Genomic DNA, 132,030 nt, shown 5'->3' on the forward strand with positions numbered 1-132,030 from the left:
TCTGCCCAAAGCCTAGAAAGGACTGGACTCCTGAGATGACACCATAGGAATGACTAAAGATGTGGAGCAGGGCTTTCGTCGTCTACCATCTGAACGGAACATGGACCCCAGGCACTCTGCAGAGAACCTCAGGCGCTACATGATCTCACAAATTGGGCTCTTTCTGACAAGCGTCAAGTCTTTCATTTCTTCCAAGAAATATTCTCTTTTTTCTCCAGAGAACTTGTTCAGAAAAGAGATACTCAAGTGATAGGTGCCTCACAAATATCTAGATAGAGGGGAAAATGGCATGAAGAATAAATTAGACAAAACAATGTAGATTGCCATGGAAACAATCTTTAGAACACACTGGGGAGAAAGAATCATTGTTAATACAGTTCATATTTTGCAGAGATATCCAATCATCAGATTCAATTCTGGACCCTTCAATCATTCTGTTTTCAAAATTCTGGGGTTGTCACACCCAGAGGGCACATGCTCGTTTTCAGGGAGCCCTTTTCTTCCCCATCTAATAATCTTTAATGAAGGTAATGCTTTAATTATGGCAACTTATTGTTTCCCTGTTGGTTAATTTAAAACAAGTGAAAGGTTAAGTTACTACTAACGCAGTGAGTTTACTAAGCTATTCCAGAAGTATTTTTTTTTCTAACAGCAGAGGCTTATAAGAATATGGGGAAATGTGCACAAGGAGAATGGAAGGTTTATCGTTTGCATTGCATGGAAAGAAAGAGAAGCCATCCTTAACTACTCAAAAGCAGTTTTTCTCAGATTTTTCTGCCCCAACATATGTACAAAAGTTTATAGGTATGGATGACTCTTGGTCAGTAATAATGATTTAATATGGATGTTTAAACAAAACTTCTGGGGATTGCTAATGAACACTTTGTTTTAGGTGCTACTAAAAACAAAAGGTCAGAAGAAGGGCAGTGGCTTTTGCAAGTGAGGCCTAAGAGACATACGGTCACTACGGCCCAGGTGCTGGCATGGAAACGCAGAGCCTGTTGTGGTTATCTGCCCACTAGTTTCACGGGTTCCATCCCTGACCGCTCCCCAGGCTCCCAGCCTTCCCGGGGAAAGGTTGGTTGTGTTTTCATCGGAAGGCAAAGCCATTGTCTTATCTTGTGATCCCAGAACCAGCTGGATCACAAGTCATACTCCACACACCCTGAGGACTTCTAGAGAATATGGTTTGTGTTCTTTTCTCCCCTTTCCCTGTCCTTCGACTTCCCAATACATGATATGTGCAGGCTCAGGGAGAAAGAGTTAGTTCGCTTGCCTGAAATAGATGCCAAGCCTTGGTAAAATTATAAGATTTCTTTCTTACCTTCTTCTATTTATTTTTATGTATATTTGTTGAGTGTGTGCAATGTACAGCAGGTCCTCAAATAATATTATTTCATTCAATGTCATTTCATTGTAAGTGATGAGAAAAGAAAGGGATACCTGGCTGGGCCACTGTGTGTGTGGAGTTTGAATGTTCTCCCCATGTCTGTGTGGATTTTGTCCATGGACTCTGGTTCCCTGCCACATCCCAATGTTGTGCACATGAAGTGAGCTGATGTGTCTATCCCAGTCTGAGTGAGTGTGAGTGGGTATGAGTGGCCCTGCGACGGAAGCACATCCTGTCCAGGGTGGGTGCCCACTCTGTGCCCTGAGCTGCCAGGAGAGGCTCTGGCCACCTGAAACCATAAACTGGAATAAGTGGGTTGGAAAACAGTTCTTTTCCTTGTTTTTATAAATGTATGTATAGCTTACACTTGGTTCAATGTTTTATATTAGAAAATGTTTTGGGTCTTTATTTATAAGTTTAGTGATGTTTTTGTGACCAAAAATAAACCATAGGAACTTGATTATTGTTAGTATCAATTGGACCATGGTAAAATTGGTTTTCTTATATATCATTTTGCTTTAAGTAAGTTCCCAAGAACCTATCCATGTTAAGTGAGGACTTACTGTATCTGGCGAAGGGGAATGGAATAGTGGAGATTGGATTAGCTCAAACAAGATTCATTCCTGGAGCAAGGGCATTGCTGAACTAAAGCTGGGCTTTGTTAGAAAGAAAGAGGGGGTTGGGGTTCTTGCTGTTGGCTAGGTAATCAGGAGTGGCTGCCCAGGGAGCCTTGTCATCAACTTGTCTGTTAGCAATTGAGAATTTACTACATTCAATGCACTGTATACTTCTGATTCTCACATGGCTTGTGCACTTAGTAGCCATCCAATAGGAATTTGTTGATTTTTTTTTTCAAATTGATGGTGAAAGGTTGAGAGAAGTGTGTAGAATTCAGTTTTTCTGAGATCTCATGGTTCAAAAACTTAATTTTTGCCCTCACTGTTAAAGGAAATGAAAGATCACCACATCTGTGTCATGGCCACTTAAATCATGGAAATGTAAATGAATCTCAAATATATCTTCTTAGCTGTAAGTCATCTCCTGGGTAACTTGTAAATTATTTGACTCTGTATGTATGGCCCATCTATATGACTCTTATACATGTAAAATGAATTTAGACAGGCAATGTATGTTACTTAGCTAACCGGTCTCCTTTCTACATGCCTTACTCCCATTTTTTATTTAATAGGCAAATTGCTCTCCCACTGAATCTTAATTCACAATGTTATGACTTCAGAAACACAGTTTTATATTTAGAAAGAATTTCAATCTTCTTACTGTCAAACATACTCTGCTCTAACATGGACACTTAACACGGTCTGGATGTCAATTTAATTTTGACACAGCCCCCATAGATGGAATTTTCAATTTTTTATTCTTAATTAATATGGATGGGTAAGAGGATGTTTGAGGTTTTTCCCTCTCTGTTTTCATGGAAACATATACTTTACCATAAGATTGGATGACAGTAATATGTTTGTAAAGCACTCTAAGCTTTTGTGAGCGAAAAGTGTCTCTACTGCTCAAAAGCTACTATTAACTGCCTCCAAATGCCCACCCCCCTGGGGTTGTTGTTATCTCTGAATGCTATGATGCTCTTGACAGTCTGTAAGGCACACGAATCTTTGTTCCCACCAAAATATGTTTTCTTCCACTTTCTTTTGGTGTAACAACACTTGACTTGTAGATGTAGCAAGTTATGGCAACAAATCCATTGTTCTTTGCCCTTTAGGTCATGTAAGTGCCTGATGATTACTAGGATGTGAGTTTTTAGATTTTTGTTTAGGAGTAGGAATGGACTGAACTATTCTCAAGACTCTCTCCTTGAGTCAGCTAGCTATGGCTTCATAACTAATGATTTCAAAATGAAGTGGCTTAAAACAATAGACATGTATTATCTCACACAGTTTCTGGGTGGACTGGGAGAGGCTTAGCTGACTGGTTGTGGCTGAGAGCCTCTCATGAGGGTATACCAAAGTGTTGGCTTGGGGCTGCAGGTCTCTGAAGGCTGGGCTGGGGTTTCCAAGGTGGTTCAGCCACACAGCAATTGTCTGGAGGCCTACGTTTCTTCCCATGTGGGTCTCTGCCTGAATGTACCTAAGACAGCAGCTGGCTTCCTCTCAAGTGAGTGGTCAAAGAGAGAGACCGAGGAAGAAGCTGCAATGCCTCTTACAACCAAGCCTCAGAAGTCATATACTGCTGCTTTTGCCATATTCTCTTTATTGGAAATGAATCACTAGTCTAGCCTATACTCAGAGAGAAGAAAATTAAGCTCCACCTCTTGAAGGGAAGTATATCAAAGAATTTGTGGACATACTTTAAACCACTACTTTTGATTTCTTCCATTTGTCACAGGGTGTTTGCAAAAACAAACCAAAGTCAGAGGTTCACGGTCAGCAAATTGACAGATGAGTACTGCTCCCTCAATCTTGGGGTAAGTCATACAGAATTTCAGCCTTCCAACCTAACCAAAGAGGTGTTCTACTCAAATTCTAAAAGGATGGAGTGGAGGCTGGGCCTAAGAGAGGCAGATTTATTTCAGCTTTTCACATAATACTGTTTTCTATGTCCTCTGCGAACGTGCAGTGGCCAGGAGGTAGCTCTTCCCAGGGTATGTGCAGAGTGGGACAGCAATGAGGATGGGTGCTGAACAGGGATAGATGTGTTTGTGTTTGGTTGTAGTTGCCTGAATAGGTCAGAATCAGGCAGCAGATGGTAAGACCTGAGTAAGGAGTTAGTTGGTTCTGTTCCACTGCTGATTGGCAAAGATCAGCCACAGATGGTGAGAGTGAGACTATGAGTAGAATCGACTCTTGGGATCAAGCAAGTGCCAATGCCTCCTGCTGAAATTATCTGCAGCACCACTGAGAGATCTGCAGAATCCATGGGAGGAATTCTAGGCTTGGATCTCAGAAACAGAAACCATGGTGGTTCTGGCTTTTATTGCAGGATGTGAGGAAAGGAGCACTTGGTACCAGATGGAGAGGTTGCAAGAACAGAGCGTGACTGTCAGACCACAGAGTGAAGCATTGTGCCATAAAGACAGATGGTGAGAGGGGTTGCCCCCGTCTGTGGTGGCTTACTGCCTTTTTAGTACTTATCCTGCCTGTGTACCCTTCACGTAGGGCCTCTTCAAGAGCTTCTACTTCCAAAACATTTTAATTTAGAAGACAAACGTAAGTGTTCCAAGCTTTAGTCCAGGCTGAACACTTTATAGCTTTTCTTTTTTCCCACATTTAGATACATCTGGGATTCTGATACACTAATAAGGAATCATAGAATGGTACAATTTATGAACTCAGGCAAAAGAAGATGCCATACAAAGGCAAAGTAGAGTGAAAAATAAGTTTTCTTTCCAGTGCATTCCTGCCATTAAGATACCAGTGCAAGAGCAGAGAAGGGGGGAAGCATAGAAAACAGAGAGATTTATACTTCAAGATACAGATCAATTCTACAAGTCATTACCCTACCAAAGAAATTCAGTGGTTCTCCTAGTACTACCTATAGACGCAGGTGGGAGAGGCCTGCCTTTAAGGGGCTCTGCCCTGGCCCCTCTCCAGCTGCACTCCTACCTACTGAACAGGAGACCATCAAATGGAAAATAATGTGCCTGTCCAGAGCTGACCTGACCCCTTTAGACCTTACTCCAGGTACCCAGAAGTCAGAATATTTTTGCCCAAATGGCCCTGAGCCTGCATCCAGGGCCCATATGGGCTTCTCCCTTCGATCCTGAAATATTACTCCTGGACCTGTGGAACAGCCAAGAAATGACAGCTTTATAGAGGGAAACATGGGAACAAAGTTTGGACATGTGGGTTGGAGTGCCCAGGGAATGTGGAGTGCCTTGCAGTGTGGGCTGAACTAGCTGTGGGAAGCAAAGGGGGTAAGACTGCTCTTTGTGGGGACCAGCTCTCCCTGTTCCAGCAGGGAACACTGAGAAGTCCCCTAATTCTAAGTGCAAACCTGGTCTTCCAATTTTTAAATTTCATATATTGTTGGCTTGTTTTACAGCTTTTACATATTTAGACATTCGACATGTGGGCCTCCACATGCAGCATTTTTGTGGGTTCTGCAAACATTATGGTTGGTTCTGATTCCTCATCTAATACAGAAGCAAGTTGAATCAGCTGGCTTGGTTTTTAAAGGCCTTTTATTATTGGCTCCTCTCTAATACTTCCTTCCACTGCTCTTCTGCAGGAATCTCCCATCTACCCAACTGGTCTACCCATCACCAGGCTCTGCTCATATCATTTTCTATGTGCTCAGGTTCACACTATTTTTCTCTGAAAGGCCTCCGTTTCTGTCCTGCATTTGGATAGACTGAGCTACTGTTTTAAGACCCATCCTCATAGTCGTGTCTCCTCCCTCTGGACTTTTGTAAGAGCTTTTGTTTGAGCCACTTATTGGCACTCAAAGTGTACAACTGTGTGAAGTCATTTTTCTTATTATGCACAATGTGTGGCTATAAGATAAGGAGACATCAATATGCAACAGTTTTCAAACCAGGAGAGTTTTTTAAAAAGTCAGAAGAATAGCTAGAGAATCAGTAGAATATGGTTAGTCAGGTACCAAAGGAGGTGTAGGTCAACACTGTCTAAGGGCTGCAGCGAGGTCATTGGGAAAGATGTCCCCAAACAGGCCATTTGTCCATTAGGAAAGAGGTCTTTTGTGATTTTTGAGAGAACAGCAGATTGTGTGGGCAAAGGCAACATTATAGTGGGGAAAAATAGAGATGAGAAAGTAGAGATAGCAAATATACTTTGTTTCTCAAACAGTATAATTCTGAAAAGAAAGGAAAGGAGCTAGAGTAGCTTGAGAGTAGTTTTGTTCTGTTGAAAAGATGGAGGAGATTGAGTGTGTTTGTGGAAGAAAAGTGCTAGATTAGAGGGGGATACTGATGAGAAAAGAAAAGATAGTTGATTAAACAAAATCTGGGAATGGCTGAGATCCAGTGCACAAATGCTAGGGTTAACCTTGATGAGAAGAAGGCACTTCTTGCTGCTGTAGTTAAGGCAATGAGGAGGGGACAGTGAAAGAAGGCTACAGGACAGGCATAACAATGAAGAGAATGGATTTAAGGGCATGACTCTCCGTGTAGAGGACAGACTAGGAGAGCCAGAATTTTGGGGGGTGGATCAGATTTCATGTATTTAAATATCACGTTCTTCATTCATTCCTTTCACATTTACTCAGTGTCCTGTGTGTGCCAGACACTGGGGTCTACAGAGACACGACTTTTCATGTAATTTGCTGTATTGGTGACTCAAGTAAGATTTACTTTTTACTTTTCTAGAAGGCTTTAAGTAGAAATAAATGCACGAATCAGAAGAGAGTACTTTGTCAGACCAGATGTCCTGAACTGGGGTTTAGAAAACACGGACATCTGAACAACGGCACCATGTTTGAGATGGAGAAGGATGAGAGGCCGAGATGGGGGAAAGGTAGTTCAGACAGGGTAACCAAGCAAGGTGCGCCTTCCACTAGGAAGATGCGGACCTTGTCCCCACTTCAGGCAGAGCTGTAACCAAGGGTAACAGAGCCTCTGCCTACACAGGTGTGAAGACCAGCTTCTTCCCTAAACCAGGTGTATCAGCAAAGGCTGTGCAGGTCCAAATACAAGCCAAACTCGCCATCCAAGTTACTTTCCCCCTGAACATCCACCGCCTGTAACTACTTAAGATCGGTATTACCCTTGCCCCTACTTTATTGATGAGGGGGCGGAGAAGGGAAGGAAGCGGTGGGCGGGGCGAATCGCCTTTCCTATTTTACAATTGGTCCTAATAGGGCTTGAGTCACGCCTCCTACGCCGCCGTGGACAGGCTCTGGGCACTGTCACTCGAGCCGCCGCTACCGCCCCTCGTCGTGGCCCCGCCCCTCGCCGTGGCAGGGATCTCGCGGGAAGAGCTGCGGGCACGGCTGTGGCTGGGGTTCTTGCTGGCGCTGGGAGCGGGAGGGCTCTCCTCACACAAGCGCTTCCTCGCGGAAAGGTGGGAGCTGCGGCAGCCGCAGGCCTGGGCCACCGCTTCTCTGTCACCTCCTTTTCCTCAGGGCTTCCTCGTCCGCTTGCCCTCCGACGCTGCCCAGGTAAGACAGCCCGGAGCGCGTCTCTGCCGAGGAGCGGGTACGAGGAGCAGCCGGGGCAGCGGGCTCCCGACGGGGGCGGCTCCGGGGGCGGCTCCCGGGGCAGCGTGGCGCTGCCTGGTGGGCGCGAGGCTTTGGCTGGGTTAGGCAGTGCGGAGGGTGAGGAGGCGGTGAAGTGGGATGGGGTGCAGGCACCCAAGGGCGGTGTAGCGGGTGCCAGGGCTCGTCGGGGTGAGGGGGCGGTTCGTTGGGGGTCTTGGGGCTCTTCTGGCTTGGGGTAGAGGTGGGTGGTGGCAGAGAGGGTGCCGGGTCTTTGGGATCGAGGGAGATTTATCAGGGTCCTGAGGTTCCTTGAGGTGTTGTAGTGGGGTTCCGGGACAAGGGCTTCCTTTATCGAGGTTTTAGGCTCTTTGGGGGCATAAGATTCAGTTTAGCAAGGTGCTGGGTTTCCGAAGGGGCAGATCACTGGGGTCTGGAGGGGTCCTTAGAGCGGGAGCGGGTGTCTGTTTCCCATTCCGGGAAGGTAGAAGCAGTTTATTAGGGTTCCGGGGAAAGGGGTCTGTGTATGTGAGTCTCCGGGCTAGAGTACGATGTCTTTCTTCTGCGTCCTGCAGGGACCGGGCCGCCTTGGTGTGCTGCGGGGGGCGAAGGGTGTACCTCAGAGATCAACGTCTTTACCGGAGTTTTTGCTTTGCCCAGAGGGGGGCAGTACCTTGGCATGGTCTCGAGTCTTTTCGGGGGGCAACAGGGCGAGTTAGGCGGGTCCCCGGGTGATCTTGAATGGAGGGTGCGGCTCATCAGGCGCTGGGGTGGCTCTCAGCGAGAGGGGGGCTTTAAGTCGCATCCTGAGTCGGCCCAGAGGACAGTCTGTGACATCCTGGAACAGGTCTTTCTTTCCAGATGAGAATGTACTCAATGCTTAGTTGAAGGGTTGATCGGTTTTGTTGCTTAGTTGGAGAAATAGTGGGTTTGTTTTGCAGTTTTCTTTTCTCTGTCCCAGGATCCCTGTGGGGCGTGCTGGTCTCGCTGCTCAGGGAACAAGAGCGGCTGCACTCTAGGTGGGGGTGTAGACTGTAGGTTCTTTAGGAGGTGAGTGCCCTTAGGTTGGGTGTGGAAACCGCTAAGGATGGGGAGAACGAAGAACGTGTACTTTAGGTGGTTTGGGTTTCCTTTCCTTAGGTGGTCTGCTTTGCTGATACTGCATTATTAGATCTGTACTCAAGTCGTGCCTGAATATTAGGCAGAGGCAGGTGTGCTGGGAGGTGTATTCTGGATTCTCTCCTTTGAAAAGCATTTGTGGAGAGGCATAACATCAAGTTTAGCCTCCAAGTAACATACTGGAATTTGAAGTCCCTAAGCTAGAATTCTGCCACAGCACGGTTGAGACTTGTCAGTGTGACTAACAGAGCTCTTGTAGGGAACCTCGCTTACCAGCTTGATTGTAAAGGTACAGCTAGTGGTAAAACTTACGTGGAGTTTTTGGTAACTAGTCCAGATTAAGGAGGAATTAAAATAAAATGATCTGTATATATGTGTGTAAGATTTAATAAAAATCTATAGGTTAGAAAGTTTTTGCATTTGCCTGGCTTTTTATGATAGAGGCCTGTAAATGAAGTCTAATGTGGCAGGCAGTGGGTCCTGTACAAATAGTAATTCTGTAATTTTAGGTAAATAGACAGATTTGAGTATTTCAAAGCAAAGAATTTTGCTTGCCTTAGGCTTTTTCTTTTGGTCTTAGGTCCAGAAATGCCAAGGATAATGTACTTAATCCTTGAATCTTGCAATCATTTTTTAAAAAAAAGTGGAATCCTACACAGTAATATTTAACTTTTTGCAGAAATTAGATTTTTTTGTTATACTTCAAACCAAAATACCCGATTGACTTTTATAACTATCAAAATTGACCAGCTGAGCAGATATTTGTATGGTACTACGGCCAAAAAAAAAAATTAAGTAGACTTTCCCCCCTCAATTTTGAAAGACAAATGAGATATTAAGCAGATTTCAATAACTTTTTTAATTTCCAAGTAAACATACTTATCAGTCAACAAGTATTTGATTATCTCCTAGGTGTCAAGCACTGGAGGTACAACGATTCCGGCCCTCGGTAACCTACGTGGAGAGAGGGAAAGACAACATATACATACACACATAAAATAATCGAGATGCCAATAAGGAAGGAATAAACAGTGTGCTTGGGGTTTAGCTCACACCCCTGAATGATAATGTAATTGATGCCTATTGTGGTAACTAGAAACCAAGCAAGATAATGGTCTTCCTTCTGAATTATTAAAGAAATATTAAATTATGAGAAGTAGAGTTTGGGTGTTAAATATGTATTGTCTCCGAGGATTAGCACCTTTTGTTATGTAAGCATAAAAAGTCTGTATGGACACACATCAAATTTATCAGTGTTGGGTTTTTTTTCAAGAGAAAATTTCAAAGACACAAGACAGCTATTAATTTTATGTTTTTATATTATTTAAATCTATTCCAATGAGCAGACATTACTTAAGTGTAAATTGGAGAAGTCAAAAGTTTAAAACATTTTGGTCACTGTGCAAATTTGTGAAAAGTACAGTATTTATCAGGCTCTGTGTCAGTGTTGCCACTTCTACTTGTGTGTACTAGTGGAGGAAGCACACGTATTTCAGGATCCCAGAGTATAGGGGTGGGGTGGGGAGCAGGACAAAATAAGAAAAAGACTGGGACCTAAGTAAAAAGTTAAAACATGTTCAAGATATTGGAAATTTATATAAAGATAAATTAATCTTAGACCTTTCTTCTTTCAAATTTAATTGTGTCCTAAGTTTGACAAAGGAAGTTTTCAGATTCCCTACAGAAGAATAGGGTGTGGTTTTATAGCAAAGAGGGAAGTGTTATCGTAGCACAGAGGTCAGGGAGAGTTCTTTTTGTGGAACATATGCAGATCTAATATGTTTTTCTTGTAAGGCATGTGAAACATAAAAATAGTTTTATTGTTCATTATTAAACTACTGAAATTACAATACCAGAGTGTTTTTTGGATTATCATTCAGCATTCTAGAATTATAAATATGCTACACTAAGGTAGTTTCTAGAAAGGAAATCATAAGACATAAATTCCATTCTTCACTGTGCAACTAGCCATATGACCATAGGTAATTCCTTAGTCTCTCAGGGCCTCAGTTTCTGCATATATAAAATTAAAGCAAAAGAAGTCTCTGTAATTAATCAATATAAATTCCAACTCCAAGGATTCTATTGCACTGGTTTTTATGTTCCAGATCTGCAGTATTATATATACAAAAAGAGACACATGCCGTAAGAGTAGCTAGTTCTCAGGATACAACTAGTTCCTTGTAATTTTTACATATCATACCTGATTTTAGAAGCCTCTTCACTTTTAAGATATATAGGAAATTCCTAATTCCAGAATATACATTCATAAGGGTAAGTGCCTTTTGATAATTTAGCTTTATCTGTTAAAGCATTGTTGTTTTTATTTCTGATTCCTGGTTCTGTAGAATATCTATATGATAATCTAATGTCCTTATATAAGCCTGATTGTAGAATGAGGTCTCTAGTGGATGACCCCCTTTAATCCATCCTTTATACTACTGCCAAGTTGATTTTTCTAAAATGCAAATCTGCTCAGTGTCTCTTTCTTAAAACCTATATTTCTTCGTTACCTATGGTATTTAGTTCAAACTATTTATCATTACAAGGCCCTTCATCATCTGACTCATCCCTTGCCATCTTCCCCCAGGCCCTCATCCCCTCATAAACCTTGAGCTCTAACTGTACTAATAAAATCAGTTCACTGAAAGAGCCATACTGTTTCCTGATTTGGAGTCTTTTCATGTACCCTCCCTGCTGCTTAGAATGCTTTTCCTTCTCCTGCCTTGCTGACAAGGGCTACTGATTTTATCAGATACAACTTAAGCACTATCAGCTTTTTAAGTCTTCTGTGTCCTCTGGTCTTCCCTCTTCCCACTCCACTAGGTTATTCACTCTCTATGTCTTGTTCACTCATTCTCTTATGTTTCTTAGTCTGCTGTAATTGTTTGTCTCCTCCTGGACTGAAACGCAGTTTTGTATTTGTCTTATAGGTTTATATTTGTCTTATTACTTTTTATTTTTTTAAAGATTTTATTTATTTACTTCAGAGAGGGGAAGGGAGGGAGAAAGAGAGGGAGAAAAACATCAGTGTGTGGTTGCCACTCTCGAGTCCACAACTGGGCACCTGGCCTGCAACCCAGGCATCTGCCCTGACTGGGAATCAAACCAGTGACCCTTTGGTTCGCAGGCTGGTGCTCAATCCACTGAGCCACACCAGCCAGGGCTGTCTTATTGCTTTTTATATCTGTTTCTTATTTTACAGTATTAGCACTCATTACATGTTTTGAACTCACAATGTCAAGACTAATGTCTTCATAATATCGGAGATGAGTTAAGTCCAAATCTCAATCTTGTCCTATTTTTCTAAAATTTTGGTCTTTCTGAATTACCTTATTCTCTTGTCTCAGTGACCTCGAACTGATAGTGAATCTGTAGTTCTTATCCTCATTTAAGATGTGAGACTGCCCAGCACTGTAGAAGTTAAGAGTACTTTGTTTAACTTGCAGAAAAGTCTTGCAGAATTTTGAGACAACCACTGATCTCTATATCTAAAATTGCAAAGAGAATTATGAACTAGTTTGGGTATTTCAGATCTTGGATATCTGATATTTGATAGATATTTTGCCTTGGCTGGTTTCTCTCTGGGAAATTATTATTGCCTGTGTGTGTTGGGTTTTATATTCACTTAATAATTGCTCTGCGTACATTGCCTTTAATTTTTAAAACAAGTCCTGTAGATTAAGTAAGTTACCTCGGGTCACCATCTACTAAGAAGCAGGCTTTGCCTAAATCCAGGTCTGTCTTACGTCAGTCAGATTCTATGATTTTTCAAATTACTACACTGCTTCCTGAATATGACTGCTTATTTAGAGTATTTAAAATTATTAATAGATACTTTACTCATTTTGTAAATTAGAGAAGTAGGTTGTAAGGTTTATTCATTCAAATTTTTCATAAAAAACTAAAGTAGAGAATCTGAAGACCTTAGAGGCTATTTAATCCATCTCCCTCATTTAGCACATAAGGGAACTTACATAGGCAATAGAAGTTGAATGACTGGCTCAAAATCACAGAGCCAGTTGGCTAAGAGTTGTTAGTTGTGAACATTAGTATTATAAAACCATTATTTGAAAGGAATACCAGATGCCGGATTTCCACTGCTCCTCCCCACCCACCTGCCCCCTGCAGGAAAAAAAGCTTAGAGTAGCCTTTAGAAAAGTGATGTTGAGGATTTCAGTCTTAAGAACATGGCTCAGAGATAATCCTGACTTTGGATCATGACACATGGAGACACCCCAGTACCTTTACTCATGTATTAGGTTGGCCAAAAAGTCCATTACATTTTTTTCCATATGATAGCTCTAGTAGTATTTATTGTCTCTAACTTCATTCAAAAGAATTTTGTTAGATTGTTTTGTGACAGTTGTCATATCAGCATGCATTAAAAAAAATGTATCAGCCCTGGCTAGTGTGGCTAAGTGGATTGAGTGCTGGCCTGCCAATCAAAATGTTGCCTCAATTCCCAATCAGGGCTCATGTCTGAGAAGGTACCCAGTAGGGCACATGCAAGAGGCAACCATACATTGATGTTTCTCTCCCTTTCTTTCTCCTTCCCTTCCCCTCTCTCTAAAAATAAATAAATAAAAATTTTTAAAAAATTTATCAAAATTAGTGAATTTTTTGCAGCCATTTTAATATTGAAGATAGATGGAACCTAATCAACAAAATAAACAAGCAAGCAAAATATAACCAGAAACATTGAAATAAAGAACAAATGGACAGTAACCAGAGGGGAGAGGGATAATGGGGGAAAACGGGGAAGGTCCATCAAGGAACATGTATAAAGGACACAAGGACAAAGCCAAAGGGACAGGTTTGAGGGTGGGAGGTAGGGATGAGTGGGGCTGGGGGCTGTGGTGGGGTGAAAATGGAGACAACTGTACTTGAACAACAATTTTAAAAAAGAAAATACGTAAGAGTTTTGGTGTATTATGCTTTATTTCAAGAAAGGTAAAAATGCAACTGAAACCGAAAAACATTTATAGAGTTTATGGAGAAGGTGCTGTGACCGATTGAATGTGTCAAAAGTGGTTAGTGAAGTTTCTTGGTGCTATTGACATTTTGGCCAAGTAATTCTTTGCTGTGGGGCTGTCTTTATGCAGTGGAAGATATTTAGCAGCACCCCTGGCCTCTACCCACTAGAAGCCAATAGAAGGAGATAGCTGGCCTACTCAGAATATCCAGATCAATAACATATTGGTGAAAATGAAAAATGTGTCTTTTACAGAAAAAACATAACGGACTTTTTGGCCAACCCAATAGTTCCTTAGTCTTGGTTTCATTCCCTCCTCTTTTTTATTTTTAAAATTCTATTCAAAGTTTACTAATCTTATGCCTGATGTTATTACTAGCGTTGGCCTTTACTGGTAACCATTTAAGTGCCAACCATGAGCCAAATACTTAGGGATACAAAAAAGCATAAAATCTAGTCACTGCTCTGAAGAGGCTTGGTTTATTTGGGAGTAGGAGGCAGTATAGAAAAGGGTTGGCAGAAGTAGGTTTACAGTTGTGAGTATGCAAAACACCATTCATTCTGGTATTAATAATTAATTATTGTATTATTATGAACAACTGTAAGCCTACTTTTGCCCACTTGTGTATTTAATTACAAGATAGTATATAAAGATGCCGTGAATAATACAGCTCTAGAAGCAGAGAAGGTTAAATAAGTATAGGGTGGCTAGTGGTTATAGAAGTTTCTGCGTATAAGAGGTTTATCTTAAGTTAGTCTTTTTTTTTAAGATTTTATGTATTTATTTTTAGAGAGAGGAGAAGAGAAGGAGAGGAACATCAATGTGTGAAAGATACATTGATCGGTTGCTTCTCCCAGGCTCCCAGTTGGGGACCTGGCCTGCAACCCAGGCATGTGCCCTGACTGGGGATCGAACCCATGACCTTTCATTTCACAGGCAGGCACTCATTCCACTGAGCCACACCAGCCAGGGCTTAAGTTAGTCTTTAAATGAAGAGTTGAAGTGGTGTGAAAGAAGGAAGACTGGGGAAAATTCAAACCTCTTTTTTTAACCTTACCCATGCTCGCTCCTCTTCAGTCACAGTGACTGCCTTGTTTTTTCAGTAGTCCTAGAACATACTCTTCCAGATATCCATATGTCCCCCTCCCTACTTCCTTTAGGTCTTTTTTGTTTTTGTTTTTGTTTTTTAATCCTCACCCAAGGATATGTTTTATTGATTTTAGAGAGAGGGGAAGGGAGAGAAACATTGATGTGAGAGAGAAATATTGATGGATTGCCTCCTGTACAAATCCTGACTAAGGATCAAACCCTCAACCTAAGTATTTGCCCTGATCAAGAATTGAACCTGCAACTTTTTTTATGTACAGGTTAATACTTCAACCAGCCAAGCCACCTGGCCAGGGCTTCCTTCAGGTCTTCATTAAAATATCACCCCTTCTGTGAGGCCTTTAGTTGCTGCCTTATTTAAAATTATAATATCCCTTCCACACATATTCTTCGTATTCCTCTTCCCTGCTTTGTTTCTTTTTGTGTGTGTGCCTTTTTGCTGTCCCACATACTCTATATTTTAATTGTCTTTTTATCCCTATTATGATGTAAGATCCATGAGAACAGGGGGTTTTTACACATTTTATTCAACACTATATACCCAGCACTCAGAACAGTATGTGTTACAAAGCAGGTGCTCAGATTTTTGTTGAATGAATTAGACAATTGAAATTTAAAACAGAAATGTAAACATCATTTGACCTAACTACCTACTTTCCTTCCATTCCTTCCTTCCTCTCTTCCTACCCTTCCCTCCCTTTTGGCTGGCGTAGAGGAGGAGGAGGAGGAACTTTTTCTTCCATGTTTTTCTTAAAAATTTTATAGGACTTTAAAATAAAGTTATATGCAGAAGTCATGAAAAACTCCATGAACTTCTACATATGTAAACATGTAATCACCAACCAGTTCAAGATACAGAATACATGTAGGGCCTTAGAAGCCTTTCTCATGCTCTCTTCTACTTCCCAAAGGTAACCACTATTCAGATTTCCATCACAATAGGTTAGTTTTGCTTATTCCTGAACTTCATATAAATGGAATCAAATCATTCTTTACTATCTGGTTTCCTTTGTTCAACCTTATGTCTGTGAGATTCATGTTTTTAGAGTTAGCAGTAGTTTATTCTTTTTTATTGGGTAGTATTCCACTTTATGAGTAAATATTTATCTATTCTACTGTTGATAAACATTTAGGCCATTTCCAGTTTTTAACGCTTAGAAACAAAATTGCTGTGAACAATTTTATACTTGTTATTTCAGTGAGCATAGGTTCATTTATTGGCTAAATAACTAGGAATTAACCTAATCTCTCTCTCTCTTCAGATAGATACACATAATTCTTAATCCCACATTGTTCTTAGTACATCCTAGATGGTCATTAAATGGTTGAAGATAAATGATTAATTAATCATGTACTGTGAGATTATCTCAAATTAAAAATATTGGAGAACAGTCCTTACACATTTTTCTTCCCTCTTGCTTATCCTTTAAAAAAAAAACATATTCTTTATTATTTGCTCTCCTTCCTCCAGAAGATGGGAGAGATATGTGTGTAAAAGAGAAACATCAAATTAATTTCAAAATGTGGATTTCAGAGCTTATTGGCTATTTCCTATGTTTTTCCATAATAAAAGTTATTTTTTTGCAACTGTTTGGTTTTACCATAATTATATTTTCCTACTATTCTATAGTTTGAAATCAATAGGTAGAAGAACTGAATCTGTTTTTTATTTCATGTGTTAATAACATATTTGGGGATATGTCAAGCAAAGACTTTCTTTGATGGCCTTAAGTCATTTTAGAAGTGGCTAAGTTGGTGAAGAATGCAAATGAGAGCCCCTACAATAATAGAAAAATCCTGAGAAATATTTTTCTCTTACGAGAAAGTTTTCAGTTCCCTTTTGAAGTGATTTCTGAGCCAAGTCTTTTTAAGAAAAAAATTTTTAATTGTATTTTTTCATTATCATTTAACCCTCTTACATCCCTCTCCCCCTAAGATATGTCTTGAAAGATGAATAGGAGACAAGGTGGATGGGATACCTGGTAGGGAATGGGGTGAGTAAAAGCACACTATAGTCAGGGAATTGCATTTGCAGAGAGAGAGCAAGGCACATTTGGGGATCTGCAGGCAATTCAGGAGGATTAAAGCAATGGATTTCAAGCTACCATGTGCATATGAATCTCCTGGTAGGAGATTCATGAATTTTGACTTCTAACATGTTAACAGATGATGGAGATGTTGCTGGTTGAAGGATCACACTTTGCAAACCACTGGGCTAGAACATAGAAAGCAAGCGAGAATGAAGGAGTAGGAAGTGAAAGAAAGCAAGGCATGAAGGCTCTTATAACCAGTGTAAAGACTGCATTAAAGCAGTGGTAACTCACTGGAGGATGCTAAGCATAATGGTGACTGAGATTTGTGATTTCCTAGTTAGGCAACTAGTGGTAGAAATAATCTTTAGGGGTAAACTCTATTTACACTTCAAACTATACAGATAGTAAGTATTGTTTCTCCCACTAGCAGAGTCAGTCCATTTAAAGGAAAAGTTTGGTTTTATTTATTAATTTAGATGTTATCTGTTAGTTTAATCAGTTCCTTCTTCCAGGGGTATTATTTATCCTAATAAATATTATAATTTAACTGGTAATTACATTATTAATCCTGTTTGGGGTTTAATTTTTTGTCCTTAATCATATGATAGTCTAAAGTTTTCTTTTTTATTGTATCGATCTAAAAATAAGCTAGCTGGGAGTGCTTATTGTGTGGTAGGACTCATCTTAATTATACATAGTACCTAGATTAGTTCATCATTGGCTTCCAGAAATGTTATTAATCAGAAGGATTAAACTTATTTTATTTTAGCTGTTTAAATACCACATCAGTTTTGCAATAGTATAAACTTAAAAGTCTGTGTGTGGTCTGTACATATATAATATATATAATTACCCCTGATTTTATAATTTCTAGGAACTTATTTTAAAAATTTGGAGAAATACCAAGGACAAAAATCTAATGCCTCAACCCAAATTTAAGCATTGCTAATATTATGGTATATGTGAGTATTCTTCCTCCTCCCATGAATGTATTTATTTACTTGTATAATGATTATCCTTCCAGCAAGCAGTAAATTACAAAGATTTTTCTACTTTGTTAAAATTGTTTCAAAACCTGCCCTGGCCGGTGTGGCTCAGTTTGTTGGAGCATTGCCCTGTAATTGAAAGAGTGAGGTTCAATTCCCTGTCAGGGCAATGCTGAGGTTGCAGGTTTGGTCCTCAGTCCAGGTGCATCTGGGAGGCAGTGAATTGATGCTTCTCTCTCGCATTGATGTTTCTCTCCTTTCCTCTCTTCCTTACTGTCTCTAAAAAGCAATAAAATGTTCTTCAGTGAGGATGAAAAGAATGCTTCAAAACCTAATTTCTTTTTTTTTAAAGTTATATTTTATTGATTATGCTGTTACAGTTGTCCTAACTTTTCCCCTTAGCCACCCTCTATCCAGTACCCCCTATTCCCTCAGGCAGTCCCCCCACCATTATTCATGTCCATGGGTCGTGTGTAAGTTACTTGGCTACTCTATTTTCTATACTACACTTTACATCCCCAAGGTTATGTTTTAACTACCTATTTGTACTTCTTACTCCCCTCACCTCTAAACCCATTCTCATCCTCCCCACTCCCATCTGTCAACCATCTGGTTACTAACTCCTTTTCTCTTGCTGCTTTCAAGAGTTTCCTTTTTTTTTTTTAAATATATTTTATTGATTATGCTATTACAGTTGTCCCATTTCCCCCCTTCTCTCCCCTCCACCCTGTACCCCCCTCCCACCCACATTTCCCCCTTTAGTTCATGTCCATGTGTCATACTTATGAGTTCTTTAGTTTCTACATTTCCCGTACTATTCTTGCCCTCCCCCTATCTATTTTCAACCTACATTCTATGCTACTTATTCTCTATACCTTTTCCCCCTCTCTCCTCCTCCCACCCCCCTGCTGCTAACCCTCCATGTACTCTCCATTTCTGTGGTTCTGTTCCTGTTCTAATTGTTTACTTAGTTTCTTTTGGTTTTGCTTTAGGTGTGGTTGTTAATATTTGTGAGTTTGCTGTCCTTTTACTATACATGTCTTTTCTTTATCTTCTTTTCTTACATAAGTCCCTTTAGCATTTCATAAAATAAGGGCTTGGTGATGATGAACTCCTTTAACTTGACCTTATCTGAGAAGCACTTTATCTGCCCTTCCATTCTAAATGAGAGCTTTGCTGGATAGAGCAATCTGGGATGTAGGTCCTTGTCTTTCATGACTTGGAATATTTCTTTCCAGCCCCTTCTTGCCTGTAAGGTCTCTTTGGTGAAATCAGCTGACAGTCTGATGGGAACTCCTTTGTAGGTTACTGTCCCCTTACCTCTTGCTGCTTCTAGGATTCTCTCCTTCGTTTTTACCTTGGCTAATGTAATTATGATGTGCCTTGGTGTGTTTCTTCTTGGGTCCAACTTCTTTGGGGCTCTCTGAGCTTCTTGGATTTCTTGGAAGACTGTTCCCTTTGCCAGATTGGGGAAGTTCCCCTTTATTATTTGTTCAAATACGTGCTCAATCTGTTGCTTTTCCCCTTCCGATTCTGGTACTCCTATAATTCGGATATTGGAACGTTTAAAGGTGTCTTGGAAGCTCTTAATCTTTTCCTCAATTTTTTGAATTCTTATTTCATCATGCTTTCCTGTTTGATTGATTCTATCTGTTTGATTGATTCTATCTTCCTTCTGGTCCACTGTATTGTTTTGAGACTCATATTCCTTCCTTTCACTATTGGCTCTCCTCCGCGTGTCTTCCTGCATCTGTTTTATGGTAATCTGCATTCTTTCATCTAAATTTCGTCCAAAATCCACCAGTTCCGTGAGCTTTCTGATCACCAGTGTTTTGAACTGCGCATCTGATAGATTGGCTAATTCTTGGTCGCTCAAAAGGATGAGTCCTGGGGGACTGATCTGCTCTGTTGAAAACATATTTTTTTTTTCCCTCTGTCTCTCCTTTTTTTTTTTCGGTCTGGTTGCTCTTGTTATGGTGGGGGGCAGAGCCTTAGGTGCTCACCGGGGCTGGGCACCCCAGTCGCTAGATTGTGACGTTATATGTGGGGGCGGGGCGGGAGCAGGAGCGGGGCGGGAGAAAACAATGGCAGTAGTTCCGTTCCCCTGGACTCAGACCCTTGTCTGGGCTTCTGGGCCACGAGTTGGTCCACAATCGCTACCCCTCTGGGTCTGCCAGCCGCAGCTTGCGTACTCAGGGACCACCGCTGCCTTCTTGCGCCCCTGGATGGCTTTTGCGCTGATTTCGTGCCAAACCTTCCCCCGACCTCCGCACGCCGCCGACCCGAGCCAGCCCCGCGCCCACCCGGCTCGTCTTCTCCTACCAGTCCGGATGAACGCGTCTACTTCAGCTTCTTGGCTACCCGACTTCCATTCAGATAAATCCTCTGCCGGATCTGAGTGTTATTCTGATAATAAATTATTGTTGTAAATTATTGGTTTTCTAATCTTGGTTGTACGAGGAGGTACGGTGTGTCCACCTATTCCTCCATCTTGCCGGACCAAAACCTAATTTCTATATCATAACCAGGTAGCTCAGTTGGTTAGAGCATCTCCACACCTCCATCCCCCCCACCCCCTTATGCCAAGGTTGCAGGTTCCATCCCGGGTCAGGGCACATACAAGAATCAACCAAAGAATGCATAAATAACAGTGAAATAACAAATCAATGTCTCCCTCTGTCTCTCTCTCCCCTCTCTTCTTTCTCTCTCTAAAATTAATAAATTAAAAAAATTAACCCTAATTTTAATATCAGCATATTTTCTATTGAGTGGATGTATGATTCAGTCATTTCAATTATTGAGCGTTTAATTCTTCTGATGATAATATTGATTAAAATCTTTGTACATAAATGTTTCTACATATTTGAGTATTTTCTTAGGACATAAATGTTTCTACATATTTGAGTATTTTCTTAGGACAGGAATACATATTTGAGTATTTTCTTAGGACAGGAATATTTTCTTAGTTCAATGAAAAGGTAAGAACTTAAAAAAATTATAGATATTGACACATTGCTTTCTAGAAAGGTTATGTCAATTTATATGCCAGTATTCAATGTTAGTTTTTTTTCCACCCCTCGATATTAATTTTAAAAACCTTTTCTAATTTGATAAGCAAAAATGATCTTACTATAATTTGTATTTCTTTGATTATAAGTAAAGTTGAACATTGTAAATTGTTTTTGAAATAATTAATTATAAAATATTTTTATTTTATTTTTTAATATATAATCTTTTATATTTTTTCCATTACCATTTAGTACCTTTATATTCCTTTTCTCCCAGCAATCACCACACTGTTGTCCATGTCCATGAGCCTTTTCTCCTATAAAATATTTTTAAAAGGTAATGCCTCCTTTTTTCTCATCTGTTATTTTTAAGGTGAAATATTTCAACTAGAATTAATGTTTTATTGTTGTAGTTCTTCCTTTTAATAGAAAAATTAATTTTTTGAATAGTTACTATAAAAAACCAAACAGTTGTCCCAGAGGCAATCACTGTTGGCAGTTCCTTTCATATACTTCCAGAGGTATTATAGGTTGTGTGTGTGTGGGAGGGAATATTAGAGGAATTATGGAGAACATTCATTAAAATACTGTGTCTAGTTCAGATGTGGTATTGTGTACTAAATTGTGTAATAAAAATTAGAAAGGGTCTAAAAATGATTAGTATTTGGCTACTGGCCCAGAAGGAAGAAAGGCAGGGTCTGGCAGTATTTGGCAGTAATTTTCTATAAGACAAGTGGCCTTAGCTCTTTTTATTATTGGATCAATTCTTTGACAATAGCGCTTCTGTTTATAGTACTGATTCTATAGTACTGATCCAGAATGGAAAGCCAAGTTTTAGACAGTTGGTACCTGAAAGAAACTCTTTAAAGTATAAAAGCTGTTTGGAGGTATTTAAGAGAACGTTTAGTGGAAAGATACTTTATTCTTAGGTATTTTAGGATTTCTGTGCTCAGTGGTTACAGCTTTAGCAAAATTTTCATGACTTCACTGGTTAACAGTACTAGTTTGAGCTTGAATTAATTGCAAATAAAATTCATTTTCTTAAATTCTTATTTTTTAATTAAATTTATTGGGGCAACATTGGTTAATATGATCATATAGGTTTCAAGTGTACATTTCTTTTTTTAAAGATTTTTATTTATTTTTAGAGAGAGGAAGAAGGAGAGGAAGAGAAACATTGATGTGGGAGGAGAAACATCAGTTGGTTGCCTCTTGAATGGCCTGGAACCCTGGCACGTGCCGTGACTGGGAATCAAAGCAGAGAACCTTGGGTTTGCAGGGCAGCACTCAGTCCAATGAGCCATACAAGCCAGGGCTCAAGTGTACGTTTCTATGATACATGATTTGTATATCGAATTGTATGCTGACCACCCAAAATCAAATCATCTTCTGTCATGATATATTTGGCCTCTCTACCCTTTACTCCCCCTCACTCCTTTTCCTCTGATACCATCATAGTGTTGTCTGCGTCTATGAGTTTCAGTTTTTTACCACACATATGAATGAAATCATATGGTTCTTAGCTTTTTCTGACTGATTTCTCTTAGCATAATATTCTCAGGGCCCATTCATGTTGCAAGTGGCAGTACTAAATTCTTATTTACCTAATTCAAAAACCAATCAGCCATGATATAAACACGTTTTAAAAATAAATTTTATAAAGATTTCATGCTAATAGTTACAGTAGTAATTTGTCTCATACGTCTGAGGTCTTTGAGCTTGACTTGAATGCTACTGCTAAATAAATAGTCAGAGGTTTTAGTTGGATTCTGCAGAATTTTAATGTTTTAAGGAAAACATATTTGCTTGAGATAGATTTTTAAAGGCCCTTATTTCCAAAAATAAAATTTTGGGATGACTACTGTTCACTGAATACTAGATCTCTATGTGGCCCAGGATGAATAGGGGTTTTATAAGAGCTCCTATTTGCTGGAATTTGTCTCTCCTATTCCAGATTAATTATAGGGCTATACAGGCTGCTAGAGAATTTTCACCTAATAATAGTTGGTAATATATGAGGAGTTTTAAGAAAGAATTTATCAGAGGTGGTAGAAGATAACCTTGATTTTAAAAAATGTTTAATTTTGAAATGGTTATATATTCATAGAATTGCAAAGATAGTACAGAGAATTCCTATGTACTATTCAGCCAGCTTTCCCTAATGTTAACATCTTTTTATTTATTTATTTATTTATTTATTTATTTATTTTGAGAGAGGGGGGACGGGAGGGAGAAAGGGAGAGAACTGAAACATGGATCTGTTGCCCTCTGCACATGCCCTGACTGGGTACTGAACCCACAACCCAGGCATGTGCTCTGACTGAGAATCACACCAGCGACCTTTCGCTTTGCAGGACAACGGCTGACTAACTGAACCACACCTGCCTGGGCCCCGAATATTAACATCTTATATAATCACAGCACATTGATCAAAACTAAGAAATTTGTCTCAATTTTTAACGAATTCAACAAACCTTGTTTTTGAATATCTACTGTGTGTAAAAGAGTGTTTTAGCTTCTTAAGTATGTACAATATTGGAAAGGAAGTAAAAGTTGCAGTTAATTATAATAAACTGGTAACCTTGGTATCATTCTTGAACAGATTCTCAGATTATTAAACACATGTACTGTTGGTATTTAAACGATAAGACAGTGATCACTAGAAGCCAGCATGGGTTCACAGAGAACAGATCATGCCATACTAGCCTCACTTCTTTTTGTACGGGGCAAGTAAACTGGTAGGTATCCCAGGAGATACTCTAACTATAGCCTATCTAAAATTATAGCTACATTTATTGCAGTTTTAAATTTTGTGCTGTACACTGTAAACATAGATGACTTTGTTTAGTCCTGTTTCATAAATAAGGAGAGGGACCCCCAAGGTTATGCAGTTATATGTGTGACAGCCTTTTCAGATACCTTTGTGGATGAGAGAAATGTAGTCGGAATAATTACATAGGTAGGCAGATTTGTAATTGTTAATGGGCTGATGATAAAAATAAACTACAGTTTATTCCTAGTGGTGTGCCTCAAGATGCTGTCTTCCCCCATGTCCTATTTAAAATGTTTATTTTTTATTTTTATTTTTTTGTTCTGTTACAGTTGTCCCAATTTTCCCCTGTTGCTTCCCCTCCCCCCTCCCCCAGTCAGTCCCTACTCTGTTGTCCCTGTCCGTGGGTCACTTATACAGTTTCCTTGATTAGACCCTTCCACTTCTCTCCTCCCGTAACCCGCTCCCCCCTCCCCTCTGTCATTCTCTTCCTTGTTCCATGCCTTTAGTTCTATTTTATTTGTGTGTTTGTTTTGTCCATTAGGTTCCTCTTATAGGTGAGATCATATGCTCTTTGTTTTTCACCGCCTGGCTTATTTCACTTAGCATAATGCTCTCCAGTACCATATTTTTTTACTTTTAAAATTGTGAGGGGGAGTGCTAATAGTATGTTTGTTATGTGACAGAATCAGGATCCTCCCTGTCCTCCCTCATCTCCTTATTTTTAATAATTAGAACAAAAGACTATACCTAAGAAATTATTCTATTAATTTTATATTTCATGTGTATATATTAGATAGGAACAAAGTTCTGCACAAATATAGAGTTGGGGACTTGGAGACCTAACCAGTAGATTTTTTTTTTTAAAGCTGGGGTGTGTCTGGGTATGTCTTCTTATTTGTCTGAAGTTGGTGAGTCAGTGGTTTATTATAACTGCCCCAAAGGCTAACACCCACTAGAAATAACATTATTTTGGAGCATATTGTCCAAACATAGTTGATTATCCTTTTGTACTCTGCCTGCATTTAGCTTAGTGTTCTCAGTTCCATATGTCACATTTTAAGGAGGGCATTGATAAACAATGTATTCAGAGGAGAGTACTCAGTATGAAGCAGTGTCTTGAAACAGGTGCTTGCAAAATAATTGAAACATTTAAGATTTCCAGCCTGGAAAAAAGGACACTTCCATGGGGAATTCTCTTAAAACTGAGTAATTGAATGATCTTTCCAATTCTTTCTGTTTCAAATCTGTGATTCTGTGAAACACAAGAAGGGATGGCATGTGGAAGAGGAATTAAACTTATCTTTTGCACCCCCAGAGAATAGAACTAGGAACAATTAATGAAAGAGGAAGGGGGGAAATATTGGTACATATCAATGTTTTTAACAACTGAAATGGAAATAGACATTCTGTCATTGAGACATTAAAGTATGTATTGAATAGAGTTTAATCAAGATATTCTCATAAAAAAAAGATATTCTCTATGGACTTTCCCAGCTCCAACCTTTTTTTAAAAAAAAACAATCATTCATTGATTATAATTCTCCATAGCAAAACTTTGTTAGGTACATTGCTTGTTCTTAACACCTAATGGTTTCATAATAGCAAGTGTTAGTAATAAAATATTATTATGCAAATTTAAACTACAACAAAGCATTTAATTCATTAATAATGTTTAACTATCACCACTATCTAGTTCCAGAATATTTCATCACCCTGAGAAGAAGCCTGTATCCATTAAACAATAATTCCCCATTCCTCTTTTCTCCACCGCTCCCCCTCCCACAACAATCTTTTGGTCTCTGTGAATTTGCCAGTTCTGGATATTTCATATAATGGAATCAAGCAATATGTGCCCTTTAGTGTCTTGCTTTTTCACTTAGCATATTGTTTTCAAGGTTCATTCAAGTTGTAGCATGTAGCACTACTTCATTCCTTCTTATGGTTGAGTAATACTTCCTCGTGTAGATATAACACATTTTGTTTATCCATTCATTCATTGATGAACATTTGGGTTGTTTCCACTTTTTGGCAATAGTAAGTGTTGCTACTGTGGATATTTGTGTAAATTTCTTTTTTTAAACACCTGTTTGATATATCTACCAGGAACAACATTGTTGTGTAATATGGAAATTATATGATTAACTTATTCAGAAATTGCTATACAGGGGTGGGCAAAAGTAGGTTTATAGTGAATGCATGAAACAGTTTTCTATTTTATTATTTATTATTTATTTGTATTACAACAGTAAACCTACTTTCCCCACCCCTCTACTGTTTTCCATAGCAGCTATAACATTTGACATTCCCACCATCAATGTGTGCTGGTTCCACTTTCTCTTCATCCTTGATGTTAATTTCTTTTTTAAGTATAGCCATCCTAGTGCATATGAAGTGGCATTTCATTGTGGTTTTGATTTGAACCTCACTAATGACTGGTGATACAGAGCATCTTTTCATGTATTGTACTTATTGTCCATTTGTATATCTTCTTTGGAGATAGCAATTCAAGTCATTTGCCCAATTTTTAATAGTCTTGTCTCTCTGTTAAGTTTTAAGAGTTATTTATATATTCTGATTATTAGATCCTTGTCAGATGTGATTTGCAAATATTTTCTCCCATTCTGTAGGTTTTCTTTTTGCTTTCTTGATAGCATCTTTTGATGCACAAAATTTAACTGTGGTAAAGTCCAGTTGATGCATTTTTTTCTTTTGTGGCCCATGCTTTTGGTATGATATATAAGAAGCCATTCCCAATCCAAGGTCATGCAAATTTAACCCTTTGTGTTGTTATTCTTGGATTTTTATGGTTTAAGATGCTATATTTAGGCCTTTGCTACATTTCGAGTTAACTTTTCTATATGGTGTAAGATAGAGGTCCAAGTTCTTTTTCATATGGAAAAAGAACAGCAACATTTGTTGAAAAGACAGTTCCTTTCCTATTGATGGTCTTGGCACCCTTGTCACAAATCAGTTCATCATAGATGAATGGGTTTATTAATGGACTCTCAATTTTCTTCCATTGTTCTGTATGTCTGTCTTTATGCCAGTATTGCATGCCTACTGTAGCTTTTAGTACATTTCAAAATAAAGAGAGGGAAAAAAGAGAAGTGTGTCTTCCAGTTTTTTTTAAGATTATTTTTTAGCTGTTTGGAATCCCTTTTAATTCCATGTAAATTTTAGGATCAGTCTTCCATTTCTGCAAAAATAGCTGTTGAGATTTTGATAGGGATTACATTGAGTCAGTAGATTGCTTTAGGGGATATTGCCATCTTAACAATTTTAAGCCTTCCCACTCATGAACATGAGATGTCTTTCCAGTTATTTAGATTTTCTTGAATGTCTTTCAACAATCTTTTGTCACTTTCAGTGTACAAGTCTTGCAGCACAGAATAATGACGCCTCTCCTCTCTCATGAACTCCATCTCCCTCCAAGTCTGAAGGAATATCCAATCCAGAGAAAAATGTTAATTATAAAAATTAAGAATAGATTTGTTTCATTTCTTTTTAAAAGTTGTTTTATAATTTGTTTCATTTTATATTACTATATTTAAATTACCCACTGAAAGAATAACAGTGTTCTGAAAAATCTTTTTAAAAATCTAAGAGCTCATTTTGGTTCTTAGGCAACTTTTCTTGCCCATCAGCTACATGTATTACTTCCATGTCTGTTTCAGTTAGGCCCCTTCCATCTATAAGTACCAGAAAGCCCCATTCAAACAGCCTTCCTTACATAATCAGGAAATGTATTAACTTAACATAACTGGAAGTCAGGGGCACTGTAGGCTTCAGGATTTGGTCAGTACTTTAATTAAGACAGCAAGGATTCTTTGCATCGTTCCACTCCATAATTCTGGCTTTATATCAAGGAGGGGTTTCCTTATAGTTGTATGATGGTTCCCAGGAAGTAACTATATGTTCTGCAAGGAAGAAAAAGCCTGGCTTCCTCTTAGCAGAAAGGACAAACTTAACCAGAAGCTACCAGAACACCTTTTCATAGGTCATTGGCATGATTCGTTGTTTGTGAATCCGTTTCTGGCAGTGATAAGGCTCACCCTTATTAATTCTCTAAGGTTCTGCCACTTGGGGCTGTGGAATGGTTATTGAAGCAGGCAGTCACAATGTCTGCTTTGGTTGTGTCCTGTGGCCCTGAGGTTTTTTCCTCCATTTTTTTTGGTGGTGGGAATGAGATAAAATACACTTAGTCATGTTTTATTCATTTAATTACCCATGTTCAGAGCTTTCTGTCATATAAAGCAATATAGCAATCATTAAGCATTCCTTTCTTTAAAAAGAATGTTGAAGTAGTGAAAAGATTGGAATAGTTGGCAAATTTGAATCTGTATCTCCTTGTAACCAATAATTTTTAACTGCTTTTACATCCAGATAATTGACTTAGCTACCATTTACATAGAGACTAGTGATTTGTATCTCCTTTCTGTCTTCAAGTTGCCTGAAGCATTGTGATAAAGTAGAAAGTGAGGTGGGTTATGATTAAGGTTCTAATTAATTCTAGCTTCACTGTCTTCCAGTTATATGTTGCTCATGGGCAAATCACTTCTTCTCTCAGATCTTCAACTATCTTTTCTATAGGCTGAGATAATACTGCCTATCTTCTCACCATATTGTGTTTATGAGAGTTAAATAAAGTGATGTGAAAGAAATATGAAAAGTATAGAGTAATACACAATTTTAAATTGCCTTAATATTACACTAATTAAAGAGTAGGCAGTTAAAAGGACGAAACCTAAAAAACACGAGGCATTCTGTTCCTAAAAGATAAATAATAGATCTTAGATTCTGTGTGTTCAAAATATATCAGCAGAAAATAAAGATGTGTCCAGATTTTTTGAAATTGAGTGCTTAATAAATAAAAGAAAGATGTTTTACAAAATCTCTTTGAAGGCTTGATTCTAGTTAGTGTAACCTAGTGGCTACTTTTCAAGTATTCCCCAGAATTTTTTTGACTTCCAGTTTTTGCCCTGATTTTTTTGGTTAAAGGTGTTTTGAAGCTAACAAGTGTGGAGTAAATGTAAAGTGTAATGCTTTATGTGGCTTGCAGGGCATGATGGATACATTTAGTTATTTCAGTTATTCACTGTTCTCACATATACTCTGTTATTCCTTTCTTGGAGTGTTATTTTTTAAAAGAACCCTGAGATTTCACATAGAAATGTGGGTGGAATTTGGTTGTTATTACCAAATGAGATACCACATTTCATTGCTGAGAGCTCAAGAGCAAAACTTTGTATTTGGCGTTGAACGAAATTAAGTTGACACTAAGAAATTTGACTTTTAAAATACTATTTAATATATTCATCATGTCTTCAGTTAATGTAGGTGTTGAGTCTGAATATGTTAATAAACTGTAAAGTGTTAAGTATAGTTGCTGTCTGTACCAATGGTAATTGGTGAAACAAAGCATATATGCTTCTTGAATTAATTATCATTTACCTTTTGGTTTTGAGCTAATTGTTGTTATCTATCATGTTGGATTTGGGGCATTACCCTTTTCTAAATGAGAAGATCCATCTTACAGAATGTCTTTTTCTGTTATATTGGAGACTTATTGACATTGAAGGGAAGGGAGAACTAACATGTTAAGTCTGCTATTATGTACAAGCATACCAAGTACCTAGCATTTATGTCACTTTATTTTCCTCCAATCTGATGGGAGAGTATTAGTATCCCCATTTTACAAAAGAAACATTTAAATTTAGAGATTTAGTAAACTCAAAACCACTCTAATGGAGGAATCCCACTCTCCCTTTCTCGCTCCTACTTTCATTGCATTTTTCATACTCGCTTTCATTTAATTACTACAACTCCTCTTTGAGGAAGATGTTTCTTTTTCAAATGAAGAAAAGAATTTATAGGAGTGTACAGTTTAAGAATAAGAAAATAAGAACATGCATACCACATTAAGGAACAGAATCTTATATAAAAGTTTTTTTTAACATTGATTCATTTTCAAATCTTAAACCAACTTTGCTTTTCTTGTAAAAGCACCACTCGGTCATAATACTTTATATTTTTTATTCATTGGTGGACTTGATTTATGGAAATGTTAAGAATTTTTGGCCTTATACAATGAGTTGAAAAGTGTTCCCTCCTCTTCAGTTTTCTGTATTTTTTTTAGAATTGGTATTATTTATTCCTAAATTTTTGAAAAATTCATCAGTGAAGTAAGTGGGCCTACAGGGGTTTTTTATGGAAAGATTTTTAACAATGCAGTCCTACCTCAGAAACTTGTCAGGCTTAGAACTTGTCAAACCCTGTCCTCATTGCATTTTGATGTGAAAAATGTGTTTCAGCATTCAGCACTTGCTTGGCACTCGTCACACTTGCTAGAACTTGTAGGAACCACAATGGCCCCTCAAAAGAAAATGCTCATCGTTTGGTACTCACCGGTTTTGGCACTTGTCAAGAATTGCAGAAACAATTAAGGACAAGTACTGAGGTACCACTGTAATTCCATTATCTTTAATAGGTAGAGAATTGTTCTGGTTATCTGTTTCTTCTTAAGTGAGCTTTGGTAGTTTGTCTTTCAAGTAACTTGTCTGTTTTGTCTGAGTTAAATTTATTGATGTAAACATAACATTTCTTTATTCTTTTTTTTAAATTTTATTAATTGTGCTATTATGCTTGTCCCAATTTTCCCCCTTTTTTGTCTCCCTCCCTCTAGATTCTAAATGATAGCTTTGCTGGGTAGAGCAGTCTTGGCTGTAGGTCCCTGTTTTTCATGACTTGGAATATTTCCTGCCAATCTCTTCTAGCCAGTCCCTTCAGCTGGCAGTCTTATGGGAACTTCCCTGTACGTAACTAACTGCTTTTCTCTTGCTGCTTTTAAGATTCTCTGTTTATCTTTAACCTTCAGCATTTTAATTATGATGTATCTTGGAGTGGCCCCTTCGCAAGCATCTTGTTTGGGACTCTCTGTGCTTCCTGGACTTGCATGTCTATTTCCCTCACCTAATTAGGGAAGTTTTCTTTTATTATTTTTTCAAATAGATTTCAAATTTCTTGCTTTTTCTCTCTCCTGGCACTCTCATCATGTGAAAAGAGAGGCTGCTTACACTATCCTTGTGTTTTTGGATTTTTTTTTCTTCTTGTTGTTCTGGTTGGTTGTTTTTTTGCATCTTTATTTTCCACATCATTGATTTTTTTCCCCTGTAAATTGTCCTTTATTTTAATCAGTATATCCTAGACTTGGCCCTAAAAATGAATGGCCCTCAGCACCAAGGCCAGATTCTGTTCATTCCAAGTGTGCCATCGCCCACTGGGCTGGGCTGGCAGCCATATTTGTAGTTTGAGAGTCCCAGTAACTCTGATATGGCTTTAGAAATGAATTTAAATTTCATTTCCATTTGAAATTTCATTTCCAAAGAATTCATTCTTACTATTTTCAGTCCGGATTTTCAGGGTTATTCAGATAAGGATCTAGTATGAGGTCTAGCAGTAATTAATATGTGTTACCTGAAGTAGCCTCTGTTAAGTATCTTCTGTTGGCTGCAGTGGTATTAGGTATCTGTTTAATAGTTCAAAGGTTCTAAAACATTGCTCTTGTGTACAGAGAATAACCATTAATCTCATTTCACTATTGCTTTGGATATTAAGGTTTTTTTAGTTGATTTTTACTGACTTCTTTGATTTTTTTTGTCATTTTCTATAAGAATATTAGCACATCTGTAACATCTGCAAAACACTTTCATATGCAACACCCCAATCCTGAAGGCAGACATCTTTACAGTCAAGTCTTTGTAGACTCATGCAGTAATACCTTTACTTTAATCACTGGGTGAGGTAATGTGTCATGATAAAAAACATGACTTGAAAAGAACTGTTGTAGTACAGGTTGAACCACTTACAGCTTATTGATCTTCAGTAAGTTAGTTAATCTCTTTGTGACTCAGTTTTTTCCATCTGTGAATTGTGTGTAAGTATGTTGGATGTAGGGGAGGATGTGATTATATTTGCCTGCTTATTCAAGTACATGTATGTCAATATGAAGATCATAATAAAGATGTAATAGCACCGTGGAAAATGTGTGAAATACTACATTTGTAAAATACTATATTTTGTGAGCTCAGTCAAGTCCTATTTTTATCTTTGAGAAACTGTTTAAATATTGCCTAAGTAATTACTTTCTTTCATCACTGATAGTTTTAAAAATAAAAAAAAAATGAAGTATATGTAGGTTGGAAAATGGATGGGAAACACATGATATTATCTATAAGGTTATAAATTACCTATAAAAATATATAAAATCTCCTTAAGGTATTTTGGACTTTTTTTATGCTAGTAAAATTTTGATTAAAATTTTTACTCATCCTCTTTTCTACTCCTAGACTTTGAAAATTCTTAACAGTTATATTTTATGAAATGTTGCACGTGGATTTTCTACTTTGGATTATCTTCAAAAAATTATTTTTTAAAATCAAATAAAAAAATAATGTTGCCTACGATGATTCTGGACTATTTTTCCTCTCTTAATTAGTATGCAGCAAGGGGAATGCAAACTAACTTAGTATAATTCCAATATGAGTATAATTAAGAAGTTAAATTTGTCAGAACATAAATCACAATGATTAAAATATGAATGTAAACTTTGGTACCTTTGAAATTTTTTAGAGTACTGGGTCAATGAGAGAATCCTCTTGGTTGGTTTAGTCTTTTATTAAACAAATATTAAATGGTGCTTACTATTATATTTACATGTCCCTCACCCATTACTAAATAGTTGATACCTATTCATTATTCAACTCTTGGTTCCTTCACTCTGGTGTTTTTATTCACTTCTATATGCCTATATTAGTTATCTTTTGCTGCATAGTAAATTATCTCAAAATTTAGTACTCAGAACAACATTTGTTATCTCACAGTAGATCAAGACTGCAGGAAGAGCTTAGGTTGGTCTCTTACAAGGCTATAGTCAATGAATTGAATGGGCATGCAGCCCATTCATCTAAAAGCTTGCTGTGGAAGGATCCACTTCTCTAGCTCACTCACATGGTTGTTAATAGGATTCGTTTCCTTTTGGGATTGGCCAGGACTTTGTTTCTTGCTACATGGTCCTTTTCATAGAGCATCATCTTCAGAATAAGCAATTGAAATCAGAGCAAGCAAGCAAAAGGGCAAGAAAAATTGCCAGCAAAAGGAAATCACAGTCTTTTATAACCTAATTAGAAAAGTGACATCCCATCACTTTTGCCATATTCTCTCCTTTAGAAGAAAGTCACTAGGCCCAGCCCACCCTCAGAGGAACAGGACATACCACAAGCATGTGAACACAAGAAGGCAGAGATCATTGGTGGTGCATCTTAGAAGCCTACTTCCTAAACCCCAAACCTTGGTACGATAAAATGCTTAACTTGTTGAGTGAATTATCTTTTCCCCAATGCACCCTCCTAGCTGGTAGCATTTCTTTGTAAGAAGGCTGGCCAAGGATACAATTTTAGTTTGAGACTGTCAGACAATAACTTGCTACTTAGGTGTTCTTTCTACCTATGTTTCTGGTGTCATTAATGATTTGCTTTAATGAAATGAGTTAATATTGGTAAAAAGCCAAAGTCATTTTGTGTCTTTAGGACCTAAATGAAACCAGGAATGCTAGTTAAGAAAATCAGAATACATGTAGTATATAATTTAATGGGGATTCAAGAAATAGTCTAATAGCAAGCTATATTTTGAGATAATTCAAGCATCCTTGTCATTCCTAGATAATTTCATTTTATGACCTGGGGAGACATAATGATATATCAAAATCTGTGCAGTTGAAGTGTAGCTAAATTTCTACTGTAAGATAATCTTTCCTTACAAAATAAGCCTTAAACAGACCATAATAAGTATTAGATTATGTATTTTAATTTTTTGCATAGTTTAAATATTGAGGCCATTTAATGTTTAGAAGAGAACTAAGGAATCTCATCCTAGACTGGTAACATGTTAGATAATAGTAATGACTTGTCTAAGCTTATCTTTTTACAGAGAAAGAAGTGACTACCCTGGGACATACCCACACTTGCTGGTGGTAGTAGAGCCAATGGCAGATCCCAGACCTCCTGATTCTATTCAGCGCACTGAACCATGCCACATTGCTAATAATAAACTATATTGGAGCCACCGAGGGATCTTTAAAAATATTGATGCCTGTCTCATACCCAGACATTCTGATTTAATTGGTATGGGGTGGAACTTGAGCAATGGGATTTTTAAAAGCTCCAAGTTTGGGAACCTGTTCCATAAAAGTATTCATATGCCTAAGGACTTGAAACTAAGGTAAAATCAATAGTACAGACTTCCATCCATTCTGATTCCTTAATCATATATTTGGCTAGGTTTTTTTTCTGGGCAACAAGAAAAATCTTTATGTTGAGAAATAGGCAAGAGTTCTGCTGAACAAAGTCTTTCTTAATAAAGCTACCCTTCCACTCATAACTATGTACTTTGTAAATGAGATAGTCTGCAACAAGGTTCTTCTTACTCATGAAATAGGAGAACAGCTCTTTGACACTGCTCAGGAAAGGAGAAAGTCTTCTGCCATCTGTGTTGTGGCATGTTCTGCTGTTGTTTGAACTAGATAAAATTATAATTATGCTTAAACAGATTGTTTATGAAGTTGTTTTTAATATTTTAGAGCAAGTGCAGAGAGGCAAAGAAATGGTTCCAAATTTCAAAACAAAAGGCCTTTCATTTGAAAGTAAATCAGGATTTGACACACTGGATTGTTTAATAACACATTTGAGTGTATGCCCTTGGTACTGTATGTTACAAAGAATGTGAAATTTGAAGTTTGATTGTAACTATTCTACAGAGCTGTCGTGTACTCTTTGGCACAATGCTGACCAAACATTGTAACTAGAAAATACTAATTCTTTTCATTTCAAGATATCCATTCTTTTAAACCAGATCTTTCCTTCATAATGACAGCTGGGAGAAGTGTGAAGTAGAAGAGTTAATAAGAATAGGAGATTGTGATCAGAATGAAGTATTTAAAAATTTTAGACCTTTTATTGAAGTAGTGACAGGATGATGAGAAGAAGCAATATATTGGGGTTGCTATAACAGAGGTTAAAGGGAATGCATTAGTTTTCCATTTCTGCCATAGCACATCAGTACAGACTTAGTGGTTTAAGCAAGAAAAATGTATCTTATATTTTGTAGGTCATTAGGACAGAATGGGGGTCTCACAAGGCTAAAATCGAAATTTCAGCATGGTGGTGTCTTTTCTGGAGGCTATAGGGCAGAGTTCTTTTCCTTGCAGTTGGAGGGCTTAAATCCCAATTGCCTGGCAAGCTGTTAGATAAGGGCTCTTCCCGGTTCCTAAAGCCCACACTCATTCCTTCATTTGCAGCCTTCCTTCCTCCATTTTAAAAGCCAGCAACAACAGGTCAGGTCTCTTTAAGACTTCCAGTATCTCCTTCTTCTGTCTCATCTCTCTGACCCATCTTCTCATTTTCTCTTTCACCTTAAAGGACTCATGTGATTAAATTGGGGCCACTTGGATCATCCAGGATAATCTCCCCATCTCAGTGTCCTTGACCTTAATTATAACTGAAAGTCCCTTTTGCCATGTCAGGAAAACTAGGCTAGGGGTTAAGGGAAAAGGGCAGGGATGTCTTCTGAGGCCATTATTCTGCCCGTCTAAGGCGGTAGGTTCCTGGAGTCCAGGAAGACAGGTGTCAGTATTGACATAACTGTTGAAAGTCTTCATTTATCCAAAAAATAATTTTTTATTACTTTGTGCTAGGTATTACAATAGGCACTGAGATTATTGTAGTGAACAAGACATGCCCCCTCCCCTGATATATATAGCAGTATGCTTGTAAAAAACAAGCAAAACAGATACAGCAGTGCTCTATAAAGGATTCTTTGTATATTTTAAGTTTATGTAAGTTCTTTGAAAGCAGATACTAATGCAGTGTTTTCTGTGTTGGCCCTTCACCCCACCACTGCAAGTGTTTTACCTACTAGACTAGATGCTCAACAGATACTGTTAACAAAGGTTTACTTTGTTTTTCCTTTGTGTTGTTGGGAACTTGACTTTGCTTTCTTTTTTGCTATGTTCTACTCCAAAAGCAATGAGGAATTTTGAGTTCAGTAATCCAATCTCAGGTGACAGCTTAAGATTCTGCTGCAGAATTTTTCAAAAGGCCTTAAGAATCATCATGTATGCCCTGGCAGGGTAGTTCAGTTGGTTGGAGTGTCATTCCGTACACCAAAAATGTCATGGGTTTGATCCCCAGTCAGGATGTGTGTGGGAGGCAACTGAGCAATGTTCTTTCACATCGATGTTTCTCTCCCTCCCTCTCTCTCCAAAAAGTCAATTTAAAAAAATCCTTCAGTGAGTATTTTTAAAAAATGAAAGAATTTTTATGTACTCCATTTTATTTTTCTTAGTAAAAACTCAAGTGCTAAAGGCAGCTTTAAAAATGCTGTCATCATATAAATAGATAAATTTTCACCTTTTCCCCCTGTATTCAATAACCCGAAAGTATTTACCAATTAAAAAATGATCAACAGTTGCTTTAAATAAGTGTTCATCAATAGATAGTAAAGAATTGCCAACCCAGAAGCATATTAAAACAAACTTCTCAATATGGCTTTTCTGTGAATGGATAGATTTAAAGTAATGAAACAGATTTATATTTGTTATTTACATCTCTTAGAGCTTCTGCCTTCCTCATGTACAATTCCCTATTGCGCTCCCACTGTGCTGAGTGTCAGTCTACTGTTGATGGGAAAACCAGAGGATTATTATCAAGTGTTCAAAGACTTCTAGAGACACTTATTCTTAATTTTTTCAGAGATGGTCAAGGTTACAATTATGTACTATGTAGTTTCCCAAAGCTGTAATGTGGAATTTTAGTAATTGATGGATTGGGGTAAGCATAGGTATAGGTCATTTATAGATAATCTACCCTGGTGTTAATTTCAAACTTGACCATCACTGAGGATTTTTTTTTCTTTTTTTATTTATTTATTTTTTTTAACTTGGGACTACTAACGAGTGGCTAAATATACTTGTAACAGAAGTTTGGGCTGCAGAGTGTAAATGTCACATGGGCTCTTAGGTCACCTTAATACATATGAATTCTGCACCCAAAATTCCTTCATGATTCTTTGGCAATTTAATATTATTTATGTATAATTTCTTATCAATATGACTTTTTATGTCTCCAAACAAATAGCCAAACTATGTTTATACAAAATTTAATTTCTGAAAAAATAACTTGGAATAGTGGATAGAAAATTCATTTGATTTGCTTATGAAGAGATAGCTGTTATCGTATTAAGTTTGGATGATACTAACTTGAGTGAAGGGAATATAATAACTCCTTTCATTTTATAAAGGTAGATTAATGTATTGTAATCTATAAAACATTACTAGATAAAGTTGATCTCTGTGAAAAATTTTTTTTGGCTCACTTCACCATCTGTTAGAATAAGCACATTTGTAGAGGCCCAAAGCACTTAAGTTTTTTTTTTTAAGATATATTGATTGTGCTATTAAACTTGTCTTGATTTTCTCCCCTTTGCCCCCTCTTCACCCAGCACTCTCTATTCCCTCAGGTAAGTCCCCTGACTATTGTTCATGCACATAAGTTCTTTGGCTACTCCATTTCCTATACTGTACTTGAGATCCCCATAGCCATTTTGTAACTACCTATTTGTACTTCTTAATTCCCTCACCTCTTGACCTATTCCCCCATACCCCACATTCCCATCTGGCAACCATCAAAATACTCACTGTATCCATAATTCTGTCTCTATTCTTGTTTGCTTAGTTTGTTTTTTAGATTCAGTTGTTGATAGATTTGTATTTTTTGCCATTTTATTGTTCATAGTTTTGATCTTCTCTTTCTTAAATGAGTCCCTATAACATTTCATATAGTAATGGTGTAGTGATGATGAACTCGTTCATTTTTTTCTTATCTGAAAAGCTCTTTATCTGCCCTTCCATTCAGAATGGTGGCTTTGCTGGGTGGAATAATCTTGGTTGTAGGTCCTTGCTTTTCATGGCTTTGAATAATCCTTGCTAATTCCTTTTAGCCTGCTGAGTTTCTTTTGAGAAATCAGCTGACAGTCTCCTTTTAAGATTCTGTCTTTATATTTAGCCTTTGGCATTTTCATTGTGATGTGTCCTGGTCTGGGCCTCTTTGGGTTCATCTTGTTTGGGACTCTCTGCACATCTGGACTTGTATGTCTGTTTCCTTCACCAAGTCAGGGAAATTTTTCTGTCATTTTTTCAAATAGGCTTCCAATTTCTTGCTCTTTCTCTTCTCCTTCTGGAATCCCTTGATGCAGATGTCGGTACACTTGAAGTTGTCCCAGAGGCTGCTTACACTGTCCTCACTTTTTTTTGGATGCTTTTTCTTTGTGCTGTTCTGTTTGGGTGTTTTTTGCTTCCCTGTATTCCAAATTGCTAATTCATTTCTCAGCTTCATCCACTCTACTGTTGCTTCCCTGTAAATAGTTGTTAATTTGAATTAGTGCACGGGTGTCAAACTCATTTTCACCAGAGGCCACATCAGCCTCATGGTTGCCTTTAAAGGGCTGAATGTAATTTCAACTCATTAACAGTTAAAGAGTAGTTACATTTATACAGTCCCAAAGTTCTTTCAGCCCTTTGAAGGCAACCGTGAGGATGATGTGGCCCCCAGTGGAAATGAGTTTGACACCCCTGAATTAGTGTATCCTTTGTTTATGACGGGATCTTTTTCATGCTCCTGAGGTTCTCACTAACCTCTTTGAGCATCCTTATAACCAGTGTTTTGAGCTCGGCATCTAGTACATTGCTTATCTCCATTTTGTTTAGTTCTTTTTCTGGAGTTTTGTGTTCTGTTCTTTTATTTGGGCCATGTTTGTTTCCTCATATTGGCAGCCTCCCTGTGCTTATTTGTATGTATTAGAGCTGCTACGTCTCCCAAGCTTGGTAGAGTGGCCTGATACATTAGGTGTCCTGTAGGGTCCAGTGGTACAGCTTCCCCTATTACTGAAGCTGGGTGCCCATTGTGTTTACACACTCCTCTCATAGTTGAGCTTTGATTGATGTTGGCACATCCAAGGTCAGCTACCACTTGTGTTCTGTCTGTGGTCACACAGAAAAAGCAACAAAGCAATCTGCAAATGGCTAGTGCTTGTGCTGGGCTTAGAGGTGCCCTGGCAAGGTCAAGCTGTGAACCAAGGTTGGCTGCTGCTAGCACCCTGCTTAAGGCCACTTAGTGAGGGGTATGGGCTTGCTAAAGCCAGATGCTGCTTTTTTGAGAGAACTTAGGGAAAGCTGAAGATTGGTCAAGACAAGCCATTGGTATGGAAAAGCCACTGGAAACAGCTTGGGTGGGCCTGAAAGTTGGGTGGGGCAGGGCTTCTGGTAATCAGCAATGGGGAGCAAATAGTATGAACCAGGCTGATGGAGTCTCAGATATGGTGCATGCTTCCTGGTTCTGTGGCTCTGTGGGGTGAGGGGGTGGCTCAGAAAAGGAACAATGGCCTCTGCCAGCACTCCTGTCTGGGAGAAGGCTGCCCCTCAGCTCTTGCCCTGATGCTGAATAATTCACTTCTTCCTGGTATATCTATGATGCCTTTCGGTCTGCTGCCCCTGGGCTGGAGCTCAGAGGAAGTGAGTCCAAGTAAGTCTGCATGGACCCTTTAAGAGGAACTACCAAGGACTCCAGAAGTTATGGAGACTTATCTTCCTGGCACTGGAAGCCTGGGCTGGTGGGCCTGGTGTGTGGCTGGGGCCCTTCAGACCTGAGGTATCCCTCCTGGTTTTTATCTGCTATACATGGGTGCAGGACCAACCTGTTCAGCATCTCTGCCCCTTCTATACCAGTCTCAATGTGGTTTTGTAGTTTTAGGACTTCCATTCAGCTCAATTTCTGATGGTTCTGAATGCTGGTTATTCTGTAGTTTAGTTGTAATTTTGATGTGGTTGTGCAAGGAGGCCAGTTGTATTTACCTACATCACCATCTTGATCAGGAAAGGGAACTACATATTTTTAAATGCTTGTACCTCTGCCATAATAGCATCTTCTTTAAATGGAATCCAGCATAAAAGGGATTGAAATATATATGGTCATGATGCAAATGCTTTGGAGATAGTGACATTAGTCTGTACTGATGCTGATCCTGGCCTGCAGGATCTGTGTTGTGGTTGTTATGAACAAATACACACAGATAACAGAAGTCCTGTGGAGAAAAAGGGATGGTATGGCCACTCTCTGAGAGAAAGAGAGAGAGTGAGAGGGCCCTGGCCCCTGCCTGGACAGGCTTTTACTGCTTCTCTGGGTACATTACATGGAGAATGGTCCTCATTTACTATGCACAGGTTCACTGCAGGGGATTACCTTTTACAGATAACAAAGGAAAGAATGTTGCTAATTACTTCAAAGAGGAGGATGTTGCAGACCAAGGGGAAAAGTGGTTGAACCAGTTACACTCCATACTTGGGAGGTTTAGCACAGACTTTAGGAAGTTCCAGTAACCACTTGCTGCCTCAATTCAGGGTGAGGGAGCTTTAGCAAAAGCAAGTCTCACAGCAGTCTAGGTGCAATGCAGGCCTGACTCCCCCTAGGAAAACCTCTCCATGGGCATGGTCCTGTGTGCTGACTCACTTTCCATTGGTTTTCCATGTGGAAGCTGAGCTACATTTCCACGCCACGAGAAACGGTTCCCTACACTGTAGCACATGGAAAATAATGTAGTTTGCACAGAAATTCTTCAAGGAAGTGCTGGCAAAAGCTGTTGTTCCTTTTGTGAGCCCTCCCCCAACAGATCCACATTTGGGCTTCCAAGGCTTATGGTGTTTATTCTGGTGTTAATTTTCTCTGAAAGGTTATTTTCTTGGAACAAAGTGATTGATTCCCTTTGTCCCATGTTGGCAGGGCCTCTCATGTTTCAAAGTGAACTATTCCACCAATCTGGTCAATAAATGTATTCATACATCCTTCTGTTATCATTATGCTATCTATTCTGCCTTAGCTGCAGGAATCTCTAATAGAGCTCCAAGTTCTTCAAAGTTAATGTTATTATATAATTTGCTTGCAGACAACAAATTGTGTTCACTAACAGCTCTGTCCAAGATGCTAGAATCATCAGCTGTAGTTCCTTTTTGGTGAGGCATGAGCATGGCAGCAAATTCTTGAAGTTCATTTCCTCTGACGATTGTTCAGGAACATTTTCTCTAGGATCCCATAAACAGCAAGTTGCATCTTTCATTTTTAAGAAGAGTAACTAGCATTTGACAACGCTTTTGTCTTGCTGGTGCTAAGATGGTACAGTGCAAATATGTTTTTAAGGCCTCTGTCTTTCACTTTTGTGCACTGTTGTGTTGTAAGAGAGCTCATTGTACATTTGTGCAGCTTCAGTGAATTTTCTTCAATAATCTAAAACGCATGCATGGCATACCTTATAATATCTCTGTAAGTATTCGTTGGTTGAGTCATTCTGAAGCAATGATGCTCAATTTATGTAAGCGTCTGCCTGGACTGGATCAACATCATCTAGATATAGCCTAGCAGTCTTCAGCTATGTCTCCAGTTTATAATCCACATTGTATTTTTTTTTTTTACTGTTTCCAAAGAAATTCCTATCAACACGTGGTCTACCTTTCTACAGCCTTCTTTCTCATATGTCGTTGCAAGATGCTGTGTTATGGAAGCAACCTGCTCCTCAAATGAAATGACTCTAGGCTGGATCTTTTCCAAGGTGAAAATAAAAAAGATTTCTTTGGCTGTGCCATCAGGCAAGTTAGGGAGATATGTGCAGGAACCAGTCAGCAAGTGTTGAGAGATCATGAAGCTGACATTTTCATTTACCACTGCTTCCACAGAAGCTTTCAAAGCTTCTAGTTGTCCTGCCCCAGATAACTGAATGGTATTTTCCAGGATCTGACTATATTTGCCCACCGGATCTTTATGAGAGCTGTTCTAATTCATGAGCTGGGCCAAGTCTTGTCACATGGCCGCCGCCATCTTTCTTCCAGCTCAGCCAAGCTCTGTGAATTTTTTGCTGTCTCAGTGTCTAGGAAAGTGTAGCATCCTGTTGGATTTTGTTCATATGTAAAAATTCTTATTAAGTGGAAACTTTTGAAGACAGCTGGAAGTATATCAGTGAATGGCACAATGATAAAAATGACTGAGGTTCTCAATTCTTTTGAAAAGAGAGGGAAAACTCCTTTTGTGGTTATGGACCTTAAAATAAAGGAGTAACTTAAATACATGCAGTGCCACAGAGAGACAGATGAGATTTACTGTCTTACTGAAAGCTTTTGAGAGGTGCATTGCATCTTTAGAAGTCAGATTTGAATTATTAAAGCAGGCTTTGTTTAGTAAATTGAACATCTGAGAAAATTACATGGAGGAATGAGCACATTTTAATGGGTGTTGAAACTAAAATGGTCTTAGTGAACTCTTAGAGCAACTACATCAATTGCTTCAGTTAGAAAGAATACTGTTCCAGATGTAAATCATATATTTTTCCAAATGTGTTTCTGGGCAGAATAATCTTAACTTCTTGAAGCAAGCCATTTCATTTCTAATCAAATGTAACATTAGGAAAACAAAAGGCCTTAAGGCAAAAACTATTTCTTACACAAGTTTTTTTTGTTTTTCATTTGAAATTAGTGCAATTATAGATTGACCTTATTTTAAAAATCTGATTCTTTTAAATAAAGTGTAGCGATGTGAAATTGTTGCTAAACTTTATAGCACAGCTGAGAACAATTGTATCCTTAAAACAAGTAATCACTGAGTTTCACTTAAGTACAAGTATTTGGCTGAATATGCTTTTAAAAAATAACTCCTAAAATAAATTTAGGAATGGAATGGATTAAATAATATAATAAAGGTGTTTAGGAATGGTAGCACCTTTGTACTTATGCTTTTTATATTTAAATTAATTCCGCCCTGGCGAGTGTAGCTCAGTGGATTGAGTGCCAGCCTGCGAACCTAAAGGTCACTGGTTCGATTCCTAGTCCGGGTATGTGCCAGAGTTGCAGGCCAGGTCCCCCACTGGGGGCATGCAAGAGGCAATCTTCTCTTGCACATCAATGTTCTCTCCCTCTCTTTCTCCCTCCCTTCCCCTCTCTAAAAAATTTAAATAAAATCTTTTTAAATTTTTTAAAAATTTACATTAATTCCTATAGTATATGGATTTGAATGTTTTATGTCACGTGTACGTATAGTCTATACATTATCTGATTTACATACAATATATATGTCACCCGTTTTACATTTTTGTTTCACCTTGCCCTACTTATTCAAAGAAAACAATTTGTTTTCGGTGTATTCACCCCGATAATAAAGGTGGAAATAAATTATTGTTTTTACTTTTTTATTTTTAGAATGCTCTCCATGCATTTGAAGTAGAATTAAACACAAACATTTTTTCCCTCCAGGGAATGTACTCACTATAAATCAGTATTCTTCAACATTAATGGAAGTTCTTTTATGATGATGCCATTAAGTGGATGTCAGGATTTACTCTTCAGTTAGGTGGGGTTGTGATTGCTAGCAGATTAGATTCCTTTGCAGGTGATGTGCTAGCTAGGGGAACTCACATTTAGGTATTGATCTCCCAGTGACTCCACATGTCAGGCCTGAGCTATGCTTTTTGTCACTGCTCTGTCTTAAAAGTAGCCAAAATAAACAAGAGAGTTTTTATAGACTCTAAAATCCAAACTAAATATCCTGGAAAAACCTTGCTGATTTAAAGGTTATTTGTTTGTTTTAGTTTATAAATTTATTTTTTTAATGAACATGCAGTAAAATTGACTCTTTCTGTGCACAGTTGATGAATTTTAACATGTCTGTAGATTCATGTAGCCATCATCCCAGTCAGTATCCAGACAGTTTGATTAATTCATGAAACTCTTTCATGCTATCACTTCTCTTTGTGGTTGTACCTTTCCCACCTGTCAGTAATTCATGACAACCCCTCTGTCATGTTAGTTTTGTCTTTTCAAAAATGATCACTTAATGGAATTAATACAGTATGAAGCCATTTGAAACTGTTATGCATGCATTTATTTACTTAGCATTATACCTTAGGTTACTTTTAATTACATAGTAGTATTCAATTGTGTGGATGTACTAAGTTTTTTTATGCATTTTTTGAAGGATTGTGAGTTGTTTCAAGTTTTTAGCTAAGTTGAATAGAGAAGTAAATATTTGTATACAGGTTTATGTGGATACGATCATTTCCCTTGGGTAAATAAATACATAGTGTTGGGATTGCTGAATCAGATGGTAAGTGTATAAGTTAACTTTATAAGATATTGCTAAACTTTTCTGTTTTCTAGTGTCCATACCACTCTGTATTTCCATCAGCAATGCATGATAGTTGTAGTTGTTCTGCCTACCTATCAGCACTTGGTATGGTCAGTCTTTGTAATTTTAGCCATTCTAATAGATCTACAATGATATCTGATAATGGTTTTAATTTGCATGTTCCTAATAGCTAATGATGTTGAATGTCTTGTCATGTGCTTTTTGTCATACATATATCTTCTTTGGTGAACAGTGTGTTCGAGTCTTGTGTCAATTTTTTAAAATAATAGAAACTTTTACTTGGGAATAATTACAGATTTATAGAAAAGTTGCAAAGATAATACAGAACTTCCCATAATGATAGCATCTTACAATACCAAGTACTTTTGTCCAAAACAAGAAACCACCATTGGTACCTTAACCAAACTCCAAATTTTAAACTTGGATTTTGCTGGATTTTCCACTGGCTTTGTTTTTCTGTTCCAGGATCCAATACAGGACTCTACATTGCATTTGTTATGTCTCCTTAGTCTCCTGTGGTTTATGGTGGTTTCTCAGTCTTTCCTTATTTTTTTTTGTAACATTGATAGTTTTGAGTACTGTCAGTTGTTTTGTAGAACACCCCTCAATTTATGTTTGATGTTTTTATGATTAGAAGGTGGTTAAGCATTTTAGGGAAGATTTTCAGCACATCATATTGGGGAGTAAATGATAACATTGCTCAGTCAAGGTTGTGTTTGCTAGGTTCCTCCACTGTAACGTTTATTATTTTGTCTCTTTGTATTCCGTTCTTTGGAAGTGAGTCACTAATTCCAGCCTACGCTCTAGGTGGCAAGGCAATTGCTTCATTTTATGGATGTGCTTCATTTTATGAATGTACTAGATATTAAGTGGTATATATGTTAAGTTTATACCAATGTCTGTGACTCCAACCCAGTACCATAGGTTCATTCTAGCCTTCTCCCCCTGGCTTACTATAATTTCTCTGACAGTGAGGAACCTGGCTTCAGTCATTCATTTACTTACTTGTTCCACCCCAGTATACATGTAAAGCAAGTTCAGAATTATTAAGTAGTACCACCATGAGAAATAAATTTACCAACTAGAGTATAGTGTTTATGTACAGGTCCTTTAATATTTAGGCTTAAAGTTTCCATTCAAGACACTGTTTTCCAGATTTACTAAGGTCAACTCATTTTCCAAACTCTCCTCAGTGGGGATGTGCTATTCATTTATAATATAGTCAGATTCATTTGTCACAGACTGTCTTCTCTCTTGAAATTCCCCCAGCCTTTTAGTTGATTATTAAAAATTTACATACACTAAAGTTCAGTCTTTGTGATGTATAATTTTATATGGGTTTTGACAAATGCACAGGGTCATTGTACACTACTCTTGAACCATACAGATAATTTCATCACTTTAAAAAATTCTCCTGTTAAAAGGATCTGGACCCAGTTGCAATGTGTGTATGACAGAGGGTCCCCACACCAACAAGTAATTCTCAGACATCAGCTGGGTGTCCTACAATTCAACTCAGTTCTGATACTATCTATCCAGTGATAACATCAGATTCCTTAGATTAAGGGCCCAGTCCCATAAGACTGCTCTCCTCTGCTGCACCTCCCCACTTCAGATGCCAATCCAAAGACCTCATTGTCACCTGTGCTTCTGACCCACCAACTGTAGAGTGGAGATTTCCTCCTTGGGTTTGATTAATTTGCTGCAGCAGCTCATAGAACTCAAAGCAACACATTACTTACAAGATTACTGGTTTACAAAAGGGAATGTAACTCAGAAACAGCCAGATGGAAGAGATGTGTAGGACAAGGTATAAAGAAAGGGTGTGGAGCCTTCGTGCCCTCTCCAAGCCCACTATTCTCCCCAAATTTTCACGTGTTCACCAACCTGGAAGCTCTTTGAAACACTCCTATTTGGCTTTTATGGAGGCTTCATTGTGCGAGCATGATTGATGAAATCATTGGCTGTTGCCATTGGTGATTGATTCAACCTCCAGCCTCTCCTTCCTCCCTGGATGTTGGGGGTACTGAAAGTTCTAGCCTTCTAATCACATAGTTGATTCTCCTGGCAACCGGCCCCTATTCTTAGGTGCTTTCCAAAAGTCACCTTATTAACGTAAACACAATGTGGTGGAAAAGGGCTTTTTTGAATGATAAGACACCCATTTTACCTTCATGGTTTTCAATTATTTGATGTTGAGGACAAGAGACCAAATATTATAATAAAGGATTCTTTTATTGCACTTACCACTAGAGAAATTCTAAGGGTTTGGGGAGCTGTGGATGAAGACCAAATACATATGAAAAATCTATTTTGATAACCCGAATGACCAAATATACATATTTCTTATAAATCACAGTATTGCAGCTGTGCATCTGCTTTGTAGTCAGCCATTTCCCCATCCTCCAATCCCCAATAATCTCTTTTCTTTTCCTGTGGTTTTGCCTTTTCCAGTGTGTTACAGTGAATGCAGTAATACAGTATGCAGCTTTTTGGATCTGACTTCTTTCAAGATCTAGCAAAATTCATTTAAAATTTATCCATGTAATTGCATGAATCAAATAGTTTATTTCTTTTTATTCCTGTAGAGTACTCTATTGTATGAGTATACCAAAATTGATTTTTCCATTCACCTTATTGAAATAACCTTCTAGGCCCAAGATGGAGCCACTCCTGCCCCAGGTGCCATGTCAGCAAAGCAGAATTTACTGTGTGCCTGTAAATACTCCACTTGACCAGAAATGCAGTTATCTAGTCTGCCAATCCCCAAATGCCAAGCCAACTCTGGGCCTTCTCACCCTGAACTGTGTGGCCCTAGCTAATTAGATATTTTCTGTTTTTTCTGTTCCTTGTTTTTTATTCTTTATCTTAAAAAAAAATTCCTGCCTCCTGCCCTATTTTGCAGTTTTCTGAATGGAAACTGCCCATTTCAAGAAGTGTTAAGTTTGCATCCAGTTGTTTTCTTTAGTCATTTTAACAACCTGTTGAAGGACATCTTGGTTCCTTCCAGGTTATGGTGATTATGAGTAAAGCTTCAGTCAAACAATCGTGTGCAGATTTTTGTATGACTGTGAGTTTTCAGTTCACTTGAGTAAATATATAGCAGTTTTTTAGTCTTTCTAATTGGTGTGCTTCTGCTCACATGTAAATTGTTGAGTTTTGAGAGTTCTTTGTATAGAGGGAGATCCAGAAAACCCAGAATTTATTTATAAAAAATTGTGTATTTATTCTTACATGTTTAAACTTCAGTCACCATAAAAGTACTCTCTATTTGATGCAATATACCTATTGAGACATTTTTCCCTTATCTCAAAACAGTTTTTGAACTCATCGATTTCGATTCCTTTAAGTGCTTCTGACATTTTTAGTTTTACCTATCCACATGAGCAAAACATTTCCCTTTGAGGACTTTTTTCATCCAGGGAAACAAAAAAAAACATCGTTCAGGGCAAGATTGGGTGAATAGGGAGTTTGGGGCATTGGGGTCATGCTCTTTATGATAGAAAACTGCCAAACACTCATTGTGGTGTGGGCAGATGTGCTCATAAATAACCCATCATGAAATGAGCAAACACATTTAAAGAATCTAAAAAAAAAATCACTGAAGCCGAATGCAGCCTCTCACAATACCACCAGCTGGTACACTGGTACAGATGGGTTCCTAGAATAGTCATCTAGCGAGGGAAGCCTGTACTACAAGGGGGCTGTCCTTCAGAAGATAAATAATGGTTTCTTGGGTCCCCCCTTTGTATTCTGCCTACAAGTCCTTTGTTGGATATCTAATCTGCAAACATTATCTCCCTGTTTGTAGCTTGACTTTATGTTAGCTTAGCTATCTCCCCAAAGCAGGAATTTTTTAACTTTGATAAAGTCCAATTTATCACTTTTTACTTTTTATTTTGGTGTATTTAAGAACTCTTTGTCCATTCCTAGGTAACAAAGATTTTGTTCCTTTTTTTGGTAAACATTTTATATTTTACATATAGGTTTATGATCCATTTTGAGTTAATTTTTATATAAAGCAGGAGGTTTAGGTCAAAGTTTTTTTTTCTTTTCATATGGATACTCAGTTGTTCCAATACTATTTGTCAAAAGACTATGCTCTTCTCATTTTATTAACTTTACACCTTTTAAAAATCAGTTGACCATGTTGTATGGAACTATTTGTGGACATGTTGTTTTATTCCATTGATCTACATGTCTATCACTTTGCCAATATCACACTGTCTTAATAACTACTATAGCTTAAAGCCTTAAAATTGAATAGGGTGATTCCTCCAACTTTCTTTTAAAAATTTGTTTTTAATAGCTTTGGTTACTTTAGTTCTTTTTCTTTTCATATTAATTTTTGAATTAGCTTCTCTATAACAACAAAAGATCCTAGGATTTTGACTGAAATTGTATTAAGTCTGTAGACCAGTTTGGGAGAAAATTGACATCTTTACTATTTTGAGTTTTGTAGTCTGTGATCATAGTCTGTATTTCTATTTACTCAATTCTTCTTTGACTTACTTCATTAACATTTTGTAGTTTTTAGGATATAGATCCTACATGTATTTTATCAGATTTATACCTAAGTATTTTGTTTTTATAGAGCTATTTTGAATGGCATTATTTAAAAATTTTCAGGTTTCAAATCGTTCATTTTTTAGTATACAGAAATATAATTGATATTGACCTTATTTTTTTTTTACCTTGACAAATTCATGTATTACTTCCAGGAGGGTTTGTTTGTTTGTTTGTTTGTTTTCCTTGGAATTTTTTTGTGTAGATAGTCATCTCACTTGCAAATAGGGACAGTTTTATTTCTTACCAGTCTGCAATTGTGTCTTTTTTATGTCTTTTTAAATTTTGTTTTAGTCCTCACCTGAGGACATGGTCTTTGATTTGAGAGAGGGAGAGAGAGAGAGATCAATGAGAGAAACATCAGTAGATTGCGTCTGGTATGCACTGTGACTGGGATCGAACATGCAAACTTGGTATGTTCCCTGATGGGGGGTCAAACCCACAACCTTTGAGTGTATGGGATGATGCTCCACCCAACTGAGCCACTGAGCAGGACTGCAGTTATTTCTTTTTTAAATGTTTGGTAAATTGGTGAAATCATCTTAGACTGGAGAGTTTCTTTTTTTTTAAGTCTTTTAACTACAAATTCAATTCATTTCATAGTTACAAGACTATAACTTATTATCATTGTGGGTGAACATTGGTAATTTGCAATTTCAGGGAATTGGTCCATATAATCTAAGTTGTCAGATTTATGTGCATAAGATTGTTCACAGCATTTTCTTATTACTCCTTAAATGTTTGTAGGGTCTATGGCAAAATCGTATACATACTGATACTGAGAATTGGTGTTCTTTTCCCTTTTTGTCTTTGTCAGTCTTTCTTGTATTGAACTTTTCAAAGAGCCAATTTGGGTTTTATTCATTTTTTGTATTATATTGCTGGTTTCAAATTTATTGATTTCTCCTGTTTACTACTTTCTTCTACTAGCTTTTTAATTTGGCCATTTTCTAATTTCTTAAAATTAATCCTTATTATTAATTTTAGACTTTTCTTTTTTCTAATATAAGCATTTAATGCTATAATTTATTCTCTAGTTACTGCTTTGGCTGCATGCTATAATTTTGATTTGTTACATATTTTGTTTAGTTAAAAATATTTTCTGTTTCCCTTTGAAACTTCCTTTTTGACCCATGGATTGCTTAAAAGTGTGTTTTTAAATTTCCTACTCTTTGGAGGCTGTTCTGTTATCTATTATTAATATGTAGTCTAATTTTATTATTGATCAGATAATATCCTTTATGTGACTTCTTTTTTTTTTTCAGTTTGTAAAGATTTGTTTTATGATCCAGTGTATTGGTTTTCTACTACCGTGTTCAAATTTTTTAAAACTACTACAAACAATGGCTTAAACAGCACAGATTTATTGTCTTACCTTTCTGGAAGTCAAGTTTGAGACCAGTTTCACTGAGCTAAATTCCAGGGGTCAGAAAGACTGCATTTCTTCCTGGACACTCTGTGGGAGAATTTTTTGTACTTTCTACCTCCTAGAGGTGTTCACTTTCCTTGGGTCATGACCCCTTTCAGCAGTGGCCTCATTATCTATGGCATTATATTTAAAGAATGTTTCTACAATTCTTTTTTTTCCTTTCTTTTAATTGGTGTTTGTAGATCTTTTACATTTATGTAATTATTAATATATTTGGACCTGTGCCTACCATTTTCTTTATTTCTTCTTCTTTTTGTTATTATTGTTGCCCCTATGTTTTATTTCTATGTTTTCTCTCCCTACCTTCTTTCAGATTGAGTTTGTTTTGTTTTTGGTTGTGTATTACATTATAATTTATTGATTGTGTTTTAAACTATGTTTGTGTGGGGGGGGTTTTAGTGGTCACTCTAAGAATTACAATGTACTTAAGTTTTCATAGTCTACTTAGAATTAATTTTTACTACTTCAAGTGGCACATAGAAATGTACCACCATTCTTTTTTACTGAGTTTACTGAGGTGACATTGGTTAATACAGGTTTCACATGTATAATTCTGGAATACATCATCTATTTATTGTATTGTTTGTTTACTACCCCAAGTCAAGTCTCCTTACATCACCATTTATACCTGCTTCTACCTCCCCCACCCCCATTTCCCTCTGGTAATTACCATAAAAAAAAAGAGAGAGAGAGAAATGTACCACCATTAAAGTCACTTTACTCACTCCCTTATGCTGTAGTTGTGTTACATATTATATTGTATTACATACATATTAAAATATATACATTGGAAGCCCCATCAGATAACATTATACTTTTTTACTTTCAATTATCAAACTTATTTTAAAGTACTCAAGAAGATAAGAATAGTCTGTTATATTTACTCAGATACTTACAATTATGCTGCTTTTTCTTCATTCCTGGTGTTTCAAAGTTTCCTTATGACATCCTTTATCATCTTTGGAAGAACTTTCTTTAGCAATTCTTTTAAAGTAGTTCTGCTGTCAACAAATTCTCTTATTTTCCTTCATCTAAGGCTGACTTTCTTTCACCTTCATCTTCCATTTCACAATTTTTTTGTCTTCAGTTTTCTGAAGTCTAATTAGTATGTGTCTGGTCATGGATTCCTTTGTATATATTCTGTTTAGGGGTTTGCTCTGCTTCTAGAATCTATAAGTATGTCTTTCAACAAATTTGGAAAGTATTTTAAGATATTTTTATTACACTGTACTCTTCTCTTTTGCTGGGATTCTAGTGTCACAAATATTGAACCTCAGGCACTCTTCTTTTTTTCATTGTTTTTCTCTCTATTGTTCACATTAGATAATTTCTACTCATTTATATTAAGTTCATTGACTTATTTTGTTATCTCCATTGTACTATTGAGCTCATCTAGTGAGCTTTTAATTTTGGTTATTGATATTTCTCTAATTCTAAGATTCGCATTTGGTTCTTCATATCTTCTGTTTTTATTTTTCTATTTGTTTCAAGAATGTTTGATCTTACCTGATAAAACATTTTTTAAAGGTTTTATTTATTTATTTTTAGAGAGGGAAGGGGGGGGAGAGAGAGAGAGAGAGAGAGAAACATCTCTCTCTCAATGTGCGGAGAGAGAGAGAGAGAGAAAACATCAATGTGCGGTTGCTGGGGGTCATGGCCTGCAACCCAGACAGGTACCCTGACTGGGAATTGAACCTGCAACACTTTGGTTCGCAGCCCACACTCAATCCACTGAGCTACACCAGCCAGGGCCTGATAAAACATTTTAAATAGTTGCTTTAATATTTTTTATATCTTCCTTAGATAATTCCAGTATCTGCATTTTCTTGGTATAGGCATCTTTTCCCATGGAAGTTCAGATTTTCCTGGTTTTTCTTATGTCAAGTAGTTTTGGGTTATATCCTGAGCATTTAGACTCTTATGTCATGAGATTTTGGGTCTTGTTTAAACCCTATTTAGAAAGTTGATGTATTTGTTCAGTAGGCAGTCAGCCCATTTAGGTTCAAACTGCAAGTCCTCAATTTTCAAAGACTTTGCTATGCTATTTGGATTTGGATCTCTCTTGCATGCACACCACCCATTGGCCATTCTGGAACTTGGTAGTGGTGTGTCCCATGGGTTCAAGTCTCAAAGTCTGTGTGTGCTTGTTTGGGTCAGATCCACACACATGCTGCTTGAGGGTAAGCCCAGGAGTTCATAAGCAACTTGGAAGTGTTGCTTTCCCAAGCTCTTCCTTTGGGGTCTCCCAGTAATTTCTGATTCTTCAGGGTTCCTCTTTTCCATTCTCTGACCAGAAAGGTAGGGACTAATTTATGCCTCTCCAATGTGCATTATCTACAACTGTGCCCATATCAAGGGCCAAGTGGCAGGAGGACAGAGGGAGAGGAAAAAAAGCAACAGGGATTCACCACATCCCCTTGGGAGCACAGCCACTCTGATCAGAGAGGAAGGCGTTCCTCTCCATCAGTCTTGGAGACTGGTGGGTCTAGGGTCCTGGTGGCTTCTGTTGCCACAGCTGCCACAGGAGGCTAAGCTTGAGGGAATGGAGAAAAAAGTGTGAAGGATTCCACACTTTCTTGTTAAGAGATCCCTTTCTTTTTCCTACAGCCCTCACTAGATGTCTTCTGAAGCTTTGTGTGTGCTAATGCCTACTTCTGGGTGGGGTCGTATTAAGTTCAGGCTGGAAGAAACCAGTTGGAAACAAAATGCTCTTTCAGTGATAGTTCAAATTCTGGTCTTCTTACCCCGCCTGCTACTAGTGTTCACTTTTCAGAGTTGTCAAGTAGGTGCTCCATATAGTCTGTCTTGTAGCTACACTCACAAAGTGGAGTGTGATTACCCCATTTTATCTGGTACTGAAATCTGACTTAAAAGTTCTTAATTTTGTTTTTCTAGGAATTTGACAAGAAACCGAAGTTTTGATCAAAAAGTATTTTGAGTTTGAAACCAGACATGTATTAGAGTTTAGATTCTTTCATTTGATTAAGGTAAGATTGTTTAATAACATTTAATCATTTTCAAACTTAAATTTTAATGTGTGCTTTATTAACACATTTTAACTTTTCAGTTTACCTGAGATCTTGACCTCAGAAAATTTTTTCATGGCCCCTTTGTGATTTGAATAGCTAATAGTCCAGGTACAACTTCCAGATACGAGGGGAACATGTGATTATATGTTTACTGAAAAGGTTTGTGTATTGATAATCAGATCTGTTTGCCTAGTGCAGGAGTTGGCAAGCTGTGGCCCACAGGCCAGTCACCTGTTTTGGTAAGTAAAGGTTTATTGGAACATAGTTCACTCATTAATTACATGTTGTCTATAGCTGCCTTAGCACTACAGTGGCAGAGTTGATTAGTCACAACAGAGTCTGTATGGCCCACAAGCCTAAAATGTGGCCCTTTAAGAAAATTTTGCTGACCCTTGGCCTGGATGATTAAATCAGGCTGTCCTACTGTGCTGTATAATTATAACATGTGAGGTGATAGCTAACCAATTTTTAGTTGTCAGTAAGCACTGTCAAGTATGAAAACTACTTGAAGATTTCAATATATATATATATATGTGAGTAGATATGCTCCTACCGCAAGCCATACTTCTTGAAGTGGAGGGTCTGTGTTATTTCTTAGGAAGAGATATTAATTTTCTGAAATAATTGATTTCAAAAATAAGACAGTGCTGTGAGCAGCCAAATGCCAACTGCTTGTTTCTGAGTAGGTCTTTTTTTGCTTAGATCTTTAAAAATAAACGTTTATATGGAAAAGGTCAAGCTTTTTTCTGCCCTAAAAAATTTTCACATTGATGTTTTTAATTATATCTTGTCTTTCTTGGTAAATTTAAACAGAAGTAGTAACATTTTGAGAGTAATGATTATGTGTTTTTAGTATCTGTCTTAGTAACAGTGATTTAAATTATATGAAATTTTAAATGAAAACATTCTGATATAAAACTGTTGAGTGATTAAATTTGGAATTATATTTATCTCTGAAGTTTATATTGAATTACTTATACCTGTTTGTGATTCCTAAAATTATGAGTGTTTAAAAAACCTAAGATAGAAGGAGAAATTAAAATTTGACCCTAGAGAGTTCATAAAATGTTTGCTTGGCTTCTCAGGAATCTCAAGAAAACACACATTTTTTTAAATATGACATATAAATTAGAATTTCCAAACAATCTCAAATTAAATACAGTAGCAAATGAAATACATGATAAGAAGAATTTTCTTGTTTTGAATTCGTTTTGGAAACCAGAATTGTTAAAAGACATTTTTTGCTAGTTTTTGGATAATTTTAACAAAATGAAACAAGTTTCTGAAATCTTCATCTCTTAAAAATCAAATGATTTGAAAAATACCCTCTATTATGTCATGCAGAACCTGAGATATATTTGGATTCCTAAAAGACTTCTGTGAGGTATCTTTGCTTGTGTTCTAAAAAGTGAGTTTAAAACTTTTAAAAATTTACTTTTTAAAAGGGAGAAATAGCCCTGGCTGGCGTAGCTCAGTGGATTGAGCACGGGCTGCGAACCAAAGCATCACAGGTTCGATTCCCAGTCAGGGCACATGCCTGGGCTGCAGGCCATGGCCCCCAGCAACCGCACATTGATGTTTCTCTCTCTCTCTCTCTTTCTCCCTCCCTTCCCTCTCTAAAAATAAATAAATAAAATCTTAAAAAATAATAAACACTTGTAATTTTTTTAAAAAAAGGGAAAATATGAATTTATTTGTAAGAATATCTTTGTGTAGTTTTATACCACGATACATTTTATATTTAAATCAGCATAGCTTAGAATTAGAGTTCTTCTACATATGAATTATAAAAGACGGATAAAATTAAGCTGCAGAAGAATTAATATGAATCCTGATAGGTTGAATATGTGAATGATGCCACCTTAGTATTTTGTGTATTGTGGTCTAAATTGGATTGCACTTGTAAAGTACCTGATTCATAGACTGAGACTTATGCATAAGAATTCCCTTTTATTTTATTTTATTTTTTAATACATTTAAAAAATCCTCACCCAAGCATGTGTTTATTGATTTTAGAGAGCGAGAAAGAGAAAGAAAGATCAATGTTAGAGAGAAACATTGATCGGTTGCATGCCATACTTACCCTGACTGGGGATGGAATTCCCAGCCTTTTGGTGTGTGGAACAATGCTCTAACCAACCGAGCCACCTGGGCAGGGCAAGAATTTCCTTTTAAATGGCAGATGATATAAGAAGGTACTGCTAAAGCTTTTTGCCTCTATCATATCTTAAAACATCTTTTTAAAAAACCATTCCTGATTTATATGTCAGTATTGTACTTAAAAGAAGTTTTAAAAACAACTTGCAGAAAAGTTCACAATTTGATATTTTTCTTCCATATAATCCTCTATACAATCTTACTTTTCTAAATCAACATAAAATATTTTATTTTAAAAATCAAATACTGAGTCGTTGCCAGTTTGACAGTGTTATTGAAACTAGATATGTGTGTGTTAGACAGTGACAGGATTTTTTAAATGGAATATGCTGCTTGTCTTTTGAATGGCTGGGTGAGAAAGAGCTTGGGTAGACTTGTTTTGAATTTTTTCTATTCATATCTTTGATGGTTTTCAGACTAAAACAGAATCAGTGTTGTAGTCTATTCAGGCTGTTATAACAAAATAGCATGACTGGATAACTTACAAGCAATGAAACTTATTCCTCACAGTTCTGGATGCTGGGCATTTCAAGATCAAGGTGCCAGTAGACTTGGTGTCTAGTGAGGACCCACTTTCTGGTTCATAGATGATTGTGCTTTTGCTGTGTGCTCCCATGGTGGAAGAAATGAGGGAGTTCTCTGGGGCCCCTTTTATAGGGACACCAAGTCCATTTATGAGGGAGGGCCCTAATCACCTCCCTAAGGCCCTTCCTTTAAATACCATCACATTTGGAGTTAGGATTTCAACGTGAATTTTGGAGGTGACGCATACATTCAGTCTATAGCAGTCAACTTTTTAATTTTGTAGACCTTGATCAATGAATGCTGTTGTATAGTCTTAGGTCAATAAAGAAACTAGTTTGGAAATGAACTTCTAAGGTTTATCCTCATAGGAGATAATGTAAAAACATCTTAACTTTAATTGACCACTATGGGGTTTTCTTTTAAAAAACTTTTAAGTAATATACTCTTTACAGCTTTTCTTTATACACAGTCATTTCATTTCTACCAAAATAATTTTTTTAGAATAAAAACAGTTTTATTCACAGAATTTGCTATCAAGAAAGGTATACACACATTTGAAAGAGTAATAAAGGCTATTTTTTAGAGCTTCCTTTATTTTTTCTTTTTTAAAATTGTTATTCTTTTACAGTTGTCTCAATTTTTCCCCCTTTGCCCTTCTCTGTCTTGCTCCCCCCACACTGCTCCCACAGTTAATCCCCACACCATTGTCCATGTCCATGGGTCATTCATACGTGTTCTTTGACTAGTCCCTTCCCTTTCTTTCCACCACGATCCCCCTCCCCGACCCTCTGGCTGCTGTCAGTCTGTCCCATGTTTCTGTGTCTCTGATTCTGTTTTGCTCGTTTGTTTATTTTGTTCATTGGGTCCCTCTTATAAGTGATATCACATCATATTTGTCTTTCACCACCTGGCTTAAAGCTTACTTAAAAAAAAACATTTTATTTTGGAATAATTTTAGATATACAAATAAGCTCTAAAGATATACAAATAAATTCTGAAGTACAGAGCTTTTGTATATTACTCATTCAGCTTTCCCTAATGTTAACATCTTATATAACCTTAGCACAATGATCAGAACTAAAAAATCAACAATGACCACTAAAGCACAGACATTATTAGGATTTCACCAGTTTTTCCACTAATGTCCTTTTTCCATGATCCCATATCCCATTTATTTGTCATGTTTCCTTCCTCTCCTCCAAAATGACAGTTCCTCAGTTTTTCCTTATATTTCATTACCTTCACGCTTTGGAAGCCTGCAGGTGTTTTGTAAAATGTCATTCAGTTTGGTTTTCTCTGATGTTGTCTCATAGTTAACTTGAACTTACAGATTTTGGGAAAGATTACTAGAGCAGTGATGTGTCCTTCTCAGCTCATGATATCAGGGGTTACATGATGTCAGTGTGACTTAATTACTAGTGATGTTGTTAATCTTGGTCACTTGTTTTTGGTGATGCCTGCCAAATTTCTCCACTGTAAACCTACTTCCTTAATTAATAAATATTTAGGGAAAATACTTAGAGGTTACACAAATGATTTTGTTTCTCCTTAAATTTTTGGCCACTAATTTTAGCATTAACTGGTGGGTGTTGCCTATAGCAATTATTACTCTGATATTCTAATGGTAATTTTCTATTCCATTCCTTCCTTCTACATTTATTAATTATAATTCATCTTTAAGAAAGATTTGTCCCTCCTCACATTTATTTTATCTAATCATGTATTTATATCAGTTTACACTGATGGATATTTACTTCATTCTCTGGATTAGAATTGCAGCTATTGTTATTTATTTTGTCATTCAAATTGTTTGAGCTTTGGCCACAGAGAGCTCTTTGAAGTTTGCTTTTGTGTTCTCTCTTATATGTTGTGTGTATGTGTTTTAAAGTAATTTCTTAACTTTCTGGCTCTGCAAGATGCTCAAGGCTCATCTTGTATTTTCCCTGCCACAGGCCTGGAATTACCCACTTTCCAAGGAGCTCAGGTCCATCTTATTAGAAAATAGTATTTAGAAACCAACTTCTGGGCACTAGTTGTGCTCATTGCTACTGAAATGTTGCTGCTGCTAGGCCTTTCAGCAGTCAGAGCTAGGAGATATATGCTTATATACCAATCCATACATATACAGGATGAGGGCAAAAGTAGCTTTAGTTGTTTGTATGAAAAATAATATAATAATTAATAAATAATAATACAAGAATAAGGTCTGTGTTTTGCATATTCACAACTATTAACCTACTTTTACCCTACCCTGTATATATACACATCTATGTTTATTTCTGTATGTATTATCTACCTGTATATACAGAAACAAGTTAGTTTATACCGATACCTCCAAATCCAATCTAGTACAATAGGGATTATTCTAGCATTTCTCTTTTGCTTGTTTGCAACTACATTTACATATTCACTATCATGTATAAATAGTAGTTTTAGAATTGCTAACCCATACTCCTATGGGAAACAAATTTATCAAACAGAAGACAGTGTTTGTAAATAGTTCTTTTTTATCTTTATTCTCATAGTATCCAGACAAAATGCTCATTTCCAAAGGTAATTAAGTCAGGTCTTCTCTGTCGTATTTCCTTCAGTCTGCTATGTCATTTACTTCTAACACAGTTAGATTCATTTGTCACAGTTCGCATTCCATCTTCAGTTTCCCTGACTCCCTGGTTTGTTTAAATTTGTATTCTGTAAAATTCACTCTTTGTGTTGCACAGTTGTGGGTTTTGAGAAATGCATAGAGTCATGTATTTACCAACAATGGTTCCATCACCCCCTAAGTTCCCTTGTGTTGCCCCTTTGTAGTCAGCCCCTCTTTCTGCCCCAAACCCTAGCAACCACTGATGTATTTTCCATGCCTTTAGTTAGTTTTTTCCAGAATTTCATATAAATGTAATCTCTGGCTTCTTTCACTTGACAAAATTCATTTAATATTCATCCATCTGTTGCATAAATCACTTGTTCTTTTTTTTTTATTGCCGAGTGCCATTCCATTGTATTACCAGCTTGTTTATCCATTTACCTTTTAAGGAACATCTAGATCGTTTGCAGCTTTGGGCAGTTATTAATAAGCTACATATAAACATTTACATAAAGGTGTTTTGTATTTTTTGTGTCTTTCTTTGTCTTTGTTTTTATTTCATTTGAGTAAAATACCTGGGAGTGGGATTATGTACCTTAGTGTAAGTATATATTTAAATTTACTTTTTTCCAAGGGCTGTACAATTTTGCATCCAACCACTGTTGTATGAGAGTTTCTATTGCTCCCCATAGTTTTCAGTACTTGTCAGTTTGTGTTTGTCTTTTAGCTGCTCTGCTATATGTGTAGTGGTATCTTGTGGTTTTAATTTGCATTTTCTCTAAGACTAATGACGTTGCTATACCATTCATATGTTTGAGAAGGGGCAGCTGGTCCCTTTTATTTCTCTTAATTTTCTCCTTTTATGATCAACTAGGTAGGTAGAGGTGTGGTTTTTTTTTCAAATATATTTTTGAGTGAACAAGTTGCCATTATCTCTGAATGTGTGCCTGTATTTTTAATAAAAATACACATTTCTATATATGAGTTTCAGTTTTCTATGCTTAGTGCAATAGAATGAATATATAGTTTTTCATACAGCTGAGTATTTGAATGAGAATTTCATTGTTCAAAACTAGCTTGCTTTGTAAGAATCTATTCATAAACTACATCTTGGGCTGAAAAGACATGTAAGACAAGGTAAAATGTAATAAATTCTGCTAGTGCAAAAGGTTGGCATTGGATTGACAGATCTCACTTTAGAAAAAGGAATTTTAGGGTCTTAGGTAAGATCTTTTCCTCTTTGACCATCAACCAAAAAAGGAAAGCTGATACTTTCTTTTGATGTCTATTTAATGCCTTTGGTATGCTCTTATAACTAATCAGTTAATATTAGATGAAAGAGATTACAAATGAATGTTTTTAAACTTGGGCCTCTTTATGTAAACATTTAAATTGACTGACAGGTTAAAAGCACAACTATTTGCTTTATTGAGCTGAATTAACAAAAATGTGTGGAATTCTACTTTCTAGAACTTCAAAGACTACTGCTTAAAAACCTGTAATTCAATAACTAATTGAATTCTTAGCTTATATTTAACTTTTATCAGAATGGAATAAAGACAAAGTTTTAGTGAGTGATTTTTTACCCTATTTGATCTTTATATTTACTATTTTTGTTTTGTAAAGACTCATATTTAATCTATTAGAATATGTGCAGAGATATCATGTTATTTAAATGGATTTTTCTGTTTTGTTTTTTTTGCTGTATAAAGTCCTTTCAGGAACTTAATATATTACATAAAATATATGCTTAAATTGGAAAACTATATGCCTTGAAGGATAGCATTCCTATTACATTGTTTGGGTAATTATGTTTGATTCCCTTGATACAGATTCTAATTAACTAGGTGAATTAATCCTTTATTTCAGTAGGAGATAGCCAAAACAGTATTTTATATACATACTCAGATTCTAAAAATGTTGGTGTTAGAAGTCATTACAATGGAAAGATGTCTTGTGTACCAGAATGAGCATATCTCTTTTAGCATCCTATTTGATAGTGTGATTATGTCACTGATATTTCTAGTGGCTAAACCCAGGTTTGTTGTAATTATGGTGATGACAGTCTTGTAATTTAAGTCAGCAGAGCTTTTTTTCATTCTTGGTTAATTTTTAATAGTCTTTTCCATGTCTTCATATAATTTTTCTTTTAAAAAATTAGGCTTATATTACACATGATATTTTCTTACCTACATTTTTGAAATGTAGGAAATATACCATTAGGAAATGGAAATATACCATTTTTCCATGTCAATAAGCAGGTATCTACATCACTATTTTTAAAGGTGTCTTAACCAGTTTTACCATAGTTTAACCACTTTCTTATTGTTGGATATATAGGTTGTTTTAAATTTTTTTAAATATATTTTATTGATTATGCTATTATAGTTGTCCCATTTCCCCCCTTCACTCCCCTCCATCCTGTACACCCCCTCCCACCCACTTCCCCCCCTTTAGTTCATGTCCATGTGTCATGCTTATAAGTTCTTCAGCTTCTACATTTCTCATACTATTCTTACCCTCCCCCTGTCTATTTCCTACCTACAATCTACGCTACTTATTCTCTGTACCTTTTCCCCCCTCTCTCCTCCTCCCACCTCCCTGTTGCTAACCCTCCATGTGATCTCCATTTCTGTGGTTCTGTTCCTGTTCTAGTTGTTTGCTTAGTTTCTTTTGGTTTTGCTTTAGGTGTGGTTGTTAATGATTGTGAGTTTGCTGTCCTTTTACTATGCATGTTTTTTCTTTATCTTCTTTTCTTAGATGAGTCCCTTTAGCATTTCATAAAATAAGGGCTTGGTGATGATGAAGTCCTTTAACTTGACCTTATCTGAGAAGCACTTTATCTGCCCTTCCATTCTAAATGAAAGCTTTGCTGGATAGAGTAATCTGGGATATAGGTCCTTGCCTTTCATGACTTGGAATACCTCTTTCCAGCCCCTTCTTGCCTGTAAGGTCACTTTTGAGAAATCAGCTGACAGTCTGATGGGAACTCCTTTGTAGGTGACTGTCCCCTTATCTCTTGCTGCTTCTAGGATTCTCTCCTTCATTTTTACCTTGGCTAATGTAATTATGATGTGCCTTGGTGTGTTTCTTCTTGGGTCCAACATCCTTGGGGTTCTCTGAGCTTCCTGGACTTCCTGGAAGTCTATTTCCTTTGCCAGAATGGGGAAGTTCTCCTTTATTATTTGTTCAAATATGTGTTCAATCTGTTGCTTTTCCTCTTCCCCTTCTGGTACCCCTATAATTCGGATGTTGGAATGTTTCAAGATGTCCTGGAGGTTCCTAAGCTTCTCCTCGTTTTTTTTGAATTCTTATTTCTTCATTCTTTCCTGTTTGGTTGTTTTTTTCTTCCTTCTGGTCCACTCTATTGTTTTGAGTCCCAGTTTCCTTCCCATCGCTATTGGTTCTCTGTGCATTTTCCTTCATGTCTTTTATGGTAACCTGCATTTTTCACCTAATTTGTGACCAAAATCAACCAATTCTGTGAGCTTCCTGGTCACCAGTGCTTTGAACTGTGCATCTGATAGGTTAGCTATATCTTGGTCACTCAAAAGGATGAGTTTTGGGGCACTGATTTGTTCTTCTGTTTGAGCCATTTTATTTATTATTTATTTATTTATTTTTGGTCTGGTCACTCCTGTTACATTGAGGGGTGGAGCCTTAGGTGTTCACCAGGGCTGGGCACCCCAGTCACTAGATTGTGACGTTGTATGTGAGGGCGGGGTCAAGAGGGAACAATGATGGTAGCTCCGTTCTCATGGGACCTCAGTCCCTTTCCTGGGATCCTTGGTTGCACGCTCTGCCCTGCTCCATAATCACCACCTCACTGGGTCTGCCAGCTGCCGCTTGGGTACTCAGGGTCCACCCACTGCGATCTTGTGTGCCCTAGATGCCTTATGCGCCCAATTCTCCCTGTTCTCTGCACCACGACCCGTGCCCAGCTGCTCGTCTCCACCCCTCCTACCGGTCTGGATGGTTACTCCTTGGAGACCATGTGGACCATAAGGTCCATCACCCTATTGCTGTAGCCAAATTCACTGTCATACCAGGAAAGAAGCTTGACATAGTGGTCACTGAGGGCAGTGTCATCCTCAGCATTGAAGGTAAAGGAATAGGTGTCACTGTTAAAGTCAGAGGAGACAACCTGGTCCACGGTATATCTCAAAATGTCCTTAAGGGGGCCATCTGATGTCTGCTTCATTACTCTCTCTTTTTTAAAAAATATTTTTAAAGATCTTTGTTTACTTATTTTTAGAAAGAGAAGGGAGAGAGAAAGAGAGGGAGAGAAACATCAATGTGTGGTTGCCCACTGAGGACATGGCCTGCAACCCAGGCATGTGCCCTGACTGGGAATCGAACCAGTGACCCTTTGGTTCGCAGGCTGGTGCTCAATACACTGAGCCACACCATTCAGGGCATTTACTCTCTTTGTTTTAATCCTCACCAAGGGACATGTCCATTGATTTTTTAGAAAGAGTAAAGAAAACAGAGTAACAGAGTCATTGATTGATACATATCCTGATGAGGGACCAAACCCACTACCTCAGTATGTGCCCTGATTAGGAATCAAACCCACAACCTTTTTGCGTATGGGACAATGCTATGACACACTGAGTCTCCCAACCAGGGCTTCACTACTTCCTTGATGTCATTGTATTTGGCAGCTTTCTCCAGGTGGTCAGATCCACAACCAGCACATTGGGAGTAGGGACATGGAAGGCCATGTCGGTGACCTTCCCATTCAGCTCCTGCCACCTGGAGAAGCTGAATGGGAAGCTTCTTGCCCACAGCCTTGGCAGCACCATTAGAAGCAGGGGTGATTTTCTGGGTAGCCCCTTGGCCATCATTCCACAGCTTCCCAGAGAGGTCATCCACACACAGTCTTCTGGGTGGCAGTGATGGCATGGACTATGGTCATGAGTCCCTCCACCATGCCAGAGTTGTCATGGATGACCTAGGCCAGGGGGTGATGCAGGAGGCATTGCTGGCAGTCTTGGGGGAGTTGTTATACTTGTCATGATTCATACTCATCACAAATATGGGGGCATCCACAGAAGAGGCAGAGATGATGACCCTCTTGGTTCTACCCTTCGGGGGAGACCCAGCTTTCTCCAAGGTGGTGGAGACACCAGTGGATCCACAACATATTCAGCACCAGCAACCCCCGTTTGATGTTGGTGGGATCTTGCTTCTGGAAGATGGAGATGGACTTTCCATTGATGAAAAGCTTCCTGTCCTCAGTCTTGACTGTGCCTTTGAACTTGCCATGAATAGGATCTTACTACAACATGTAGACCATGTAGTTGAGGTCAATGAAGGGGTCATTGATGGTGACAATATTCACTTTGCCAGAGTCAAAAGCAGTCCTGGTGTCCGAATGCCTAATATGGCCAAATCCATTCACTCTGACCTTCACCATCCTGTCTCAGGGTTGAGGCTGGCACTGCACAGGAAGACATGGCTGTGTGTTGAACAGAAGCAGCAGAGAGCCTTTGCATTAACTTTTTAATAGTCTAATTAAACTCTAGAAATGATACGTGGTATAACATTTGCAAAACAAACTCTTGTATAACTGCAAATAATGCTTTAAATTGTTTGTCAATAAACTCATTTTATGGTAGATCAATAGATTCCATTTGCACAGTGATTAGACCCTCTTTATCTTAATGGTATTTTATTCTGTAGTAATGATATACTGCCAAAATTGATGCTTACATGTATACTTGTTGGTTGGAAGAGTTTTTCATAACATTTTTGTTACATTAGTCATTTTATTGTACACTTAATTTATCTATAGGCCAGTTACTAGTTATTTAGTATTTATTTTTAGCATACTAAACCTCAAATTACTAAATATAAAAGTATTTCAAATATGACAAATTTGTATGGGAAATTGTTTCAGTATGTATAAGCAGTCAAACTATAGACTTTTTGTTTAAAAAATGCTAAATGTTAGTTGGCATTTGATAAAGAAAAAGTCCAGAATTCAAAATTTCAAAGCATTACATGAATCTATTTATTTATTTTCTAATTTATTTATTTATTTTGTCTTTGCAGGTTGATCAATAAGGGAAGTAAGTTGAAACAGAAAGTACAGCCTTAGAAATTAGTACAGTTGAGGTCTAATGTTGATGCAGCCAATACTAGCTGTGTGACTTTGGACAAGTCATTAAACTCTGGATTTTATTTTTTTGTCTCTAAATAAAATAATTGGACTGTGGTTTCCAAGTTTATTCCCAGTTCTATGATTCTTATGCCAAAAGTTACATCAGTAGTAAACCTGACGTAAAAGGTGCAGTTCTAGTTTTCTTTTCTGATTCTTAACCAATAAATAGGGATTGTTGTGGGGTTTTTGTTTGTTTTTATTTTTGGAATGGACAGCTCAACACAACTATGCTGGGGAATTTAAGTGCTTATAGTACTATATTTATACCTACACTAATACAGTACCTGTAAAAAAGTATGATTCTTGCCATTAGGAATGAAAGACTATAATATTAGCCAAATATTTTTAAAGCTTTCCCCCCAGGTAGGGAAAGGTTACATTATTTTGTTCTCTCTACGCTTGGCAGAGTCAGCCCTTAGTTCTGGAAATGCCTGCAATACATTAGGCATTTTTGCATCAGCTCTCATGGAATTCCCTGTTATTATAGACAAAATATATGTTCTTTGCTGCAAGATCAGCATTAATTGTATATGGCCTTAATACCAAATACTGTATTTTTTCTTTTTTTATTGTTGTTCAATTACAGTTGTCTCAATTATCCCCCCATTACTCTCCTCTGCCCTACCCACCCCCACTTCCCACATTTAATCCTAGCCCCCCCTCCCCCATTGTCTTTGTCCATGGGTCCTTTATATATGTTCTTTGAGGACCCTTCCCCTTTTTTCCACCAACACCCCATAATCCCCCTCCTTCCTCCCCTCTGGTCACTGTCAGTTTGTTCTTTATTTCAATGTTTCTGGTTCTATTTTGCTGGCTTGTTTATTTTGTTGATTAGGTTCCATTTGTAGGTGAGATCATGTGGTTAAATACCATATCTTGCCATGTATAATGCGCACCCACATTTTTTTGGCCCAAACTTTCAGGGGGGAACAATCATTTGTTTTAATTAATTAATTAACTAATTTATATTTAGATACTTGGGTTTTTTTTGCATTATAAAGGAATTTTAGCATTTATTTTTGAACATATTATGGTATAAGAAATTTTATGTAACAAATAATTACAAAACACAAGAACAGGTACAGGTATTTCAGGCACTACTCATGTATAATAAGCATCCTTATTTTTCACTCAAAAAACTGGGCAAAAACGGTGCTCATTATACTTGGCAAAATACGGTAATTTGTTAATAATGATTATAAGGTTTTGAGAGGCTGTTGTTTTACATCTTATTTTTAATACTACCCTATTTTTGAAGCCCATAGGTTTATGAGGAAACTGAGATGAAAAAAGTTAAATAAATGTCCTAAAGACACAGAGTTAATAAGTGATAGAGCCAGGATTCAAACCCAGAAGGAACAGTTAGAAGCCTACATCCTTAACTACTAATGTATATAGTTTCCCAAAGTTATGTGTGTGAAGTTTCAGATTTTTGTTCGACTGAGGTCCTGAATTCATCACAACTCACCTTCCTAAGTATGTGCATTCACACACACGCCTATTTCAATTCTTTGTTATTAGATATGGCAATTCGATTATCTTGTGATCCTAGCATTTTCTGTTGCTAAACTACGTATCTTTAGGTGAGTTGGAAAGAATTGGGTCTATGACACAAATATCACATTTGTTCCAAATTATTAACAATTTAGAACTATTTAATGAGTAATGAACATGATTTTGGCGAAGTTCCAAACACTGCTGAGTACTCTATTAAGATGAATAGACAATGCAAATGATACAGTTTTGTAAAGATTTCACAAACTTCCTGGTCTATATAAACCCAGCCTGTCACACAAATGTACAAATGCAGAAGGTAGAAAAATCTGAGGCACTATATAGCCACTCAGTCACTTTTTAAATGTAGCATTTTTACTTTGTCCATAGTGTTTATTGCAAAATAGCAGAGGAGTAATGATTGGAATCCTCCGAGTAATGCTAAATGACCAAGCAGAAAAGTTCATACTAAAATGAATTCTGACTTAGTGAAAATCAAAACACAGCTGCATGGAAACATTATAAGGACTTTATGTGAATATATATTTCTAATCTGTAAATTGAGACTTTTAATATAGATTTTATGCTTCAGCCAGAGTAAGGCTGCTAACTAGTATAATCTTGAGTAGATGTCAGTAGAAACATACACACACACAGAATTATCACCTAATTAAATCAATGGTGAATTAAATCAATGGTGATTGTTTAAATGTAATTTGAATTTGAGGCAGCGGACTATGTGTGAGCAAGAAATAAATTTGTTTGCTAAGTCACTAAGAGTGTGGGGAATATTTTTTTTATTGCCCCAAGCCTAGTCTGCCCCTGACTAGACTAATTTGTATGTTTTACAGTAAGGGAACGCAATTAATCATTAGAGATGACTCCTATTTATATAAAAGGATACTTGGAGAGAGAACATCAGTATTAGTGAAGCCCTATAATAACATCAGTCACTAGTCTTGAATATTATCTTCTCATTATACAGATGATACTAGAGTACGTATGTCAGAGAAAGCTTTGAAAGCACAGCATTCAGTAGAATGAACTATTAGATAACTTAGTAAGAGGCATCATCAATTAATTTTTTTTATATAACAGTCAAAAAAGGGGGATAATCTCTTCTGGGCAAAGGCTTTGGTCCAAATGTAAGCCCTACAAGAAGCATTCTTTTACAAAGAATGTAGAACACAGAAAATAAAAGTCAAAGCCAAAGTTAATGAAATAAAAAGCAGATCCTCAACAAAATCAGTACATTTAATAAAAATAATAAACCTCCATGGGAGGACAGATGAAGAAAAAATGGAAAAGGCATAAATTTTTAATTTCAGGAATGAAAAAAGGATATCTTAGATACTACAGACCTTAAAAAAAAGATGAGGATTTTTTAAATTACTTTGTCAATAGATTTGAAAATTTTGACAAATTTGAATGTAAAAATCTGAATAGTTCCATATTTATTAATGGAATGAATCTGTAATTTGGGACTTTTCCATGAAGAAGTTCCCATGCTCAGAGGGCTTCACAAATAAATACTTCCAAGAATTTTCAGAAGAAATAACATCAATATTACTAAAACTCTTTGAGACAATAAAAAGAGAGACACTTGCATAACCTTAACATCAACACTTGGTAAGGACATTAGAAGAGGAAAATTTTAGGTCCATTTCACTTGTGAACATAGATGAACAAATTCTAAAAATTTTAGCAAATCAAATCTAGGCAGAGACAGATATAGGTAGATGCCATGGGCAAGTTGCCCTTACTATAGGAGCACAAGTTTGGATTACCATTCAACGCACAGTCGATGTAACTGACCGAATTAATAGAAAAAGAGAAAGGGTAACATTATCTCAGTAGATTTTATCAACTAGAAGTATTTGATTTTAAAGTTATAGATCATCAGTCACTCTGGCCACACATCAGGTGCTCAATAGGCACATGTGGCCAGTGGCTACCATATACTACAAATCTAGAACATTTCCATCATCACAGAAAGTTCTATTGGACAATACAATAAGGAAGGAAGCATAATGATTAGGAAGAGAGGAATAAAATTGCAATTATTTACAAATGACGATTGTTACAAAAATTTTTTTAAAGTACAAACAATGGAATTAAAAGTACATTTAGCAAGGTTGCCAGATACATAATTGATATACAGATATCAATTTTAGTTTTGTATGCCCACAACAAACAAAAAATGAAATTTAAAAAGTGGTACCAGTCTATCAAAAACATCAAATACCCAAAATTAATCTAACAAAAGACCTCTGTACTAAACTTTTAAAAAAAGATTTTATTTATTTATTTTTAGAGAGAGAGGAAAGGAAGGAGAGAGGATGAAAAACATCAATGTGCAAGAGAAATATCTCGCTCGCCCCCAACCCTGGCATGTGCCCTGACTAAGAATCAAACTGGCAACTGTTCATTTTGCAAAGGTCTGTAGGACACACACTACCCACTGAATCACACCAGTCAGGGCTATACTAAACATTTTAAGACATTATTGAGAGAAATTAAAAAGGCAAATAGAAGAATATGTCAGTTCATGGATTAAAAGACTTAGTGTTATAAAGATGTCATTTCCATACAAATCCAATACAGTCTCAAACAAAATTCAATGCAGTCTCAAACAAAAGATTTGTTTGTTCCTCAAAATTGGCAAGCTGATTCTGAAATTATTATGGAAATGCAAATGGCCAAGAATAGCCAAGATAGTCTTGAAGAATGATAAAACCGGTGGATTTATACTATAAGATACCAAGACTTACTATAAAGCTACAGTAATAAAGAGAGCATGGTTCTGGCACAAGAAAAGACAAACCAGTGAAACAAAACAGGGCCAACAGATGCACATGTACATAGTTACTTGATTTATATCAAAGATAACACTATAGTGCAGAGAGGAAAGGATGTTCTTTTCAATGAATTGTGCTAGGTCAATTAGATATCCATGTGAAAAGAAAAGATAAATCTTGATCTCAACCTAAAACCGTATAAAGACATTAATTATAGATGAATTATAGATATGAAAAGTAAAATAATAAAGCTTCTGGAAGTAAATAGTGTCTTCATTACCCTGAGGTAGGCAAAAATTCTGAAACAGACTATGTAAAACATTAACAATAAAAGAAAAAATGATAAATTGGACCACATTAAAGTTAAGAAATGCTGTTCATTAACAGACACCATTAAGAATGAAAAAGCAAGCCAGAGTGAGGAAAAGATATTTGCATTTGCATTACATATACCTGACAAAGAACTCAGCCAGAATATATAAAAAATTCCTACTCAGCAATAAGGAAGACAGACAACCCAAGAGAAAAATGAGCAATACATTTAAATGGTCATTTCCCAAAAGATATTTAAAAAGCAAACATAGCCCTGGCTGGTGTGGCTCAGTGGATTGAGTGCCGGCCTGTGAACCAAAGGGTCACTGGTTCAATTCCCAGTCAGGGCACATGCCTGGGTTGTGGGCCAGGTCCCCAGGAGGGGGCATGTGAGAGGCAACCACACATTGATGTTTCTCTCCCTCTTTTTCTCCCTCCTCCTCTCTCTAAAAATCAATTCATAAAATCTTTTGGTGTTTTAGTCATCTGCAAAGTATAGAGTAAACCCATGATGAGATACCACATGATGTTAAAATTCTAGTTTTTGGTGTATGGAGGTGGGCAATAGGAGGTTTACAGTTGTTTATATGGAAAAAGACATGCAGGTTATGATTATTACAAATAGCTTTACTAACTCAAAAGAATGTCATAATGGCACAGGAAATCTACTTTTGCCCACCCCATATATCCATCAGAAATGCAAACATCTGTTTACTAAAACGCATGTATGAATGTTCACAGAGCAATATTCATCTATCCCCAAACTGAAAACAATCCAAAATGTTCCACAATAGCAAATTGGGTAACTAAATAGTTATGTATTTATATATACAATGCAGTCCCATGCAGCAATGCGAATAAATGAATTGTTGCAGTACACAACCACACAGATGAATCTCAGGAGCATACTGTTCATGGAAAAAGCCAGTCACAAAAAAGTACCCATTGTATGATTCCAGTTATATGAAGTTTAAAAACAGGCAAAACCAATTTATTGTGTTAAAGTCAGGAGAGTTGGTCCTGTGTGGGAAGGGTTTTGACAGAGAAATAGCATGAATTGCTCTTGTGTGGCTGATTAAGGAAGTTCTGTTCTACTGATAGTTTGCTATAAGCATTTAATAAAATTGGGGGGCAGGGAGTCAGGTGGTATATTTTCTCAAAAGTTTCTATTAGATAAAACTTATTGTGAAATGGTGTGATTTTTCTCTCTTTTTCTGTTATTTTGAATTACGAATGTAAAACCAACTCTGTGTTCTTCGTAGTGTTGATCTGGGCACTGGTTACTCAGGTGTATTCACTTTGTGAAAATTAGTACATGTGCTGCCGAAGTGAGCACTACTTTGTGAAAATTAATCATGTGTACACTATGTATATTATACTGTGATAAAAATGTTTATTTAAATTTCTTAATTTAAAAGAATTAAAAGGATAGTTGGAGGGTTAGCTAAAAATTTACATGTTCAGTTTATAGAACAAGAAGATATAAAGGCAATTTTACATTTCCACAGAAGAGTATCTTCAGTCACGCTTGACTTAGAATGAGCTCAATAGAAGAATAAGATTTTATGAGATAGTTTAATAATTAACCCTTGCTCCTATGAAGTCAGCTACAAATACAGTAAGGCTTTTTAAGTTGGGGCAAAACAATGGCATCATAATTAAATGGAACTTATTAATGGTAAGAATTGACTCTCAACTTTACTTGTTTTCCTAATTGTGGATTTTCAGACTTTGATAAAAGTCAGTCTAGGATAATGATCTCTGAGAGAAGAGAAACAAATGAGGTGAGCCCACAGTGTTTCCAAGCCCTAGTGCAAGGAGAGAGAACATAAATATAGTCCAGCAGTCTCACAGGATTTAGTCTGGGGTTCACAGATGAGAAAGAAGCTAAAACTTGAGGGCACAAGTTGGGGAAGGACAGAGCTGCACAAAAGGAGAGCTCCAGAGACCTGCAGAGGGCCCCCTCAAGTCCTTGCCTCAGGATCAGTCTCTGCATACACACGAAGTAACTACTCTACACTAGGAAAAGAACCACTGGAAGGAGTAGGAAGACAAGTCTTTAAAGCAGCGATCCCCCACCTTTTTGGCACCGGGGATGTTTCATGGAAGACAATTTTTCCACAGACCATGGGTGGGGAGGATGGCTGTATAGCCTGCCACTAGATGCAGCTTAATTGTCACTTACCACTCACTGGTGGGGTTTTGCTATAAGTCTGTAAGCAATTGATTTATTATAGTCTTTATGCAGTCAAATCTCTCTGCTAATGACAATCTGTACTTGCAACTGCACCCCCAGCACTAGCATCGTCACCTCAGCTCCACCTCAGATCATCAGGCATTAGATGCTCATGAGGAGCATGCAACCTAGATCCCTCGAGTGCACAGTTCATAGTAGGGTGCACACTCCTATGAGAATCTAATGCTGCTGCTGTGAGAGATGAGGAGTGGCTATAAATACAGATGAAGCTTTGTTAGTTCGCCCATTCACCCTTTACTGTCCAGCCCAGTCTGTGGGGTGGGGGAGGGTGGGGTTGGAGACCCCTGTCATAGAGATCACAGAGAATAAGGTGACCTCACCAACCAAAATGGAAAGACCTTCTAGTGGACAGGCATTGGATAAAGTCTTACGTAGGATATTGATGAAAAGCAGTGATTTTCAATCTTTTTCATTGCATGGCACACATTACTGATTACTAAAATTCTGTGGCACACCAAAAAAATATATATTTTTGTCAGTCTGACCCCAAAAATAGCCACAATATTGATTTACAAAAAAATAATAGTAATTACCTACCCATTTTGCTCCAAAGTGACTTTTTAAATGTTTATTTTTATTTATTTTAGAGAGTGAGAAAAAACATTGATTTGCTGTTCCACTTATTTATGCATTCATTAATTGATTCTTATATGTGCCACGACCAAGGATCATACCTGCAACCTTGGTGTATCAGGATGATGGTCTAACTAACTGAGCTACCCAGCCAGAGTCCAAAGTGACTTTTTAAACAATCTGGTCCCTATACTTGCAAATAACTATTTCTGGTACCAAGATTTAACCAATTAGATGCAACCTTATTATGCAGGATGACCAATAAGATGCAGCTCTGTTATATGACCTATATATTTATGGTTCAAGACAGGGCATTCACACTGGACAGCTATTTGTTGTGTTGGCTGTTGTCATTTTTTTATTTGACAGTCGAAGGGAAAAGAGGTCAGTACACCTGACTAAATAGTCAGATATGGCATGTTTTAATAGTTCTTGCAGCATACCAGTTGAAAATCGCTGCCCTAGACTAAAAGCTACTCTGGTCCCACCTAACAAAGTTTATAAGTAAGCCTTGAAATGATCAAACTGTTGCCAGGTAACCTAACTACACCCAGAACAAAACTCAGAAACACTTAAAGGGGTACAAAAAAATTCATACCATATGATCCAGCAGTCACACGTAGGTATTTGTTCAAAATAATTATGGTCAGATCTTGAGGAGATACTTGCAGTTCTCTGTCCATTGAAGCATTATTCACAATAGGTGTGGAAGCAATGTAAGTGAATAAAGAAAATGTGATATATACATATAATGAAAAAGAAGGACTTCTGTCATGCAACAACATGGATGAAGTTTGAGGACCTTATACTAAGTAAAATAAGTTAGTCACAAAAGGAACCAATACTGCATGATTCCACTTATGAGGTATCTCAAGTAGTCAAAATTATGGAAGCAGAAAGCACAGTGGTTGCTAGGTGCTAGGAGGGAGGAATGAGTTGTTGTTTCATGGGTATAAAGTTTCAACTATAAAAGATGAAATAGTTCTAGAGATCTGTATAACATTGTGCTTACAGTTAATAGCAATGTGCTATATACTTAAAATTTTGCAAAAGATAAATAAATTATACAAATTTATTTGTCCACTCACATTTTTTATAAATGGCATTTTGTGCTTTTTAAAAAATACACAATATTAAAAAATTAAAAATTAAAGATGGAGGCATAGGTAGACACACTGCACCTCCTCCTACCAAAAGAAGGACAACAACAAATTTAAAACAGAAACAACCAAAACTGCCAGAAAATCGAACTGTATGGAAGTCTGACAACCTAGTAGTTAAAAAAGAAACATTCATCCAGGCTGGTGGGAGGGGCAGAGACCCAGGCAGCAATGAAGGTTGCATTATGTGAAATAAAGAAAAATCTACAGGGAACCAACAGTGACAGGAAGGAAACCAGGACTCATACCAATGGTTTGGAGCAGAAGGAAGAAAGAAACATTCCACCAGAACAAAATTAAGAAACAAGAATTCAAAAAATGAGGAGAGGCTTAGGAACCTCCAGGACATCTTTAAACATTCCAACATCCAAATCATAGGGGTGCCGGAAGAAGAAGAGGAAGAGCAAGAAATTGGACACTTATTTGAACAAATAATTAAGGAGAACTTCCCCAATCTGGCAAAGGAAATAGACTTTCAGAAAGTCCAGGAAGCTTACAGAGTCCCAAAAAAGTTGGACCCAAGGAGGAACACACCAAGATACATCATAGTTACATTTTGCAAGATTAAAAATAAGGAGAGAATCTTAAAAGCAGCAATAGAAAAGGAGAGAGTTACCTACAAAGGAGTTCCCATAAGACTATCAGCTGATTTCTCAAAAGAAACCTTGCAGACAAGAAGGGGCTGGAAAGAAGTATTCCAAGTCGTGAAAGGCAAGGACCTACATCTAAAATTACTCTATCCAGCAAAACTATAATTTAGAATGGAAGGACAGATAAAGTGCTTCCCAGATAAGGTCAAGTTAAAGGAGTTCATCATCACCAAGCCCTTATGATATGAAATGTTAAAGGGATTTATCTAAGAAAAAGAAGATCAAAACTATGACCAGTAAAATGACAACAAATTCACAGCTATTAACAGCCAAGCAAACAACTAGAACAGGAACAAAACCACAGAAATGGAGATCACATGTAGGGTTATCAGCAAGGGAGTGGGAGAGGAAGAGAGGGGGAAAAGATGCAGAGAATAAGTACCATAAATGGTAAGTAGAAAGTAGACAGGAGGAGGTTAAGAATAGTACAGGAAATGTAGAAACCGAAGAACTTGACAATGACGGCCCATGGACATAAACTAAAAAGGAAAAGGGGGATGTCGATGGGAGGGGGTGTGCAGGGCGGAGGAGAATAAAGTGGGGGAAATGGGACAACTGTAAGCACTTAATCAATAAAATATATTTTAAAAAATTAAAATTAAAAAATTTGCAATATATTTGTATAGTGAAACTTAAGCACAAAAGATAAATGCATATCCATAACAAATCTGAAAAAAGTATCCAGTACCCAACAATGAAAAATTCTTAAATGTTTTGCATCCTAAAACTCACCAACATGCAAGGAAGCAGGAAAATATGACCCATCATCAGCCAATAGAGAGAAAGACATGATACATATGATTGAATTAGCAGACGAGCATTAAGGTAGCAATTGCAAATATACTGCATGTGTTCAGGAGGGTAGAGGAATACATAACATGCCAAGGAGCGAAATGGAAGTTATTTTTTTTAAAAAAAGACCCAATTAGAACTTTTAGCAATGAAAAATATGATATCCCAAATGGAAAATTCAGCAAATAAGATGAATAGATTAGATATTAAAGGAGAAAAAGATTAGTTAAAGCCTGAAGACAGCAATTAGCAACTATCTAAAAAGAAGCACCAAGAGAAAAAGTGCTTGGAAAAAATACATCAGGGAGTCATGAGACACTATTATGCAGTTTACACAAGATAAACAAGTTTCAGAAGAAGACAAGAATACAGAAAAAATATTTTAAGAAATAGTAGACAAAGATTTACCAAGTTTGATGAAAACTATAAACCCTCAGATTACAGAATTTCACAAATCTCCAAGTAGAGAAACAGGGCAAAATCATCAAATTGTAGAAACCAAATGACAAAAATCTTGAAAATTGTCTTAAAAGCAGCCAGAGGAAAAAAGTACCACCTTAAATAACAGATGAACAGATATATAAAAATTCATGCAGGCTTCTTGTCAGAAACTATGCATGTCAGAAGACAATAAAGTAACATTCTTAAAATACTGGAAGAAGAAGAAAAAAAAAACAGCCTAGAACTCTGTCCTGGACAAGAAGAAAGATCTTTCCAAAATGAAGGCAAAATAAAAACATTTTGGATAAAAATGCTCATAGAATTTGTCAACAACAAGCCTGCACTACAAGAAATGTTAAAAGTAGTTCTTCAGGCAGAAAGAAAGTGGTACTAGATAGAAATTTGCATCTACAAAAAGAAACGAAGAACACTGGAAACAGTAAATATATGGGTAGATATAAATGCCATTTTCCCTTCATTTAAGGTTTTTTCCTCAAGAATTGCTTAGAACAAGAATAAAAATATACGTGTCTATAACATAAGTGAAGTAAAATAAATAAAAAGGTATAACTAATGTCAGTGGTGGAGATAAAATGGAATCATAAAAAATACTAATGGTAAGGAGAAAGAAAAACAAAACAAAGAAAAGATGGTATAAATAGACAAATAGAGATTTAAATCCAACCACGTCAATAATCACATTAAATTGTAAATGTTCTAAATACCCTAGTTAAAAGAGATTGTCTGATTAGATGTTTTTTTTAAGATTTTTTTAATTTTTATTTTTAGAAAGGGAAGGGAGGGAGAAAGAGAGACGCATCAATGTGCGGTTGCGGGGGGTCATGGCCCGCAACCCAGGCATGTACCCTGACTGGGAATTGAACCTGCGACACTTTGGTTCACAGCCCACGCTCAGTCCACTGAGCTACGCCAGCCAGGTTTTGATTAGATGTTTTTTAAAAAGAAAGATTCAATTATATACTGTGTATGAAAGAACACACTTTGAATATAAATATACAGGTTAAAAGTAAATAGACGAGAAATTATATACAGTGTAGACACTACTCAAAAGAAAGCTGGAGTTCCTATATTAATATCAGAAATGTGGATGTCAGAGAGAGAAATACGAGATATTCCATAATGGGTGGGCATCTAATAACAGAGCTTTAAAAATAGATGAAGGAAAACTAGTAGAACTGAAAGGAGAAATAGATAAATACACAATTATAGTTGGAAACTATATTTTAGTTTTAATGTTTTTCCTCTAATTAGTATTTGCTATCTCATTAGCCAAAAGATTATGCCTGCCAAATCTGATTATAGAAGTAGTATTGAAGGTAAAGATTCTATATAAGTATTACAAGAAGGTCAGTTAAAATAGTAAATATTGGGGCTTACTAATTGCTAGGTGTATTAATTTCTATTGCTGTTGTAACAAATTACCACAAAGTTAGTGGCTTAAAACACACAAATTCACTATCTTACAGTTCTGAAAGTCAGAAGTCCAAAATGGGTTTCACTGGCTGCATCTCCTTACAGGGAAGATGTAACTCAGTGCTTAGGAGAGCAAAGTGGAATTTGAAGTGGGAATTATATTCATGGGAATTTATTCAAATGTATTCCAGGAATAATTAGACCATTACATGAAAGAAAAACAAAGCTGCATTACCCTAGTTATTTTGAGAGGGGGTAAATAATCCATTTATACATGGTTTCTCCCCCTAAGGAATTTATTTTCTGATATAAATGCAACAGCAAGGGAGTATAAGAGATTCATCCTTGGAGAGTTGCAAGGTTTAGATTAGTCTAAAATCCTCAAACTAATTGCAAGTGTTTCTGTTTGAGTGGAAGATGTGCTGTATGGGGAGAGCAGCAACTGGAAGAAATGAGGCAAAGAATATACAAATGAGAAATAATTTTCTAGTTGTAAAGAAATAACTTATTTGACATTATTAAAGATGATACAATATCTGTATTTGGGCATTTTAGGGTAATTTCTCATTTTTCTGGAAAAGTTGTAGGGAGGTATACTGGCTTAGAATTTGATGAGTCATCTTAAGGTATTCCTTCCAGAAAAATATGTTCAGGTTGGGCATATTTAACTTTAGGGTGCTCTGTAACCTCCAAGAGTTGCAGGTCTAAAGTATATGAAAAAGATGTGGAATGTTCCATATGACCCCCAAAAGTCTTGAAACCACCAACTTCCCTATGACCTGCTTGTTTTTAGCCTATAAATAAACAACTCTTGTTTCTGCATTCAGGCTATGTGAACTTACACCAAGGAACTGCTAGAAGAATTTAATTTCAGTCAAGAAATAAACACCAGTAACACACTTGAATGCCCTCCTTCCCTACCTCAAGCAGTAGTAAGGGAGTAGAAAACAATTGTGCCATGCCTTCAAATGCAATGTATAATATTAAACTTCTTTTTAAATTCATTCTACTTCCTAGAGATGCAGTTTTGGTACTAAGAAAGAAAGATGATCTCTATCCTTCTTACAAGTTTGCATCATAGAGCATAAGGGAAGCTCAGTTAGTAACCTAGATTCCTGTTGCATTGTTCGGAGCTCCTAGCTGCTTTGTAGTTGGCTTAATAGGGAAGGGAGGATTTGTGTATCATCTTAATTTTTTATTCCTTAATCAATATTTTCCACAGTTCAAAGCCTAAAGCTTATAAGATGTGAGATAATACTTTTAAATTCTATTTTGAAGGAGCAATTTTTAAAACACATGAAGCAGTGGTGAGGCTTGTTGCATAAAGAAAATATATATCTATATGTGGATATAAATATATGGAACATACATGATACATACATACAGTTATGGAGAAAAGGATTTCAATTTGGGGAGAAAAACAGAAGATATAATTTTCTCTTTGCCAAATATTTATAATTCAAATCTCACCTTTGTAAATAATACCAATGCCAAGATCTGAGACTGTTTATGTGTCAGTGAAAACTTATTTTCAACCCTTAGAACATATACAGAAATATATTTCTGTGTACATTAAGAAATACTATTTTAGATAAATTTCATCTCTATTTCAGTCACCTTATTAATTTAGGTAAATGGAATTTGTGTTGTAATTTACATTTGTCTCCAATTTAAAAACCAGCAGAAAGTATCTGTACCCTCTCTGCTCAGCATGCAGTGAGATCTTAAGTAGGAGTTAAATGAAAGTTCCTACAGTGCTGAAGTTAGTTCAGTTTGGTAACCTTCCTATTTGCTTAGGAAATTGTACATCTGGGAATCTTAGCCTAAATCTTACTTAATTTACATTTATTCATGGTAAAATTTATGTTCCATACCAATATATCATTCTGTGGAAAGGCAGATTGTATGTGTTTCTCGGTTGCTGTTCTTATCGACTTTTATGACACAATAAAAATTACCGAAGCTTAGAGAAAGGTGTTCTTTTCAGGGGTGGAGAGATGTACTTCTCTCTTTTTTCAGATTGCCTGTTTGGAAAATGTTAATATACCATATGGGGGGAGACTCCAAAAAACCCAGAATTTATTTATAAAAATGTGTGTGTTTATTCTTACATATTTAAACTTCACTCACCTTCAAAGACGCAATAATGTTTTTTCCACTGCTTAAAACAGTTCTTGAACTCATTGATTTTGATGCCTTTTAGTGCTTCTGCTGTTTTTTGTTTCACCTCTTCCATATGGGCAAAATGTTTCCCTTTGAAGACATTTTTTTAATCCAGGGAAACAACAATGAAAAAGTTGCTTGGGGTGAGATCAAGTGAATAGAGAGGGTGGGGCACAGGGGTCGAGCTATTTTGGTTGAAAACTGCTGAACACTCATGCCATTTAGTTAGGTATGTTTGTAAATCACCTAGCATGAGATGGGCAAATGCAAAGCTGAACACAGCCTCTCACAACAACACCAGCTGGTGCACTGATACAGATGGGTTCCTAGAACACTCACCTAGTTGGGGAAGCCTGTACTACAAGGGACAGGTCCTTTAGAAGATAATTCCAGTTTTTTGGAGGGGCCCACACCCCTCATATAATAGATAAGTAGCAAATAATACAGGAGTGGAGCACAAAAGTAGGTTTACAGTTGTTTGTATGGAAAATAATACAATAATGAATAATAATGCAAGGATAAACTCTGTGTTTCCTACTTGCAACTCTGCACCTACTCACAACTGTGAACCTACTTTTGCCCACCCCTGTATGTTGATTAAATTAACTGATATAGATGATTACTCCTTTATTGACTTAAAAAAAGAGAGACATCACTTCATCTGTAGACATTTTCTTTTGTTTCCCTGCTATGTGGTGGGAACCAAATTAAATGTTCATTTAATTTCACAACTGCTTTATGAAGTAGAAGGTCTTTTCTCAGCTTTACAGATGAGAAATCAAGATTTGGAAAGGTTACCTGACTTTTCCAAGATTGTCTAGCTTACCAGTATTCCAATTTAGGTCTCTTAGACTCAAGAGCTCAGGTTTTTTTCCAAAATATAGTATCTCCTTTTATTTGACCAGTGTTATTAGTTTCTTCTGTATTTTCATAGCCTTTATTACTCAAAATAAAACCAATAGAAAAACATGTATTCTTGACTAATTTTACAAGCTGTTTTAAAAGTCAAGTTTATTGAGGTATAATTTACATATGATAAAGTGCACTTCTTTTAAAGTATACAGTTAGATGAGTTTTAACCGACATACACAGTCATGTAGCCTGCACCACAGCAATCAAAATCTGGAACATTTTCATTACTCTCCCCACCCGATGTTCCTCATGCCCCTTTATAGTCAGTCCTTTCCTGCCACCACTGATCTAACTTTTATCCCTATAGTTTCGCTTTTTCTAGAATGTCTCATAAATGGAATCATGTGTTAAGTAACTTTTTATGTCTGAATTCTCAGCAAAATTCTTTTAGGATTCATTCATGTTGCTGCAGATGTCTGGTATCAGTTTATTGCTGAGTTGTATTTCATTGTATGAATGAACCACAGTTTATTTATCTAGTCACCAGTTGATGGACACTTTTTTCCCTCCAGTTTGGGATTATTTTGAATAAACTATAAACATTAATGTTTATAACCTATTGAGTTTTAGAATTTCTGGGTTAGTATGGCATTCTCTTGATTGACTAGATCACAGATCCCTTAGTCTTAGATAATCTAAAACAAGACTCCTTGCTAAGGGCTCTGAGCTCTGTTAGAAATTGGGGATGAAAAACATGTTGACTGTTTTCAAAATTTAGAGGTACTGCATTAATATCCACTGAGCAGTTATGAGAATTATATGTGATTATATTAATAAGGACTCAGAACCGGTAGTCTCTAACTTTCCTTTTTACAAAGGTCCCTTTTTCTGTCTCGTGCCCTGCTATTCTGTTAACTGTTATTAAGAGAAATCTAAAATGTGGGTGCTAACCTTATCTTTTCTTAATTGTAAAAGATTATATAGTATCAGAAGATTGGTATATTAGATTTTTCTTTTTATCATAAACATTAGAAAAACAGTAAGTCAGCCAGCAAATAGGCTTCACAGTGTAGTCCAACAACCTGACAGTGTTCTCACATGAGTCCTATTAGCACATTCTCTCAGTTATTTTTTTCCAATGTGATGCTTTCTGCACTGCTTTGTGAAGTAGCTCACAACAGCATTTACTACTTCTGTGTCAAAATTAGCCTAGTAACTAACTTCTCACATTTAAAAATCAGCACTTATTTCTTCCACATACATCTTCTGCATGGCCAAGACTGTATCTTTATGCCTTATGATTGTTTAAATTACTATAAGCAAGCAACTTGATGGACCTTTCCCCTTCTGTCATTCCTGTTTTGCAGGATTGCACCAAATGTGATAAAACATTATCAGCAGCCATTTTGTAGAACTTCGTAGGATAGTTCTGCCAATTTGTATTGTAAATTCCCCTGTCCGTGAGTCATGCAGAGTAAACACATCATTAGTTTTTCCTTCTCCTGACTTTCCTAATGAGGGAAGATATCTCACACCGCTGGAGAGGCCTTGAACTCCTTTCTGAACTGATTTATTTACATAGCATATGCTTAGTTTGACACATTGCTTAGAAGAAGCAGAAACCTTTTTTAGTTAAGTACTATCCAATACTTCAAAGAACATTTTAGATACACTGTAATTGTTTAGCTTTTTTGGATACAAAGCTGCTCTTTAAAAAACATTCCTGTCCTAGTTCTTTACATTACTGCTTTCAGTGTGAGAGGGAATTAAGCTGAATATATTTGGAAGCTCTTTTCAGAAACAAATTTTAGTTTCAGGAGTTGCTGTATAATGCTAGCAGTTTAAGATGTCTGCACAAACCTAGGGCAAATCATTGTGCTCTGGTCTAGTTGGTGAGAAAGTAAACGGTGACTCGGAGACAGATAATATGCTATTGTGGTCTGATATAAAAAAGCCTACACTTTGAAGCCAGGTAAATCTAGGTTTAAATCCCAGTGTGTGCTTGCTAATATTTTTTTTTCCAGCAATGTTAAAACTACTCAGGTTTTCAACTACGCTTGTTATAAGAGCTCCTTCTTGGGGCTAGATTTCAGTGACTGAAAGTATGTATAGCACCTGGTATATGGTAAAACTACCCATTAAATGTTTCCTTTCCCTGTAACCTTTCCTCCTACCCCCACCAAAAAAAAAAAAAGTTATCATTCAAATGTGATTAGATCGTTTTTTAAAAACCTAAATATGTCTCATGCAAGTTTGAGGGTAGATAAAGAAAATAGGGTCGACCTACCCATGGAATGCTGGGGATGATTTTTCAGCACAAGCTCTGGACTATGGAAAGACTAGGTTGCCATATTAGGTAGCACAAGCCAGTAGATTGGTTTGAAAATATACATGACTGTATACACTGTGACTAGACACATACCTTCAGTATGCCTGAATAAGGCACATTCCAATTTAATATTTGAGGAGTACCTACAGTGGATAAGACATTGTATTGAGAGATGATTTGCTATTATGCCCTCCATCTCTCCTCTGCGCTACAATACAAACATACTGAGGCTTCAGCTGCTTTCCTGACCACAGTGTGATGTAAAAGGATGGAAGAGGTCTAGATCCTTGATGATATAGGTATATATTAGGTCCAGACTGCCTACTATTTTTGAGTTTTGTCAACTGAAAGTGTTGTTGACAATACAACAGCAACAGGAGTCCCCAGTTTGAAGTACAGTGAAGGAAGAGAAGAGAAACTTTATCTAGTACAAATATTTCAGTTGTGATGCAGCTAAGCTGTGGGACAGCACGTCTGTGAGATAGTTCAACAGCAGTGTAGCATGGTTTAGAACAGCAAGCTGTCAAACAGCTCCGTCCAGGAGGTCCAGGTGTTACAGCTCCAGCTCTGAAGTTACAGCTCCACCTGGGGAAACACAGTCTTTGGTGGAAGGACTGCACTTAGAGTGCATTCCCACAAGGCAGAAGTAGCTTGCTTACATAGATAGTAGTGCCAGTCCCAAGGTCTGATTGGTTTGTTCTTGTACAAATGAGGGCTCCAAATCCTCTCAGTTTGATTGATCCAAAAAGCACTGTCCTAATTGGTCAGAGCAGAGCTGCTCTGATTAGTTGGTAAGGATGCAAATGAAGATATAGTTGCACAGCTCCCATTGGACAGGGAAAGTCTCAGTCCTATTGGTTGAAATATGATCCTAGGAGCTCTCTTATAAGGGTTGTCTCAGAAAGCAGTTACACAATGCAGGAGGCTTGACAGCCCAGTCTGTGGCTCTTCTCTGAAATGCAGCATGTGTGAGAGACCTCTGTAAACAATGGCTTTTACTCTCTGATTATGAATTTGAGTTTAGTTAACCAGGAGTCCTTCTTGGCAGGTACATTCTTCTCAGGGTCAACAGTTTCTTTTACTTTTGTGAAAAATGACAATGGCTAGAATATGTAAGGATTTTTCTTTTCTGGTGTTCGCTAGTAGCAGCAGAACCTAATCCTAACAGATTCAGACAGCAATTTGAGTATAGGCATTTGACTCCATGTAACTCCACCCCTAGTCACTATTGGAATGACTAATATATCTAAAAATGGTACACTTCACTGAAAGATGGAAAGGTAGTATTTATCTACCTAAAATACAGAAATGTCAAGAAATTTCTATTAGAAATCTAGATACTCTATTGAAAGTAACTAGAACTCTTTGAAGAGTGGCCATTTCAGATCTTTGGCAGGAGTATGCATTATGAACTTGGGGTATCATGTCATACAAGAAAGCAGTAAAGCTATCAGAAACTGCTTAAGTTGTTTCAAAAGGACTTAGGAGCCAACTTGAAGAGTTTGCATTGATGAAAGATGGGATAATTTGAGCATCAAGAAGTAATAACTGCAATGGATATGTTTAGAATTTGTGGGTTCATATACTACTAAAATGTATTGCTCATTTTTGGATGTTTTTAGAGGGCTAATTCATTATTTTTAAAATCAATAAGTAAAAAGAAAGATTCAACCACTAATTCTGCATTTCCTATACAAACTATATACCTCAAAATAACCAAACAAATGGTAAAGGCAAGATTTTCTTGCAGAAGTATTTCAGCTAATATATTAAGATGGACTGATAGAATTAGAAGAGCATTATTTTGTTATGCCTGAAACAATGATCAGTGATAGCTAAAACTATTAGATGGACTGCTAATGAAGAACTTTATAATGGCCGGATTAGGCTAACAACACCTGAATGTGCAGATTAATCCTAGCATAACAAAAAGAAAAACTCAGACATTATATACTTCCTGATGAAAGTTCATACCTCTGCCTTAAAGTATTGTGCTGAAAAATCAGACCCCCAAAATCAAGCTGTAGATCCAGCAGCTGTTTTACAGAAAATACTCAGAATGGAATCTGAGATAAGACTCTGCATGCCGCCACTAAAAAAGAAGAATGTGGCACTCAATACAGGGCAAAAGCTTCCTCTTGATACTGTCACATAAGAAACATCCAAACCTGTAGAGAATTTTTATGAATTTATTTGAGCCAAACTGATAGCAATTAGCAGAAAGCAACATCTCAACAGATTCAGAAAATGCTCTGGAGTATGGCAGTTTTGCAGCTTATTTTATACATTAGAATAAAAGGAAATGTAAGGAGGGTTACATAAAATCCATTGATGGTCAATTCAGGGGGCAGGAGAAAGCAAAGTGGGGAAATTCTAGGATTAGATAAAAAGTAAAGTAGAGACACATACTTTTATATTGGTGGGTACAGGATAGTAAATATCATTTATAGCCCACAGAGATGGTTTATGGGGGACAAGATAATGGGTTTCTGTGGTCTCCTGCTCCGGTGCAGAAGCTGTGCCCTAAGGGGTCTGGCAAAGGGGATCACTCTGACACTTCAAAGGTATGTTCTTAGATGTAAAAAGACTGTAGATGAGCTAGCTTAAGGTAAAGATCGTCAAGGAAGCTATAGCCCTAGGAGGTGACTACCACCATAATTGCTTTTAGTTAGGCATTTTATATTTAGGCCATCCGAAGTGATTTATTTCAGTCTCTGAGTTTGTAAGGCCCACCATGCAGGCCTCCCTTGAGCTTGTCAGGTTTAGCACATGGCCCCTTTTTTGTCCACAATACTAAAGATCACTTTTTTTTTTTAAGATTTTATTTATTTATTTTTAGGGAGGGAAGGGAGGGAGATAGAGATAGAGACAGAGAGAGAGATAGAGAGAAACATCAATGTGGGGTTGCTGGGGGTTATGGCCTGCAACCCAGGAATGTACCCTGGCTGGGAATCGAACCTGGGACACTTTGGTTCCCAGCCCGCGCTCAATCCACTGAGCTACACCAGCCAGGGCTTAAAGATCACTTTTAATAACTAAAAGTCTTTGGAAGTTTTTTAAAATACTTGCAAATTTCAAAAGTTGTGGAGTCTTTGGAGTAAAACATGGAAAATGAGTTTATAAGACAGTAGACTAAGATGAAAGGGGACTAGCTAATTGATTGGGAAACACATATTAAAAGGATATTGGATAATATAAGAAACCCTTGCCCTGGCTGGTGTGGCTCAGTGGATTGAGTGCTGGCTTGTGAACCAAAGGGTCACTGGTTCAGTTCCCAGTCAGGGCACGTGCCTGGGTTGCATTGTGGGTTGGGTCCCCAGTGGGAGGCGTGCAGGAGGCAGCTACACATTGATGTTTCTCTTACTTTCTTTCTCCCTCGCTTTCCCTCCCTCTAAAAATAAATAAATGAATAAATGAATAAATACATAATAAAGTATTAAAAAAAGAAATTGTAGGTTGAAAACTAAAAATGCAGTATCCAAATAAGAAACAATAGAATAGTAACAAGATATGCAGTATCCAAATTAAATTGTACAGCAGAAACAATAGAGAGCAGATAAGAAACTTAAGAAGATTGATTCTGTGATATGAAATACGAATTTAAGAATCTCTACCAGAATGCAAAGGAATAGGAGAAAAGAGATGGAAAAAAGAAAATATGAAGAAAAAGATGACAGACATAAATAAAAGGTAAAATAAAAGAGATCCAACATAGAGATAATTGATACTTTGTAAGAGACTAGAATAAACTGAACAGCAGCAACTGTTAAACACACCCTAGGAAAAACATTTTCCTGAGTAGAAGGATGACCCTAGTCTACAATTCAAACAATTGTTTCCAAATACCAGGAAATTTTAATAAAAAGAAACAACTAAGCCTACTATGGTGAAACTTTGTACTTCTTGTCAGAAATAATCAGGCATGGAGGGAAGGGGAAACACACACACACACACACACACACACACACACACACACAGACATTACTCACAAAGGTAAAAAAGGCATACTAGCCTTAGATTGCTCATACAATTAAACATCAGGAAACAATTGAGCAGTGTCTACAGAGTTCTGTGTACAATTTGGACCCAAAATTCTTTTTTTAAATATTTTTATTTATGTTTAGAAAGGGGGAAAGGGACAGAGAGGGAGAGAGAGAGAAATATCAATGTATGGTTGCGTGTCACACACCCACCACTGGGGACCTGGCCCACAATCAAGGCATGTGCCCTGACTGGTAATCAAGACCAGCAGCCCCTTGGTTCACAGGCTCTCACTCAGTCCACTAAGCCACACCAGGCAGGGCATGTACCCCAAAATTCTTGATCCAGACAAATTATTTGACTAAGAAGCAACACACATTTTAATTCAAAAAGATTTCAAAGCCTTGCTGGCTTTGAAGGGTATATGTCACACACCTACCCTTCTGAAAGAATTGTTTTAAAGTATGTTGTAGCTTAGAGAGTCTTCAATATACAGGTAAAAGCCACAACTTGCAACTTTTTTTTCCAAGTATGACTTCATACTTCATACTTTGGGTTTAGCTAGCTCTTGAACCACTGCTTTGTTAATTTTAGAAAGCAAAGACACTAACTGAAGTAATTCTCAATGGAGTATGGATTCATTATTTTGTAAAAATCATTGTGCTAATTGACCTTAATCTTCAGAATTGCCTAAGATGGTTCTGAGTTCAGGCAGCACTCATATTTTGTCCTTTATAAATAGTACTTACTAGTTAAATATACTTAGTGCATATGGTATATTATAGTGATTCTCAAAGTGTGGTCCAACAGCATATATTTCTCACCTGAAATGACAAATTTTGGGGTCTTTACACAGATTTAAAGAATCAGAAACCCTAGGGGTGAGGCCTAGCAATCTGTGTTTGAATGAGCCTTTCAGGTAATTTTGATGCCCAGTAAAATTTAAGAACTGCTGGTATAGTATATTGGCACCCAGACCTAATTAATCATCAGAACCACCTAGGAACATCTTGAAACATCTTTTCCTAGCCCGGATGAGACTTAATCTTCTGGTTTGGGGAATCGTTGGTATAAGAGAGCTTAGAATCAGAAGACTTCGATTCTGTACTTTATTCCACAGCTACTTAATGTTGCTGTGCCTCAGTGTTCTGTCCTATAAAATAGCACTCATTTCCCTGCCCATTCCATTGGGTTGTTGCAAGAATTAAATAAAGAAATGAATTTAAAAAGTATTTTGCAATATAGCTAAGGAAATCCATCATGAGTCTATATCAGTCTGTTTTCGAAAAGGAACTCACATAATGGTTGTTAATGTTCTCTTGTAAACCAATGTATATCATCTGTGTTCCGCTTCACTGAGTGTTTTCCCCATGCATCCCTTTCAAGCATCTTTCTCTTTCCTAACTACCTGCCATATTACTTTTTATTCAACTTGCAAGTTCAACCATCATTTTTATTTTACACACTTTCAACATGCTTTTTTTCACTTGTTTCTTGTATGTTCAAGTCTTGTCTCTTTGAGGTTGTAAGTCTTTTGACAGCAGGAATTATATGTAAACATTTTATATTTTCCTCAGTGTCAGATCTTAGGCTCAACTATATACATAGTAATACCAAGTAAAATAACTTAATTGAATTTAGCCTGTTCACTAGCTCACTGTCATAACTGGTCCTATAAGAATTGATCTCCTATTCATTAATTTAATATTTTAGTGTAAACAAAGCTGCTTTTCTTCTGTTAGTATGGACAGGTGGTTAATATGGTACTAACCGATGTCTGTACTTCACTGCTTTAAATTATTTTATTTAACAAATGTTTTAATAATTTAAAGCATTTTATATTATGTTATTACATTCTTAAAAACTGGAATTGCTTTGGTGGTCTATTGGCACACTAAGATTTTCCTACAAAAGTAAGGGTGTCAAGTAGAAGACCCCAGTAGGCTTAGAATATGAATTTCCAAGTTAAGACATAAATAAATGGAAATACCTCCCATATCTGTGGATTAGAAGACTTAATGGTAAGATGTCAATGCTACCCAAAGCAGTCTACAGATTCAGTCCCCATCAGAATTTCAGTATCTTTTACAGAAATAGAAAAACCCACCTGAATTCCAAAATTCATGTGGAATCTCAAGGGACCCCAAATAGCCAAAGCAGTCTTTAAAAAGAAGGACAAAACCAGAAGATTCACATTTCTAATTTTAAAACTTACTAATACAAAGCTACAGGAATCAAAAAAGTCTGGTGCTATCGTAACAACAGACATACAGATCAGTGGAATAGAATGGAGTCCCAAAGTAAACCCTGACATACATGGTTAAATGATTTCTGACAGGAATACCAAGACATTCAATGGGCAAAAGGACAACCTTTTTCAACAACTGTTTCTGAGAAAACTGGATATCCACATGCAAAAAAATGAAGTTGAATCTCTATGTTACAACATATGCAAAAATTAACTCAAAAATGGGTCAAAGACCTAAATGTAAGACCTAAAACTATAAAATTCTTAGAAGAAAACTAACAAAAGCTTTACATTAGATTGGCAGTGATTTCTTGAATATGACACCAAAGGCATAGGCAACAAAAGAAAAAACAAATTTGACTTCATGAAAATTAAATTCTGTATATCAGAGGACATCATCAACAGTAAAAAGGCAACCCACAGAATGGGGAAAATATTGGCAAGTCACGTATCTAGTAAGAGATTATAGAGAACTTCTAAAACTTAATAAAATAAGCAGTCCAATTCAAAAGTGGTAAAAGGAATTGAATGGACATTTCTCCAAAGAATATATACAAATGGCCAATAAGCACATGGGAAGATGCCCGACATCATTAATCATTAGAGAAATGCAAATCATAACCACAATGAGATGCTACCTCATATGCCTGCGATGGCTACTATTACAAAACAAACAGTAAATAGCAAGTGTTGGTGAGGTTGTGCACTTTTGGTGGGAATTAATAATGTTACAGCCACTGTGGAAAACAGAATGGTGGTTACTCAAAAGCTTAAAAAATAGAATTACTATATAATCCAGCAATTCTACTTCTGGATTTATATCCAATAGAATTGAAAACATGATCTCAAAAAGATATTTATATACTCATGTTTATAGCAACATTTGTAATAGCCAAGAGATGGAAGCAATCCAAGTATCCACCAATTGATGAATAAAGAAGCAAAATGTGGTATATATATACAATCAAATATTAATTAGCCTTAAAAAAAAGGAAGAAAATTCTGACATGTGCTACAACATAGATGAAACTTGAAATCATTATACTAAGTGAAATAGGCCAAAAACAAAAAGACATGCTATATGATTCACTTACATCAAATACTTAGTCAATCATAAATGCAGAAAGTAGATTGGTGATTGCCATGGGCTGGTGGTGTGAGAGAATGGGAAGTTATTGTTTAACGTTTAATGAGTTTCAGCCTTACACAATGAAGAGAGTTACAGAAATAAATAGTAGTGATGGTAGCACAACATTATAAATATATTTAATACCACTTAACTGTACACTTAAAATGGTTAAGATGGTAACTTTTATGTTATGTGTATTTTACTACAATTTTTTAATTGAGAAGAAGAGGGAAAGTGAGCTTCTACACTCGGGAATAATAAAAGACAACAGGTGGTCTCAGCTCTCCTGACAAATGCAGTACAGGACCACAAGTGCATCTTCCCCAGCCCCCAAGTTTCTTTTTGAGTGTTTATTTATACAAGTAACATTCTTTATTAAATGGTTCTCCTTTGCTTCTATAGTTAGAAGTTTTTCATTTTTGTTTTGTTTCATTGTTTTCCTTTTGTGGCAATGGATATGTTTATGGAAGAATGGCAGAGAAAGCAAAAGTACTGGGTTAAGTTGCTTCAAAGCAGATTCATGTTGAGTAGCTGAACAGATAAATATGAGCTTTGATGTCACAGATAATTTTCATTCTGAGGATAATATAGGCAATCTAAATCCAAGATTATATATTCTTGCCAGAAATTAAACTAAATAGGAAAAAAGATTAAAATATTTGTATTTCAGGTTGTGGTTTTTTGGTTTTATTTTGTTTTTCTGGGCCATGGCTAATTAAAGACAATCATGAAATGAAGGTATTTTTATCTTAAGATTTATACGTTTTACACCCCAACTTTTTATACTACTGCTAGTTACTCTCCTTATATATGCTTCTACCTTGGGATTTTTAGAACACCAACACGTTATTTTCAAAGCCTCAAATTAACATGGACTGATGAAACTGTAATTATGTTCCAGTTCTGTCTCTGGAGAAAAGTTTTGCTTTAACAAGCTATCCCAGAACATCAGTATAATTATTAGCAGAAATGAAGCTTTGTAATGCATTTGTAAGTTGTTGCTGAACTTGTGGGACCAGAGGGGATCCTGTTTTCAAGGGTTTTATTGGACTATATACATAAATATCCATAATTATTACTCATTTCAACTCTTTTCTTAATATGGCATGTAATTACACTGTTGAATTTGAAGAAAATTCAAAAATTCAGGTAGCTTCATTCAGAAATACTAATACAGCCCTGGCTGGCGTAGCTCAGTGGATTGAGTGCAGGCTGGGAACCAAAGTGTCCCAGGTTCGATTCCCAGCCAGGGTACATTCCTGGGTTGCAGGCCAGAACCCCCAGCAACCACACATTGAATCTCTCTCTCTCTCTCTCTCTCTCTCTCTCTCTCTCTCTCTCTCTCTCTGTCTCTCTCTCTGTCTCTCTCTCTCTCCCCCTCCCTCCCTTCCCTCTCTAAAAATAAATAAATAAATAAATAAATAAAAAAGGATTTGGAAAAAAAAAAGAAATACTAATACATTTTTAGGACACCTAGATAACTTTTTCTAAAATTATATTTTACCTTTGCAAAACTATTGATTCAACATCAGAATTCAACTTTGTCTAGAATAAGGCCCATTAATGTTTGAGTTCAAATCACAACTGATAACCTGTTATAAATTAGAATATCTCCTGAGGAAGGGTAGTGTTCAGCTTCAGAAATGCTATGTACATATGCTCAAAGATACCCTGTGTCATGTCAGAACACAAGGTTTGGAGTCAGACAAACACATTTGAGTTCAAATCTCGAGTGCACTATCAAATAATATTGTGACCTAGGTACAGTAAATTTCTTAACATCACATAGCCTCAGTTTTAACATCTGTAAAATAGGGGAAATACAATTTTAAATCAGGTTTAAATTCTCTTTTATCTTGGCTTTGTCCCTGTCCTCTTTAGTGAAGTTCTTGTGGGCTGTTATAACTTATTCTCTTCACCTCTAAAATGCAAATAATGTAATATACCATATATCCCCTGCTCAATTTCTTTGGGATGTTTACCTAGACATATAATGTTATCTGATGCATTGAACCACATGTATCAAAGACTACTTTAACTTTGTTATTTTAAAAAACAGACTAGCAAAATTATCTTCTCAGTTTGTCCTTTATTGAGAGTAATTGCCGGAGAATACTGCTTTGAAACAATGCTTGTTTACATTACTGGAAGGGACCTGACCACCAGAAATATTAAGTCAGTTCTCCTTTGAGTTAGAGCTATCACAGAATGCTTAACCATTTGACTGCATAATTTAAATCTTGATCTATCAGTCAGTAAATAGATGGAACATAACTAAGAGCGATAATGAATTATAAATATGTTTTAAAGAGTTGACCAATGTACAGCATTACAATCCATGTTCTCTTGTATCCATTGTGTTCAGTTTTACTTGGATTATGATTTCAGAATACCCAAATATGGGGAAAAAACAAAGTTGTCTATTTCAAATGTCTGTTATTTTTAAAATTGCATACTTAACATTGTTTGTTCATTCACCAAATCTACATTGAATGCTTACTATGAGCCAGGCACATTTTTAGCCACTGGGGATCCGGGAGAAATGAAATCACAGTCCTTGTGGAGTTTAAATTCTAGTGGATTAGAGATGGCTCATAATCTAAATACATATGCATAATATCAAGTGGTGATACAAACTAAGAAGAAGAGTAAAATTTACCTAAGACCTGAAGAATGACAGGGTGAGAACTGCTATTTTAGATAGGGTGGTCAGAAAAGTCCTCTTTGATATATGGACCTTAAGCAAGGACCTGAAGAAGAAGTAAGGGAGCCAGCCAGTGAATATTTGGGGAAACAGTACCAGAGAGGGAACAGCAAGTGCAAATACCCTGAGTTGTGAGCATGCTTGGCTGTCAACCTTCTACTCCTTCCACCTTGAAGCTTTCCTCAATACCTTACAAAAATAAGAGTTACAGGCTTCCTTCTTTGTGTTTCACACCAAATTTGTGTAACCTTTTTATAGTTTTTGTCTCATTATTTTCTGTATATATAGTCAGTTTGATTATCAATTGAGAAACTCCTATTCCCTCTATCTACTTGGTACCAAAGAGATTATAACAAATTAAATTGTTAGATATATAAATAAATAAAAGAGTGAGCAAGCAAGCCTTGGTCTGCATTATTCAGAGGAAAGAAAAAGCCAATTTCTTTCAATGAAATCTTTTACAAATTTATTTAAAGATTATTCATAACTGAAATATAACCTTCCTATTTTATGCAGTCATGCCAATATTCACAGTTCCAATGTTTACTGAAATACTCTAATGGTCATTTGAAATATTTGGTTAGGAAAATGAATTTGAAAAGTAAGGTATCACAGAAGAGTTCTTTGAATTGAAGATCTTTTTTTAAAGATTTTATTTATTTTTAGAGAGAGGGGAGGGGAGGGAGAAAGAGAGGGAAATGTCAATGTGTGGTTGCCTCTCTTGTCCCCCCAACTGGGGACCTGGCCTGCATCCCAGGCATGTGCCCTGATTAGGAATCAAACCAGCAACCCTTTGGTTGTCAGGCCAGCACTCAGTCCACTGAGCCACACCAGCCAGGGATGAAGATCATTTTAGAAGAGAACAGTCTGCTCTCCCAAGAAAACCTAAGTTAAATTTTGCTTTTCCTAATTTTTATCCATGTCTGCAAAGTTTTTTCCAGTTTCTTTACAATCTTACTGAATGTTATTTTCTGTTATAGATCTCCAAAGTTACTAAAGCCAATTTTTATTGCATCATGTTTCTAACAAAATAGATTTTTAGGGTCAGCAATAGATGAGGTTTCAAGGCTTTTGAATTTATGGTTTTTTAAAACTTTTTTTATTGTAACTTGAAAGGTTAATCTAGTTCATGGATGTGGCAAAAGCTTTAATGTTAAATGGGAAGTTTATCACTACTCAGCAGAAAACCCTCATTTTAACTCTTAGAGTTACTATCAATTATACTTAGCAAAATGTCAGTGCAGTGTACTTTTTGATATTTGAACATTCTACAGTCAGTTTTTTACCATTTAGCAATATTATAATAAAATGTTCACATTTACATTTCCATAAGCCTTATTTGGTGGTTGCCAAGAGCCATGTGCCAATACTCATTGTTTTCTTTCTCTCTATCCCCTTTCTATCTTTACAGTCTCTCTCCTTCCCCCTGAAAATATCATTGCCTACTTTGAAAACTAAATACTTACAGACATTTTTTAACTTAAACTTTACATTTCTTTCTTTCAATATTTTAACAAAACTGACTTTGTCCTTTTTAATTGTCAGTTTTTACAGTTAAAAAACAGCAAATATAATCATGAAAATTAGAAAATAAAGACCTGTATATGTATGCATTCTATACTAAAGTGAGATCATACTATATTGCTGTTTTATAACCTTTTTTAAACTAACAACGTCCTCTGTCTGTTCTTCCATTTTTCCTTCCTATCAAGTCTATAGTCAAATTTCCCAGTGTAGGACAAATTTTCACATCTGGTTGTTATATTCCTTATATCTCTTTAAAAACATCTAATCCAGTCCCCCTTTCTTTTTATACCACTAATTTATTGAGGAGACAGGGCCAGATATCTTGCTGGATGTCTTCCCTTCTAAATGTGTCTGGTTGCTCCCATATATAGCTTGTTCCTCTATACCTTGTATTTCCTGTTAACTAGAAATTAAATCTTAAGGCCTGAGAGATTTAAATTAAACATTTTTGGTTGGGCTATGTAATAAGTTATGTACTTTATATTTTAACTCATCAAAAAAACACAATATCTGGGACTGAATTTGACCACTGAATTAGGGTAATGTGCATTCAGATTTTTTGCTGTAGAGTTTCATGTTTTTCTCCCTGTGACTAGAAAATCTCTAGGTCCCTATCGAACATACACCTGACTATAACACTTACCTAAATTAGTGATTTCATAAGGGAGTCTATACTACTAGTTTTCTGACTTAAAAAAAAATTTTTTTTGAGACCCAAGATAGCAGAGGTATAAGCGGAAGCTACACCAACCTACTCCCAGGACCAAACTGGATTTACAACTAAATTATAGAAAAATCATCCTGAATAACCTACTGAGTACTAGCTGGAGAGAAGCCTTATAACCATGGACAGACGGAAGAAACCACAATGTAACTGCCACTTAACCTGGGCTCTGGCAGAGGAAGGGCAGAGTGGGCTAGAGAAGCTTCAGGAGAGCCTGGGGCTGGTGGCTCTGTGGAGAGAGCTGAAGGAACAGCCACCAGGATCCCTGTGCTGAGTCATTCCCCATACTGCAGGAACCATCTTTCTCAAGCAGAGCACTCCCCTCCGAGAGTGGCATCAGCCTGAGGGAAAGCAATAGCCCCACCCATAGGAATTACTCTGCCCCACCCTGCTTAACCCCTGCTGCTGAGGAGTACAGCTGGATGACATTAACCCTACAGAAAACCTGCAGGCAGAGGCAGATTGCTGGGAGCTCTGAGGCTTCAGCTGACCTGCCCCAGGTCCTGGTGCTGGTAAAAGCCAGCTGTGATGCACAGCCTCATTCTTTCTGTACACACCCAGGCCCAACAGAGGGAGCCACATACTGTAGATTCTGATAGCTCCAAAGAGGTTGCCCAGGGCCCGTCACAGGCAGAGTTTGACTTAAGTGTTCACCAAAGTCTTACAGATCTACCTAATACACAGAAACAAATACAAAAGAGCAGCCACAATGAGAAGATAAAGAAACAGACCCCAAATGAAAGAACAAGAATGTTCTCCAGAAGAACTACATGAAATGGAGGCAAGCAATTTATCAGCTAGAAAGTTTAGAGTAGTGATTATAAGGATACTCAACAGCATGAAGAAAGACATAGAAACCATAAAAAATACCTAAAGGCACTAAATATGTATCTATCAGTAATCACCTTAAATCTAAGTAGCTTAAGTAGCTTAAGATGTAGGGTAGTTGAATGGATAAGAAAACAAGACCAGTCAGAAATAAAGAATGCAATATCTGAAATAAATACACTGGAAGGAATAAACAGTAGGTTAGATGAGGCAGGGGATCGAATCAGTGGTTTGGAAGACAAGGTACAAAAAAACACCCAAGCAAAGCAGCAAAAAGAAAAAGGAATTTTAAAAACTGAGGAGAGCTTAACAAACATATTAGACAACATGAAACAACAACATCTGTATCACAAGAATAGCAGAAGAATAGAGTGAGCAAGGGATTGAGAACCTATTTGAAGAAATAATGATTGAAAACTTCCCTAATCTGCTGAATGGAAAGTCACACAAGTCCAGGAAGTTCAGAGAATCCCAAATAAGTTGGACCCAAAGAGGTCTACACCAAGACACATCATAATTAAAATGTCAAGGCCTAAAGACAAGGGAGAGAATCCTAAAAGCCGCAAGAGAAAAGCAGGTAGTTACATACAAGAGAGCACCAATTAGACTGTCATCTAATTTCTCAACAGAAACATTTCAGGCCATAAGGGAGTGATATGGAATATTCAGGGTATTAAAAGGAAGAACCTGCAACCAAGGGTATGTTACCTAGCAAGGCTTTCATTTAAAATCAAAGGAGAAAGAAGGAGCTTCCCAGACAAGAAAAAGCTAAAGGAGTTTGTTAATACCAAACCAGCACAGCAACAAATGTTAAAGGGTTTGCTTTAAGAAGAAGAGGAAAAAAGAGAAAGGGAAAAAAAAAACAGAAGAAAATAGTTTAACAATAAAATGGCACTAAATACATATCTATCAATAATCACCTTAAATGTAAATAGCTTAAATGCTCTGACCAAAAGACATAAGGTAGTTGAGTGGATAAAAAACAAGACCTATATGTAGGCTGCCTCCAAGAGATCCACCTCAGATCAGAAGGATACACACAGACTAAAAGTAAAAGGATGGAAAAAGATATGTCATGCAAATAAAAAGAAAGCTGGGATAGCAGTACCTATATCTGACAAAATGGACTTTAAAACCAAAGCTATAGTAAGAAACAAGGACACTACATAATGATAAAGGAAACAATCCCACAAGAGGACATATCCCTAGTAAACATTTATGCACCCAACATAGGATCATCTAAATATAAAAAGCAAATTTTGTTGGACATAAAGGGAGAGATCGACAGAAATACAGTCATAGTCAGGGATTTTAACACCCCTTTTACTTCAGTGTATAGATCTTCCAGACAGAAAGTCAACAAGGAGACAGCAGCATTAAAGAACACACTAGATCAAATGGATTTAACTGATATGTTCAGAGCATGTCGCTCCAAAGCAGCAGAATATATATACTTTTCAAGTGCACATGGAATGTTTTCTAGGATAGACCACAGGTTAGGACACAAAACAAGTCTCAGTAAATTTAAGATTAAAATTATATCAAGCATCTTCTTTGACCATATGGTATAAAACTAAAAATCAGTCACAAGAAGAACACTGAAAGACACAAAGACACGGAAGCTAAATAACATGTTATTAAACAATGAATGAGTACACAATGAGATCAAGAAAGAAATCAAAAGAAATCTTGAAACAAATGAAAATCAGAACATAACAATGCAAAATCTGTGGGACACAGGGGAAGCAATCCTAAGAGGGAAATTCACAGCATTACATAGACCAATAAAAAAAAAAGCTCAAATAAACAATCTAACTTTACACTTAAAGGAACTTGATAAAGAACAACAAATAAAGCCTAAAGTGAGTAAAAGGAAGGAAATAATAAAGATCAGAGCAAAAATAAACCAAATAGACTCTTAAAAAATGATACAAAAGATAAATGAATCTAAGAGCTGGTTCTTTGAAAAGATAAGCAAAATTAACAAAACTTTAACCAGACTTACCAAGAAAAAAGAGAGAGGCCCAAATAAATAAAATCAGACATGAAAGAGGAGAAATAAGAACTGACACCAAAGAAATACAAAGGATTGTAAGGAAATATGAACAACTATATACACCAACAAACTGGACAACCTGGACAAAATGGGTAAATTTGTAGAAACATACAATCTTTCCAAAATGAATCAGGAAGAATCAGAGAATCTGATATACAGATTACACCTAGTGAAATTGAAGCAGTAATAAAAAAAACTCCCAACAGACAAAGGCCCTGGACCAGATGACTTCACAGGTGAATTTTATCAAACATTCCAAAAAGAACTAACACCTCTCTCTCTCAAACTATTTCAAAAAATTCAAGAGAAGGGGAGGCTCTCAGGTTCATTTTACAAGTCCAGCAGTATCCTAATTCCAAAACCAGATAAAGACACTACAAAGAAAGAAAATTATAGGCCATACATAACATACATGCTAAAACCCTCAACAAAATATTAGCAAACCAAATACAGCAATGCATCAAAAAAGATCATACACCATGATCAAGTGGGATTTATTCCAGGAATTCAGGGTTAGTACAGCATTCGCAAATCAATACATATGATTTGCAGCATAAACAAAATGAAGGATAAAAACCACATGATAATATAAATAGATGCAGAAAAAGCTCTTGATAAAGTTCAGGGCCCATTTATTTTAAAAAAAAAACAAACCAAAAAAATTCTCAGCAAAGTGGAAATAGAGGGAACATACCTAAACATGATAGAAACCTCATATGACACACTCACTGCCAGCATCATATACTCAATGGGGAAAAACTACAAGCGTTCCCCTTAAGATCAGGAACAAGACAGGAATGTCCAGTATCAGCTCTCTTATTCGACAGAGTACTAAAAGCCCTAGCCGCAGCAATCAGACAAAAAGAAGAAATAAAAAGCATCCAAATTGGAAAGGAAGAAGTAAAACTGTCTTTATCTGCAGATGACACGATACTGTACATACAGAACCTTAAAGATTCCACCAAGAAACTACTAGGACTGATAAATGAATTCAGCAAAGTAGCAGGATAAGAATTAAAATCCAGAAATTAGTTGCATTTTTATATGCCAATAACTAACAGAAAGGGAAATTTAAAAAATAATCCCATTTACAATTGCTTCAAAAAGAACAAAATTCCTAGGAATAAATCTAACCAAGGGTGTAAAAGACCTGTACTTGAAAATTGTAAGACACTGAAGAAGGGAATTAGAGAAGATACAAATAAGTAGAAACACATGTTGTGTTCATGCATAAGAAGAATTAGTGTCATTAAAATGCCCATACTACCCAAAGCAATCTGTAGTTTCACTGCAATTCTTATGACTTACTTTGTAGAACTAGAATAAATATTTCAAAAATTTATATGGATCCACAAAAGGCTCCGCATAGCAACAGTGATCCTGAGAAAGAAGAACACATTTGGAGGAATCACACTACCTAATACCAAACTATACTATATGGCCATAGTAATCAAAACAGCATGGTACTGGCATAAAAACAGACACATAGATCAATGGAACAGAATAGAGGGCCCAGAAATTAACCCACACCCTTATGGTCAATTAATGTTCAACAGAGGAAATACATACAATGGGCTAAAGATGGTTTATTCAGTAAATGGTGTTGGGAAAATTAGACAGATATGTGCAGAAAAATGAAACAAGACCATCTTCTTACAATACACACAAGAATAAATTCAAAATGGATTAAAGACTTAAATGTTAACCTGAAGCCATAAAATCATAGAAGAAAGCATAGGCAACAAAATCTCAGGCAAAGCTTGTAGCAATACCACTTCTAGGAATATATTCAAAGGAACCCAAAACACTAATTCAGAAGAAAACAAGAACCCCTGTGTTCATTGCAGCATTATTTACAATCGTTAAAATATGGAAGCAGCCCAAGTTTCCATTAGTAGATGAGTGGATAAAACAATTACAGGATATTTACACAATGGAATACTAGTTGGCTGTAAAAATGAAAAAAGTTTTACCCTTAGGGACAGGATGGATGAATCTGGGGAACATTATGCTGAGTGAAATAAGCCAATCAGAGGAAGACAAATACTGTATGATTTCATTCATATGTTGAACAAACTGAATTGACAAGCAAAATAGAGACAGACTCATAGATAGCAGAATGACAGCTAAGCAGGAGCGTGGGAGGAGGGATGAAGCAAAAAGGAAAAGGGACTCATGGACGAGGACAGTGTGGTGATTGCCATTGGGGAGGGGGGTATAATGAGACTAAATGGTAATGAAAATAAAATTATTTTAAAGAGGAGAAATTTAAAAATTAATTATTTCTACACTATTAGCCACAGTTTGTCTGTAAAACAGAATTTTCTTAACATCTGAGGCTATTGGTTTGTACTCCTGCAAAGGTCAGATAAATTCTTTAACCAGCTCAGAAGATGATGTAAGTTTTTTTCTGGCTCTCTCTTTTAATATCATTGTAGACTCATGGATTTTATTGGATCAGTTAGTGTCAGTCTGAATTCTCACAACTTTGACTAGCAAGGAAGGGGATCTTTCAGGCTAATCCCTGTCCTGTGCCTTTTTGCTCTGATACTGTGTTTTAAATTATGGAAACATTTAAACATAAAGAAAAGTATAGAGAAAAATATAGTGAACTTCCAAGGTATCTTTCACCTTTATACATTTCCAGTCTTCTTTTATTTGTCGTCTTCTACTTTATTGATCCCCTGGGTTATGATCCCATTGATATTGATAATCTTCATTGTTTTCTGTCATGGTAAGGTCCTAGACCTGGAATCTTCTGTTTCTCGAAGAAGCCCTGATTACTTTTGGTAAGGAATGGTATCAGATAAAATCAGGGCATAAAGGTTGTTGAATATTTTAAATTATGATTTTTCTTTCTTTTCCTCTCATGTGCCTCATCATAATGGTAGCCTAGTTCTCATCAGCAGAGTTACTCTCATTTGGATCATGGAGAATGAGCACTTCTCAAAGATAGGACACAAAAACTTCATATTTCTTTTCTATTTTTTTAAGATTCTATTTATCTGTCTTTAGAGAGAGGGGAAGGGAGGGAGAAAGAGAGGGAAAGAAACATACACATGTGAGAGACACATCTATCAGTCACCTTGTATACCCCCAGCTGGAGACCCGACCCACAACCCAGGCATGTGCCCTGACTACAAATCGAACCAGCAACCCCTGAGTTTGCAGGCTGGCACTCAATTCACTGAGTCACACCAGCCGGGGGGAAAAAATACAACAGATTTTATATTTCTATTTTAATTGGTCTACATATTAGTATAGCTGACAGATGATTCAAATTGTGGCAGGTAAGTGTTTGAGGCTTTTTAAAAGATTTTATTTGTTTATCTTTAGAGAAGGGAAGGGAGGGAAAAAGAGGAGAGAAACGTTGATGTGGGAGAGAAACATCAAATGATAGCACCTCTCACTGAACCTGGACCAGGGACTAAATACAACCCAGGCATGTGCCCTGCCCAGGAACTGAACCAGTGACCTTTTTGCTTTGTGGGATGACGCCCAACCAACTGACGCACACCAGTCAGGGCCAGATAAGTGTTTTTAATAACGGACCTTTTATAAAATAAACACCATTTAGTGTTATCAGTTACTTGTACTACAATATAAGGAAATTCTCTGAAGGTTTGTTTATATCACACTTTGTTTTTTTAGCATTCAACACATTTTCTCATAGTAATAATGTAGATGATAAAATGTTATTGGATTCTAGCTCTTAAAGTCTGTATGATTTCCAAGGTGGATTAAACCCTTATCTTTGCCTCCTTCTCCTCCTGATGCCCCACAGAAATAAAATGCATAGAAATAAGAAACGAAGACACCAATAACAATAAGTGGGAAGACTACCCAAGAGCAATAATTGAACAGATTTCTGGATCTCTTTCTGAGTACTAGAAGACACCCTTTTCTCACCTCCCCATACCTCTCCCACCCCTGTACTTGAATTACAGATAGTTGGCATGAACCCAGGCAAAACACCAGGCAGATTTTCTGTAGAGAAATTAGGAAAAGCGAAGGTTTCTAGGGTACAAGTTATGTCCCCAGAACAAAAGGAAAAGCCATCTTTATTCTGGCATTTAGAGTGCCTGCTGGCTCCCCTCCTACACAACCTTAAAGGAACACTATATACCTAGCCTACACAGAGGCCCCCTCAGGAGAGCAATCTAATAAAAAAAAAAAAAAAAAAAAAAAAAAAACAGCCCATCTTGACAGTAACAGAAAAAATCTGTGTTGGCTAATGAGTCATTCCGGCCTAAATATGAATGAGTAACCAGGGACTACAAGGCATGGGAGGAAAACTAATGGCATGAAAGACTAAAATAATCAGAAAAAAATGCCACTAGAGAAACTAGAGTTAACCAGAGAGAACTTTACAAAAAAGGAACTCTAATATACTCAGAGCTGCAAGAAGATACAACATCCATTAAACAAGAATGAGAGGACAGAAGTTTTCAGATTTTACGGACACACCAACTACTGAAATAGTGAATCAGATATCACACTCTAACACATTCTCGTGAAACTGCAGGATTCCTAGGATAATAGATCTAGAGAAAAGTCATGTATAAAGTGACAAGTACCAGTCTAAAACCAAACCTCTCATCAGTAACCTTCAATGCTTCAAGACAGTAAAATACTACTGACAATATTTCAAAAGAAAACACTGTGCAGCCAAGGATCCTATATCCTACCTACCAAACATAAAGTTGTTTGAAATAAAGTTGTTTTCAGACAGGCAAGAACTCCAGGTTTACCTTCTCTTGGAATTGAATGGATTACACATTCACCATCAATCTTCTTGAGAAACAAATTCATTGTGTAATTTTTCATTAAGCATTTTCATTTTGTGCTTTGATTTTTGAAAAATCTCACTGGAGCTAAAAGAAATTATTGAGAGGAAATGGGGAAGGTGGATTGCAAGCAATAAAATTAGTTGTGCTACCCTAGCCAATGTGACTTGGTTGGGCATCATCCAGCAAAGCAAAAGCCACCAGTTCAATTCCTGGTGAGGGCACATGCCTGGGTTTCAGGTTCCACCTTTGATCAGGGCACATATGAGAGGCAACTACTGATCAATGTTGCTCTCTCACAGCAATGTTACTCTTTCCCTTCCTTTCCCCTCTCTTTAGAAATAAATATATAATTTTTTTAAGTAGTTGTGAATTTACACCACAAAATAAATTACAGACCTACCATAACAAACAACGAGACTATTCCCTTTACTCTCAGCAGGCTGAAATGCTCCATACATTGCACATATAACTAGCCCATGATTTTTCGCATTTCTCGATGACCCCAGCAACAGGCAACTGGGACTGCTTGTGTGCAATCACAGCTGGCTGGTATACCATGTGGCCAGTAGGGACAACAGCATCAATTTCTTCTCCCATCTTGACTAGAATGACATGATCAAACTTACATTTAAAAGCATCATTCCGACTGCTGCATTGAAAGTCGACTTGGGGGTAGAATAGTAGTGCCAGGGGAGAAGCACGAGACCAGTTTGGACATCATCACTGTATTCCAGGTGAAAGATGACAGTGGCTCTGACGTGGTGGTAATAGAGGTAGCAGAAAATAGGTCAGATTTTGAGTATAATATGAAGGTAGAGCCCATAGGATTTCCTGACTGGACATGAGGTGAACAAGAAAGAAGTCAAGATTTCTAGTCTGAACAGTTAGAAATGAGAAACAGATTGAGGGGAAAGATTAGGGGTTAAGTTCTGGGTGTTATATTTCAGAGTCCATTTGCCCTCCAAGTAAAGATGTCAATTACTTGGATCAGCACTCGGAAATATGTGTGTGCAGTTCTAAAGAAAGGTCTGGCTTCGAGACTGGGTTTTGGGAGATAAAGAGATTAAGGAGGGGGGTCTGTGGACTGGGACCCTGTGGCACTCCCATATTTGAAATCCAGGGAGATGAGAAGAAATGATCAAAGGTGACTGAGGAGGAGCAGCCAGTGGAGTGTAAGGGGAACCAAGACAGAACGGTGGCTCGGAAGCCATGGGAAGAAAGTATGTCAACAGGGAGTCACTGACTGTTTTATACTGCTAATTGGACAGTAGGATGAGCACTGAAAATTCACTGTTGGATTTGGCAGCCTGGATGTCAGTGTTTACCTTAACAGGACCTGGGTTTTTTTAACAGCTACTAAGTCGTTAAGATAAAAATATGTATTAAGTTGTTTGGGCCCAACTACTTAATAAATGGAACTATTAGATGTTTCTTTGGGCCTATGGGCTTCATGAAAAAATTACCAAGGTACAAATGGAGCCACAAACAGAAAATTTGGGGATCTCTGCTTTAGAGGGCCATGCCAACTGAACATTTTATTGGGTTGACCAAAAAGTCCATTTAGTTTTTTTCCATAAACTGAAAAATGCATTTTTCATTTTCACCAGTAATTTTATCGATTTGGATATTTAGAGTATGTCTGCTATCTCCCACATGGTATAACGTTGGTTGTTCTCAATTAATGTCTTGATTCGATCACTGTCAACTTGAACTGGTTACCCAACCTTGGAGCACCATCTAGCAAGAAACCTCCAGCGCAAAACTTCACAAACCACTTTTGACACATGCGATCAGTCACAGCACCTTCTCCATACACTGCACAAATCTTTTCTTTGTGTTTCAGTTGTATTTTTACCTCTCTTGAAATAATAAAGCACAACATGCCAAAAATGTTACATATTTTCTTCCAGCTTCAGTATTAAAAGGCTGCACAAAAATTCACCAATTTTGATGTTTTTTTATAAACACTGATATGACAGCTGTCACAATAAAATCTAACAAAATTGTTTTTGAATGAAGTTAAAGAGAACTAAGTGCTACTAGAGCCATCTTACAGAAAAAACTAAATGAACATTTTGGCCAACCAATAAGAGGGAAAGTACCTCTTGTCGTTTCTTTGTCTCTGCTGAAAAGTTTGCGTTAGTAATTTTAAATCTGATTAAATTACATGTGATTAATAAAATTTCCCAAATGTGGTTATGTAACATTAAAAAAAAATAAAATCTTGTGAAATGTCCGTAGTACATCTTTGCATGATTTTTTCTTCTTGACTCCACAGGTATGGTCTGAATATGCGTTGCTTGGCAGCTCGGGTCAACTATAAGACTTTGATTATCATCTGCGCACTCTTCACTTTGGTCACAGTACTTTTGTGGAATAAGTGTTCCAGCGACAAAACGATCCAGTTTCCACGGCACTTGAGTAGTAGCTTCAGAGTGGATGGATCAGAAAAAAGAGCAGCAGCCTCTGAGAGTAACAACTATGTGAATCACCTGGCCAAACATTCAGAGGACGCATTTCCTCCAGAGCAGCAGAAAGCACCCCCTGTTGCTGGGGGCTTCAATGGCAATGGGGGAAGCAAGGTGTTAGGGCTCAAGTATGAAGAAATTGACTGTCTCATAAATGACGACCACACAATTAAAGGGAGACGAGAGGGGAATGAAATCTTTCTCCCATTCACTTGGGTGGAGAAATATTTTGATGTTTATGGAAAGGTGGTTCAGTATGATGGCTATGATCGGTTTGAATTCTCTCATAGCTATTCCAAAGTCTATGCACAGAGGGCTCCTTATCACCCTGATGGTGTGTTTATGTCCTTTGAAGGCTACAATGTGGAAGTCCGAGACAGAGTCAAGTGTATAAGTGGGGTTGAAGGTTAGTATATCTCTGCTCCACTGCATTTTTCTATCCTGATTGTGTTGAGGAATAAGAAACTGTAGGTGTTCATTATATAGCAAGTACATACATAGCTTACTATTAAGAGACCTTTCATCACTCTTAGCAGGGAGAAACAATTCATTCTGAACCTAGGGCAACATTCTGGATGGCATTATTTATACCTGATCAAATAGGATTATTCCATTAACCTGCCTCAGAATCTAAAATTTTCACTGATAAGGCCAACGCACAGGAGCTCCAGAAATTTTAATTAAAATATATAATTATCCTATGAGAGGAGATGGAAAGGAGCAAAGACTATTCAATAGACCTTTCAACATCCCAATATAATCTTGTTGCCAGGTTAGCCAGGTATCATCTCTGGATGGAGATTTGAAGTCCTCAGAAGTAGACAGTAGATACCATTTTCTCTCCACTTATTCTGAACTGCTATAGTCTGTTGCAGATTGTTTTCCAAACTTGGAGCAGTTGGTGTTTCTTATGAGGGCATTAGTACAATTCGAAATTTGTATTTCAAACCTAGGATTGATCAGAAAGCCACAGTGAATTTGACTTTTCACTTACTTATGATTTATTAATGTTAGAAGTTTTCACTTCTATTTACTAAATTTCGGGATGTTTTTAAACCTCTTCCTTCTGTATTTAGAAAGTCATTTGCCACACCATGATCAGCTATTCCTTTGTACTTTCACTAACAGTTTTATGGTTTGGTTTGGTTTTACATTTAATTTTTTAATCTGGCTAAACTGGTTAATGTTTTGGTAAATGGTAAAAGATTAGGGTCTTACTTTAGACTTTTTTCCCTATCATGTGTTGAATAATCTCCTCTTTTCCACACTAATTCATGATGCAAGCTTTATCACTATACTAAAATATTTTGAATACTAGAGTATGTTTCTGGCCAGCTAATCCATTGATCGGGGTCTGTGAGTTCTTAGGCCAATTGTACATTATTGTAAATAGTTATCCCCCATCTTTAATGGGATTGCATAAGCCTTCCTTTTATTACTATAAATGAAAATAATAAAATTTTGAATTTTGAAAAATAAACCACCCCTTGGAAAAAAGAATTCAGGAGTTAAAAAGCTTATTTGTAGCCTAGGTTTCTTAGCCTCTTTGACCCCTAATTTCTTAAACTATGTTGAAACTACATCATAACACATTCGGTTTTATAGGTTTCCAGTTTCTACTGGGACTAGAACTACATACAGATAGGGGTTTATCACTCACCACATACACCATGATGCAACAATACAATAATCTGTGCAGTGTGGCACAATTATATTTCCCATGTAGGGAATTACTAAAATAAATACTGACACCAAACACTTAAAAGATTTTCCTTAGAAGTTTACAAGAGGTAATCCATTAATGAATTATTTCAAGAATCTGTGTTTAAACATATAACTTTTATTCATTTAAAAAAATATTTCTTGTTCTCAAGAATTACATTTTGACATGAAGGATATGAAAAAGAGTTGCAGGCTTGTTCACACTTTAAGTTGCCTGATCATAACTGGGTTCTTAAGCAAATGCTTTAACTATCAGATTATACATTTATGAGAACACATCTTGACATTGGAGAGAGAGGAATATGCAGTTAACTTGGTTGTTAAGTATAAATGTTTAAGAAGGTTTTAGGATTGCTATTCTATAATAAAACTATAGTAACATTATCTACATTTATTTAAATTGTGCAAAACTTGAGAATATGAAGCAGGATTATGAAACATGACATCTGTAACCATGAGCAGAAGTTACATAAAAAGTCAGTCCTTAAAAGATAATCTACGCCCTGGCTGGCGTGGCTCAGTGGATTGAGCGCGGGCTGGGAACCAAAGTGTCCCAGGTTCGATTCCCAGCCAGGGTACATTCCTGGGTTGCAGGCCATAACCCTCAGCAACCGCACATTGATATTTCTCTCTCTCTCTATCTCCCTCCCTTCCCTCTCTAAAAAATAAAAAAAATAAAAAAATAAAAAAGATAATCTACAACATCACGTTGCTGTCTCTCAACAAATAATGAATGAAAGTGAATGGACCCTTAATTTCATTTTTCCTATCTTATATTTTGGTACTATTTTTAGTTAAATATGAAGACAGTATAATAAAGAAGCTCAAATTTTGCTGATAACCTTATAATATCCCCAGAAGTAAAACTGTGAAGAGTGATGTTCAGAACAAATTTATGAATATCTGGACATAGTTATTTATTTTGTTTCTCTATTTTATAGGTGTACCTTTATCTACACAATGGGGACCTCAAGGCTATTTCTACCCAATCCAAATTGCACAGTATGGGTTAAGTCATTACAGCAAGAATCTAACTGAGAAACCTCCTCACATCGAGGTATATGAAACAGCAGAAGATAGGGACAAAACCAGCAAGCCCACTGACTGGACCGTGCCAAAGGGCTGCTTTATGGCTAGTGTGGCTGATAAGTCTAGATTCACCAATGTTAAACAGTTCATTGCTCCAGGTAAGTGATGTATCGTGTGTCTGCTAACTTTATGAGATTTTTGGCATTTGAGTCTCTCTTAAAATTTTTTTTAAATACATCAGCAGACCCTTATTTTACACATGTAAAGAAACAAATGGTGTCACTCAAGTGAAAGAAATTCCTAGTGAAGAAACAGCTAAAAATTCAAGGTATAAAAGGCACGTTGACAGTGTGAAGAACCAAGCCATAGCCTGAATATTTAGGCCCAGGTTACTGCATGGTGTGCATCTCCTTCCAGGGATCTAGAGCCCATAAGAATGAAGTTTCTTTGTTTATTTTAATATTTCAGTGCACTATTTATTCTTCAATTTTTAAACTACTTTGCATTAAGGTAGAACTTTTCCTTTATAGAAAGAGCCATCCTTCCCTTTGCCCATTTTTACCAGTAGTTTTTAATTTTTTTCAGGATAAGACAACATTACCAACTAGGCGTGCATCCATATTGAATTTTGTTAATGTACTAGATTGTCTCAAACTTCATATAAAACCATTTCATTAATAAAATCATTTATAAAATCAAATTAACTTTATGCAACATTTCCCCTTTTACTAAGACAGTCTCATTAATTAGGATGTAATGCATTTTTCTCTACTAATCAATATCCATGAGCATTAATAAGTCCATTACTTAAAAGGACAATGAAATAATTTTAGTTAGCACTTCAGGCTTACATTCTCTATGGGGAAATGTCGTCAAGAACAGAACTCATTCCACCCTCCCGCCAACCTTGCAGTCGGTAAATAGATAAAGAGAAGGTTATAAGACTTCTTCTGTATTCTCTCCTTGTCCTTATTGATGACTGTGTAATTCGCAGACCTTGAAAGCCACAACACAAATCTACTCATTCTGAGTGGCCTTAAGTAATGGATTTATGAGTGCTTAATGCAGTGCAAATAATGAGTGACCTTTCGTTTTTATTGTGACTAGAACTCCTTTTCTTCTATGGCATTCTGTGCATAGAACATCTTTCCTTATTGTAAAACAGCAGGTTTGTCTGGGTGAGAAGTATGTGGAAATATTTAAGAATATTTAGCTTGTGATACCTAAGAGGTTGTTGCAGCAGGAAGTGATTAGAGTAAGCAAAAGGATATTTGGTTTGGTGTGCACCAAAGGCACTTATTTTTGCACTAGTTAATGTCTGGATTCGAGTGGAAAACAACAGCCCTCATATTGATCTCCTCAAGTGCTGGGAATTTTTCTAGAACAATCTTTTGAACTGTATCCTATTTAGAGCAATAGATTTCACAGCGCACTTTTGGATGCCCTGGGTAACACAAAAGATAGGTCCCCTCAACAAAGTGAGGGACCCTCACTTTAGCCCTTCTTTCTGTAGCCAGTAGCTGGAGATGCAACTACTTCCTAAGGTGGTCTCAAGCATGTGGAGGAGGGAACTCTGTCCATGACAGTAACTCTGCCAGTAGGACACAAGCTGCACTTGGAACTCCCTGTTGATGGGAGTGTGCTTGCTGGGGATGGAGTGCTTGTTTTGATACCCTGGGTACACTTGGTGTGGCATTTGATACAAGTGTTGGAGGGAGAGTGAGTTGGAGTTACATGGGTGTTGTTGCCTAGAGCAGGAGAAAGGAATCCCAGCGGTGAGTCTGTTTTATTAAGGCATTGGTATGGGAGATGAGGCTTTTTAGAAAACATTGACCTCGTAGGGGAGAAATTCAGAGAATCACTGTTGAGAAGAAATCAGGACTTGTACGTACAAGCATAGGCCTAAGTGAAATGAGGCTCTAGAGAACCAAGGCCTGAATGCTTTTGGCCTTTTATTTTTTTTTTACTTGCCCTTGATTTTTACCCCCTGAAAAGGTACAAAATCATCTAGAGGAAAGAATCATAACATGGATCTACAGCATGTTTTTTTTATTGTTTTCTTCATTAGATAATATTTTGTCCCTCTTCTTAATTTTAAAATGGAATGAACTGAAACTTTATATCTGTCCTACTCTATTAAATTAAATTAGTCTTTGCCCTGACCAGCACGGCTCAGTTTGTTGAGCATCCTCCCACAAAGCAAACGGTCTCCAGTTCAATTCCTGGTCAGGGCACATGCCTGGGTTGTGGGCCAGGGACCCCGGTTGGGGCGAGAGGCAACTAACTGATCGATGTTTCTCTCTCACAATGATGTTTCTCTCCCTCTGTTTCTCCCTCCCTTCCCCTCACTCTAAAGTTGAATAAATAAAATCTTTTTTAAAAATTAAATTAGCTTTTTCTTTCCCAAAGCACTCTCTTCATTTCCATGGCCACACTTCTCCCTCTCTCTGTAGCCATTCTTTCTCGGGCTTTTTGAGAGCTTCTCTTCCACCGGCCCTCATGTCCCAGTGTCCCCCAGTGTTTGAGTAGGGCCTCTTCTCGTTCTCGTAGTACACCTGTTGAATGACTCGTAACAGTTTGTTTTATGTGAAAACATTGATTTAAAGACTACTCTTAAGTGTTTATCATTCTTTGTTGCCTGAAGTGTTTATACACATATACTAGAAATAGACACTTGTGACTCCTGGGAATAACTGCTCAGAGAGAGAAGAGGTCATGGATTTCAAACAGTTAGGAAACTCAAAATGTTCTCTTAGTAGTTTTAAAGCACTGTGGTCACCCCGCCCGTAGTCACATTGCATTTTCTACCATTCAGATCTTTCTGAATGATGTTGACAGGTTATTTAACCTTTCTGTACATCTATAAAATGTGAATTAAAAGAACTATCTCATAAAATTGCCATGAAGGTTATGATTGTCGGTAGATTGATTTAAATTGGGGATTTTGACTTCTGTGTCACTTCTCCTGTGGAGCTCAATAATCCCCTCTGGTGGTGTGAGGTTTCAGGAAGATTAATAGTAGTTTTTTAAAAGGTTACCTTCTATGACATCATTCCTTACTGAGTTGTTTGAACTAATCTGTTATATTGAAACATAAGGTGATTGATTGAACTACATCACTTCATTGGATTTGTATATATAAAGTGAAAATCAGAATGGAATTCTGGGAGAAAAATGGATACTTCTTCAACTTCATCCCATTTGAACTTCCAAAGATGGGTCATTGTTACCATTTTGGTGAAAATGGATGTCATAATTAATACTCTTGTCTGATTAATGAAGCATTACCCTTTGCTGAATATAATTCAGTCTTGAGTGATTCAAAGTCAACAGAATCCTGTAGTGTTTCAGGGACGTACTGAGCATCAGGTTCCATTTTACTAGTGATGCAGAAAAATGCTAGTTAAGAGAGAGATTTTGTGTTGGCATTTTTTCCAGATTAAGTGGATTTTAACTGTACAAGTATACTTCTGAAAAAACTTTTAAAAAATCACCCAGAGTATCATTTGATATATGTCTGTCAAGATGTTCTCATTCTTTTTTTTAATTTCTTTTTCTTTTTAAAGATTTTATTTACTTTTAGAGAGGGGAAGGGAGGAAGAAAGGGAGAGAAACATCATTGTGTGGTTGCCTCTCACACAGCCCCCACTGGGGACCTGTTCTGCAACCCAGGCATGTGCCCTGACTGGGAATTGAACAGGCGACTTGGTTCACAGGCGGGCACTCAGTCCACTGAGCCACAGCATCCACGACAAGATGTTCTCATTCTTAATACAATTTTCATAATTGTCCATCAGGTGAAGTAATTAAGAGCCTCGGGTCAATTATATCCACACTGATAAAGTCCACTGTTAAGAGAGTTAACGATCAACTCAGCATGCTAATACTCTCCAAACTAATCACACTGTACACACCATCATCAGTTCACATTTCTAGTCTTCGCTCCTGGTCACACACTAAAGATTCCCTCAAGGACTACTCAAAGCAGATCTGACTGTCTGGTTATATTTAAGAGAAAGAACTCTTTCACTGATTATTCTCATGAGAATGCCACCTCCAATATCATTTCTTTTTTACAATCTTTGAATTTGAGTTCAGGAATCCTCGTTTCTAGTCCCTACTCCACCAGTAATTAGTGTTTGGCTTTGGACAAACCTTTTAACCTTGCAAAGCCTCTGTATTTTCATCCTAAAATGGAAGTGGTAATTCCTGCTCTGCCAGCCCTAGTAGATTATTGTAAGGATCAAATGAGATAATACATGTGACTGTGTTTGGAATATTTAAGCTCTATAAAGGTCAAGATATTTATATTTGTCTTTAATATTATAAAATTTGTATGGCATTTTTTGGTCACTTTTCTTGCTGCTGCTGCTGCTGCTGTCTGATTCAATGTGCTTAATTCCTTTGCGTGGTAGATCTAGCACAGCAGTGAACTGAAAGTCATGTTTTGGGAAGTCAGTTATTATTGTACTACACACATTCAAGAGAAATTTTCTATTTGATAATTGGCCAGATTGAACAGCTTCTACTGTTTTATCATCTTCTGAAGCCACTGGCTTCAGAATAATAATAATAGTCACTATCATTTTTTTATTATGGTCAAAGCCACAATCTTTTTTTAAATTCTCACAATGACCTTGCAGAGTAATATTATCTCTACTTAACATGTGAAGAAACGGATACTCAAAGAGGTGTATTTATTGAACATCTCAAAGCTAGTAAATGGTAGAGTAAGAATTCATACAGGCAGGTTTTTTTTTCTTTTTAACTCCACAGCCTGTGCTTCTATTTCCCTCAGTTTCCCTCACTCTTTGTTGACTACATGAACCTATTCCTTAATTACCAGAAATTTTATTCACAATTTCAGCAGATATCTGAAAACAAACCTATCGTATTTAATATCAAATAGTGATTGAGAGCATGTATTGTGGAGCCAGACCATCTGGGTTCAGCTAGCTTTTGGCTCTGTTTTTCATGCTGTAGTGCAGTGGACTAGAATAGTCACAGACCATCAGTCGGCCAGCACTGGGCCCATAAAATGCTGTTTGATCAGCAGCACCTTAGCCATTTGCTCTTAACCTTCAAATGTAAACCGCACGGGCCGAAAGGTAAGAGCTTTAGCCTGATGCTCACAAGCCATCATGGACTCACCCATCATTTGTGGTTAATTTAGTAAAAATAATAATAAGACCAACAATAATAATGGTGATCTGACACAAAATATTGAAGTATTACTTTAGTATGGTCAGTGCTTGTCAAGGATGAATTGCAGTTTGCTTTTAAATACAAAGAGGTTTTATTCTAATCAGTCTTTGTTGTTGTATTTTATCCCCTACAGAGACCAGTGAAGGCGTATCTTTGCAACTGGGGAACACAAAAGACTTTATTATTTCATTCGACCTCAAGTTCTTGACAAATGGGAGTGTGTCCGTGGTATTGGAGACTACAGAAAAGAATCAGCTCTTCACTGTCCATTATGTCTCAAATACCCAGCTAATCGCTTTTAAAGAAAGAGATATATACTATGGCATTGGGCCCAGAACTTCATGGAGCACGATTACCAGGGACCTGGTCACTGACCTCAGGAAAGGAGTGGGTCTTTCCAACACAAAAGCTGTCAAGCCAACCAAAATAATGCCCAGGAAGGTGGTACGGTTGATTGCAAAAGGGAAAGGATTCCTTGATAACATCACCATCTCTACAACAGCCCACATGGCCGCATTCTTCGCTGCCAGTGATTGGCTGGTGAGGAACCAGGATGAGAAAGGTGGCTGGCCAATTATGGTAACCCGTAAGTTAGGGGAAGGGTTCAAGTCTTTAGAGCCAGGGTGGTACTCTGCCATGGCCCAAGGGCAAGCCATTTCTACATTAGTCAGGGCCTATCTACTAACAAAAGACCATATATTCCTCAATTCAGCTTTAAGGGCAACAGCCCCTTACAAGTTTCTATCAGAGCAGCATGGAGTTAAAGCTGTGTTTATGAATAAACATGACTGGTATGAAGAGTATCCTACCACACCTAGCTCTTTTGTTTTAAATGGCTTTATGTATTCTTTAATTGGGCTCTATGACTTAAAAGAAACTGCAGGAGAAAAACTCGGGAAAGAAGCGAAGTCCCTGTATGAGCACGGCATGGAGTCCCTGAAAGCCATGCTCCCCTTGTACGACACTGGCTCAGGAACCATCTACGACCTCCGGCACTTCATGCTCGGCATCGCCCCCAATCTGGCCCGCTGGGACTACCACACCACTCACATCAATCAGCTGCAGCTCCTCAGCACCATTGATGAGTCTCCAATCTTCAAAGAATTTGTCAAGAGATGGAAAAGCTACCTGAAAGGCAGTAGGGCAAAGCACAACTAGAGCTCACAACCAAAGTCCTATTGCAACCTCTGCTGTACACAAAAACCATGGGCCCTGTCTCAGCAGAGCGTAGGCACCTGTTAAAAGGTCGTAGACTAGGTTTTTGTGGACAACATCAAAGTGATAAATGATCCTTAAAACCAATCTTCTGAGATATCCGCATTCCATGGGTTGGGTGCTTAAAATTGTAGGTGGCATTTAGAGCAGGAAAGTGTTTAGTCAGTGGGCCGAACAAAGGTGTTTAGCCTTGCCTTGCTCACACCTGGTACAGTTCCACGGGTAGCCGGGCCCTCTCGGTTTGGGAAAATGAATGGTAAGTAGCTGTAACTGGCCAACTGTCTATCGCTTACCTGAAAACTTAGTATGGGGTGCTTTTAAAATGTGATTATTTATGTTTATGTTGAAAGCAGACTTTCAAAAATAATGTGCTGTAATACAGTAAATACTTGTAGCCTGAAGAGTGGACTGTGTGCAACTTTTTTTAAATGATATTTTTTCCTATAGATTAACCTCTTGGGGGCAAGTGATCATTTGTTGCATTTGTTCAATTTGTTATATATGGAGACTATTTTGAATCTATGGTTTTATTGATGTGTAAATTAAAAACACAGTCAATGTTCAGGCTTCACAGTTACGTGATGTAAGCACAACTGAAATGAAACATGTTGACTGCACAAGAAATCACAAAAATGTCATCTGTTTTATGAAACTTGATCTACAATCACTAAAGATTTGATAATCGATCTATCCCTCCCCACCCCCATTGTGATGGTTTCTTTTGTCACGCTCTAGAATTTTGTATTTCATTTCAGACTACACGTAAGAGTTTTTTCTATTTGAGGGGACATTATTTGGGATATTTTATTATAAACTTAAATTTGAGAAGGAGCTAGTAATTTTGATAAGTCCACCACCACTACCCTTTTAGGACTTTTTCCCCCTTAAGGAAAAATACGAGGTCAGATATTACATACAAGAATCACAGCAGGTTTTTCCTCCTTACATCATTCTTGGTCATCAGCTTTTCAAGCCATTGGCTCAGTGCATCATTGTTTTTCCTTTGCAGTTTTAATTTTAAATTATTTAAACTATTGGGTAGAATTGAAGCTACTGCATTTGTTGTACGTGTATAATCAGACTTTATTTAGCTTTTATATCTCATTATACCCGCCATACCTACAGGTTTCTTAGCCCAGATATCCTCAACAGTGTCTGCTGTAGGGCTTCAAGCTTTAGGTCAGAACCAAGGGAGGCTGATTTTGCTGGCTTTTGTTTCCGTGCGTGACAGCACACTAAGTCAGTACTGCAACTTAACCGATTGGGAGTATGAGACCCCACATTCTCAGGGGTCACGTACAGACAGTGCAGTTTGTCTATGACCTATATTAAATGCCCATCGCAACTCTATTTTACCCACAATAAAATAGTTGCTGGTTATTAGGTTTCCCCGTAGCTTTTGGCCTTTGTAGTTCTTACACATTAGATGTCTCAGCAAGAATATCTGGATACCCTCCTTTTTAATTTCAGTGCTCAAAAATAAACTTTCTCCAGTCTGGAACGCTTTTACTTCATTGTATTTGTTATTATTTTAGAATAGTCTGGCTCCTGCCTTGAGTTTGCATACTGGTATTTCAGAGTAAGGGACTCGGTGAAAACAGTATGGTACTGCTTCTGTGACAAATATCAGTGCCTTAACAGCATGTCTGTCCTTCCCCACCGAAAATGGGCAGGCGCTCTGACCTAGAAACGGCATTGCTGTCTCACTGCTGTTGGTTTCACACTGCCTTCCACATTGCAGCAGCGACTCGATTTTTCTTGTGATCCCAGAATTTTCTAAGAGAAGGAATTGAACCTGTAGCAGCACCGTCAGTACACACTGACGGTTCTCAAACTTTAGGATGTCTCAGAACCACCTGGAACCTTACTGAAATACAGATTCCAGGTACTCAGCAAACCCGCCTGTGAACCGTGGTGACCTGAGTCTCTAACAAGCACTCAGGTGACTCTGACGCAGGTGGTCCGGGGCGTACGTGCAGGAACACTGCCCACGAGCATCCGCTGCGTTTTTGTTCCTAAAAACCTCTGGCGTTTTCTAGGGTTTTTCATCATGTAAAATGTTTACTATTCAGAGCTTACAGAGAATGGGAAGGCATTTTAAAGTTTTAGTTTGCTTCTTTAAATTTGTCTCTGTGTCAAGATTATGGGTATTACTTTACACTTATCTTGAGTTAGCTTTGATGTTAAGTTAAATCTATTGCCACTTCAGTTTTTAAACTAGCCAAAAGTCTCAGATAAAGGTCAAGTCTGACCCTTTAGCAGTTACTGTACGTAAAGGCTTCATCCCAAAACCAGCCAGTGTGTGTGAGCAGACACAGAAATGACACACAAGCACAACTCTGCAGACATGGCGGTCCTCCTTCTTTGTCAGCGTGCAAACTTCCACTGAAAGCTGCTATTTGCATCCTCCTTGAACTCGCTCTTCTTGTTTTCCTCCATTGTACATGTGGGGTCTACACCATGTGTTAAATATGCAATAAAGTGTTTACTGGATGCCCTTCTGAAGGGTAGTCCTTTGTAAAGCTGTACAGACTTTGCAGTTCAAGCACAATGTGCACATGTTAGTTTTATATACAGCAGAAGTTGATTTTTTGCAGATGGAAAGGTATTTTGTTTCTCTACAAAGTAAATGGATTGTTTGTGCTTAATGTAAAGCTGCTTTATAAAATTGTAAAATAAAGTTTTTATCTTAAACGGAATATACCTGGATATTTCTCTTTTTTCTCAAATTATTCTAAGATTGTTTGATCCCAGCGAACAGATTTCTAACCATCATTTTCTGTTCAGCCTGTGGCACCTAGTCAGGCAACAGTGTTTATTGAAAGGTGTGTCAGACCTTTTAAGACAGTATGGGGAGGGGTATACCACACGGGCCTTAACCAGGAAGTCTGGTCTACAGAGGGTGCACAGTGTCCACCAAACAATGTCAGAAAAAGAAAAGGCCAAGCTGTGTGGTCAGTCGGAGAAGGCATTGTGGAGGAGATCGAGCCTGGGCAGGGGCAGGGGCTGGGCCCAGGTGGAAGGAGAGGGTAAAATAAGGAGCAGAGCCAGGCTGCCTGCCAGCTGTGAGCACACCCTTCCAAGCTAATTCAGGCTGGTAACTGTATCTGATTTAGCCTAATTGGAAAGTTGGTCCTTTATTTTTTTTTTATAGTGGTCCCTTCTCCAGAACAATAAGCATTATTTAATCTTTTCCCCTGTTGTCAGGGAGTAATAAGTGACTTGGGCTCCCAAATGCCTATAAAATCGTAGACCAGTCTGGCTTCACATTGTCTCATTGCACATGATTTTTTGGGTTATAAACAGGCTGCATTTATATAATGGAATTCCAATTGATCACCAATCAGCTTTTTCCAGCTGATGGGTACACATTTTGACAGGCTGATAGTCCACATTCTTGGCCTCTCTTCCTTCTCTGCCATCCTCAGTTGGGAAACAGCCATGAGGGGGCAAGCAGTTGCGGTCTGGATGAGGTCTCAGGCTGCTCTTGCTGTGATTTTGCCATGTGTAGCCAAGCTTACTACATTAGCCATTCTGCTATAGCACACTGAACACGTATCTGTCTCCCAACCACCCCTGAGTGGGGACAGACCCTCCACGCCACAGAGGCCTTATTCTGCATCCTGGTGAGTTCTTTCCTGAGGATGCCTCCTTCGTATCCATGGGGCTCCGTCGGCCACTGTGTGCCCTGTGACTCTGCCTCTTCTGGGTGTGACTGTTAAACCAGAGGTGAGTCCCTGACTCAAACTGGCCAATGATCTTTTCCCCAGGAATCCAAAATTGGGACAGATTGAAAAAAAAAAAAAAACTGAACAAGAGTCACAGTGAAACAGATGAAAAGTGGATGCTGGCAGTGCCCCAGACCCTGGATCCAATGCATTTCTGAGGCCAACAGCATTCTGCTCTGGTTGCATTGGACACCGCAGTATCCTTAGGATAAATTCCTCTGTATGCTAGGTTGGCTGGACTTGATTTCTGTTACTTAAAACTAATTAATAACAGTGTCACCATTATGGAGAAAAATATAACGTAAATGCTACATTTTCCTCCAATCTGGACCACTGTATTTGCTAGGGCTGCTGTAACAAAGTAACAGAGTGGGTGGCTTAAACCACAGAAATTTATTTTCTCACAATTCCAGAGGCTAAAAGCCCCACATCGAGGTGTCAGCAGGTTTGGTTTCTCCCAGGGCCTCTTTCCTTGGGTTGCAGATGGCCACCTTCTTCTGTGTCCTCCAGATGTTGTCTTTGTCCTAATCTCTTGAAAGGACATCAGTCATATTGAATTAGGGCTCATTTATATGACCTTATTTTTACCTTAATTACCTCTGTAAAATCCTCTCTGTAAACACAGTCACAGTCTGAGGTCCTAGGGGTTCGGGCTTCACCCTGGGTTGGGGGGCACACAGTTAAGCCCATAACAATCACTCTTCACTCTCAAGCGCACAGGAACTAAACTAGCCAGGATTGCCACTCAGTTTGTTGATAACCAGTTAAAAACTCAGACATTGAGGGACTATTCGGTAGGCAGAACTCTGGACTCGGGACTCAGGAGACAGGGCTCCCTGGCTCTGCCATCGTGGCACCAGGACCTTCCTCCACCCCACGGGCTTCGATTGCTTCATCGTGCAGTCCAGTAAGGGAGAACTGATGGAGCTTAAACTTCTCTTTGTAAACTAACAAAAGGTAACCTCTGAACTTACACAGTGGTGTTAAAGTATAAATATATATAGACACCAACATCAGCTGCTAGATTTTTATTCTTCCTACCATATGCCACTTCCATTAGCCCATTCTGAATACAGAACTCTGAGGTATTGAAAAAATAGAGATACAGAGTATGTCAAAACAGCAAGCTGTTAGATTTGTTTCATGACAACTTTTTAAAATCTCAGGTCTGCATTATTGTAACTTACAAACTATTAATATAGGGATAAAATATTGATTCTTATTTTGCCAACTCATTAAGGATGTCCAATTGAAAATGGATGTGAATTTAAACGTTGTATTGGTGATGGAATTGAATGTTTGCTGCTGCTCACTTTCTGGTGAAATGAGATACATTCACCATCTGGTAGGCATGATTGGTAACTCGTGTGTGTGTGTGTGTGCTGCATCTCCTGAATGCTAAGTAGCAGCAACACTGTAATTTTGCTCATCCTTTTCCAGGAGTAGAAGGATCTTGTGAAATGACAGGACCGCAAAGCAAACCATCAAGGAGCAGGAGCAAAGTGGACAACAGAAGGGAAGGAAAAGGCCCCGTGAGGAGTGGAAGTAGAACAGCCCTTGTATGTGTATATTGGGAATGTATTTCCATGTCTAAAATAATTACTAATGAATAAACAAATGAAGTGTGTGTCTCTCCGAGAGAGGGAAAACTGGAGCTGGCCATGAGCTGATGGTAAACACTTTAGATCCGGCATCACTCGGCAGCCCCAAGCTCACTGCATCCAGACGCCACCCAGAAGAGCCAGTGCCTTCCTGGAGTTTTGTGCTGTTCTCATCAGCACCCAGTGAAATCACTGAGATAGAAATGGCTGAACCCTTTCAGTTCAGAAAACCTATTAAAGACGGTTAATCTCTGGGTCTAGAGAAGGAAGTAAATCCCTAGGTAGGGGTGGAGGTCTTGGGAAAGTGCATGATTTTAATTTAATGCCTGTTACTCTGTCTTTTTAACACCAGCGATATTAACTATGTGCAGTTCAACTGAATATAGAGTAGGAGGCCCCAAACTAATTCTCACATCAATGACATGGCAAGGTAATCAGGACAACAGTGCATCTTCTCAACTCCTGCAGATAACCTGGAGGGGCACCAGCTTCATCTGCAGATACCCACTGCAAGATATCATCCGGGCAACTTCTTACAAGCATGAGTAAATGTTCAGAGTTCTTAGCATCTGGGCAGAGCAAACCGAGGTCTGGGCTGGGGCTTCTTTGTTAGGAAACAGGGAGAAGGGACCAGCACCATGGTAGGAGTTCCCCAAACTGAATCTCATTTACAACTCACCAGGACTCGAAGCCCAGCTCTGGAGGCAAGTGGGAAAAGGAAACACTGTTAAAGTGACTTGCTGCAGGTCACCCAATTCCTTTCACTAAATTCTTATTCTTGCCTTTCTACCAATCATGTACTGCCCACCTACCGAGACAGAGGAGGTGAGCAGACCCCTCTCCTGCCCCAGTCCCGGCCTGGAGGGCTCTTCTCTGGTGTGCACTGGGTGGGCACTGGGGAGCCTTCCCTTTCCACAAGCAAAGGCCGAGCAGTGGTGTCATTACAGCTAAAGTGGCCGAGGGCCTGCAGTGAAGCTCTTGCCAAAGGACTCCACATGCATTCTTTCTAATTCCGAAAATGTCCCATGAACTTTACAGATGAAAAAACAAGCTTGGAGACGTTAAACAACTTTCAGTTTTTGGATAAGCCAAGGTCTGGAAACCAGGTATGTCTGCCCCCAGATGCCATGTTCTAAAGCATCGACCCCAGTCAATAGCCACCATCCACCACCTGCCTCCACCCCAGGGGGCCCGCAGAGTGTGCTTCACCGGGCACGCAAATCTCCACCCCGCGCTCTCCCACACTCGCCAGACGAGAAGATGAGTCCGCTTCATCTGTGGACTCTCTCTATCAGATCTGCTCAGACTGGTGGTTGCTCCACTAAATGATAAAGAGAGCCCGGAAACAGGATGTTTTCCAGCGACCAAGTCTCCTTGGTACGTGTGCCGTTGCTTCAGTGTCTCTGCACCATCTGTTTACATTGGGTTTGGGATGACCCAGCATCCCAGCCCCTCTGCAGCCTCTCCAGCGCCCTCCTCCTGCTGTTTACTGTCTCCCTAGCAGACTTGAACAACTACATATATTACAGAGTCACATGTGCTTGTGTATGTGCAAATGCGCACACACACACACACACATATGTAAATGCACAGAAAACATCTGGAAGGATTCACAGCAAGCAGTTACCAGGCACTCTGCCTTCTGCTGGGGCTGCGGTGCTGAGTAAGCCGGCCCTGCCCCTCTGTAAGTCTGTGAAGTAACAGATCTGGAGGCACACAGTTTTCATTCTTGGCTATGAAAACAAAATATGTTTAAAATATTACCAATTCCAAATTAGAGTTTGAATGAATGAGATTCTAGAGTCCTTCCATTATTTTTGTTTTTCCTCAGCATGGTCTTAGGGGACCAGAGGCATGGGCGTCTCCTTGTAATGGGGGATCGGAGGCCTGGGGGCGGGTCCAGAGCCAGTGCACCCACGGCAGAGCCGAACCGAACGGAGGGTCTCTGGACGTGATGCGCTGCCTTCCCGTCCTGTGCGGGAGGAGAGAAAGGAGCCCCAGAGAGGGTGCTGCCTGGAGTGGACAGGAGCAGGGCTTTGTCCTGTCTCCTCTGGCCCTAAGCTTGGCATAAAAGGGGGGGCCGGGGGCACTTCTCTCTCGGTTTCTGTTTCTCTTTGGTTATCAGTCCAGCTGCGTCTCATCACGTCTGAGCTCCCCCGACGGTGCGGAAGGAAGTGACCGAGACAACCACCGAAGGCCCGCCTGCGTGCCGCTCAGTCACCGTGTTTAAAGCTGGGTGTTTACCTAATGAAAACGCATTTTAGGGGGGGAAATATCCTATCTTAAGAAACCAATTGCTTCATAAACTTTAAGGAAGGTAGTTTTATTTTGCTCCCAAGGAAAACCCAAGCTGAGCTTTCACCATTGAGTGGCTCCCCAGTCTTCAGTTCCACACCGCATGGGAAGGGTGACCGACCCGCGGCTCACCAGCTGTGGGAGGTGCGGCAACTCATTCTCTGCACCTCAGTGACTCCTCCGGCTGTGTGGACAGGGGCTTGCAGGGGTGGGAGTAGGAGTGGGGTGAGCATTGCAGGGGCTCTGGTGAGAGGCAGGATGGCCAGGACGGAGGTGAGGTGGTGAGATGTGGCTGCAGTAAGGATACAAGCAGAGCAAGTGGGCTGGCTGTGCAGGGTGAGGGGTGACAAGGGATCAAACGCAGAAGGGCTGCTGGCTGAGATGGGGGTCTGGATGATCAAACAAGGGTCTTCTAAACACCTGGGTCCCCTCCTGGGCCTGAAAGCAGAGCCTTTTCCCAGGGTATTTGAAGGTTTGAGGAGGAGGAGGATTTGGGGGAGCGGTGTGTTGCATCTCTATTCACTGATGGGATTTCACTCCTGTCTCGCTGTAATCCTGTTCACATAGCCAGCAGAGACACTTTTAGAATAAAAAATCAGATGCTTAAAACTTTCCAATGTCTTTCCATTGCCCAAAAACAGAATCCAAACTCCTCACCAGCGAGCTGGCAGCTCCCAGCAAGCCAGCCCTGCCTCCCCCTGGCCTGGCGCTCCTTCCTAGCCTCTCCCCATCACTCACTGGGCTCGACACTGAGGACTTTCGAACAGCCAAGCTCCACCTTGGGACTTCGCACTGCCGCTCCCTCTTCTGGGACTCTGTTTCCTGACTTTTCATGGCTTCTCCTCATTCAACCATCAACTCCAATGGTCAGTTCCTCGGTGAGGCCCCTTGGGCCACCCAGCGAAGGCAGCCTCCTGGGTGCCCGTTATCACAGTACCTTGCTTTCTGTGTTTGCTTAGCCTTTCTCCCCAACAGAAATGGACTTGCCCCCATGTTGGTTTCCATGTGCACAACCCTGCCTCCCCAAAGGGTGCAACCTCCTTGAGAGCAAGAGCATGGCTCCGGCCGCTGCCTTATTCCTAGTACCTAGCACTGAGCTTGACCCATAGAATGAGCTCAATAATGGTGGGTGTTTCATTAATTGGTTACTGAAAGCTTCCAGAGAAAGAAGGGGACAGGGAGCTAGCTTTCTCCTCAAGGCACTCTGACAGTGTTCTTTCTGCCCTCCGGCATCAGCATGAGCATCAGCCAGGAGCTTCCTGGAAATGAGGAATCTCAGGCTCCATCCCAAACCTGCTGAATTGGAGTCAGCGCTAGTTCACTGCCCCCAGGTACCCAGTGTGCACACTGAAGTTTCAGAAGCACTTCCCAGTGCAGGGACCTCAGACTTGCTTGCACTTCGGAATCACCTGGGGAGTTACACAGAACACGGATGCCCGGTCCCCTGCCCGCAGTGCTTCTGACCTCATCTGTGTTGGTGTGGATGGGACTGTGCAAGTGATTGTAATGTGCAGCCGCGCTGGAGAAGTAGCTTGTGTCTGGTGTCGTTTCTAAAGCTCAAGGAGATGGACACAGGTAAGGCTTGAATCACAGGGGGTAGGAAGAGGGAGGGAAATAGGTGATTTCCTCTCCGTCTTTGGCTCAGCCCTTGGCAGGGCACTTGTTGGCCCTATTAGTTGTATTTGCCCACCCTTCTCTTAGTTCCTGCATTGCTCTGGGCCCTGCTTTCCTCCTCTTCCCGGGGTTCTCTGAACAAAGGGCTGTGGCTACGCCATCAGACTCGGGCATCACCCAGGGTGGGGGCTGAACCTCAGTTGGACGGGGACCTCTCCAAGGGACACTGTCATTTTCTCCATCCCCCCAAAACAAGCCAGTCCCCAGAGTTCTTGGCACGGACTTCTCTGGTGGGTCAGGGACAGACCCGAGTGTGAGCACATGTGCGTGAGTGTGCCCCAGCACACAGTGGGCACTCTACCAGTCCCCTTGGGGAATCCAGAGCCCCACCTGCAAGTCCTCTGGTCAAAGTTTCAAGGAGGCTGGATTTACAGAAAACCAGGAGAAATCAGGATAATCCCACCCAACTGCTGTCATTTTGATGGAAAGGAGAATCTGTGGCCCATGCTAGAACCACCCAGAAACAATGCCGGGCTGTGCTTGGGTCTCAAAGAACAATTTCCATTCTCAGATGAAGAAGAGGGACTTGGGTATAAGGCCAGGACTCCTGCCCCTCCCCCAATCCCACCTCCCAGACCCCGTTCCAAAGTTGTCCTCCACCCTTACCTCAACCCCAGCAAGCCACCAGGAAATCAGACTCAGCCCTGTGGCTGAACTAAGATTGCAGTCAAAACGCAGAGGAAACTGTTTTCAACACCTACACCTGGGTGTAAGTGGAGTAAGAGGTCCTTTCGTAAGGGTGGTTTTGCTGGGAGGCGCACAGCCAGGGGCCCCTGGGGCCAGGGTGGGAGAGGCCCAGCGCAGCCCACACCACCTGGCCCAGTGCCGTCCCTCCTGACCGCAGCGTCCCAGCTCTGTGCTCATCTCCCTCTCAGGTTCTGTGTCCTTCAAAGCGGCCTCCTAATGGGGGGAGGAAGTCATTAACCGAAGGCTTTCTCTCCGGTTCACAAAGTCACTCACTTTGCCTGGCTGCCTTAAATCAATGCGCCAGCCCTCTGGTGACAGCCACAGTGCCTGCCTGTGCTCTAAGCAGATCTCACAGTGCATTAATATTTTTAATTACCAGCTGAATTAAAGCAGACCGAGAGGAAAAGGTGAGCAGAACTCGGCCTTAGGTCTCCTCTCCTTTGCTGATTGTGGAAAATTTCTCCAGGGACCAGCAGAGGCCCCCTCCCTACCTAGCGAGGCCTCTTTCAGGACAGAGGGGTTGACCCTTTGGAGAACTCTGATAGCTAGGGGCTCTCTCTCCAGAAAAATGCTCAGAAAATCTTAGGTCCATTTCAGGCCTCATGGTTCCAGCCCACAATTATGGAGCCTCCCAGTGCCCTGAATTTTATCCAAAGATCTGGAGAGGGTCCATGAAATCCAATTGGAAAATCACTGTATTTTTTTTATATTTAAAAATATAAACTCATAAGCCTTCAGAAACCTGGTGGTTAAAATATTGTAAATGAATAACTGGGTCAGTGTATGATAAGGAATGGTGGGGACTGTGGCCAAAATTAAGCATTTATCATTTCAAATTTAATTTCAAAAATCGAATTATTACTAGATGTACCAAACGAAATACAACTTTAGACTAGATTTAACTCATGGGTAACCTTCGTATTGTTTTAGGGTCTTTCAGGTGCTTATACCTACCATCAACTTCCAACTGATAACGAAACCTACCCATTATCTAGGTCTCTTTCTCCTCAGTCTTACCCGGTGAGAGTTCTCTCACCTGTTTTCCTCTGTGCTGTTGCCAATTCCTCCAGGGCTCTGCTCAGCTCTAAGACCCAAGTTCAACAGCACCTCAGCCATGGAGCAGCCCGACAGCCAGAGCTACAGTGTGCTTCCTGAGCTCTGTCTGATTTGGTGGTCAGCTCCCACCCCCTAAGCCAGTGGTCCTCAACCAGGGGAGATTTTGCCCCCTAGGAGACATTTGGTAATGTCTGGAGACATTTTCCATGGTAGCAGTCTGGGGGAGAGGTACTGCTGGCATCTACTAAGGCAGGCCAGGGATGTTGCTAAACACTCTACAGTGCACAGGACAGCTCCCCAAAAAGAACAATCTGGTCCAAATGTCAGTAGTGCTGAGGTTGAGAAACCCTGCCATGAGCTGCCCTGAATGAGATCCTCGAGGGCAGGCCTATGTCTTGGTTAATGCCATGCCCCCAGCGTCTGGCACACAGTAGGTGGAATGGCGAGGGGGTGAACCTAAAAAAGAGAAAGATCCCATCTCATCCCAAATAGGTCCCAGCTGAGTCAGGAAGGCAGACCCTGAACAGTGGCTCTCTACACAGACAGCTCAGCCAACGCTGACAACCGTGAAGTGAGTTTGCTGAGAGAGGCTCCGTGAGTTTGGGGAGGGAGCATTAGAATTGTGTGTTTAGCTGGGCTGTTTGGGTTGTAAGAACAGATGACACCCGGGACTCCTTGAGAGGGCAGCACAGGCCTTGGGTAAAGCAGTGCGGCTGGCCCGCAGGGAGGCTGGGCTGGGACCCTCACCCTGGCCCCTTCCATTCAGAAGATGCAGATAAAGCCACATCTCTCCTCTCCATCCCACCCCACCCCTCCCCCAGCTTCTGACCGTCCTGCTTACCTTTGACCTGCACTCCCACCGGGGCCAACTTATTTGTTAGTCAAAGTGCCTCGGGCCCACAAAGTGCTTTAATTTCTTTTTCTTTTAAAATCAGAACAAAAGAATATAATAATGAATATAAAATAATGAATCTAGCCTGGATTATATTCATCTTTATACCAACATAGTCACATTACATTTAATACTATATTTTTATAAAAAGAGGGGGTCCCACACCCAAAGGCGTTGTCCATCGCCCCCTCCCAGCACCTCTACAACTGTGACTTCCCCGGTGCAACTCCAGCCACGGGCAACTGCCCCTTGTCTGTTAATGAAAATCTCGCAGAGAATCCACTGGAGACATTCTGAACACAAACATGTAACTAGAAAGTACGTTGACTTTGATGAATTTTCCTTGGGAAAGGGTTTTCCGGAATGGACTCCATTAAGTCAATTTAATTCCCTGATCAATTTTCTATAAAGCTCAGTTAAGCTATTTCCAATTTTTTCGCTTTTTCATTTTGAGTTGACTGATACTATTTTCATTGGGACCCATTCTTTTTTCACTTAAGCTTTATATCAGAACTTTGGTTCATAGACCAAACCTTTGTCAGTAACGAATTTCACTGATGATAGCTTCTGTCACAGCAGCTTTTCTCTTCTAACCTTTACGGCTACCGAGTTCATTTTCTGAGGCCACATTTCATTCTAAATCTCGTCAAGAACACTTGATTCTTTCATGAATTCTAGTAGATAACGACCTAATTGAGCCATGTAAGTTTTTCTATGTGTTGGGTAAAAGACTTTAGAGTTTATAACTCTTTCTTTGCTTAAACCACAAGAAAATTGTAACTCCATCTATGAAACAGAAAGGGTGATGCGGAAGGGCAGGCGGAGTCGCCAGGGGTCTTGGGCTCCGGGTAGAATAGTTCCCATCTGGACAGTTCTCTCTCCATGTCACGAGTGCTTGCTCCCGCGTTATTTCACATGATTTCTGAACAGCGCCATGGGGCAGGCAGTATCACCTTTGATTTACAGATGACAAAAGAAAATAAAGCGAGTAAGGTGGGTCCTCTCGTTTCAAACCCATAATTCCTCATTATGCCTCACAGCCCGTGGAAAGAAGGCCAGTGAGGTGTCTGCATAAATCACATCACAATCCACCAAGGTTTTCAGGGTGGCTCCTGACATTCAGGGGCCTGGAGAGTACAACTGGAGGAACCCAATCCTTTGGCTAAATATTTAAAAGTTATTAATCAGGTTCACAAGCCCTTAAAAGACATTTTTTTTCTCCTCTTACCTTGACAAATAATACCTTAAGGTTTTGGAGCATGGTCCCATGCACCAAAGGATTGCAGGCTCAATCCCCAGTCAGGGCACATGCAGGAGACAACAAATTGATATCTCTCTCTCTCTCTCCTTCCCCCGTCTTCTCTCTCTCTAAAATCAATAAAAATGCATCATTGGGCAAGGATTAAAATAAGTTTTAAAGAAAGATTGTGTTTTTCATATGACTGAGGACTGGTTTTTATAAGGCTGAAAGTTAGTAAAATGTCAAAGATGACAGTACTTGATCAGTACTAGGAATGTCTGAATGTTCTGTGGATGAGCTAGCAGTGTCTGAAAGAACAATGAAATACAAACACTTAAGTTATACATTATTTCTTTATTTCATAAAATTTGTCTCTTTATTCCAACAAAATTACTAATTACGTTGTTGTAATAAGGATTTTTAGAAAAGTTTTGTTCTATTGGCAGAAATGCCAAATCAGACCATCTTTCTTGAGTTCCCAGACAGTTCTGCTTTAAATTCTGCATGGAGGCACTTCAGTTTTCTAAAGCAATGGGAACTGGAATTATCGATATATTCCTTAAAGTAGTACTTAGATTCCAAAGTGAACCATAAATTTTACATATCATGTTCAAACACTCTAATGGGCTTTTATATGATAACTTATTGTTACAGGAAACATTATATAATATTCTAATTTTCCCATACAAATTTCTATCACTCACAGATTCAGCCTGTCTGGAAGCACGGCCCAGCCTGGAGCCACACAGAACCCTGTCCCTGGGATGTTTGGGGCTGCTCTGTGATGCGGGCAGGAGGCTGTGGAAGACTGTGTCCCTATAGGCACGCTCTTTAATTCAGCTGGATTTTTTCCCAGCAAGACTTTCCTGATGAAGAAGGCAGTATGTTGATTTACATTCCTTAATTAGCATGAAGATTCCATGTGGCATTTCTGAAGTTCTTTCACATTTTTCAATGCTGAGATATTATTTCAGAAAACCAAAAATGCCAGTACTTTGCTCATTTGTGCAAACCTTTCTTCATGTGAGGCTCGGCCTTCATCTATAATGACTGGAAAATAGTCTCTATATTTGAATTATTTGAATGTGAATCTTCTTTATTTGTGTTTCCTAATTTCCTTATATTTTATTGGTATATCACTTTTATTGCATATTTTATATGAAGGTTTGTTCTATGATTGAAAACATTTCTCTAAACATTAAAATACATTTTTAGCCCTTTATGACAATTTAGATCTGTTTTTTAAAAATATATTTTATTGATTATGCTATTACAGTTGTCCCATTTTCCCCCATTTATTCCCCTCTGCCCTGCACACCCCCTCCCACCCCATTCCCCTCTTTAGTTCATGTCCATGGGTCATACATACAAGTTCTTTGGCTTCCACATTTCCTATACTATTCTTGACTTCCCCCTGTCTATTTTGTACCTACCATTTATGGTACTTATTCTCTGTACCTTTTCCCCCTCTCTCCCTCTCCCACTCCCTTGCTGATAACCCTACATGTGATCTCCATTTCTGTGGTTCTGTTCCTGTTCTAGTTGTTTGCTTAGTTTGTTTTTGTTTTTGTTTCTTTTAGGTTCAGTTGTTAATAGCTGTGAATTTGTTGTCATTTTACTGGTCATAGTTTTGATCTTCTTTTTCTTAGATAAGTCCCTTTAACATTTCATATCATAAGGGCTTGGTGATGATGAACTCCTTTAACTTGACCTTATCTGGGAAGCACTTTATCTGTCCTTCCATTCTAAATGATAATTTTGCTGGATAGAGTAATTTTAGATGTAGGTCCTTGCCTTTCATGACTTGGAATACTTCTTTCCAGCCCCTTCTTGTCTGCAAGGTTTCTTTTGAGAAATCAGCTGATAGTCTTATGGGACCTCCTTTGTAGGTAACTTTCTTCTTTTCTTTTGCTGCTTTTAAGATTCTCTCCTTATTTTTAATCTTGCAAAATGTAACTATGATGTATCTTGGTGTGTTCCTCCTGGGGTCCAACTTCTTTGGGACTCTGTGAGCTTCCTGGACTTCCTGAAAGTCTATTTCCTTTGCCAGATTGGGGAAGTTCTCCTTCATTATTTGTTCAAATAAGTGTTCAATTTCTTGCTCTTCCTCTTCTCCTTCTGGTACCCCTATGATTCGGATGTTGGAATGTTTAAAGCTGTCCTGGAGGTTCCTAAGCCTCTTCTCATTTTTTTGTATTCTTGTTTCTTAATTTTGTTCTGGTTGAATGTTTATTTCTTCCTTCTGCTCCAAACTGTTGATTTGAGTTCCAGTTTCCTTCCCTTCACTGTTGGTTCCCTGTACATTTTCCTTTATTTCACTTCTCATGGCCTTCACTTTTTCCTCTATTTTATGACCATACTCAACCACTGCTCAACCACTCTTGTGAGCATCCTGATTACCAGTGTTTTGAACTGTGCATCTGATAGGTTGGCTCTCTCTTTATCACTTAGTTATATTTTTTCTAGAGCTTTGATCTGTTCTTTCATTTGGGCCATTTTTTTTTGTCTTGGAGCACCTGTCACATAGTAAGGGGTGGAGCCTTTGGTGTTCACCAGGGCAGGGCACCCAGGTCTGCGTTGTGACACTGTCAGTCGGGGAGGGGTTCAAGAGGGAACTGTGCTGCTTGCTCCACTCTCTGCCAGTTTTCAGTCACTTCCCCTCTTACCCACAATAAAATTGGGCCCTGCTGGTGCTGATTCCCTGGTGGGTGGGTGGGTATGTATACATTCTAGGACCCTGTGGGTCTCTCAAATGAACTCTCCTGTGAGGCTGGGAGTTTCTCTTGCTGCCGCCTCAACCCCCACAGGTGTTTTCAGTCAGAGGTTTTGAGGCTTTATTTCCCTTCTCTGGGACCCTGGGTTGTGTGGTCTCTCTCACTCCCCAGTTGTTTCTCCTGGTTTATCTGCACACAAATGTGGGATCGCCCAGTCCGCCAGCTGCTGCCTTGCTCAGTCCTCCAGACACTGCCTTTTGGTGAGTCCTCTCCACCCAGCTGCCCGACTCCACCCCTCCTACCAGTCTGGATGAATGTTTCTTCTTTAACTCCTTGGTTATAGGACTTCCATACAGTTGGATTTTCTGTCAGTTCTGGTTGTTTTTTGTTTTTAAATTGTTGTCCTTCTTTTGGTTGTACAATGAGATACAGTGTGTCTACCTACGCTCCCATCTTGGCTGGAAGTCCTAGATCTGTTTTTTTAAAAATAATTGTTTGCTAACATTATTGACAAACAACAGTTTATACCAAATAATTATGGGCAGCACAAATTTAAGATTAATTTCATTTTCTCTCAAGCATCATGATTTGCTCTTTGAGGATTTTCTGCTGTTTCACTGAACTTTCCTAATCATACTGCATCTTGTCCAAGTTACTTCTGGCACCTTTAAGAGCATTTGCTGGCCTTCCAATCAAGTGCCTGTGAGTGGCTGTAAGGTCAAATTTGTTATGTGTTTCATCGAGATATTCCACCTTGGGACAGAGCCCAAAAACATCGGATGCAATTGCTGAATGTCCAAAGAGCCGTTGCACGGGCACGGCCGAACTGAAGCCGTGAGCTGCACACAGCACAGAGGATGCGTCTTCATTTTGGGTCACATCAGTAGCATCATCAGAGGTCTACCCTTGACAAGTTTTTTTAAGTAATGCCTATAATTGAAAGCCATTATTCAGTTTGTCACTTTAATCAAAGCCTAAATACTCCTTAATTTTGACTTTTCTTTTTTTGTAGTTCAAAAACTCATAGAATAAATATTAGTCATTTAATGTAGCTTTTGTCCCTGAAACAACCTAATTGATAGGAGTGATATTTGTTTTTTAAGCATTTTCTGTTCAATTTCTTCTTGCACTTTTTACCCTCCAAAGTAATCTCATTTTGAACTCTGCATCCTACATAATTTTTTGTTTCACTTCTTAAAATTCTATCTTATATGTTTGCCTATTTTAGCATCAAAATTTAAATTCATTTCTACTAAACCTAAGCTTTATTATTTTGTTTTCTGTATTGTGTCCACAGTGTCTCTCCTGACCCCAAACACGACATTGTTTGGCTGAATACGAGGCACCTCATTTTATTCTTTAAAGTACCCCCTTGATGTTCCCGATCAGTGTTGGCTTTTTTCATTGAAACTGTCCACACTTGGCTGTTTAGTCAGCTCCTTTCTTGTTTCTAGTAACCGTACGAGTGTTTTTTAGGGGTGCAGGAAAAATCTGCTCACCTTTGTTGGCAGTTTTAAATATCTTAAGCAGAAATAGAAATAGAAAGTGTTAAGATTTCCTATTTCCTCTTTTGTCTCAGCTCCACGTTCATAATTGCTCTTTCTATCACAGTCTCTGTTTGTGTTCATTCTCCATGATCCATGGGATTAACAATAGAATCAATTACATCATGAGTATAAAATTTGAATATGTTTTCATCATAGCAATGTAAATTAAATTGATTGTAAAACTGAACTTTTTGGAAAATATATGTAACAATTTTTTTTGTAAAATATTCAAATGTTTCTATTAAATTTTAAAGGCCAAATACAAATTATAAGTAATGCCTATCAAAACTTAAAATCAAAATGACCCAAACCTGGAATTCTCTATTTAATTTGTTTAAATTATAATTATATCTTAACTAGTTTATATAAGTAAAACCACTAGTGATTTTAAATGGGCATTCAATGCCCATTTCATTGGCAATATATCCTGTCCTGATTCTGATACAACCTGTGTGCAGAATAACAAGAACTGCTAACATTTATTAAGTGCTTGCTGTGTGTCCTGGCAGCCCTATGAAGTAGGAAGGATTGTTCCCCTTCTTAGGGTGGGGAAACAGACGCTAAGGACTTGTCTGGTGTCGTCAGACAGCGAGGGGCAGCATCAGGAGTTGGCTCACCACACACTAAGTCCCACCCTTAGGAAAGCCTGCAGGACAGGGCCCTTGAACAGTTTGGGGCCGGTGGGCAGCGCTGCAATCCAGAGTTTTCTCTGTCTTCACACTAATGCCACAGCAGCTACCCCTGGCCCCCTCCGGCCTGAGGCCTGGGGTCCTGCAGCCCCTCACTTAGGGCTCTGTGTGGAGCAGGTTAGGGACCAGACTTCTGGCCATGGTTCCTAGCTGCTGCAGGGCAGGACCAAATCGGTGCCACACATTGAGCCGGCATGAGGGCGCCATCTGCAGGGCAGCAGAGGCCCTTTCCAACCAAGCCACTTGCGTCAGAGTAAGAACTGAGCATGAAGAGGCCTGACTGGGTCGGGCCCAGGCGGACCCAGTGACAAGGAAGGAAGTTCAGACAAGTGCAACCAGGCAAGATCCACGCTACTCTCTCCACCATTAACTGTTATCCCTTTTCACTCCTTCCTCTGGCAGAAGGAAAGTTCTTCCTAATGTCTAACTTCTGTCTCTCATAAGGGGAACCTTTTCACTGCAAAGAAACAGAGCAAGACCAAGCAGTCTTTGTAGCTGCTTCCTAGGGTTTCAGGAGATACAGCTCCGGGGAAATGCATCAGGAGTTCCTCAGTTGTGTGCGTGTTTAGAATCCTGTCCCCAGATTACACCTCCATAGCTGTCAGGACAACCCAGCGAGATCAGGGTGGTTACTGCGATTTTCAGACAATGGAACTGAGGCCTGGGGAGATGGCATGACTTGTTCTAGAGAATCAGGGACAGGCCAGAAGCAAGCAGAGATCTGATCCCAAGCCTAGAACACATTTCCTCTTGTGGGAAAGGACTGTGGT

The 132,030-nt window shown here is 38.1% G+C and overlaps 1 protein-coding gene and 2 pseudogenes across 3 annotated transcripts; 1 reads left to right on the forward strand and 2 right to left on the reverse strand.

Moving 5' to 3' along the window:
• The first annotated feature begins 7,265 nt into the window (after nt 1-7,265).
• Nucleotides 7,266-115,836, forward strand: GLCE (glucuronic acid epimerase). 3 transcript variants are annotated; one of them, XM_028505590.2, is made up of 5 exons: nt 7,266-7,474; nt 52,691-52,782; nt 103,777-104,372; nt 106,630-106,875; nt 112,056-115,836. In XM_028505590.2, the coding sequence occupies exons 3-5, from the start codon at nt 103,790-103,792 to the stop codon at nt 113,078-113,080; spliced, it is 1,854 nt and encodes a 617-aa protein (XP_028361391.1). In that variant the 5' UTR covers nt 7,266-7,474; nt 52,691-52,782; nt 103,777-103,789; the 3' UTR covers nt 113,081-115,836. The 3 variants fall into 3 exon arrangements, with proteins under 3 accessions (XP_028361391.1, XP_028361392.1, XP_035865565.1); XM_036009672.1 differs by lacking the exon at nt 7,266-7,474 and adding an exon at nt 41,095-41,218; XM_028505591.2 differs by lacking the exon at nt 52,691-52,782.
• LOC114491550 lies at nt 39,931-42,330 on the reverse strand (annotated as a pseudogene).
• On the reverse strand, nt 62,067-64,841 carry LOC114491552 (annotated as a pseudogene).
• Nucleotides 115,837-132,030: the final 16,194 nt, after the last annotated feature.

The sequence above is a fragment of the Phyllostomus discolor genome, chromosome 1 (assembly GCF_004126475.2).
Source record: "Phyllostomus discolor isolate MPI-MPIP mPhyDis1 chromosome 1, mPhyDis1.pri.v3, whole genome shotgun sequence".
In the NCBI taxonomy this organism is placed as follows: Eukaryota; Metazoa; Chordata; class Mammalia; order Chiroptera; family Phyllostomidae; genus Phyllostomus; species Phyllostomus discolor.

Bases quoted from the DNA above. Each gene is read 5' to 3' on its own strand.
- GLCE (XM_028505590.2), top strand. From the start codon at position 103,790: ATGCGTTGCTTGGCAGCTCGGGTCAACTATAAGACTTTGATTATCATC. The intron at 104,373-106,629 runs GTTAGTATATCT...TCTATTTTATAG, and splicing joins GTGTATAAGTGGGGTTGAAG to GTGTACCTTTATCTACACAA. The intron at 106,876-112,055 runs GTAAGTGATGTA...TATCCCCTACAG, and splicing joins TAAACAGTTCATTGCTCCAG to AGACCAGTGAAGGCGTATCT.